Source organism: Tasmannia lanceolata, unplaced genomic scaffold (assembly GCF_043159265.1).
Source record: "Tasmannia lanceolata isolate RefF3 unplaced genomic scaffold, GAP_Taslan_0.1 ptg000015l, whole genome shotgun sequence".
NCBI lineage: Eukaryota > Viridiplantae > Streptophyta > Magnoliopsida > Canellales > Winteraceae > Tasmannia > Tasmannia lanceolata.
The window spans coordinates 18,792,561-18,936,739 of NW_027518692.1; the positions used below are offsets into that span (position 1 = coordinate 18,792,561).

Genomic DNA, 144,179 nt, shown 5'->3' on the forward strand with positions numbered 1-144,179 from the left:
CTCCAACTACTTAAGCTTTTAGAGTAATTGATAGTTTCACACGGTATCAAAGGAAAGGCCCCAGGTTCAACACTCCTTAATATCCACATGTAATATCAAACCCAGAAGCGGGGCCACATGTGCCACGTATAGGCCAACCCAAAAAAGAGGGGTTACACATGATGGGGAGTGTTAAAGTATAGAGAGTTCTAAACTGAAGGGTACCCTTCCAGAAAAGGGCTTCAAGGGAGCCCCCATTAATTGTAAATCACCAATATACATTAAATGCAATGAAAAGTTAAAGAAAATCAAATGTGCATTCGTGATTTACAACCGATAGGGGTGCCTTTTCATTCCCTCTCGCAAGGGCGCCCTTCAGTTTAGAACTCCTCAAGTATGAGATAACGCCATTTCCAACGGCTTATGCTCATGCTCCTGGAGTAAAATGGTTGTTTCATAGTTACACAGTTATAACTTAGAAGGGCCTACATAGAGGGCCTAGCTAATGGGAAAAAAAATGTTAGCCCACTCGAAAATTAGACAGTGCTCTACCATTGGGGCTAAGATTGAGAGCCCAATGTGACCCTATGAAAAGTTACAGGGACCTCACATGTTAATTTAGATATTGCCCGTAATTCTTTCAAAGGGAAAAGTGATAATTTTAAGATGAAAAAATATGGGCAGTTATAAATCGACCCCATACTTCTTAAATCGAACCCCATCTCTCTCTCTCTCTGCACTGCCCTACATGGGGGTCGATTTATCACTGCCCAAAAATATGTATGTTTCTTTCCAAATGAAAATGTCTTTCTACCTTGGAATTCCTTTCCGTAAGCAGCCAAATATAAAGGAAAGTGATGAAAAGTTAGAAAAGGTTTTCCTTTCCTCAATTTTTTCCAACCAAAACCCCCAAGAAGCAGGGAAACAACAGAAAATATAATAAACTCATGCGTGGAGGAAGATTTTCTATTGATTATAAAATAAAACTGTGACTTGATTAGGATGGTGATAATCTATGGGTAGCCTCTATTTAATTATTATATGAAAAGGGAAAAGGTAGTTGGAAAGTGAACATGACTAGATGATAAGAACGGGAAGGGGAGAAAGTTTGAAAACAATTGCTATTGACTGCAACATCTCACCCTAAACAACCACATAAAACCCTCTTTTTCTTAATAGAAATCATGAAAATTGAAACCTTTCTTATATAAATTTTTTATGATTTTTGCCTAATAAAATGTGTAGGCCATGTGTTATATCGCAGCTCATTTTGATGACATGATGGGGCTATTTTCCATAGAGATAATTACAAAGCCTTGGATAAGTTGTTCCTAAGATTGGCGACCGCTAATTTTATCTTGAATAAGCCTCAAGGATTGGATTGGCTATCCTTCTTGTACAGTATAGCTACTCATTGGCTCATTGGAGTTCTTCTTGATCTAAATACAGGATAGCAAGCCTATCCAAGGGTAAAATAAACCCGACATTACTATTGCTATGGAGAACACTAGAACAGCCCCTCTGTGTTGATGAATGCAACAAAGTTTGCAATTAATGGATGGGTATTTAACTATTTATCACTCATTGTGTAAGTAACCGTAGGAAAACATTTTCAAACCTGGATTTCGTTTGGAAGATAAAGATGAAAGTGAGTTTGGCCAACGATTTAATAATTTCTACCGTGTTTTTCTGTATTTCATGGGGATTGGAGCTCACTCCCTTTGTTTACATACTATCAGTCTAGTTTATCAGTCTAGTTTCATGGGTAATTATTTCATGTCCCCTTCCTATACCTTCCAAGCCAAATTTCTCAAAAAAAGTAGAATTTGGCTCGGAGAGTGATGCTATACTCTTTTTCACTTTCTCTCTCTCTTCTCTTTCTATATTAGTAATGACACCCCCTCGCACTACCCTACGAGGTTGGCAATCAAACATTACTTTTTCACTATTCTACGAGGTAAATTCTAGGTAAATCAAATGTTTGACTCCTTCCAATTGACTACTTATTCCACTAATCTACAAGGTAACTAGTAATATTGGTTGTGGTGGAGGGATATATGGAAAGGGGAAGACACTAACAAAACCCCAAGATCATGTCATGTCCATTTGGATTTGCATTGAGAAGCATGGGAGGGAATTTGTACATTATTGGTATAAACCCATCCTCTTTTCCATTGCCCCATGTGTGTGTACGTATGTGGTAAAATATTTTCTATAGGGCGAAAGAATTACCACCATTTGATGGACAAGTAAGTAAAATTTTGTTTGAAGTTGTCTTTTTAAAACAGCAAAAATCAGGAGTCTGAGTTTAGTCTGATTTTGAGATAAAATGTATTGAACCACGCTAGCTGGTAATCCCAGTAATAGCGAAATTGAGGACTGAAGGTTTGTATATGAGAAATGACAAGGTTAACCTAAGTTAAGAGGTTCACCATATTTTATACTGAAAAAATAGATTAAAATTTATTTGCATTATGTTCCAAGCCATTTTCCCAAAAAAAGGATTGCTGTAATTCTTCAAAAAGGACCCACATGAAAAGGCCAACGCTATAAAAGAGGAAGTGATATAGTAGTAGCCCCCAGTTCTTCCCCAGGCCACCTCCTCTAGTGCATTCATGACTCCTCTTGTTACAGTACAAGGGGTGGCTCGGGGAACCAAAAGGGCGAATATATTATTTCCCTATCAAAGTGATATGCACACTGCCTTAGTACGTAAAAAAGGCCAGACCATATTCTTGTGATTGAAACATATGAACATGATATGTTTCTCACCATAGTTTCTAATTTGTAACAATCCATGTGCTCTGGTAATTGACCCTGATACAAAAGAGATAAATGAATGAATAAATCAAAGAAAAGAAGCAACATGTAGGGCACAAAGGCGCCCGCATGTTTTAGAGTAATTGGACAGAAGCTGTACACTTGTATTGAGGTTGAGAACTTGAGATTGCCAACCTTAGTGGCTTCAGCCAAGAGGGTGTGGTTAAGACCCCAAAACTACGTACTAGCACTAATTAAGGGGTTGGCTCCAACTTATATCTCTTTTTTGTATGAACTTTGGGGTGTCTTTATCAATAATTTAATTCGCATAAATGGATTTTTATGTTGTCATCTATGTGGGGCTCATGCTTTCAAATTACATGTTTAGCAATCCATTTAACACCACTCATCAAGCCAGTTATATTTATTCTGCGTGAGGAAATCCAGCCCCCTTGTTTTAATAATGGCACTCTGATTGTACTTAAAGTTGCTTATGCTCTGTTTGGTTGGCTATTTTTAAGGAGATTGAGGGGAGAACATCTTCTTGAGATCTTCTTGAGATTGTTTGGTTGCCTTTGAAGGTCTTTGACCACTACCACTGTCGGACGACGGTCGGGTGATGTGGCGCGCTTGAGATCTTTTCTCCAAATTTCTTCAAATCAAAGAAATTTGTGGAGAAGATCTTGGGGAGATCTTTTTGCCCTTATCCCAAACCCCCCCAATATTTGCAAGACAAACAAAACAATGTTTCTTTCTTCCACCCTTAATCTCCCCGTTGACTAGTCTGTTTTAGATCTCCCCTTTAATCTCCCCTTTGACCGCTGGGATATAGATCTCCCAACGAATTACCGGCATCCAAACATTTGCATATAATCTTATATGGAAATGTTTTTGAATTTATATAGAGTACTGCTATGGAGACTGAGAATGGAACCGAACAAATCCCCACATGCAATATGACATGGGATGCGTAGTTTTGCCATTTCAAGGGATAAGAAGCCAAAAATCAAGGAACAAGATTGCTAACGGGAAATGATATTTCCCCCCTTAAACAGATAAAATCCTCCCCTGTGAGAATGTTTCACTGCTTGAGGATAAATTCACCCCCTTTAACGTTTTTCTTTGTCTCTAAAATTTAACGAGTAACGTTAAAGAGGGGGGGCGGCCGTTTCACTCTCGGTCCGCTACTCGGTTACCATATCAATATTCATTTAAATATGACTATTTATAAAGGCTACTGATATTCACACTAAAATAGTTTAATACTCACTTTGTCTATTAGTATTTAACCATCTGTGATTCTATCAATGGTCATCACAATTTCCAAAAATGCTCCCAGAAGCAAATTAAGAAAGATAAGACAAGATGAGTTAGTGCAAATTATCTAGTTCCAAATATCAGTAGCCTTTATAAATAATGGGTATAATAGTTTTAGGGGAGAAATGTTATGGTTACTAGCTTCAAAGAGAAAGAGGTCTTAATGCCCCCACTTGCAAATAAAATTAACTTAAAACAATGTTGTTTGCAAATAAGGACCCATTTAATAAAATAATGAGTGCCATTATTGAAATATGGGAGTGCGGCCAATATCAATGGGCAAAATTTTTATTAATGGCTTGTAAAGATTGACATGATGGAGAAGAACATGGAACACACGTGGGGTGTAGGAGATCCGACAATCATAAGCAATGTGTTTGGATTTAGGGGAAAGTTTTCCGGCAAACCTATAGATATTGGAATTTATTTTCTACAAATTTCTTTTCCCTGGATCCAAACGCTACCAACAATGCTTGTAAGTGTTTATGCATTTCTCTAGGAAAATGGAGCGCTTTTGTTTGATGATCTAGACCGTTGATCTATTAGGCCCTACCTTGGATGAATTGTGGCCTGAAAATCCTGAACATCAAAGAGTCCTAACTTCCAATTTGGATGTCTAGAAAATAAGAATGCAATGATCCTTGTGAAAATCTCCCTGAATTCGATGGTTAATATAGATCCTAACTTCCATCTTGGGCATGACCCGTCCATAGCAAGTCCTAGCAGATGGATGGTTTCGATCGTCGAAAAATATGTGGGCCCACATATACTTTTGCAGATGTATGGTGATTGGAATTGGTCATCTAGCGGGGCCTACAATTAGACCTGGCAAAACTGACCCGCGGAACCCAACCCACCAGCAAATTTGTGGGTACGGGTTGACATTTGAGTGACCCGCGGAACCCAACCCGCCCGTTTGCCACGTCTACCTACAATATGTGGATCACTGCCCAATTATTTTGACCATTGGATGATCTTTATTGGTTGATCAATGGATTTCGGAGCATTGATATGAGACTTTAAAAAGTGGGCCATGCTTATTATTGGACTACAATTTACAAAATTACATTCAATTTTGAGTCAAATAATCAGTTTATCGATTCTCATTTCTCAAAATCCAAAAATGTTCAGCTCATGTTATTATCATTTTAAATATTGGTTATGTAATAATCAGTTATCTTAACAATTGATTTTGGCAAAAGTGGCTTTGTTTTGACACAATTTCACAATCGATTTTCTATTCTGACTAGTCAAATGGCCAAAATAACCTTTATACAGCAGATGAATTGTATTACAATGAGCTCGTGCCCTACTTAAACGTCTCTCGTGAAGAAGGTTGGTGTTTCAATTGAAATAATAAAAATAAATAGACCTTGATCTTGATATGAGCAAGCTCCAATTCTCGCACAAGCTATGTACACATTCTAATTCTAAGGTAGAGATTATCTTAAAACTCCTGAATCACTCGCATCCAAAACAAATTCCCGTCTTGAAGAGGAACTTACAAGCTGATCCTCATCAACATGCAGGAGAGCTTGTCAAATTGACATGATTTGGAACTCACCTGAATGGAATTTGAGATTAAAATTTGAGCGATGACAAATTTGCACCCACTGTAGGATAATTCGCACCCCTTTAAAGGTGGGTATGTGACAGACTTTAATGCCTTTTAATATCAATTCACGATAAAGGGGTGCGAATTATCCTAAGGGGCGTAAAATTAAGGCAAAGTGTTGTATCCTTCTTTTTTGTTCCTCTTCTCCTCTTGTACTTTTGACCTTCTCCATATTGGGGGTTGCCCTGCCTTTTAATATAGATTTCGCTGTTTCGAACAAAAATTTGTTATAAGTAAATCATCATTCATGTACTTAAGGTCTATAAATTGTTTTTATATCGGCATGCCCTTGAAAAAAGAGCCACCCTTGATTTTTGATCCAACAGCAGCCCCCTTTTTCATCTTTTTAAGGGGCAGCTGTTGGATCAAACATCAAGGGTGGCGCTTTTTTCAAAGTATGCCCCGATGGGCATCATATAATTTCTCCACTTATATACAGACATCATTCCAAACAATAAGTTCAACCAAGCGAAGGGTCCCACTTGCCATGTGGATTAGAGAGGCAGAAGCAGGTAAAGAGTTCAAAGGACAATTAGCCTCGAGGGGCGAGTCAAAATTCAAATTTTCCCACTTGTTCTTCAATGTAAAATCAAGACAAATCGGGCACTTCGGTGAGTCGTGAAAACAACCCATCACCATACCAACAACCTCAACATGTGGAATCGTCCTGCGCCATATGTGAAACCTGAAACCATGTTGTCTGCATTTTACACTCTCTCATTAGAAAAATACAAATGAGGCCCATAGATCTGATGATAGGCACCATTCATCTGCTAGGCTTTGCTACAAATGTGTTACAAGAAATCTCCCCAACCGAGCAATCCTAACCCTTCAATTTGTACATACAAAATAGATGGCTAAAAACAAACTTGAAAAACAAATATCTGAGGCGATAAATCTCTTGTATTTGGAGGATAAATTGAATGGTGGAGATTAAGTCATGATCTCTCAATATCGAAACATATCATATGAACAGTTTGGATCATCAAACATGCCCCACCAATACCTATGTCTCTACTGTAAATACGGCATGACTAGAAAATTGCATTGATTGAAAGATCCCAATTGTCCGATCAACGACTCAAAATTGGACGATCAATATGGAAAATGGGTAATAACCGACATTCAAATAATATGATTGAAAGGTTCAAATGTTCGAACCGTGCAATTTTCACTGAACATCATCTACAACTTGAGGACCCATGGATGAAGGTTCTAGATCGTACTAATATCATGTGGATCAACGGATCTGATCAAGTAAATGAGGTAAAAGTGGGATCCAATAATGCTCTGTTTGGATGCTGGTAGATGTTGGGGGGATTTAGAGAAGAAGAAGTTAAAGGGAAATCAAAAGGAAATCAGTCAACGAGGAGATTGTGAGCAAATCTTCCCGACGTTGTTTGGTGGGGGTAGGAGATGTGCAGGAGTTTTTTTACCGTATTTTTTAAGATTTTTTTGGGGAATGTTATTAGTACTACTGTTTTTTTATGAGGGCACTCCTCACTTTATAAAAAGTACGGTATGGCCCGCACCATAGGATTATCCAAACCGTCCATTAGATGGGCCATAGCCTAAATAGGTTATGCCCCAAAATTATTTCCATTGGTTGATTCTAACCCTCCGATCTATAGAGGGTTAGGATCAACCCTCTAACATTTAGATTGGAGGGTTAGGATCATCCTATGGAAATGATTTTTGGAGCATAACCTATTTAGGCTATGGCCCATCTAATGGACGGTTTGGATCATCCTATGGTGTGGGCCATACCGTACTTTTAATAAAGTGAGAGCGCCCTCGTAAGAAAACAGTAATGTTGATAACATTTCCTTTTTTTTATAGGAATTTGCTAGCAAACTTCTCCTATGCCGCCACTTCTCGGCATGTGGCCATCGTTGTGCAAAGATAGCAAAAGCAAAAAAAGTAATCATTACCAAAAAAAAAAGAAGTAAAATAGCAAAGTTATAAAGTTTTAAATGAAAAATTACCTAGAAATGGTTATAAAGTTTAAAAATTACGAAAAAAAATACCAACAAAACGTAATAAGATATGACAATTACTGGAAAAACTATAAGCAAAAGTAGAAAGTTATGACAATTACGGTGAAAAAGAATTTCCCTGAGAATGCCATTTCAAAAAAAAAAAAAAGAATTTCCCTGAGAAATTCTCCCATTTTTCCTTCGATTTGGAGAAATTCGTCCGGCGAATTTCGAGGGTTTCACGTCACCCGACAAGCCCCCGACATAACCGGCTGTCAAAATTCCAATTTATGCTAAATCCCTACCAAACACCCCTCGGGTAATCAGAAGAATTACATTCCCTGCTATTTTACTCAAAAAAACGTAACCAAACAGAGCATAAAGAGTCTTTTAGGAAGGAGCTAGCCTAAAAGTGTCTTTCTTTGAAATTCGATTGGATGGTTAGGATTGCCTAACCGATGCGATTTTGAGCCCGTTAATCATCTATGTGGGGCCATCAATTTGTCATGAGAGAGAGAGAGAGGCACAAATTAAAGAGGTAATGCGGAGTTGCGAACCACCTGCCTCAATGCAATATATAAAAGGCTACTGATATTTGCACTACAGTATTTTTATAATGAAGCGAACTAAGCTTGTCTTTTATTATTTAAGGTTTTAACCACTTGTCAAGACTGTGTACTAAAATGCTATTACAATTACAAGCCCGCAAAACTCTCAGGTGCCCATTAAAAGGCAAACGACAAGCTCAGTTACTGTCATTATAAAAACATGGTCGTGCAAATATAGGTAGCCTATATAAAACGCGTATAGGAGTTCGATCTCTCATGTCAAAGACATAGTCGAAAGGGGAAGAAGAAAGGCAAAAACACCGGAGATCCAACGTCGGAGATACGGCGAGAGAGAGAACGAAAATGCTATCGGACGGAGGAGATGACGAGGACAAATGGCTTGCTGAAGGGATCGCAGGCCTTCAACACAACGCCTTCTACATGCATCGTGCTCTGGTACTCCTCTTTCCCTTCATAATCCCCAAATTCAAACCCTAATTTTTTAGAAACCCTAATCTTTTTTAGAAACCCTAATTTTTTTTCTCAATTCGCTCCTTATTCTTCTTAGGACTCTAATAATCTCAGAGATGCTCTCAAATATTCGGCTCAAATGCTCTCCGAGCTCCGTACATCCAGGCTCTCCCCTCACAAATACTATGAGCTCTGTAATTCTCTTCAAACCCTTGTTTCTTTCTTTATGCCCTGTTTGGATTGCAAGAAAATCATTTCTGATGGAAATTTTTTTCTTTACACGATTTAGAGGGAAATGATATGATTTATAGTTAATTTAGAGGGATATCATCATAAATTGAAGGTCTCTTTTAGTAAAAAAATTAGGAAATTTTACAAGTATTTTTCCTTTCCAAGCTTTTCCAATAAATTCCTGCAATTGGCCCTGTTTGGATTGCAAGAAAAAGCATTTCTGATGGAATTTTTTTTCTTCATATGATTTATGAGGAAATGATATGGGTATGCTTAATTTAGAGGGATATCATCATAAATTGAAGGTCCCTCTAAACAAATATGAATAGGTTTGGTTCAAGTTATGTTTTTCATGTGTAGAAAAAGTAGGGAATTTTAGAATTTTTTTTTTCATTTCCAAAATTTTCCAGAAAATTCCTGCAATCCAAACAGGGCCTTATCTCTTTACAGATTCCTCAAATTTTTTTCCCATTTTGGGTCTTTATAATTGCACGAAGATATGCGGTCGTTTGACGAGTTGAGGAAGCTGGAGATGTTCTTCAAGGAGGAGACCAAGCGTGGATGCTCCATTATTGATCTCTATGAGCTTGTACAGCATGCTGGGAATATCCTGCCTAGGCTGTAAGTGGAACACCTCTTTTATACACTCTTTACTGGTGAATTTAGACGGTTTTGCAGTTCTGTTGCTTGCTGGTTTTCTGTAACATTATTTTCATCATTTGCTTAAATTGACCGCGCCCATGCTGTGCCGCAATTCAAATTGATGAACTAGACAGAATTTGGATTTCCCTGAAGTTAGTTAATTGCTACCCCTTGAATGACTTCATGGAAGTCTTTATATTTGTCACTCCCCTGACCTGAAGGTGCGACAGGCGCCACATGCTTACACGGTAGAACCCCGCAATCCCGTACAACACACTAGAGCAGTAGTCAGAGCAACTAAAACATCTCCATAATAAGTAATTAAATTGTCAGAGCTAATACTCGCATTCCAAAGGCGATTCAAACTATTATAGTTCCTTCAATTTTCCAATAAAAGATACTCACATCTCAAAATAAATAAAAGACCCACAACTAAGAAACTCCTCAAAGTGATAGACTGGTTGGGCACTCCCCTGGTCCCATACAAAATCAAAGTTCAGGATCTGAAAAATATAAAACAATACGAGAGCTCGAAAGCCCGCAAGTAATATACCATTGCCCTAGTTGGGTCTTAGCATAACAAGTGACAACTACAACAAGGCTAAAATAGATTAGTTGAACAAAGCATGATCGGGAATAACTAAGCATATGTTCAAATTTCTCATTTTCGTTAGAATTGATCAACCAAAATGGAATGAAACATAAACAGATACAAAACTAATAATCATGACCGGGCACAAAACAAAATACCAGATCCTCATTTGCATCAAAACCGATAAAACCAAAGCAGATTATTCGAGAGCATATGCGAAAATTGATAAGCACATGTGCATGGTTTAGATCACATCATTAAACCAGTTGTTATTAAGATTTCACCACAAAACAACAACTCCTATTAAGTCGGCAGCTCGGGGGCATCGATGTACCGCAAATAACAACTGATATTAAGCTGGCAGGTCGGGGGTACCAAAGTGCCACAAGACAAAAACTGCTATTAAGACGGCAACTTGGAGGCACAGATGCACCACATAAAATCCAAATGAAACAGTTTCCCAGTCATGGTCACAAAATATATTCAAACTCATCATGGTTACAAAGTGTCACAAAACATGTACTAAACTTACATAGTTGTCAAACTCTTACTACTCGTACGGGTCAACTCCTGAGTCGAGTCGCTGGGCTTTCGGGGCGAGTCGCATGGGTGACTCGCCCCTGTTGAAGACTCGTTCGAGTTGCCTCGTCACTCAAACGAGTCGCTAGGAGTCGACTCGAAAAATAACTCTTACGAGTCGATTCGCTGGACCTGGGCCTTCTTGTTTTGATAGTTGAAAACTTGGAAGTTGAAACTTAAAACATAATTATTTTTATGCATGCAAGTTACAAGCACATAATTATTTATATTTTTGGCTTAATGCTTTACCTATGTGCTATTGGGTTATATTTTTTACATGCTTCATCTTTTGATATATAATTATATTTTTTGAGCTAAATTTCTATTCTTGTCAAAAACTCTTACGAGTCATTAGTCGAGTCGAGTCACGGGTTGACAACTATGTAAACTTATCATAATGGCATATCAGTTCGCAGAACAAGTTATTTTAACTACATAAAATTCTTTCAGAGCCGGTAATAATAACATACCCAAGTTTTCGAAAACGTATAATGATTTCCAATAAGTTAAAAATCCTTTACCCAAAGTATGGTGGCACAAGCATTCCAAAATCTCTCAAACGTGGCGTGCTCGACCCGATTTTTACAATGGACGGGTAGCGTTACAAATAGCTCGAAATGAATCTCAGAGAGTTTATCAAATTCATGAGGGAAATAACTCAAAACAGATATCACAATTTTTAAAGATTAACAAACGGGAAGTTTCGGCAGAAAACACTAAAGAAGTGTCATATTACTTTCCTCGAATGCTAACCAAAGTTTCCGCACGGATCTCAAAATCAATCACCGCTGCTGATCGACGATCCTCCTCAGCAGCCCCTCCTCCTTTCCTCTTTCTATCCCCCTCCTCTGTGTGTGTGTGTGTGTGTGTGTGTGTGTGTGTGTGTGTAAGATTGACAAATAGAGTTCTCTGGTGGTTATATAGTGCATAAGGGAGAGAAGGGCATTTTTGTCCTTACATTTATTATAAAAGTCATTTTGTTAAGTCTTGCAAATTCCCACTGACGGAATAGCACATGTATCACCGACTTAACAAAAATCCCTAACCTTCATCAACTTACTCTAGCTGGTGATGTGTGTGTGCATGTGGCAACTGTGTGTCGCAATATTGGACGTCTATATTGATACGATTTGCTAGAATGCAAAACCCTTACGTTTCTTTCTAAAGTTTCTCAGATATTTGAGATGCATATTCAAGGAAGTGAATGCCTGCTGTTGGATCTTGGTCTTGGTTAGTGTTAGGTGATGGTCCGTGGTAGGAATAAACTTTGATCTGTTTGAGGGCTGAAAGCTCTAAAAACCATGAAAACTTTGACCTTGTTATTGTACACCAAAACTCAATTAAAACACAACTTATGACTCATAACCCCTTCCCCCCTCCCTCCACCAAACCCACCCCCAACGACCATCCCCACCCAAAAGTTCCTAACATGAAAATTTTCCCTTTATTGTTCCACTTTGATAATGATTGTTGTCATATCTAGGACTGGGTTCATTATCAAGAACGAAGGAAAATTTCCTGTTTTATATATCAGACGAAACCACGGGAAACCATAAAAATAAAGGGCAAAGTTTATTTTATGGTATAAATATCAACGACATTGTGATTCTTGAATTTTTTTTTATTGGAAGAAGGGAAGCAAATTTCTGGCTTTCTATATTGGAGGAAACGAGAGGAAGCCACGTAATAAAATGAAAGCTCTACCCTGCAATATACATTTTGAAAGACATCCTCGCCATTGATATACCTTCAATGATGGGTTATGAGAAGGGGTTCCTTTTGGTTAAATTATACGGCCTGCCACTTTAGATAGGCTCCGAGAGATATGGATCAGGGTCTAGTTATAGAGAAATTCAAGTTCAGTTTGAAGTTTTGAAAGGGAACACTGTCTTCCACCATTCAAAAAAAAGTATGACCGTCTCCTGGCCACAATGCCCTAATCAAGTCTACATTGGCCAATATGACATCTTTATTTTCAGTGTTCAGATTCTTCCTGTTTCGGCTGCTTTGAAATTAGAATATCATTGGGTTTTTTGTATTATCTTTTCTCTAATTTGTATTTCTGACTGTTTAAACTGATTCGGTGTTCTGCTGCATTACTATTCGAGTGAATTGGATATTTTGAGCTGGAGAATGAATGCCTACTTAATTTGTTTCATGTATGTCTCATTTTCTGTTTATATGCTCTGTTAATGTATGTATGCTAGTCATTAAGTTATTCAACCATTGTTTGGAAAACATATGTTTTTCATCTCAAGTTTATTTAGTTTGTCGACATGAACATGCATAAATTATCATTGTTGTGTTATATTACGTTGCCTTGATCCTAGTTTGTGAAGTCCACATTGTTGATTTATCAGGTATCTCCTTTGCACGGTAGGATCTGTGTACATCAAATCAAAGGAGGCTCCTGCTAAGGATGTTCTTAAAGACCTTGTGGAAATGTGTCGTGGCATTCAAAATCCTGTACGTGGGCTCTTTCTAAGGAGTTATCTTTCTCAAGTTAGTAGAGACAAGTTACCTGATATTGGTTCTGAGTATGAAGGGTGAGGAGATCACATTGCCTTCATTATCTGTTTTTCTATTGGGTGGAATATGATTTATACATGAGTTGATGGCATATGCTTTTATACTTTCTTTTTGGATCCTCTAGCGGGCATTAGAATCTAGTATTGTTAGTACAATTGAACATCGTTTTTCATTCCTTTTCATGTATTGATCTCTGTTCACAAGTTTCAAACCTAAAATCAAGACTCCTTGTGCCTATCAATTCATCACCTGACTTTAGTAGTCACAAGCTTTAATTTTTGTTATTTAGCTAAATAGCTTCTGATATGTAATATAGTAGACCCTTTGATACTTTATAAATGTTATTGTTGAGCCTGTCCGCCAACTTCATCCCTTTGCTGATACTTTATAATCTCTATGCCTTTATACTTAATATTGAAAAAGTCACAAAATTATGGAGAGATTTTGTACTTAATATTTATATATTGTATTTAATCTTGAAAACAATCCATAATTTTAGAGAGGTTCCACAAGTATTGTACCTTTTCAACGTGGTTGAGAGGATGAGGCACTCAAATCTATGTGAAAGATGATCTGATGTTTGTTTCCACCTTTTTAAGATCTTTTTCAGTCGTCGAGTCCCAGTGAATGGATCATAGCTTGTAGAGTTGATGGTTATTTGCAGCAGTCCTCTACCAGTTCCATGATCATAAGACATAGTGCAGGCATTAACCTTTCTCGGCGGGGATATTGTGACTTGCTCCTTGGCGGCATTGAGCTCCTTACCCTGTGCACAATAGCCTTTCCCCCCTATTAGTTCATTCAAAAACTTATGTTTTTCCAGATATTAAATGCCGTAGAGATTCTATAAGTTTGTACTCTATTATTTTTAATTGTTTCTTGTCCACCACCAGTATAAAAAATCAAAGGTTCTACTGTATAACAATAAACAAGGAGAATCTCTTACACATTCCATAGAAAATTATATGTTAATGTTTAATTGGATGAGTTGTGATAATTGTGATAGCTAGTGTTTTATCAAGATGGAGATGTTAGTTAGACTCCATCTTCTCGAGCACCCAAAGAAGGATACAACTGCTCCACGTTATCACAGATCCTACTTAAGAGTTGTTGCTTGAAGGCTCGGTTGATAAGTTGAGTCGATCAATTCATTTGTCACTACTAAGCCATCCGAATCTCGTTGGCCTCTAATAGAACTGTATGCCTCAAGTCTTGCTTCATGAGCAATGTCGAAAGGCTCAAGGTGAGGAGTGACGGACTGTTCAAAAACTGCCTCAGGCATCAAGGTGTAACCATTATGCCTTCTCATTTAATATATAATGGATAACATTTGAGTGAAGAAATGGAAAAGACAAAAGGTTCCTAAGTTCCTAACTCCTAAGAGCCAGGCATCTCATGTAGGTCGTTCTTTTTTTTCTTTTCTTTTTTTCTATTTGTAGCTGACCCAAGGGGATAGGAAGTGAATATGTTGGAAGAAAAGAACAAACAAGCAAAATAGTGAATGGGGCATCCTTTTCAACCTCTTGGTGATGTGTTGAGCTATCTGAAGCACATTGCTGATTCGATTGAGTCATGGGCATTCTCCTCTTGGCCGATAAGAGGTTAGGTTTTTGTGAGTTTAACGTTGACTATGGCCCTATGGATGGCGTGGAAAGAATGAAATTGAGGAGTTTTCAAGGGTTGTGTGATGCAATCCCGGAAGAGATTGCACTATTGCTGCGATTCCACAAGATCAGAAGCGAATCAAACTCAGATGAGGTTGGAAATACTGCGGCAAATCTAGTAAGACGTTAGATTTCCCCAAATATATTCCAAAACACAAACAAACAATGGAACAATGAAGCAAACAACAATCAATACGTGCTTAGATCCTTAGTAGAACATTAAGAGATCAAGCCAAAGAAAATTCACAGAAAAGTTCTCAAATAACCCAAAAGCCTAGAGGCAAATTTCCGTTCAATAATTCAAAAAATCTCCCCTTTACAATGCTTCCATAACATCTATTTATAAGAACAGAAACCCTGCAAGCTAACTTATGCCCTAAGCAACTAATCTCAACCATTCATCTAATCTAAGGTAAACTAAATAAAAGTTAAAACTTACCTAAAATGTAATCCCGTAATAAGCATATACTACTATCTCCACAAAATGCCCATAATTTGCTCAAATCATATCCAAATCGTCTAATTTTGAGCTCGTTAGATAGGTAATTGAAAAACCTTTCTAATAATACCAGAATCATGCCAAAATGATGAGATTCGATGCCTAAAAAATTAGCTACAAATAAAGTGACGAAAATAGAAAATAAGAATAGGGAACTTCTTCCACGCCGCACGTTCTTGGCAGTTTCCATCTGCTTTAGAGTGGCTAAGCTTGTGCAGGCTTTCCAACATGTGGTCTTCAATTCTGCTATTCAACGGACAATAATTGCAAAATAATACAAAGGTGTTTCTGAATTTGATTTACGATTTTCATGGGAGGTGATTCATTGAGCGTTCTTTCTAGTGAGTCTCTTGACTTGAGATGCCTTCTTTTCTTGACATTCTTAACTAAACATTAATGGCTCTAGTTTGGAGAATTCGGGCCCAATACTATTGGAGGGATCTTATGGGAGGGGCATTGATAGGGAGGTCAGATGGGTATTCTTGGGGCCAATTGAGTTTAAGGATTCAAATGAAATGGACGGGCTGGCTCTAAAAGTGGCACTCTTCTTGTCTATATCCTTGATTGTCTCGTGGTGGAGCGGGGATTCACTTAATGTTATTTGTTGGATGAAAGAGATAAAGGGCTTCCCATGGAGAGGTTTTGATGCCTTGCAGGAAGTGTTGGATTACATTGAGGAGCTTGAGGTTTCCTTTCATCACTCTTTTCGATTGTGCAATTAAGATGCAGATTCCTTGGGTCCCAATGGTGTTTCAAGAGGGTCCTTGGTTGCGAGAGATCATTTTCCTTTTGAAAATCATGATTGAGTTGGTTGTTTTATTGCTGTATTATGCTTTTTTGGCCCATGACCATGTCGGTTGGGGCTTTACTTGTTCTTTTTTTTTTCCAGTAAAGTCTCTGCATCATTTAAAAAAACGTCTAAGAAGCAAACTGGTCCTTAGAGCCACACCCCTTGACTTTTGGGGAATGTTTTGTGCTTATTATGCACATTCAGTGCATCTTGGACTCTGGAATCATATGCATTCTGCAGATTGCACCTTGAGGGTGTTCCTACCCCTTGATGCATCCTTGAGGTATGTGCCTTAAACAATTTTAAATAGTTGACCATGCAATCCCAAAAAGTCTTGCGGAAAAAAGTGAAGCAGTGACTTTCTATTCGGACGCCTCATATCTCAAAGAGAACAAATGTTTTGAATCTTATTAATGAATGAGTCCATTCCTCCCTTCACGAGGCAATCTTACTATGTCCTACCCAAAGTGGGTCCATTTTCACAATCTGAACAGAAATGCCTTCATAGCGAGTTGGTAAATCCGTTTCATCTCATCAGAATCGGACGAAAGTCACAAAACCATTCATTTCAATAAGAAAAACGTAGCAAAACTAGAAGTGCACCAGACTGAATTTCGTTGTATATTTCGCCCTATTTCGGGTGAAACAGGGTCCAAAAATGACTTTTTAAAAAAAAAATTACCTCTTTTCACCCTAACAGCTAGTTTTTTTTTTTGTTTTGTTTTTTACCATTTTACCCTTATTTTATGTATGTTTTTTATCGTTTTATAGCCGTTTGAAGAGCATTTTTCTTCTTTTTGCCTCCCCAAACAAATAACCCTATATAAAGTTATAAACTCATCTAAACCCCGTATTTTCTTAACTTCTTCTACGCACTATAAAACGATTCTTGATGAGGACAGCGAAGATAAGAACGTCGATCTTGATGATGTTCCTAGAGATGTTGGTGGTGATGACGAGGGGTGCCACTCCATTGAGCATGATGATCCAACTTATGACAACTCCTAGAAGGAGATGACATATGTTTGGGCAATGAGATGCAATCACTAATTTGTATGCTTAATTTTCTTACTTTCATTGATGTATTGCAATAAATTTAGGGATTTGCTAGCGTCCGTCGCATGAGGCATTTCGTGGATGGTCTGTTGCATGTGAGAGCAGCCACCTCATGAATGAGGACAAAATCTTTGAAAAGTGAGCCTGTGTGGCTGCTCTCACATGCAACGGACCATCCGCGAAGTGCCTCCTGCAATGGACGCTAGCAAATCCCATAAATTTAATATTTGAAGTAATAAATGTGTCTTTTTGTTAAATTTGATTGGTATTGTTGTTTCTTATATTTTCTATTAATTTCTCATTTTTTTATTTCTAATTTTTTTAAATATTAAAAGAAATTCTCAAGTCATAACGCCTTTTCTAAAACGAAAACACCGAAATGGCCGAAACAGTGAAACATAGCGTTCCACTGACCAAACCGGAATACTGAATGAAACAATATTGACAACTAAGCTTCATAACCAACTTATCTTTATTTCTTCCTTCACCTCCTGGCCACAAACACCTCATTGAGTTCATAGTTTGGAAGACTCCCCCAACCATCAGACCTAGTTCAAATTGTTTTAGGGACAATTGCCTAATTTCAGAAATGTGTTTCGAGTTGTTGGCCTCCATTCCAGGCCGTTTAGTGCTTGGGATTCTGTACTTCGAGGAATAGACTAATGATTTTCAGTATTGAAGTGATAGCCCATTACCTCTGAGTATGCTGGAACTATTATGGGGGAATTTAGGGTATTACCTTATATTGAGCAATCTGGTTTGAGTAGAATTATTGAAATTTCTCAATGAGTCCGGAAGAGTTATCTGGCAACACAATCATTAGGTTTCTTTAACTGTAGCTTTTAGACTTCAAACTATTCTTCATCTATCAGTTTCAAACTATTCTTCATCTATCAGTTCATTTGATCAGGATCTTGCTTTTTTATATAATTAATATTTAGGTACTTTTTCATGGTTGTATATCTGCCTTACAAACTCATAATAAGGTTAATGAATTGCAGGGATGCTGACACTGTTATGGATGCTGTGGAGTTTGTACTCCAAAACTTCACGGAGATGAATAAACTGTGGGTCCGCATGCAGCATCAGGTTGGTTGAAATATCAGTGAATGCCTGCTCTCATGTATGGGCATGCATGACTCTCCATGACATGCATGTCATAAAGGTGAACATGAATCATGCGGGCATGACATAATCATAGTTATGGTCACGCATGTGTTTATAGTGATTGTTGATCATTCATACTGTTAGGTGATCCTGAGTTGAGGCTCGAAATTGGGCTTTCTCATCTGCAGGGACCTGTTCGGGAAAAAGAGAAAAGGGAGAAAGAAAGGAGCGAGCTTCGCGATCTTGTAAATATCAGTAACTTCAAACTTGTGAAATAATTAATACGTCTAGTCTATGCAACTGGGTATGGGTTATGTTCATGAGTACACTGGTACGGAATGGATTAAGGAAAATTCTTTAAACCCTGAAATCTAGGATACTGATACAGGAAAAAATGGGTATGGGCGTATCGAGTGTGAGTAAGTATCTTGAAAAGTTTGGATGTGACCTTTATTGCTAAATTTACAAATTCATTATTGTTTGAACTTCCATAAATCCAAGTTTGGACTATCAAATTATTTGAACTTTCATCTTGAAATGTTTGGATGTGACTTTTGTTGCTAAATTTACAAAATCATTATTATTTGAAGTTCCATCAATCCAATTTGGACTATCAAATTATATGAAAGAGAGCTGCTAGGAAAACATGCCTGTGTTAGGGGGCTTCCTAACAGCTCTTCCCTTTATGCCACTAATATTACGATACAATAATGACAAAAAATGCCACTATTTTTTTAAAAATTGACAAATATACGCCTATTTAGATAATCATGGCAATGTTTGAAGGGCTTTTTGGGATGACTCTGAAACGGGTGTGCCCTCATGATTTTCCTATATAAATGAAGGACATGAACGAGCAAGGCTAGTATCTTCACCCAATCCATCCTTTGCCAACGTTTACCGTCCTTTCGATGCGAACTTTGGGATCTATAATGCCTCATGAAGTTGTCAGTACAGTCACATCACCCAAGCAATTGGCCTAAAAGGGCACATGAATGATGCCTTGGACAAAAGGTATAAGCAGTCTGCCAATGGTAATATTGCATTTCTAATTAAACATGCCTAAACATTACTAGTCTGATACCAAATGATTTAAATAATAGGGAACATAATTCAATAGTTGTTACAATTATCAATAATTATATAATTTGACACATAAAAATATGGTATGTTTAAAATTGCAAGGTTCTAATTTCTAAAATGTTAGATAGACAGAATTATAAATATGAATAAGATAACATAATTATAGGAAACTTATGAATGTCTAGGCATCCAACCATATCTGAATGACGTATATGTAGGTAACCATTTATGAATAATATTAATATGTGAATTTCAATATGTGTATGTGCGCTTGTGTGCAGGGTTTGGGGGCGAGGGTAGTTAGATAACAAAAAATTGGGGAAATGGCTGAAAACTGTAGCATATTCCACACCCTTACCCAAATTATATCCTACAGTGTGTCAAATACTCTGGATTATTTGGAGAATCCATGTCATTACTTAAATATTTCCTTATAAAAGTTATTATGCTGATGCTGAATTTTCTTGTTAGGTTGGAAAAAATCTGCACGTGCTTAGTCAGATAGAGGGTGTTGACCTTGAATTGTACAAAGAGACTGTTCTACCCAGAGTCTTAGAGCAGGTCATATTTTTTCTGTTTCTTTTTCATATCTTTGGTTTTTAAGTATAAAAATCTATGGCAGCTCATTATGCTAATTCTCTTGTGATGAAATACTCACAGGTTGTCAACTGTAAAGATGAGCTTGCCCAATATTACCTGATGGATTGCATAATCCAAGTCTTTCCAGATGAGTACCACTTGCAAACTCTAGAAACATTATTGAGTGCATGCCCCCAGCTTCAGGTGCTTGACATGACTAGTGTTCCTTTTATTTGAAATCTATCTTTGTAGTCATTTTGTAAACTCTTTTGGACGAGGCTCTTATTTGATATAAGCTTTTATCTACTCTTTTATTGAATATCTACAAGGTGTCAAGGGTTATGCTCATGTTTTTTACGGAATTTTCATGCAACAGGCAGAATAAAGATAAATGTGTTCTCTTAGCTGAAATAGTTATGTCTTTGGATGGAAATTTCAGTGGAAATCCTATAAAATCATGGAAACATATGAAAACATATGCAAATGATGGAAATTTAAGAGAACTTTAGGAAGTGCTAAAATAAGCCCAAATGCACACTCAAAAAGCATAAGAAAATCCCCCACCCATAATGGTATAACAACATTGAATACCTAGTGACATGCACTGACGTGCATGTTTGATAATTCATCACACACCACATTTTATATGTAATTCATATAAATATTTATACATAATATATACACCACGTTTCACATGCATTTATTAAATATATATATAGGAGATTTTATATGATGAGTGCGCGTACAAACACGTAATAGCAGTACCACACCTTGATATTTGATCCAACAGCTTCTCACTTTTTCAGATGCTGCTGTTGAATCAAATATCAAGGGTGGTACTTCCATCGTACTACCTTTACGTGTTTGCACGCCCACTCATCATATAATCTCTCTCTCTCTCTCTCTCTCTCTCTCTCTCTCTATATATATATATATATATATATATATATATATATATATATATACTAGTAAAAAACCTCGTGCGATGCACGGGCTGACAAAGAACTGTACGGACCACATCATCGGTTGATCCAAACCGTCCATGTGATGGAACACAACATCAATAAGTTGTGCCCGTAAGATCATTTCCATAGGCTGATCCTAGCCCTCCAATCTATAGAGGTTTCCATAATTAAAAAAGCATAAAGGAGGGCGGGGGGTAGGATTAAAATTATGTGGCTTTAATGGGTGCCTTTGTTAAAAAGCATAAAGGAGGGGGTAGGATTGAAAATATGTGGGTTGAATGGTGCCTTTTGTTAAACAAAGTAAAAAAAAGTGATGTGTAATTCTCATAGAATTTTGGGAGAAATTCAAATAATTCTCTCCTTTTCTCTTCTGCTATATATATATATATATATATATATATATATGAGGAAAGTTAAGCTCACCAAACTTATGGTGAGCTTAAGCGCCCCAATCACATGGGTCCTACATTTTCTGTGGTGATCCAAACCATTCATTTGCAAGGCCCTATCATAGATAGGGTGTGTACCAAAAATCAGCTCCATAGGATCATCCTAACCCCTCCATTTGTGGAGGACAAAAATGGGCAGATTTGTGGACAAATAATGTCTGTCCATTTTGACCTCCATAGATGGATGGGTTAGGATGATCCTATGGAGCTGATTTTTGGTACACACCCCATCTATGTAAGGGCCTTTCAAATGAATGCTTTGGATCATCCTAACAAAGTAGGCCCCAATGTGATTGGGCGCTTAAGCTCACCAAAAATTTGGTGAGCTTAAGCTCACCAACACTCTCCTCTCTCTCTCTCTCTCTCTTTCTCTCTTTATATATATATATATATAAAGAGAGAGAGAGAGAGAGAGAGAGAGAGAGAGAGAGAGAGAGGAAAGTGTTACAGCGCAGGGAGTTCCCTGCGCTGTAGTTGTTTATAACGCCTCCCATTCGTCACTTTTTGTGGGCCCGCAAAGGTGGACCCGCTAAACGAACCAATGGGAGGCGTTATAACACAACTACAGTGCAGGAACACTTTTCTCATATATATATATATATATATTTATACTTATGTAACACATACTGGTATTGTATACCACCAATACACTTACAATTTTAGTTTTGTTATGCATTTCAGTGGGGATGGAAACGTAAATATCTTGGTTTCGTGTCGGTTTCGATGAAAATTTAATACCATGGTTAGAAGGACTGGTTCACCATTTTTAATTCATATTGGCCCATGATACAAATTATATTGAGTTTGTAACTTGTAAATCTTTAATAAGCTTTTGGCTTGGTCACCATCTTTCTTGTGTTAGATTGTTGGGGGGATATTGCAATCATTATTCATTGGCGAATACAACTTTGATATTAGTTTTTATTTCAAATTGCTTCTTTTTTGGGAATAAGAATAAGTCTCACTTGTAATATTTGACATTCCTTGATGCCCCTTGGCTACTGGAACTAGGTTGCATTGCATATCCTTAAGCCACATGTGCCATAATGGGCCAAGGAGAGATCACCCAGGGTTTGGCTCCCATCAACCGTCTAAGTTCCCCAAGCAATGTGTTCCACATTTTTGCAAACTGATGAATCAAAATCTTGCCTTTATCTATTTTGAACATTTATTCAGGGAAATTGAAAAAGTCATGTATAATTAAGTTATTTTACACTTAGCTAAGGGAAAGCGACTGTAGGTGGAGGTTTGTCAACTCCATAAACCCTGGAAAAACCTTATGTTCTCCCTTCTTTGTAAATCAACCTGCATACTGTTGTATATTATACATGCAAATGATTTACTAAAGTTTTGTGCATTAACAGTTTTAGATGCAAAACAACTATTCTCTATAATATATATAATATAAAGAGAGAATGGTTCCTGCACACGTGTCAAGTACATAAAACATGGTGGGCCCACATGTTTTGGGTGATCCTAAGCATTCATCTGAAAGGCCCCATCATGGATGGGGGTTGTACCAAAAATCAGCTCCATTGGATCATCTAAAGAGAGATTGGTAAATATTAACATTTTTAATATTATTCACAATGAAAATAAACTATAACTCATCTTAAATATGGTTAATAATTGTTGCATGATTACCTAGGCCCATGGAGAGAGAGAGAGAGAGAGAGAGAGAGAGAGAGAGAGAGAGAGAGAGAGAGAGAGGGTTATTTATCACTTAAGGATTGATTGAGAGGGGGGGGTGTCAAGGTTATTTAGCACTTAAGGATTGATTTATTGGATGCTACTTTAGATCTGTATATGAATTGAATTTTTTTTTTTTTTGAAAGGGCAAATAGATAAAATTAATAAACGAGACCGAGGCAGTCCCGAGGGAAGTACAAGATAAAATAAAATGAAAACAAAAACATAAAGAGTACAATAATCAAGAAGCCGAGAACTCAAGGAGGAAGATGGTCAAACTGTTCCAAGCCCTCCCTAAAAACTCCATCTCTGGCTAATTTATCTGCAATCCCATTTGCCGATCTTTTCACATGATATGCGTGAAGGTGAAAGACTCCAATTATGTCTTGAATCTCATCAAAGAAAGCCGCAAATCTCCATGGTGGAGAGTGTGATCCATTAATCCAACTTATGACATTTTTTGAATCACCTTCAATTTCCACCCTATTTAAGACATTGCTAAGAAGCTTTATACCATGATGTGCGGCTCAAACCTCCGCCTCGTTTGCATCCGAAATCCCGATTGGACCCGAGAAGGCCCATATAACCTTCCCTTGATCATCTCTTAGCACCCCACCAATATCAGATGGACTAGGATTCCCCATGCTAGATCCATCAAAGTTAAATTTCAAAAAGCCTTATAAAGGTGGTTCCCATACTTGATCCACCTTCGGTTTTTCCTAACTCCATTACATATCACGCGCCAACCATGCCACAAATCGAAGGCCGATTCAAAAGAGTCTCACCCAGGAAATAATAAGCGCTACAACTTTGTATATGAATTGATATGTCATACTTTTTCAGGAAATTCTCCACTTTTTTGAATTGATTTATTAATGAAATGTTTTCTTTCTTTTGAAATATTTTTCTTTCACCAATCAGCAAGTTTGCTATTTTGTTGAGTCATTCATCAGCATGGTCGAATAGATAAATAATTGCCAGTTCAGCTCTTGAATATGTATTGTTTGTATCTTTCATCAACTCTTCATATAAGAAACGTAGGTCTTCAACAAAACAGTTTCTTGGCCGACTTCTGCTTCTTTTTTTTGGAAGAAGCAAAACAAAAGGGACGAGGAGTCCGCGAAACAACAGAGAAGCCCAAAGCGCTAACAACAAAAACAAAACTTAAGGAATAGAAAACTCATTAGAAATCATCAATCTATCCCTGTTAGTCCCACTTCTTGCAAGCCCGTCATCCATGTTATTTGCTAGACGAGGGATGAGGAAGATATTGAATTCCATCTTCGCCAAAATTTCTCTGATATGCCGGATAAAATTGTTGAATCTCTGTGGACCATTGCTTTTCCTAGATGCCCAAGAAATAACATTGGTTTCCTAGTTGCCTCAACCCATAAGTGGCCTCTGTATAATCCAAGGAGATTTTCAGACCTTTAAGGAGCCTTAACCTCATCCTTCTTGGAATCAGCAATTCCATTAGGACCGGAATAAGCCATGAACACATCCCCCATCTCTTTGTTTGGTAGGTAAGCTGGGATTGAACCTATGACTTCATAGACCCTCAACCAATTGAGCTACAGGCCCAACCTCTTCACCCCTTGTCTCATTCCTTATCACAGCTCCACTACCCGCCACCGCGGGTTACCTTTTCGAACATCCATTGAAGTTTAATTTCACATTGGGAGGTGGAGGATTCACTTCGCAATTATCTTAGGTTTAACTGATCTTTCTCAAGTCACCTCTTTTCAACTTCTAAGGGTTTCCGAAACGGAGAAGATCCAATTAGGATCCTATGCCTTATCCCAAAGAACAATGGAGATTTTTATGCTGATAATGAGAGAACCAATATCTAAATTCCTCTCGTCAAAAACCCTTAAATTAGCTACAACGAAGGTCTGTGGAGATTAACTAAATTCTTAAATGATATTAGAGATATGCAGAGGGATAGGAACTTATCTTATAATAATATCGAGGTTAACTTCCTCAAAAAAAAAAAAATCCTTTACCACTAGCGGGTGTGATAGTACTTCAAACGTTATTATGAGCCCCATATTTAGAGAAGATAATTTCTCCCCAAAGATCATTTCTTTCTTCCCCATATATCCAATGCCATTTCCATAGGAGGGTCCTACTCCCGCATGTAATATTTCACATCTGAGACTCCCTTACGTTTATGAGTTCCGAGTCCCTTTTTTTTTTTTTTTTTGAAATTGTAGCCCCAGTTTGTTGAGGAAACACGGATGGACCGCAATGGATATAGTTTTCCCTTCTATCTGTGAATCAAGAAACTAGCCAAGAATAAGAAACCACAAAACACAAAAAAAAAAAGCAATCCACCAAGCACAAATCAAGAACACAAGATTTTACATGGAAAACCCTCCGATGTGAAGGGAAAAACCACGTGACAAACTCCGAAAGAAATCCACTAAGGAAAAAGAAATACAAAGTCTTTATTCTCAAGTCTTTCCAAAGACTTGAGGTATACAGCAAGAATAGAGGATTGACAATTAAATCTTGGAGGAAATGCGGGTTAGAAAGACCAAGATGCTCAAGATACATGAGAAGAAAGAAAATACACTACGTAAACATAAAAACAGAAAAATCACGGCCGTAGAGAATAAAAAAGAGCTAGAGATTGCTTCGATACACCCCTTCTCCAGCTAACCCACCCGCTATCTGATTAACAGAGCGCCGGACATGATTGGAAACTGCCTCCGAGACTTCACCCAATCAAACATTTCATGAAACCACCTATCAAATCTCCATGACAGTTTTTTCTGACCTTTGAGCCAACGTATGGCATTCAAAGCATCACCTTTTACCACGACATTCTTATGATGATTTTTCATAACAAGCTCCAACTCTTGATGTCGTGTACTGCATGAACCTCTGCTTCCGTAGCATCCGCCACCCCAATAGGCCCCGCAAAAGCCCAAAGAACCTCACCACCCGCATTTTTATGAACACCCCCAACTCCTGCAGGACAAGGATTCTCCAAACTTGAGCCATCAAAGTTGAGCTTTACAAACTCCTGGGGAGGTGGCTCCCATTCTTAATTCTGTGTTTTTCGATAGTGCTTATGTATGTTCACCCTGGTATGTATAAAAGCATCAGTTACTACACGGATCGAGTAAGGGTATCCTCTAAAGTTGATCATCCGATTCCGATACATTGTTTTAAAAGATCTGCTATAAGTATCCTAGTTGGCTAAAAGAATGCTTGGATACTCCATTGCTTTGAAGGATCTAAGTGTTTTATGGTTCATAAGATATCTAATCAGTGGATGAGTGTTTCATACTAGGTCTAAACTGTATTAATGAACAAGTATGAGTTTCCAACGCGTGCGTACACTCTTTGAGTCTTTTTACTTTGAAAAGTTTACCATTTTTGTAGACCTATAACTCTATTATCATGCTGTGAAAATTTACTGTCAGCATTCATTGTCTTCAAGGTGCTTAATCTTCACCGCTGATAAAAATGAGGTTCTCAATCTAGTAAATGGAGAACTTGACTATACTTTATCTCATGCGTTAGGCCTTGCAGGGGGTTTCTTTTTTATTTGTAATTATGTAGAAATAAAAGACATGTAGAAATGAAAGACACTGATTTGCTACTGATATATCCGGTGAAAACTACTAGTTACTTACAGGATTATGTATCATTTATGACCTGTTAATTACTCCTACTTACAGAAGTGTATTTTCATAAATTATCTCCTGTTAATAAGATTTTCTAATCCAACTTGTTGATTTCCTTCTCATGCGAAAATCCATTTTCACAGTATTTGGAGAAAAAAAAGTTAAAAACATGGTAGTTGGGGGTTACTTCTCCTTGGATGAGTGAAATTCAAAGCTATAAGATGAAACGCTCCAGGATGCATATTTGATTTTCTAGCTTTTGTGATTATGAGAATGAAGTTTAATTTATGAAATACCACTAAAAAAAAAGTTTAGCTTCTGAAATATCAGTACTGTGAAAACTTGAGCAAATGTTTCGGCAACAAGTTTAACATATTTTTCCCTTAATTTTTTTCTCAGTCGACTGTTGACATCAAAACTGTGTTATCTCAACTAATGGAGAGATTATCGAATTATGCTACTTCAAGTACAGAAGTGAGTTACATGCATCCTGCTTCCCGTGAAACGACCAATTACTCCAAAAGCTTAAGCTGTTGGAGATGGCGTTACTTAATCTTTTATACTTTAACACTCCCCCCTCACGTGTGGCCGCTCTTTTTTAGGGTTGGCCTACACGTGCAAATGTGGCCCGTTTTTCAGGCTGCCCATTACATGCAGATTTTAATATCAGGAGTTTTGAACCCAGGACCTTCGCTATGATACCATGTGAAAACAACCAATTATTCCAAAAGCTTTAGTCATTGGAGATGGCGTTATTTAATCTTTTATGCTTTAACACTAATGATTTGTTGCTTCAGGTGTTACCAGAATTCTTGCAAGTTGAGGCTTTTGCCAAATTGAGCAACGCCATTGGGAAGGTAAACTTCATAATTGTGTTTTCAAATGTTTTTAATATTTGAGATTGATATTTTCTGGTGCTTTGCTATTATGTGCCTTTTTCTAATTGTCTTGATAAGGGTTTGTGGCTATGTTAATTGGACAGTGTTGATGTCAGACATAAATATAGGTAGTTAGAAGTAGTGATCTTTAGATAACTATGGAGCGGTTGGTCCATTAGTTAATACAATAGGAACAAAAAAAGGTTGTCTTCTAACTGAGAATACTCTTAAGAATGCAATATGAAATACTCCTTTGGCCTCTTGCCTCAAGGATTCTCCCTCACGACTGTTATTGCTTAAGGCATCATTTGATATGCATGCCCAGACTGTATTCAACTTTCTTTAAATATTAGGGATGCTTTTAAACTTTAATTTTACATTCTCAGATTCTCACAACTGACCGACAATGGTTATGATTTCACTTCCAGTATCTAATATCTTGATTTCCTTTTGGTTAGTTTCTTGTTGTTCAATTTATTTGTGTTGCTTGGTAATCTGGTTTGTTCTTCTAATATTTTTTGAAATTTAATCATCTTTATTTTTGTGACAGGTGATAGAAGCACAGGTTGACATGCCGGTTGTTGGAGCTATTTCGTTATATGTATCTCTCCTTACATTTACTCTACGCGTCCATTCTGATCGGCTTGATTATGTGGATCAAGTACTGGTATGTATTATATTCAAGTTGCATCATATGTGTGCCTTGTTTTGTATAGGTTTCTATGTTGTTGAATGGCAAGTATATGCAAGCAGAATTCAAAATACTGGACAAGTGGTATAGTTATATATAAACACTAGAAATAGAAATACTGTATCAACTTTATTTCTACTTTAATTCCGTAAAGCCATGTCCATTCATAGTTTCTGAAAAACTCTTCTAAAAAATCAATATGAGATGATAAGAGTCCCTTCCTCTGTCAAGAATATAGACCAATGTGAATATTATATGGTCATGGTAGGATATATTCCTATGAGACTAGCATCCAAAAGTGTCTACCCATATACTATTACATTTTGGTATGCATGCAGCTATGCTAAGTAGTCGTAATACTTCGTGTGGCACCATATCCGGATGTCTACGTCTTTCGTACATGTCTTTTTTCCAACCTAGTTATTCTTCTTCCCTTTTTGCCCACAGGGTGCATGTGTTAAGAAACTTTCAGGCAAGGCAAAGATTGAGGACAGCAGAGCTACAAAACAAATTGTTGCACTTTTGAGTGCTCCTCTGGAGAAATACAATGATATTGGCATTGCACTGAAACTTTCTAACTATCCGCGTGTCATGGATCACCTTGATAATGGAACAAATAAAGTCATGGCTGTGGTTATTATTCAAAGCATCATGAAAAACACCACTTGCATATCAAGTGCTGATAAAGTATGTTTTTTGTTCACCAATCTGCTTTTTCAAATTGTTATTGTTCCTTGTCCACGTAATTTAACTGACTACACATTTTAGGTAGAAGCACTATTTGAATTAATAAAGGGGCTCATAAAGGATATGGACGGGAGTCCTGTTGATGAGGTAAAGATCTGAAATTCCTTCTATTACCTTTTTGTATGGATAGTTTAGTCGTCTTTTTGCTTTTAATGCTTAGAATGCTGTTGCCAAACTCTTCTATTGGTTTTCTGGAAATAATACTGCTTATTGTTGTCGAATCTTTGTTGCACATGATGATGCTTCTAAATAGGCTGTTTGTCTTTTCTTCCATTAGCTTGATGAGGAGGACTTCAATGAGGAACAAAATTCTGTTGCTCGTCTCATTCATATGCTTTTTAATGAGGATCCTGAGGAGATGTGGAAGGTAATTGACATGTTGAAGTTTTTTGTGCTTACATGACTTTCTTGTATTTATCTACTTAGTTGTTGATAATGATACTTATTCGATGTCTAAGTGTATCATATGCGACTCTTTGAATAAGCATGTTTAAATGGGGATCTCCATTCACGACTTAAGTAAAACTGTTGCAGAAGTTCTTTATCCTTGTGCGTTGTGTTTGTGTGCTAAGGTTGAGTTCTGCAACCCTTCATGGAAGAGGTTCTTCGCATTTTCCGCTGCGACGAATGAACAAATCGAAAGAATCCGATTCACCGTGTTTGGCATACCTGACCCATGATGCCCGTTTCTTAAAAAACCCACGAAAAAGGTGGTGGAGAATCAGATTTTCTGAAGCTACATGGGGTCGCTTCAGAGATTCTGATTCTCCTGTTCCTGCCCGTTTATTCTGCCGAGAATGAGATTGGTTGCCGTGCACGCCCTAAGGTTCTTTGGAGTTCCTTTCTATGACTGAATGTGTCTGTAGGTGGTGTTTATTTATGCATTTTTTCCTCAAATAAAAGTCTTCTCTATTGCTTCTCTACTGTCCACTGCCACTCTTTGGTCGTGAGGATCTCTTGGAATAGAAATTGTTGTGACAAAGGTTAACCTTTCCATCTCTAGGTGGCGTCTTTATTCATTGATCCAATGATCCAGAATGGTAAACTCCTATCTATTATCACTGATTAAGACCCCAGCAGTAGAACCCACTACTCGATACCTTATTTTAGCCGCAACATTGATAACCAGAGTGTAGATTTGTTGTCTTCACCATTTAACCATTGAGAAAGAAAAATTTCTCTTTGCAGTAGAACCCACTTCCTGTTGTCTCATTATAGCTGTGACAGTGATAACCAAACTGTAGATTTGTTTTCTTCATCATTTAACCATTACAAAAGCAAAATTTCTCTTTCTGTCAAGACCCTAAAAGCAAAGCCAGTTTTACTTATCGCTGTTTAAGGCCATAACACTAAATCCACTTCTTGGTACCATTACAGTGAGATACACCTCTAGATTCCTTCACTTTTACCCTGAGGTGGAAAATAGAAAGCCACAATTTCTCTTATTGTTAGATCCTTGCTGTAAAGCTTAACATTAAAACAAAAAATACAAACAATACTGAAAAGAAAGGGAGATGATTATTTTGCACCTCCTATAAGATAATATGCATCCCTTTTAACGTGAATTGTGGGCAGACTTTAACGTTTTTTGACGTCAAATCACGTTAAAAGGGGTGTGATTTATACTACAGGGGGTGTGAAAAAATCATCGCCCAAAGAAAACCTTCAACAAGATTTGGAGCTTTTTGATTTCCTGCCACCTTGATTTTCTTCATCTTTCGCTTTCATTGCTGTTATATTGCCTTTTGTGTTGTATTTGACCATCTCGGTCCTTTTTAATGAAATTCCATGCCATTCAGAAAAGAAAAAAGAAAAAAAGAAAGATCTTCATTCTCTCCTTTCTTTTGTTTCTTGTTCATGGAATAGTTTTTAAAGGGAACAAAGCTTTTGTCAGTAAACCTTAAAAAGACAATGCTTTTATCATCATATCTCAAGTGAAGTGATAAATTTACATTACATAAAATGGTATTCATCCAAAAAATTTCCCATGGTCGACTTATTTGGCTTGTCATATGTATCTCCAATTCTACATGCATTATTATTGCACGCTGTCCCAAAAGTACTTTGTAATTGTTGTGTTTCTTCTTACTTTTTATATCCTTGAATTACTTATTTGTTTTGTTAGATGAAAGCCAAATCGTATTTTGATTACTTTAATTCTGTTTCCATGTATCCTTTTAATGTTTTAAAGAATACTTGTGGATCTTACGGATGACATTCTGTTTTCTTAAGGATCACATTCTAATCTCCCTCCAGTAAATGACACATGTTTTCTACAGGGAAGTACTTAGAAGAGGGTCCCATCACCATTTTAAACAAAGTAACTGATGGACAAAAAACCCATTACAACTGAAAGCATTCTAGTAAATCTGGACATGCATGTCACTGTCACATGTCTGATATCTTCACAACTGTCTACTATACTGAAGGCTAATTTAGAATCACTTTCTAGAAAGTGAATGTTCCAGCTCAAAGAAGCTTATGTACCTCGTGATCTTAATTTACTAGTACCAACCATAGTATAGCCGGCAGGTGGGAAACTTGTTTTCCCGAAAACGTGTTTCGGAAACGTTTCCGAAACACGATAAGAAAAAAATGTGGAAACGTTTCCGAAATGCATGGGAAACACATGTGAAACATATGGGAAACTTATGTGAAACATGTGTGAAACCTTGAGAAACGTATGGAAAACTCGTAGAAAACATATGTGAAACGTGTGGGAAACATGTGTTAAACTTACGGAAATTGTTTTGTAAAAAACACGCCAAAAAAATTGTGGAATAGATATTAAAAAGGAAAACAATAGCATATATTATAATCATGGATTTAAATCTCGGTTTCGGTTTCAGCTTTGACCGAAACTAAAATTTCGGCCGAAATCCGATAATATAAAAAAGTATTATTTTATTCTTTCCGGCCGAAATTTCGGAATAATACTACATTTTTAAAAAAAAATCAAATGTTTCGAAAATTTCAGCCAAAATTTGGGAAATCCAAAATTTCGGATTTCGCGAAATTTCGGATTTCAGAGGAAATTTAAAACCATGATTGTAATAAAGAACTATTCAAAAAAAAAAAATGATTGTAATAAAGAATAAAAATAAGAAATATTCAAATAGAAATTTGAAATTAAGAATTTTTTCAATTTACAAAACCATATATTTCGTGTTTTCCTTGTGTTTCATGTGTTTTCAATTACGTTTATCTATTATTTTTGAAATGTTTCTAATGCGTTTCCTAAGATGTTTCCCAATGTTGTTTCTCATGCGATTTTCTACCGTTTTCCCATTTCTTGTTTCCCCGCTATTTTTTCTTTATGTTTCCCGTTTTCATTTCACATTTAGCTTCCCGAATTCATTTCCGACCCTGGTAACTGTGGTACCAACTGCAACAGTCAAATAGTAAGAAATTGCAACAGTCTGTTAACTTACCAACTTCTCCAAAAGCTTAAGCTTTTGGAGAAGTTGGTAAGTTAACATGGTATCAGAGCCAAAGGTCTGAGTTCAAACCTCCCGAATAGCAAAAACCCACATGCGATGGTCGGCCCAAAGTGGGACCAGATGTGCCACGTGTTTGCCAAGTGGGCCACACGTGCGGGGGAGTGTTAAAAGTATAAAAGATAAATAATGCCTTTCTCCAACAGCTCAAGCTTTGATACCATGTTAACTTACCAACTTCTCCAAAAGCTTAAGCTTTTGGAGAAGTTGGTAAGTTAACACAGTCAAACGGTAAAAAATGCAGTTGCAAAGTTCGTTCAATAAAGTCTGCTAAATCAGTACCCTTTAAAGTGTAGACTGAAGAACTAAATCAGTGTTCTCGAAGTCTAAGTTTTTACCCCTTGATGTCTTATTGTTAGTTGTTCTGTCAGTTGTAGAAGCTTCATTGCTGCTAATCCATGTCACAAAGGATTCTCTTATAGGAGGTCATGTGGTTCAGCCTTACCATCCTTTCCTCTACGGTCTATCATCAGATATTGAGAAGTGGTCTATTGATAGCTTTCCTAAATGTACGTGCTAAGGTGATTGAGTGTGCTCAGTGGTATATCTCCTCAGGTTCCTACTTTATCAGATATTGGGAAGCAGTCTATTGATAGCTTTCCTAAACTGACCTGCTAAGGTGACTGATCACTGATGTAAATGTAATCCTATGCATTAAAGAAATCAAAGAGGAAGAATAACGATCAATGCAAGTAAAAAAGTGGCTGACTTGTGTCTGCAGTGTCCCAAAATCTGGCGTAACTTTAGATTACTAATCTGGAACCCATGCTGGAGTGTAGGATCTCCAAGTCAACTCTCTATGGTTTACATTTGGTGCAAAATGAATCACATTTGCTATAGTTTTGGTGACTTGAGGAGGTGGTTGTTCGTTAATTACTGCAAATAGGGCATATTTGTCATTTTACTTTAAATAACTTCTGGGGCACTTAGTAATTTTAGTTTAATTTTTTGCATTGGAGAGGGAGAGCAGAATATATGGAATGCAACTTTAGTAATGCAAAGAGGCGGGACGAGGATGTAGTAAATATGACTGGCATGAGGTACCTAAGAGGGATATCTTTCGCTATCTTGGTTCAATTCTACATAAGGAGAGATTGAAGAGGATGCTGACCATAGAATAAGAGCGGGTTGGTTGAAGTGGAAGCTTGCCTCAGGAGTTCTGTGCGACTGTAAAATCCCTACCAAGTTGAAGGGAAAGTTTTATAAGACAGCTGTGAGGCCAGCCATGCTGTACGGCTAAGAATCTTGGGTCACCAAGAAGCAGCATGTGCATAAGATAAGTGTAGCGGAGATGCGAATGCTTAGATGGATGTGAGGCCACACAAGGTTAGATAGAATTAACAATGAAGACATTCGTAAAAAGGTGGGGGTGGCACCAATTGAGGAGAAGATGAGAGAGCACCGCTTAAGATGGTTTGGACATATCCAACGTAGGCCTGTGGATGCTCCGGTGAGAAGAGGCAACTTGTGCCAAATTGATGGAGTAAAAAGAGGTAGGGGCAGACCATAAACAACTTGGGTAGAAACAGTGAGGAAAGACTTGATAGCTAGGAACATAACAAGAACATGACCTTGGATAGGATAGAATGGAAGAAAATGATCCACGTAGAAGAACCCAACTAGAGCCATGATTAGAGCCAGGTAGATTCCTTTCACCTTCTTCATGTAATTTTTCTAAAGGATTCATTTAGCCGACCCCAACTAGTTTGGGACAAAGGCTTTGTTGAGTTGAATTGGATTGGAGAGGGAGAGCGGGAGGGGATGGGCATACCTAGGGTTGGGTTATATATATATATATATATATATATATATATAAGAGAGAATGTTACTTTGGTATCGTTTTCTTTTCTATTGAGATTGTTAGGGTTTACGGTATTTCTCTTCCTCTTCTCCTCGATCTTCTTGGATCTATTGTTGTATTCTTTTTCATTTTCATTGACACTACTTTGCATTACTTGGTCTTGGTATTAGAATCTATTTGGTCAGTGATTTTCGTAGGCCATGGTGGAAGGAGGTAATAATCCACCAAACTAGCAAGACTCTAGGTTGAGAGGAGTTTCAATCTTTTAAATAGTTGATCGGGAAACTTTGCCAACGATTGGAGACAGCTGGAATCTATAGAACGAGTGATGCCAATTCAAACACTAGAGTCCGTAGGCCACCTGTCAATCTGGGCGCACCACGTGATGAGCAACTTGATGATGGAAATTATCGGGGTTTTGTGCTTAGAGCAATCTTGGTGCTTAGGGCCAAGCCAAAGATAGGAGATCTTAAATTAGATATTGTTGGGGCACGCAAGGGAGGAGCACAATTCCAGCAACATGGGTGTGATAGTAGTGATCATGATCCGTCATTTCTCTTACACTATTGGAGTACTTTGTGGAAGCAATTTGGAACCGGACTTCAATATAAGAGTGCCTACTGTCCACAAACAGACTACCAAACTGAGGTGGTGAACTGGAGTTTGGGGAATCTTGTAAGAAGCCATGTTGGTGCGTTACATAGGAATGGGATATTATTCTACTACAAACTGAATTTGCATATAACTGTTCAAGAATCCGCCCTACTAGAAAGAACCCATTTGAGATTGTGTATGGAAGGAAACCAAGTCGTTATTACAACTTATTTCATTTGTCTAATTAAGAGAATGCAAGCAAGGAAGTAGAATAAATGGATGCATGCATGAAAGAGTTGCATGAGGAAGTTCATAGAAGGTTGGGTACATAATTTCAACATATGAATCCAAAGCAGATGTTCGTCGTCCACAAATACTTGAAGGTGAAATGGTTATGGTGAAGGTTAGAAAACCTTCGACCACACATCCTAAGTTGGAAAATTGTCGCATGGGGCAAGATGATGAAGCGAATCAATGACACTTCTAATGAGATTGAGCTGCCTGGGCACTTGGGTATTGACGACACCTTTAATCTACAAGACATCTTTCCTTGTCGAGGCACCATGAGGGAACCAAGGTTTTAAATTTCGGTTTTCGTTTTCGTTTTAGATGGAATGGAAACGGAAACATTTCGGTTTTGATAGAATTTTCAGTGGAAATCTTGTAAAATCACGGAAGAATATGGAAATAAATGCAAATGATGAAATTTTAAGATTAAACTTTGGGAAATGCTTGGATAAGTACAAATACATACTTAGAAACCATCTCATAAGCAAGAATGTCATCCATAATGGCTTAATCACGTCGAACATCTAGTAACATGCGTTGGTTCCATCCCGGTTTGACATCCCATGCATAAGGTACGATTACTTTGCTGTGCATTTCAATGATGTTGCCTACCAAAGATCATTCTCTACATTAATGAGCAATGAAATGAAATGCAAATCATAACATCTTTCCATTTTTTGTCGTTCCGACCTTTTCCGTCGAATTTCAATGGAAATAATGACATGCAAGGAATTCATTGAGATTTTGTTTCGGTGGGGATGGAAACGGAAACATTTCGATCGATTCGGGGAAATTTAAAACCATGATCTCGATCAAGTTTCCTTTCATCACCTTCTCGGTTTCCTTCTTACATCACCTTCTCCTTCGTCACTTTCTTATAAAGCAGAATTGAATGAGATTTCACATAGAGGGGGCACTAAACCTAGGGCTTTATATATATAAGAGAAAGAAGAGGGAAAAAGTGGACTTTGTTGCCTATTGCTTTCTTTTCTCTTGAGATCATTAGGGTTTACCATCAACTTGATGTTCTTCCTCGATCTGTTGTTTCTTCTTTGATACTAATCTGCATTAAGCACTTATCACTAACATGTCCCATTTATTGAAGCTGAAATCTTTTTTTACATCATTGTGAAGGTTCTGCTATTACGTTATCTCCCTACTATCCAAATCATTACAAGAAGTATAGTCATAATGATACAACCTAGCTAATGATTGCACTCCTACCGCCCTACCATCTTTCGCACATGGTTTTATTTTATTGCTTAGCTGTAGGAATATCACATATCTAAAGCATGTGGTGTTGTTTCATGGACAATTATCATCATCTTGAATGTGATTCTGTTTTCTTTGATTCTATAAATGAACATAATGTGGAATATTTTTCAAGCTTTACTGACCTGTTGAAATGTGGTGTTGCAGATCAATCTTCACTTATATGTTGCATGAATAGAAATTTCTTTCTTGACCGCCATTGATTTTGTAACTTGTATTTTTATATTAGTTCAAACTTGCTGCAATTTGGTCATAATATCTTGTTTATCGAATTTCAGATCATATGTACGGTGAAGAAGCATATTTTAAGTGGAGGTCCAAAGCGCCTTCCTTTCACTGTTCCTCCCCTAGTATTTTCAGCCCTTAAGGTTTGTATTTGATGTTTTCAGTTCATATGATGAAATGTCGCACCATCTTTTCTATGTTAACAAGATTTGGAAGTGAATGAATTCATGTGGAAAAGTCTTATTGCACTGCATTTAACTAATATTTCAGTATTGATTGTTGATTGCCTGATTATGCATCAACCGCGACAAGGCACTTCGTGAGGTTATTTTGAAAGGTGCACAATCGGAAAGCAATATAATTCTATTGTAACATGAATTAGTCTGTGTTAAAGTATCAAAGATTAAATAATGCCTTCTCCAATAGCTTAAGCTTTTGGAGTAACTGGTTGACGAACCAGTTCCATGAAAAGAAACGCCCACCATGGGGCTCAAATCCACCACCACAAGGTTAAGAACCTTGCGCTGTACCATATAATGAGAATATGTTAGAACACTGGAGATCTCTCAACCTTAAACTCCTCTCAAATCAGTGCAGGATACCTGCAGAATCAACCAACAATAGTATGCCAGCTAGTACTATGCCTGTCCAGAATGCCATATGGACTACTCAACTAGGGCCGCTGATATTCTCAGATGAATGATTGGATAAGCTTGGATGGGAGCTTATGCTTGATGATATGCGTAATGAGTGGCCTTCTCCCTTAGTCGGTTGGTTCTACATGGTTCATAGGGGATGAATAGTGAGAACATACTTCATCAAAACCATGGGTCATGCCTGGCTGCCTGCACAGGAAGGGAGGCCCACTTTCCTTGAGCTTAGCCATAGAAACGGGACTCCCGATTTCCCTGAGCCCCAGTACTAGGAGTGTTTGAGACCGGGCCTTCTGAATATAGGCATTGTCTTCACTATGGTAGGTTTTGTGTAGATGTCTTGTATTCTGGCATTATACAGGACCCTGACAGACGAATGTGCGCAGCGCACATGTGGGTTGAGCGGTGCCGTCAGCTTGCTGGGGTTGCAGGGGGCAGAACGCCTGTGATGGGGTTTCAGGGGCAGCTCATCTAAGTGTCGAATGGGTCGGGCTGTGTACTTTCATCCTAATAAGGTTGATATATGATGTAAAAACTGTATGCTTTGCTAATCTTTCTTCATTTGTTGTTGGAATTGTTGCATTTTGCCAAATGGTGTCACATGGTTTTGTTAGTCTGCATGGCTTTGAAACAGCCCCCTCTTGGTATCCTAAATAGGCTGATTCCGCGGTCACTCTACATATGTATCTAAGCCATCAATCAGTACTAGTTGTTATTAGTCGAGTACGCTGGAGCAGCAAGCTACGTCTTTCAAGGAGCCGATAGAGTAGAATTATTGAAATAGTAGCATCTTAGGATTTGTCTAGTTTATACCACAAGGCTATGCAACAAAGAGCTGTTTTTTTTCGAATCTAGGCTGTCATTAGAGGTTAAATTTTTTCATGTATAGCGGCATATTCGTTGTCTTTATTCTTTTCCCCTTTTAAAATTAACTTGGTTTTCTTCCATATGTTTGAATTTATTTAATATTATTAAGAATGTAGTTTCAGTATCTGAAACCCCAAACTTATGAAAGTTCACCTGAATTGCATCAATCTCTCACTTTCAGTAGTTGTACTAGTTTTCTCTCAGAAGATTTTGGAGAACTAACGATATATTATGCTGGCATGCAGTTGGTCAGACGATTACAAGGTCAGGACGGTGATGTCATTGGAGAAGAAGTGCCTGTCACACCTAAGAAAAATTTTCAGCTTTTGCACCAGGTAATCTGTGCACAAGAAAGTCAAGCTTCTTTAAATAAAAGTTCAGCAAGAGTTTGACTTAGATTTTGTCCAGCGTAAGTGATGTTACAGAATCTGCTGAGTCAGATCATTTCCCTTTCTACATAGCTTTGTTTAGATGAACAGAAAATAATATACCATTCCTTCAAGTTAGATTCATATGACTTCCTTAAAGGTTAAATTTTGGTATCTTTACCACTATGTGATACATTTATCAGTGGTTTATTTAGTGTATCTTGCTTCAGGATTTTGATTACCACCATGGATTTAAATTTCGGTTTCGCTTTCGGACATAGCCGAAACTGCCGAAATTTTGGTAAAAAAAAATCCCAGTTTCCCGAAATTTCAGCCGAAATTTGTTACTGGCCAAAATTTTGGGTTTTGTGGATTTCGGTTTCGGTCCCAACCGAAATCCAAAATTTCTGTATTCGGCTGAAATTTAAAACCGTGATTACCACTATATGATATGGCTGAGCTACATTAGAGGTGAAGGACTATGTAATGGATCAATATATTAATATATTCCCTTGCTAAATATAGCTCCATTACAAAGTTCCCATGGTTTTACTTTGGTTGCTGCTTTGTTGTTACCATGACAGTCACATGCTTTGAAGTTCCTCTTTTTTACAATGTTCATACACCTGGTTGTCGTTCTGATATTTTTATTTGTAGTCCAGGGGTTGTTTTGAGTCTTTTGACCCCCTCATTTTTGGTATTTGATGGCTCCTGTTATTAATCTCAGACTATTGAGGCTTTATCATCTGTTCCATCATCAGAACTAGCATTAAGGTTGTACTTGCAATGTGCTGAGGTAATCCCTAAGTTTATGCCTAACACATTATTTCCCATTTTCAGCCATTTGTCTTGCTAATATGTTGCTCTTGACTTTGCTGTTCAGGCCGCCAATGATTGTGAACTTGAACCTGTCGCATATGAATTTTTCACTCAAGCATTTATACTGTATGAGGAAGAAATTTCGGTAATTGGAATCCAAAAATCCCCTCCTGAATCAATAATTGTTCCCTTTGTTACATGTGTTCCTTCTCGTTTTTTTTTTCTTTTATGGGTTACATAAAGTTCTTCTTGTAGTCTTTATTTTCGAAGATTTAAGATTCCATCAGATTTTGCTTAATTGGAGCTGTCTTGTGAGCAGGATTCAAAAGCCCAGGTCACTGCAATACACCTTATAATAGGGACTCTCCAGAGGATGAATATTTTTGGTGTTGAGAACAGGGATACACTAACACACAAGGCAACAGGGGTAATGGTCGAATGTTTTCCCTGCATATTGAACCTTTTAATTTTTTCCTGTGAAACTCTGACATTGTTTTTTTTTTCCTTTGGAAGTATTCTGCAAAGCTTTTAAAGAAGCCTGATCAATCCAGAGCCGTTTATGCATGTTCACATCTCTTTTGGGTTGATGATCAGGATGGTATCAAAGATGGAGAAAGGTACACTGATGTATTTGACACATTTGTCCACTGTGCATCCACGTTCAGTGGCTTTCAAAGTGACCTTAATTTCCCATTTTCAAATAATTAACGTAAAATAACCTTACTTGCAAATAGGAATGAATTTTGGTGGTATCCAAAGAGGCCCCAAGTCTTCTGATTCAGGACTGGGCCTATTAGATTGCCTATCATTTTAGTTGCAATGGTGGTTGTGTGAAACCACAGTTGAATTATGAAGTCCTATAGTGGGCATTGCTTAATGCACTAATAGTTTATTATGCCTTATTTCCAGGGTCCTGCTTTGCCTAAAGCGTGCATTAAGGATTGCTAATGCTGCTCAACAGATGGCTAGTGCAACACGTGGTAGTGGTGGACCTGTCACACTATTTGTTGAAATACTGAACAAGTAATTAGCACCCTACCGAATCACATCACCTTTATTATTTGATTAGTTAATAGTTCACTAATGTGTTGTGTCATTATCACAGGTACCTATACTTTTTTGAAAAAGGGAACCCTCAGATTACAAGCACAGTAATCCAGGGCCTGATAGAATTGATCACAACAGAAATGCAAAGTGATAGCACGACACCGGACCCATCTGCCGATGCTTTCTTTGCCAGTACATTGCGTTATATCCAGTTTCAGAAACAGAAAGGGGGTACTATGGGTGAAAAATACGAGTCCATCAAATCATAATATATTGGTTGGGGGATGATAAGACCATCAGTAGTCTCTTGGGTTTTGATATCCTTTTGAAGGACTACTTACAAGGAATGGAAGAAGAAGCACTGTAATTGATCGCGTGCTGCTCATCTCATGCATTCATTTTCGAAGATTAGGGTTCCTTTGGCATGCTTCCATTCATAAAGTCAGTGTATTATCCATTTGGGCTGTGAAAGAGGCTCCATTCCATCTCGATTAGTTATGTTGCCATGGCCTAGAGTCTAAAATGAGCACTGGTGTATTTGGGTTTTCCTTTTATGGATCCCTGTAATTACATTGTACTGTACTGTGCCCAATTGCATCTAGTTTCAGTTTTACATTTTTATGGGTTTCCTTGATGATGTTTCTACTGCTGATGGTGAGCTTATTGTCTTCTGTATTGAAAGTTGTCTTGGCAATAGCCCTGTAGAATACTCTTTTTTTTTTTTTTTGAGAATTATATGGTGTTGTTATGCCCTATTTTTCTGGAGGAAATTAAGAACAGGGCAGAATAGGTGGGGACCACTTGTCCGGTGATCTAAATCATGAGAAATGCTACATTCGCTCTCTTTTCTTACTTGAGACAACCCCTTGTAGTGTAAAACACTGGTCATATATAGACTAGAGGGGGCTGTCCCAAAGAAGAAAAGGGGGCGAATATATCACTTCCCTCATTTATTGTCCTATTGTGGGTGGGCCACGTTCCATTGGACAAGCCCAACACTTTAAATCTGTGGCCTGTAAAATGGATAGGAAATGAGAAGGCAACAGCATGAAGGTTTACAAGTCCGAGATACTGAATTATTATCTTCTAAACCTATCGGTAATCTTTCTAAAATAGTGTATCTTTGTCCAAAATTTACCTATGGATCATGGATATTTTCTTGTTATGGGTGTGGATTGTAGCTCCTCATCTGAATCGTCCATTTGCAGATCTAGGATCATCGGATGGAAGATTGGTTAAGACATAGCCCTCCATAGTGTGACCCAGTAGACTGAAAGCATAACCCTTACCATATTTGAAATAAGACAGCCAGTCAACATATAATGTTTCCTCTTGAAATAAAGCTAATTTCTTGATCAATTGAATTTATCTCTTCAAAAATGTTAAGCTACCAACTCATTTGCTCCAATTTTTGTTCAATTCCAATAAATTGGCCACATGGACGGTCTGCTCGCATTCTAGATAGTCCATCTACTGGGTCTGATCGGACGATAAAAATCGCACAATTGGGGTCTCCAAACAGAAGAACACATGCACTGCAATGAACCCTCCTTCCTCTTTCTACCTGTCAAAATCCGTTCTATAATAACCATACAACATGCTTGAAATTAAAGACTTTTACAAGAACCAAGCTTAAAGACTTCCTTTTGGCAGTGTCAAACATTTCAAGTGCTTTGCTTGCAAGTAACATAAGAGAAAAAACCTATACAAGTATCCCTCATCACCTCACTTTCTATACATCTCCTTCTACTTCTGTAAAATCCCAATTCAAACATACATTAAACATGGCACTCCTCTTTTCTAAGCTCTCTCTACTCTCCATTTCCATGTTCCTCATAGTTCGTTCGGCGTTCGCTGGAGATTTTTCAATCCTGGGTTATTCGGAAGATGATCTCACGTCAAATGACCGACTGATCGATCTCTTTGAGTCATGGTTGGCGAAACACGTAAAGTCTTATGCGACTATCGAAGAGAAGTTGCACCGATTTGAAGTGTTCAAGGATAATTTGATGCACATCGATGAGACAAATAAGAAGTTGGATAGTTATTGGCTTGGGTTGAATGAGTTTGCAGACTTGAGCCATGAAGAGTTCAAGGCTAAGTATCTAGGATTGGAAGTTGACATGTTGAGGAGGAGTGATTCTTCTGAAGGTTTTAGGTATAGAAATGCTGGAAATCTACCTAAGTCTGTTGATTGGAGAAAGAAAGGAGCTGTTACTCCTGTGAAGAACCAAGGCCAATGTGGTGAGGAATAAGGATCTCTCTTTCTCTCTCTATATCTATCCATATATATGTATATGATTATATTCAAGTGGGTTTTAATATTTAAATATAGAATATGAAAAATTAATACATAGATCATTATTAAAACTCAATACTGATGTTTCAAAAAAAAAAAAGATCGAACTCAATATTGTTTTTCTTTTGTTTTGCTAACACAACATATATGGGGAGTCGATTTAAGATATATGGGAGTCAATTTATCACTCCCCTTGAGCTACAATAGGCACAAATCCATTTTCCATATACTCAAATAGAAATGAAAATACTAAGGCCATGTTTGGATTGCAAGGAAGGCATTTCTCATGGAAAAATTATTACTAGGAGAGTTTTTTCATCTCCACAAGTTAAAGGGAAGTGATATATTTAGGGCTTATTTATAGGGATACCATTATAAATTGATGGTCCCCAAAAATAAAACTTGAATTATTTTGTTTGAAGTTACTTTTTCCATTGGTAATCAAACAATGAAAAAGTAAGAAATTTTGGAAAAGTTTTTCTTTTCCAAACAGGGCTAAAGGAAATAAATCATTACTAGATATTTGGGAAAGACGAAGCTATAATGATGCATAAGTTTTATTAGTAATTAGAAGAAGAAAAATAAGTAGGAGGTTTTATCTTTTGTAACTCAAATGCATAAGGTGTTTGAGAGAAGCTTAAAATCTAAAGAGGGGTGCCGATATCAACAGAAGCGGCTTAATAATTACAGTATTAAGGTGTACTACTGGTAAACATGTAGGTAGTTGCTGGGCTTTTTCAACAGTAGCGGCCGTAGAAGGCATTAATCAGATAGTGACCGGAAACCTGACCTCCCTCTCAGAGCAAGAATTAATCGATTGTGATAAAGAATTCAATAGTGGGTGCAATGGAGGACTCATGGATTACGCCTTCTCCTTCATCGTCTCTAATGGCGGTCTCCATAGCGAAGAAGACTACCCCTATCTCATGGAGGAAGGCACCTGTGAGGAGAAGAAGAAGGTATTGTGAAACAACCCAATTTCTCGAAAAGCTTTAGCTGTTAGAGTTTGTGTTATTTAATCATTTATACTTCAACACTCCCCCTCAAGTGTGGCCCCTCTCTTTTGGGTCGGCAGTACATGTGGATTTTTAATATCAAGGAGTTGTTGGGTTTTGAACCAGGACCTGCCGGGAGGCTATAGTTTTGATACGACATGAAACAACCAATTACTCCAAAAGCTTAAGCTGTTAGAGTTGGTGTTAGTTAATCATTTGTAGAGTTGGTGTTATTTAATCATTTATACTTCAAGACTCCCTCTCATGTGTGGCCCTCTGTTTTTTAGGTTGGCCATACATGTGTGACACATGTAGCCCCCTTTTTTGGTTTGGCTGCAAATGTGTTTTTTTTTTTTTTAATGTCAAGGAGTTGTTGGGTTTACAACTGTTGGAGTTCCACGCAAAAGCAAATAGTCCCACATTGGTAAAGTGAAGTGGATGGGGATGGGTTATAAGGGAATGGGCACCCTCCCTCTAACAGCTAGCTTTTAGGGGTGAGTTTTACTCGGTTAAATTCCCTACAGGTGGTATCAGAGCTGGGGCGTGGTAACTCCCGAGAAGATCTCAGTAACCCCGGCGTGCCTCCGAAGACTGTGGAATTCCCTCGGAGAAGATCTCGTGGTTCCCACGTAGCCGCCATGTGGAGGGGCGAGATGGTCCATGTTGCTTCCGCGTGGAGAGGGAGATTGTTAGAGTTCCACGCAAAAGCAAATAGTCCCACGTTGGTAAAGTGAAGTGGATGGGGATGAATTATAAGGTAATGGGCACCCTCCCTCTAACAGCTAGCTTTTAGGAGTGAGTTCTACCCGGTTAAATTCCCTACAAGAACCCAAGACCTGCCGTGAAGCAATAGCTCTGATACCATGTGAAACAACCAATTACTCCAGAAACTTGCTATTAGAGTTGGTGTTATTTAATCATTTATACTTGAAGACTGGTATGACAAAGTAAAAGACCATGTGAAAATAATATTTCCACTCCCTTTTGTTTGTTTTCTTCTTCTTTTTTCCTTTTTTGATATGTCATTTTGTTTGTTTTCTCTTATAAGATGACTGAATTTCTAATAGTTTTAACTATTTCTTTAGGGTTTGGGAGTTGTAACCATTACTGGTTATGAAGATGTGCCACAGAATGATGAAGAGAGCCTGTTGAAAGCTCTGGCTCACCAACCTTTGAGTGTTGCTATTGAGGCCTCTGGTAGAGATTTCCAATTCTACAGTGGGGTATGATTTTCCCTTATTTTTCTCATTTTCTTCATTAGCATCATCACATGCACGCATATGACTCAATATTCGACTCCAAACTATATATACCCTATATAGTTTCCTTGTTCAATGACTCAATATAATTTTTTATCAAATTAAGTTCTCACTGTGTTTCAAATCAGCTCGTTGAGTTATAGTATACTGTATATATTGTACATAAGGGAAATATTTGCACTCCCTTTCCCAGCATTTCCACCTCCTATGGTTTTCTTCTCAAAAAATAACTTTATTTTCTGAAAAATACAAACAAAAGGAGGTGGAAATGCAGCTATTTTTAGGAAAGAACCAACAAGAGAGGTGAAAATGGTGGAAAAGGGTGTGGAAATATCATTTCCCTAGCATATAACATGACTAAAATTCCCCCACATAATATCCATATTTACATGCACGAATAATAGGTGATTTCACCTATGTATGCATATCTTGAGAAGAGGTACACACGTACAAAGCTGTGTTAATGTAAAGGTTGAACTGATGAAAGGCGTGGATTAATTTTAACAAGGGGTGTTGGTTTACAGGGGGTTTTTGATGGGCATTGTGGAAGCGAACTAGATCACGGAGTAGCAGCCGTTGGATATGGATCAACCAAGGGTGTGGATTACATCATCGTGAAGAACTCGTGGGGGGCAAAATGGGGAGAAAAGGGGTATATAAGGATGAAGAGAAACACAGGAAAAGCTGGAGGGTTATGTGGAATTAACAAAATGGTTTCTTATCCCACCAAAAAGAAATGATGACTGATGTTAATATCTACTTCTTATCCAGTTTTGGGGAGGTTTAAATGATATAATCTCCTCTTTAAATAAAAATTATCAGAAGCATATATGAATGAATGCAACATCAGCAAAATTTCTTATGATCAATCTTATATAATCATTTCTTGGATTGGCTAAGTTTCATTAATGTAGAGAAGGTTGCATAGGCAAATGTTATCAGCAAAACCATGTTTTGATATTTGCACAAACCCAGCTGTCTTTTCTTCTTTAATTGGCTCTCGAGAGCTTGTTGGGAAATGTAATAAACTTTTGACAGCTCTTTAAATACTAAAAGACAAGATGGTTTGTGAAAATATAAATATAATAGTTGTGCTGATATTATTTCTCAATTGCATTTTGTCTAGACGTATTGGAAATAGCACTATGTCAATATGCATTGAAAATAGTAGAGAATGCATTCGTCTACGTTAAGGGTGTCAATTTTGGCTCGGGCTCGGAAGCTCGCTCGAGCTCGGCTCGAAAAAAGCTCGGCTCAAATCCTTAATGAGCCGAGCCAAGCCGGCTCGTTAAGCTTAACGAGCCGAGCCGAGCCGAGCCTGGCCTAACTCGGGCTCGGCTCGTTAAAGCTCGTTAAGAATTTAATATATGTAAATATATATATATATATATATATATATATATATATATATATATATATATATTATATATTAATATATACATTAAAAGGGTTGTCATTGGAGTGAAAGGGGGGGGCAAAATATGTCACTTCATTTTTGGAACCCCATTTGTTACTAGGACCACCCCCCATAGTGTAAAAAAAGTAGTCAAATTACACTAGTAGGGCTATCCAGGGAAGATGAGGGGTGTGAACATAATATAACCCGAGCTCGGTAAGGCTCGCGAGCCGCTCGCGAGCTTGGCCGAGCCTGACCGAGCCAAGCCGACCTGGTTCGAGCCCGAGCTCGAGCCGAGCCGAGCCTGGCCAAGCTCGGCTAGGCTCGTTTACACCCCTAGTCTACATCTAAACAAACAAGGGAAGTGAAAATGATAACAAGACAATGAAGATTATACTATCCAGATGCAAGCACAATTAGACTCGCATTCTACCTATGCCAAATAACAGAAGTTAATGAATAAATCCAAATACCTGCAAAAAAAAGAAGAAGAAAAAAGTCCTTCAAATATTGAGCACTTAAGGGCCCACATATCCAGTAGCATATATTTCTGAATCGGCTAATGGGGAACTAAATGTTAGCATTTGCTAGCGCCCATCGCGAAAGGCATTTGACGGCTCTGTCGCATGTCGCCCACCTCGTGAATGGAGACAATGCATTCTCTAAATGTGCGACATAGCTGCAAAATGCCTTTTGCAATGGTCACTAGCAATTTCCTAGCAAAAATAGCCAACCATCAACAAGCAGGTAAAATTACTGCGTATTTGTACTCAGCTATTGATATTGGCACTACCATGTTTTAGTAATTGCACAAACTCAGCTTGTATTTTCTTTTTTAATTGGCTGCCGAGCACTTTTTTGGGAATAATAATAAACATCTTTAGACGGCTATTTAAATAATAAAAGACAACACCAGTAGTGCAATTATCAAAACACAGTAGAGCCTCAGCCCTCAGCCGACACATGTAACCTTATACTCATATGCATATTCATTTGAGTGTATATACCGTGTCCAAATATAAAATGGTTGGCTTCACATAAACCCTAAAACCTCTCTCAACTTGGGCCAACTTCCAAAGGTAAAATTTTCGCGAGAATTCCTTCTTTTCTCTCTCTCTCTCTCTCTCTCTCTCTCTCTCTCTCTCTCTCTACTTAAACTTGTAAGACGATTATCTGCTTTGTTGCTTTTCTATCACCATTTGTTCCTTAAATTGATTATAATATATATGCCTTATTTTCTTTTTTCCTGTCATTCACAATGTTGTAAATTTTTTTTTTTTTTTTCTCATTTGGATTTTGTCATCAGATGGTTCTGATTTTTTCTTATTTTTTGTCATTATTGTAACTATTATTCTTACAATTTTTCTTTAATGGAGAAAAAATTTCTTGTTTCTTTTTAGTTTCCTAGTTTTAGTTTCCTAGTTCTTGTCTTCTAATAATTTGTCTTAAGGTGTATGGAGTCACTTTTGATGAACTTGGTAATTCTTTTGTAAATTTTCCATTTTTTTTGCATCAATTTCTGGGTTTATCTATTCCAAGATACCAATTGACCATTGATGATTTGGGAATTTTGCAATAATGCAGATTCTGAGTTCTTGCATTGTCCAAATTAAAAAAATCATTAGGCACTGGTTGTGCTAATTATCAAGATAATGTTGCAATAAATGAGCAATTACTTGCAATAACTAAAGCCGAAATTTATATATATATATATATATATATATATATATATATATATATATATATATATATATATATATATATATGAGGAAACTGCTCACCAAACTTATGGTGAGCTTAAGCGCCCCAACCACATGGGTCCCACATTTTCTGTGGTGATCCAAACCATTCATTTGCAAGGCCCTATCATAGATAGGGTGTGTACCAAAAATCAGCTCCATAGGATCATCCTAACCCCTCCATTTGTGGAGGACAAAATGGGCAGATTTGTGGACAAATAATGTCTGTCCATTTTGACCTCCACAAATGGATGGGTTACGATGATCCTATGGAGCTGATTTTTGGTACACACCCCATCTATGTAAGGGCCTTTCAAATGAATGCTTTGGATCATCCTAACAAAGTAGGCCCCAATGTGATTGGGCGCTTAAGCTCACCAACACTTTCCTCATATATATATATATAAAAATTTAGGAAATGGTTTCTGAGCTCGAAGCCTGAGCTCGACTCAGAATACACCATCTCCCATAGTTGTTTGACTCATCCAACCCATTCATTCTACAGGTTATGATTAGGATTATGATTCCTTGTTGTGGTTAGGATTAGAGGTTATGGTTAGGGTTATGATTTGTGGAGGTTTAAAATGGATGGCTAGCAAATGAGCTTCTATAGATCGAATGGTTAGGATTATGGTATGGAGATGGTTTGTTAGGAACACTGAAATTCCAAGGGTGGTCCCGAGTACGGCAACTTATGAGGAGTGACAATTAATTAGGTTTCTAACAAGTTTTAATCCTTTTGAAAACTCAAACCTAAAATGAAGATTAAGAGATCAACAAAAAAGTTCAAGCGCACAAGTTAAATCTAAAGTGCAAATGCAAAATAAAGAGCAAGAGTAAGAGAGATTGCACCCGAGATTTAAAGTGGTTCGGTCCTCCAAACGTGAGGCCTACTCCACTCCACCAACCAAACCCGTTGATGGCTTCACTATGTGATCTTCTTAACTTCGGCGAAGATCGGTGCCGATTACAAATTCTGATCGCCTTTAACCTTGGTGGCAATCTTCACCACGGAGAGTGTACGCTTCTCCGAACACTCGCCCAATACAAAGTTCTTGATAAGAAAGAAAGAACAAAAAATCCCTCACAAGGGTTTACAAGAATTGCAGAAGATGTACAAATTGAGCCTATGATCCAAATCCTAAGCTTTAGAGGATGAGAGGCATAATCAAGTTTGATTCACTCTTTGGATGTTCAAATGAAGTTTTAGAGTGTTAGGATTGATTATTTGAATGTTTGGAATACCCATATATATAGGAAAAACCAAATATGACCGTTCAATGGCATTGTGGTAATTCCAGCAAAATTCCCAACGGCTATTTTTCCGACCGTTGTAGTGTTCTCGGAGTTCCGAGAATATTTCTCGGAGTTCCGAGAAAAAATCTTGGAGTTCCGAGAATTCAAACAGAAGATGAAAAAAGTCTACTGGACCGAATCTCGGAGTTTCGAGAATTCTCGGAGTTCCGAGAAGCCTATGTTGAGCAGATTTTCATTTCTGTTTTTGGGCTTCCAATTCTCAACCAATATGGGATTGCTATGAGGGTTCCAAGGTGTTGGAACTCCACAAATACAATCACTTATTTATTTAGGGTGTGTGAGATTTGCTTAATTATGCCTTTCAAAATCCTAAACTAGGATTGGATCTTAATACAATCTAATATAACTTGATCTTCAATGGATTCTTCAAGTCTTCATTTGTCTTGGACTTCGATGTCTTTGGCCTTCATGATGTGGTTCAATGAGAGCTTCTTGGCCTCAATCCAAGCAATGTTGTCTTAGCACCAATGTGATCTACAACTTAGACAATCAAACACATTAGTGATCATAAATCACTTGTGTATTGGAATCATCAAAATAAGATGGGAATGCCAAGGTGAAAACCATTGGGCTTACAATCTCCCCCTTTTTGATGATGACAAGCACAAGAGATTTTTCAATAAAAAGCACATATATTTTTCCTAATACTAAATTCTCTCCCCCTTTGGCATCAATAAAAAAGATTGGGGTAAAAGAGAAACAAAGGGATGAAATATTCAATTTAATGCTCCCCCTTTTTCAAGGAAAAAGACAAACCTAGAACTCCCCCTATTTAGAATTTTTATTCAACATAAGAGGGGATATTTAATTAACTTTGAAAAAGATATTCAATTTTAAGCATTAGCCCCTAATCTAAGCATATATGATGAAAATCATATGGGGGCTTTGGGAACCCAAGATTTCTTGGTTCCACCATAATCCCTAATCTTAGATGCACATTGGAATTGGTAATGACCATTTATTCCACAATAATGGCATCTAACATGAGGGTTAGATACGCTAGTCCTATCATATGCATGTTTAGGTCTTTGACTAGTCTTCTTTAAGATTATGTCAATAATTTTGTCACCATTTAAGAATCCATGGAGACATAATCTTAACCTTTCATTTTCATTATGAAGATGAGTTATTTGATTTAGAAAATCATTAAATTCATCTTCATAAGATTTGGAAGAGCTTGCCACATCTTGGACTTTTGCAATTTGGCAAGATTTCTCATCCAAACAACCCTTAAGGGTTTCAATCTCAAGTTTAAAATTTTCAAGTTGTATTTGAGATTTGGAAGAAAATTCATTTTTCAAAAAATTAAGTTCATTTTCTAATTTTGAAATGGATTTCTTTTGAACTTTATTTTTAGAAATTTGAGAGTGCAAGGTTGAGCACAATTCATCATATGATATTTTTTCACTATCACTACTAGATGAATAACATGAAGGGTTAGAGTTTACCTCGTCTTCATGGGCGAGTGCCATAAAGTAAAGATCGTCTTTCTTTTCTTCCCCTTCACTTGAACTCTTTCCCGAGGTGCTAGTAGCATCCCATCCGGCGGCAAGAGCTTTATGTTTCTTCCATTCCTTCTTTCCCTTGTATTTTGAGGAAGATGACTTGAGAAGTGGACAATCCGATCTTTTGTGTCCGGCCTTCTTGCAATTATAGCACCTTATTCCTCCTTCTACTTCACTTTCTTCTTTCTTCTTCGTTTTATCCTTTTTATGTTTATTTCTCCATAAGCTTTTAAATTTCCTTAAAGCTTCATCTTCATCGCTATCCGCCTCGCTAGAGGATGATGAGTTTGCTTTGAAGGCTTTTAGAGCTAGAGATCGACTCTCTTTCTCTTTCTCTTTCGGCTTCTTCTCCTCTTGTCGGCTAGTGAGGAGCATCTCATGGGTGATGAGAGATCCTACAAGCTCCTCCATGGTTAGCGTCTTGAGATTCTTTGATTCTTGTATGACGGTTACCTTTGGATCCCAATATGGAGGAAGAGACCTAAGCAACTTACTCACAAGCTCATCAGTAGGATAAGATTTACCAAGATTTGCTAATTCATTAGAAATTTTAGAAAAACGGGTATACATTTCGGAAATGCTTTCGTTTTGATCCATTCTAAACATTTCATATTTGCTCTTTAACAAGTTTATTTTGGAATCCTTAACTTGAGATGTTCCCTCATGGGTAACGGCAAGTGTATCCCAAATAACCTTGGCGGAATAAAAAAGAGCAACTCGATTAAACTCCTCCGTAGATAAGGCGCAAAACAAAGAATTTATAGCTTTGTAATTTAAATTTGCATGCCTTTTTTCTACGACATTCAATTCTTCAAATGGTTTGGAAGGCAACATGTATCCATTTTCAACAATGTGCCAAAGTTCCACATCTATCGAAAGGAGATAGATGCGCATCCTTGTCTTCCAATGTCCATAGTTGGACCCATTAAAGAAGGGAGGTCTAGTTGTGGAATGGCCCTCCGGAAGTCCGGTTCCATTTCTATCCGCCATTTCACAATTAGAAAGTTGCCAAAGATCTTATGATCTTTCCCTTGTTTGAAATTTTTAAAGAAAAATTTACCAAAGATTTATAAAAAAAAAGAAAATCTTTTAAGAGTCTTTGCTTTGATACCAAGTGAAATTCCAAGGGTGGTCCCGAGTACGGCAACTTATGAGGAGTGACAATTAATTAGGTTTCTAACAAGTTTTAATCCTTTTGAAAACTCAAACCTAAAATGAAGATTAAGAGATCAACAAAAAAGTTCAAGCGCACAAGTTAAATCTAAAGTGCAAATGCAAAATAAAGAGCAAGAGTAAGAGAGATTGCACCCGAGATTTAAAGTGGTTCGGTCCTCCAAACGTGAGGCATACTCCACTCCACCAACCAAACCCGTTGATGGCTTCACTATGTGATCTTCTTAACTTCGGCGAAGATCGGTGCCGATTACAAATTCCGATCACCTTTAACCTTGGTGGCAATCTTCACCACGGAGAGTGGGCTACGCTTCTCCGAACACTCGCCCGATACAAAGTTCTTGATAAGAAAGAAAGAACAAAAAATCCCTCACAAGGGTTTACAAGAATTGCAGAAGATGTACAAATTGAGCCTATGATCCAAATCCTAAGCTTTAGAGGATGAGAGGCATAATCAAGTTTGATTCACTCTTTGGATGTTCAAATGAAGTTTTAGAGTGTTAGGATTGATTATTTGAATGTTTGGAATACCCATATATATAGGAAAAACCAAATATGACCGTGCAATGGCATTGTGGTAATTCCAGCAAAATTCCCAACGGCTATTTTTCCGACCGTTGTAGTGTTCTCGGAGTTCCGAGAAAAAATCTCGGAGTTCCGGGAATTCAAACAGAAGATGAAAAATGTCTACTGGACCGAATCTTGGAGTTCCGAGAAAAACTCTCGGAGTTCCGAGAAGCCTATGTTGAGCAGATTTTCATTTCTGTTTTTGGGCTTCCAATTCTCAACCAATATGGGATTGCTATGAGGGTTCCAAGGTGTTGGAACTCTACAAATACAATCACTTATTTATTTAGGGTGTGTGAGATTTGCTTAATTATGCCTTTCAAAATCCTAAACTAGGATGGGATCTTAATACAATCTAATATAACTTGATCTTCAATGGATTCTTCAAGTCTTCATTTGTCTTGGACTTCGATGTCTTTGGCCTTCATGATGTGGTTCAATGTGAGCTTCTTGGCCTCAATCCAAGCAATGTTATCTTAGCACCAATGTGATCTACAACTTAGACAATCAAACATATTAGTGATCATAAATCACTTGTGTATTGGAATCATCAAAATAAGATGGGAATGCCAAGGTGAAAACCATTGGGCTTACAAACACCCTATTTATGTGAGGTCCTATAGAATGAATGGGTTGGATGAGTCAAACAACATGGAGATGGTATATTTATAGTGGCTAGCTCAGCCTGAGCTCTAGCTCACAAACCTCGTCCCCTAATTTAATATTAATTTTGCTGGCGAGAAATGTAAACTTAGAAGCTTGCTGTATTGGGAAATCCCCAAATTATCAACACTCAAGAAGTATCTTGCAAAATTGCAATATATAAAGCCAACATAAAAAGTGTAATTTTATTTAGGGAAATGTTATCAGCACAACCATATTTTGATATTTGCACAAACCCAGCTGTCTTTTCTTCTGTAATTGGCTCGTGAGAGTTTTTTGGGAAATGTAATAACCTTTCGAAAGCTCTTTAAATAGTAAAAGACATGAGGAGTTAGCGAAAATATCAAAATATGGTTGTGCTGATATCATTTCCCTTTATTTATTATTTGATTTTCGTCATCTCTCCTAATTAAGCAATATTTGTTGATATTTCCTAGGATTTTGTTTCCTGTTCCCCCCCCTTGCACTTTGGGTAGATTCACAACCTTAGCATATTCAACATCTTGCCGGAGATCATGGGGATGGAATTAGCTATTGATGAGACAGGATTTCATGAAATGACGGATGGGTATGTTAGTGATTCAGAGGTGGTCTCCCATGTTAGGGATGCTCTCAAGTCAGTTGCCAAGGTAAATGCACCATTCTCAAGACATGTAATCTCCACCCAACCCAAGAGCCTTGTTTTCAATTCAATTGCGGAAATTTGGTTCCTTTCAAAATTTGCATAATTTTGTTGCTCATGACATTTAAAACTAATTGCCAAGTTAGAACGGCTGTCAGGGAATATTTCAAACTCACCATTGTCCTTGATTTTCAATATTTCTATACATTTTCCTTTTTCATTGTCATTATTTTGACAATGTTAACATCAGAAACCTTATTTTGACAATGTTAACATCAGAAACCAAACAAAGTGAGGGTAGTTTATATTGAGCAGAAATTTGATTCTTAACCCACTTAAAACGATTAGAGTGGCCAGGAGAAACCTGTCACGTTTTTCTCTTATTATTTGGCATTGCTATTAATAAGTCAATGCAGACTGTGCGATTGTAGTTATGAAAAATTGCTAACCTATGCTCTAATACCAATTTGTTGCAAACCTAGGGTTCACAGTTCAGTTTCTAAGAATTTAGGACCATAAAATAGGGTATAGGTCAATAACAACATCTACACACATTCCCAAAACAACATACATTCCAAAAATAAGTTAAACAAATCCTAATAATCAATTTCAGTTAGTTTTTTTTTTTTTTTTTTTTTTGGGAATGGTAAAAGGATCGAATTTCATTAAAAGAGGCCGAGTTGGTCGAGTACGAGAGAGAGAGAGAGAGAGAGAGAGAGAGAGAGAGAGAGAGAGAATACAACGAAGAAGACTAAAAGAAACAACATGACAACGATTAAGGGCAAAGAAAGTCAAAAATCTCAAAATCTTCATTTTGAGCCTCGGCCCTAGTCGAAAATCTCAATTTCAGTTAGGTTATTTATAAAAATTCTGAACTTTAGAGTCCGTTCATCAAATAGAAATTAATTTAGCCCAATGTAGGTTTCATACGTCAAGTCCATAAACAGAACAACCATCTAATGGAAAAGGAAACAATCTTTAAATAAGGTATCACAAAATTAGATTTGTGATAGCCAAACTGTTACCCAATCAACATCTAATTGAGGTACGGGAATGACGGTGGATGATGTGGTCAAGGTAGGGTGATAAAAGTAAGCCTAATTAGGGAAAATAAAGGCACTAACATGATGGAAAAGGTTAAGGGGATAGGGAATCTGAGGGTAAGTCAATGATTAGAAAACGATTTGTACCTAGGAGTGCAGTGACAGGCTTCATGTCTTGATCGTCCACTGCAGGTAATATCCGAGAAGAGGAGATAAAGCTAGAGTGATGGAAAGAAGAGCTCATATCAGCCAAGGAGAGAAGAAAGAAAGAAGGATTGAGGTCCAGAACAATCAAGATCAAGATTCAGAAAGGATCAAGATGAAGAAAAGAAAAGAAAAGAAAATCAAGATCCAGAAAATATCAAGATCACAAAAATGAGGAAAGAAGATGAAAACAAAGAAAAATAAGGGAACAACTTATAAACCCAACTGGGAAGGGTGAAGAAGAAAGAGGGAAAAATGAATGTAGGACGTAAGAATGAATGAAGGGAGAAAAATAGGGAAACTATTTATAAGCCCAACTGGGAAGGGTGAAGTTGAAATGGGAGAGAAATGAATGTAGGATGTAAGAGAGGTGGGATTGGGAGGGTTGGTGTAATCGAGGAGGGGAGGTGAAAGGGAGAGAAGAGAAGGAGAATACCTTGCGGCTAGGAGCTCTTTGGCTTTTCTTCGAAATGTCAAAATTCCTCTAGGGCTTCCTTATTTAGGTCTTTTATATAGGGGCTGAGAGATCTTTTGCCAATGTTCGTATTCACTAAAATAGTAGTTCCGTACTTACAAAAATAGTAATTCCGTATTTAATAATAATAGTAAGTTTGTATTTTGAATTAGTGATGTGTTTGGGCTCAGGTAATGGGTTCTGAGTTATGGGTAGTGGTGGCCTGGTGGGTCATAAACTAATGTGGACATCCTCAACATCTAGGCTAAATAATGTAACTAAATCCAAAGAGAATCCTACCCAAAAGAAAAAGTAACGCATGTCCAATATAAAACAACTGAATCTAATGACTAAGATTGTTGAATCACATCAATTGACAGCTATGAATGATAAACCATTTGCTTGGCCATTAAAGATGGTAGTTATTGCATAAAAAAATTCCTTAAGCCAGGTTAGTTCTGAATTTTTTTAATGCCGGAACTAAATATTGGCATGTGGATGGAAAATCTTTTACTAGTTGATTTTAAGAGTCCGTTTACATATGTGGGCTGCAGCTATTTTATCTATCGTCATGCATAGGATGCATGACTCTTATTCACTTGATAAAAGATGTATAATGTTATCTAGTCACATAAATTTTATTGTGGGAAGTTTTTTTTTAGAATGGGTCATTGGTTTCCCCTAAAGCAATAAAAGTGTAAACCAATTGCATTGCTTGCTTGTGTTAAACTGCTAATTACTGTCTAATCCATAGAAGCAACTTGTTAGGAATAGGAGTTATGATTCAGCTTATGAAAGTTAATATAGTTATTTGCTTTAACAAATGCAGTTTAATTGTCTGATAATCCCTTGATTGCAATAGGGTGATGACGAGCATTATAACCAGCTGATTGAGGTTGTGAGTACTGAACATGAGACACCTGATCAGGAGGCCATGCTTGTGGTAGTTTATCTTCTCACAAGTGAAATTACAGTTCAGATCTCAATTATATTTCATATCTTTTTAGTTACTATCTCAATTTATTTCTGGACAATTTGTTCTTTTTTGCATGCATGAACCAGTCGAGTTTGAGGGCACTGTCAGGGGCAGTCTCAGATATTGATATTGTTTACCATGAGTCGCTTCTCTCTTCTGTAAGTTTACGAGTATGTAGATGTATGTATATATACATATATATCAACGTATATATAAGCTATTATGAAAACTCCCCGCTGCCAAATTTTTTTCCAGATATTTGGGATGAGCATTTGGAGCCATGGACCAGATGTGATGGATGCATTGGTGGAATTAATCACTTGGTTGGTATCTACTTGTTCTAATATTTGCGCTTATGGTTAATGGTCACTAATACATTTGAATGGAGCATTTTGATTAGGTTTTTTGGCATTATTTTTCAGGCTACTTCAAGTGGTAAGTTTCTTGATGCATGTTTGGATATGCTTGTGAGAAATTTTCTTCCACCTCCAAACATGCTAACTTTCTTGAGACTACCTCGCGGGGTATTGTGAGAAAGGAAGAAGTTCTTGGTCGGGTTCATTCGGCATTGCAAGGCATTGCTGATTTGGTGCCTCTTACCCCCTTGAGGATGTTGCCTATAATTGTTCAGAGAATGCCAAAATTACCTTCAAAAGAGGCTGTAAGTATAAAAACTATACTTCTTGGTTTATACTTCAAACTTGGCCAGTGGACATGTTTATGAGATCTGTGCCATATTTGTCCATGTGTGGTTGTCAAGTCAAATAATTTCTAATTATTCTTTCTATTTTTAGATTTATCTCCAATATAATATTTTGTTCATTGTTTGTTTAATATCTGCTTACTGATGGCTCCCTCTTGGGTTTGAGCTCCATTCTTCTTTCACATATGACATCATAGTTGTCAAACTCTTACGAGTTGTACGAGTCAACTCTCAAGTCGAGTCGAGTCGCCGGGCTTTCGAGTCAAGTCGCCCATGTGAGTCGCCTCTGTCAAAAACTCTTACGAGCCATCTGGTGACTCTTACGAGTCGCTCCAAGCCAAGTAAAAATACTATGACTCTTCCGAGTCGAATCGAGTCGTTGGGCCTAGGCTTTCTTGCTTTGATGGTTGAAAACTTGGAAGTAGGAACTTAAAACTTAATTATTTTTGTAAGTTACAAGCATATAGTTATTTACTAGTAAAATGGTGGGCCCCACGCCATCAAAACATGAGATGTGAAATGGCGGGCTCCAATCAAATGCATAGGTTTGCGTAGGGACGGTGGACACCACCTTGTCAATAACATTTGGGGTAAAATGGTGGGCCCACTTTCTGCATTGGTTTGGATAGAGACAGTGGCCCCACCAATCCTAGGCATGGTCATTAAATATTGAACCCCACCCATCATAGCATGAGGTGTAAAATAATTAGTCCAAACTATTCAAAAAAAAAAGGTTGGTCCTACGGTGTATGCATGGGTTTGGATAGAGTTGATGAGCTCATCGGATCAAGGGTAAAATAGTGGACCCTACCCATGCTATTCTTGGGTATAGAATATGAGCTCCACCCCACCCTATCAGAAGATCAAAATATGATGTACTTTCCAGGAAAAACTTTTTCTGGAAAAGGTGAATGACATTTGGAAAGTTGCATGCTTAGAATATATTATGGATGGATAGATGGATATTCTTGGCTTAGTGCTTTATCTATGTGCAATTGGGTTATAGTTTTTTTACATGTCATCTTTTGAGATATAATGATATTTTTTCAACTACATTTCTAGTCTTTTCAAAAACTCTTACGAGTCACGAGTCGAGTCGATTCACGAGTCATAAAATTAAGATATCGAGTCATGAGTCGAGTCACGGGTTGACAACTATGTATGACATTTATCTCCAATATAATATTTTGTTCATTGTCTGTTTAATATCTGCTTACTGATGGCTCCCTCCTGGGTTTGAGCTACATTCTTCTTTCACATAAAATGTCATATTCGTCCATGTGTGGGTGTCAAGTCAAATAATTTCTAACTATTCTTTCTGTTTTTAGATTTATCTCCAATATAATATTTTGTTCATTGTCTGTTTAATATCTGCTTACTGATGGCTCCCTCTTGGGTTTGAGCTACATTCTTCTTTCACATAAAATTATGGCTATTTTTCCTTTGATCAATAAATTTGTCTTTATGAACTGACTGAGATCTGAACGTTTTTACACTTGTTTTTGTAGCTGATTGTATTATATGTGGAGAGCATGTTAAGGCTGGAGAGAGGTGCAATTGGAGATCTTGTTGGAAGCACAATGCTAATGGCAGTCGTCGATAGGCTCATAGATTTAGGTGTGAGTATTTAATTTTGCCTTGAAGAAATTGAAAAATCTTCTCTTGGTAGTTTATTTTACCTATTTATTTGAATTTTTTAGGTGGAGATAGGCTGGGAAGACATTTTGCAGGAAGATTCTAGCAAAGGCATATTTGACATGGAACTGGAAGATGTGGACGAAAATGAAGATGGTGCCGGGAGAATTGATAGTGAGGTATGCTTTAGATATATCAAAAAATTTACTGGCTCTATTTTTTGTAAAGGGAAATGATATCAGCGCCGCCATGTTTTGATAATTGCACTGAACCCATCTTGTCATTCAGTATTAATTAGTTTGTTAATTAGTTTGTTACAAACTAATTAATACTGAATGACAAGATGGGTTCAGTGCAATTATCAAAACATGGCTGTGCAGATATCATTTCCCTTTGTTAATTATGGTTTGGCAATAAAAATGAGCTGGATTATTCTTTGGGTCTCACATAGAAACATAACTACTGAGGCTGATCTTTAGCTTCAGAGGGGGACTTTGAGTCGACAGAGTTTGGGGGGCAACATAGTTGCTGACAAGTTGGATAGCCTGTTGGTCCTCACTTGTGAGCATCTCAAGTTATGTGCCGATAGTGGTCGTCTAGCTAAGGTGATTTCCTATTGCCAATATTTTTCATGCCTCAGATATTTCTTTGGTAGTTATTTGGGACGGTGAACGTTCAATATGATGTTATGTTGTTTGTGAAAATTATGGCTACCATTAGATGTGAAAAGAAAAGTGTGCACATGAAAGTACCTGCTTATCCCGCTTGAATTTTTGCTAAGGAAGTGTTCTATTTCAAGGACTTGCTACTTACCTGTCTCATTTTTTCTTTTAATGGTAGGTATTTGAAACTCTTCTGCAGTCTTTTCAGATCACTGTGCTGCCTGCCTAGAAGTCAAAGTTTGCCCAGGTAATCCGTCGTTACTCCTATTTCCCATTATTGTGAGCTCGGGTTTTAGCTCTAGGCTTGATGGTCAATTCTGTTCCTTTCCTCCTTACTAAGGAAAGCGGAGCAAAAATTGTACTGAAATTTACCAACCTGTGCTCTGGTTTATTCTAGATGTTCTAGACTGTTCTGGTCTGTTCTAGTCACATTTTTTTTTATATTTTACCAGTTTTAGATAAAAAGTTATATATATTGTTGTCAATTATCACATATAATTTAGGTGCCCTTAAGGTCCTATTCATTTGAAAAACCATCTCCAATCAAATGGAGGAGTTCAATAATAACAAAAACCTCTCTTTGTATGGATTATGTAGATGGTAATTAAATTTTGTTGATTTTAGATACATGTTACATTATGTTTGTAAATGGTAGTTTTTAATAAAATGTGTAGTTATGTTTGTTAATCTTTGCTCTTGTTCTCGTCTTTTTATTTTTTGTTCCAATTTAAAAAATTTAGTTTCTTGAAATTTTTATTGTGCCTTTCCTAAAATAGATCACTAAAATGGGCAGAATATCGAAACTTTTCATTTCGGAAGAAAACCATCGGAATGGAATTCATGACCAAGGTTCTACCTATTCTTTTCATGATTATCCGCTGTTGGCAAATCTATCTTGTCAACTATTTATTCGAAGTTGATATCTACTTGTTAATTTTTTATCTGAGCCAAATATGTATATTCCTGTGCTCGATTTTTCCACCCTTTTATAATGGTCAGTTGCTTCTTGGTTGCAGTTTGTGGTGTTCTACGCTTGTTCACTGGATCCAGAAAATTGTGGTGTAAAGTATGTGGTTCTTCTTGAAGATATTTTTTTATGCAGAACTCATCCTCTGCTTACCAGGTAACTTGAAAGAGTTCATGAAATCAGAGAATTTGAGTTGTCTAAAACCATCGTTATTTCTTGATAATATTTTACATGGACTGAAAATGAATGAGTTCCTGCCTCCTCGGACATAAAGATTTCCCTTCATTTAGACCCTAATGCAAATGGTTGCTTTCGGCTGGAAATTTGGATCGTTAGCTTGTGGACACATTAGACTGTGTTTGTGATCATCTCTCTCTCTCTCTCTCTCTCTCTCTCTCTCTCTCTCTCTCTCTCCTCCGCGAACACACGTAGTATTTTTTTTAATGATGGTTCCAAGCATGGTGGTCTTCGTCATGGGTCTTGGGAAATTACAACAAAAAGCACAGCATTACATGGAGAGTCTACAAGGTTACTGATTGGAGTCGGAGTTGTTTGCATTGAGCAATTCGAGAGTTTGTGGGTTGGGTAGTGTGAGATTTTTAAGAATTCCATGATCCTAGCAGTTTACTTCCAAAAAGTGACAGCATCATCCTCTTAAAGTCTCTTGTTTACATGTTTCTCTTAAAATTAAAAGTTTGAGTCTCCTTTTTCTATCTCTATCTCTATCTCCTTTTTCTTTTCTTTTTTTGAATGGTCTCCTTTTTTTATCTCTTACCTAAGAAAATCAAAATTTGTCTTGATCGTGACTTTTACCACTGCAATATTATTGGAAATCACAGTTTCTTCTGACACTTTTTTCCTGACAGTGTTTCCTACGTTTTCACCTATCTCTGATACTCAGACCTAAATCACAGGCCCCTAATCATCACTTTATTCGATAAAAATTCAAACTAATGTAGGGGTGTGACGTGACTAGCATATCTATTGTGGTGTACATTTCACTAAGTGACATACTGTAATCGTGGTTTGTCTTATCAAGTTGATGGATATATCATGATGTTAATGGCCATTGGTACTTGAGTGAGAATATATTTACTTTGATACTTGTACCTACATGCTTATGCATGGGATGACCTGCAGAAACTATAGATTAATTCGTGCATGTATATGAAGAGGGTGATACTTCCACTACCTTTTGTGGCCATTCCATGCCGTAGTCCTTTTTTTCGCTATTTTTAATAAATGGAAAGAATGCCCTTGCAAGAGTTTCTTTTTCCTCTATTTTTTTCATCTTTTTTAAGTTGGGACGAGATGAGTGTGCTTGGGTTGAAAATTTGTGGAGGGAGGGAAGAAGTACGTTCCTTTTTCTTTTATTTTTTTGAAAAATGACAAAATATATTCATAAGGAGAAGGTGTACAAAGATTGGGGACAAGTAGTCCCGCTCCATTACATACATCATGACAAACAGAGGAGTATACTCCAACAGCCTTGAACTTCATTTAGAAACCCATGCTACTTCTCCAGAGTTAAACCTCAAACCTTCAATTCAACCATAGACTATCTAGTCCAGGGTAATACAGATCACGAGCAGCAAAGAACCGAGGTTCCTCAAGCACCTCTCAGATGATAGAATAAATTCTCCCCCTTTGGCCTGATCCTTTAGACCAAAGATCCAAACAACTCCTTTTCGATCCTTACCAGGGATCTTGAAAGCTCTCTATCTTAATATTTTCCATCACGGACCCATCCCAGATGACCCAACTTTCAATCTCTTCCATTTCAAATGAAATTACCAATAGGCACCCTTCAGCCTAGGCAAGAAAATAATAGGCTCAACAAAAGTCGAGCAACTACTTCATTTCATACATTCGTCTTGCTCTAAGAGCAACAAAGAAAATACATCCCAAGCGGTGAGGAACCTGATTCCTCAAGCCCACTTTGATGTTCTTTTGCTATCTTCCAATTAGCATTTTTGTTGAAGAAAAAGCTGCCAGGGCCCTGCCTCTACAACATCTCCAACTTTTTTAAAAAAAATCCTTAATACGTTCCTTTGGAGTCGCCATTCAAAAAGCAAGTGGTTTCACATTTTTTTAGGTTGATGTGTAAGACATGTCTTGTTCAAAATGAATTGTTGTTTCTATTCATTATCTATATCTATTCCATATCGGATACATGCTTATCACATATAGTATAACTAAACTAGGGATAAAAAAAATGATGTGATTTTCAAAGGATTTTTTTTCACATCTCTATTTCATATACTGTTCAAAGAGAAGATGAGTTTTTATATTTGTTTTTGGGGTGTGTGTGTGTGTGTGTGTCTGTGAGAGAGAGAGAGAGAGAGAGAGAGAGAGAGAGAGAGAGAGAGAGAGAGAGAGGGAGGTAGGGAGGGTTTGTTCTCTATTTTTCTTTTGCGTTTTTGTAAGATGAGGTGTGGTTGTTTTGCTTCATTTTTTCTTTGTTTTGGGAAGAACTTGGGTTGAAAATTGGATGAAGGGATGTGGTTTGGTGTTAGGATCCATATATGAACTTTCTCGTTGACGTGGAAGAACCGAAGAAGGGTGGAGAATACGAGTCAATTTTTGTGGGTGCTTCAATCTAATCAAGGGCGGCTTGCAACAGACGATTCCCTAAGCGACAGATACAACCTCAGAGGTCAAGAGGCATCGTGACTTCTTGAGATCCCTGTGGTGCACACACTCGAGTATGGAGGCATCAATAAGCCTTTTTTCCATAGACTGCGGCCTTGAAGAAATCGATCATAGTGTTGTGTATGTCCGCCAATGCTTCATATGCAAGACAATCCCAATGACGTGCATGTGACCTTGCCCTTCTTGCACAAGGGAGGCCGGAGGAGATTCATATGAGGCTGGGATGCATCTTGTAGACACCTGTAATTTCAGATTTAGAGTTAGAGCGGAAATGAAAGACAGATCTCAAACTCTTCATATCATTTTCAATTTGGTAAAGTAGGTTTCATTGTTTTCACCAGATCCCATTGCAAACAACACTGCTTATCAGCTCCCAATGCAACCATGTTAGGGTTAATTTGTCCATTTGAGAAAAACTGCTTTAAAAGAGAAGAAGATAAAACAATGGGGGTTGAAATATCATTTCTCACATATGAAATATACAAGTGCCCCTCAAAGCTCGAACTGTTAATATTTTATTTGTTTGCAAGCACTAATTCTGGTAGGAGAGTTTGAAGTATAACATCTATTTTGACTTTTTCTTCTGTATTCCTAATCTTATTTTTGTTCCATGCAGGATGAGTGCGATTGCTTATCTTGCTAGTTACTTGTCTCGAGGGAGGTTTATTTCATCCTCTTTTGTTGCAAGCATATTGAAAAGGTCATTGAGCACTTCGATTTTAATTTACATTTACATCCCAAGGGGGGCGTTTGGATCTAGGGAAAAGAAAATTATGAAAAATAAATTTCTAGGATCTAGTATGCTTGTGATTTTCCTTGCAAACAAAGAAATTTTCAATTTTTGAAAAAAAATATGGAAATGAGTTAACCAAATGCTGAAAAATTCATTTTCTATGGAAAAAAATTCCAATTAAAAATTTCCCTTCATCCAAATAGCCTCTAAAGCGCACACATTCTCATGTTTTGATATTATTCTTGTTTGGATGTTGACTCAGATTGGTAGATTGGTGTTTTGAGTATTGCCAAATTCAGGATGGAGAAGAGAAGATAATAAACCCAACTGCCCCTCGTGTCTTTTATTCTGGATGCCAGGTACATTATGATTTCTCCTTTGAATTAGTATGTAATCCTTTATGGGTCTCTATTTACTAGAAATATGTCACCTTTGGTTCGCTGGAAGCAATAAAACGGGTAGGAACTGTGAGAATTCAACTAGAAATAATAAACAAAAAAAAAAGATAAAAGGATAAAAATGCCACGCAAATAAAAAATATCTTGGCTGCAATTTCTTATCTCGACAATAAACTACAAAAATTGTTCATAATCCCATGAAAGCAAGCTTATATACTAATGAAAACCCTATAATCAACCTAAATTAATTTCATCTCTTCATCTAAAATCAATTGAAGTCCCAAATGTACTAAAAAAAAGGAAGTCCCGAGCCCTTGTAAGCCTAACTACTCATTTTTTTCCTTGAATGATGTCGTCCAAAACAAACCTAAAACACATTCTAAAAATCAGTTCTGACCTGCCCTGGAGGACAAGGACATACATGGTTGGCTGATCCCCTAGGTGATTTCTCGGTACGGTCCTTAACATTTCTCGTTGGGGTTGGTGATAAACAAAAGATCTCGAAGTCGGGGTTGGTGAGAAAGAGGATCTTGAAGTTAGCCGCGCTCATAAAGTTCATGTGTTTCTATTGTACAACTATTCTTAACAAAATCATTACTTTGGACGCTTTGGAAAATGAATGGTTTAGTTCATAGTTTTAAAACTCCCCCACGTCATCGTGGACTCCCCTCAGATCAACACCCTTTTTCCCTTGGCTGCGTTCCGCGTTTTGCCCTACGGAGTCAAGAAAAACTCCTTTGACTCTCCCGAGTTATGACCGCGTCAACCGAGTACTCGACTGCGTCAATCGCGTTCTTGGTCGCGTCCGCACCAAGTTGGCTAAGTTTTTCTTGGCCAGATTTTGTCCCACATCCGTGTTTTTACACACCGGCTTCACTTGGCAAATAGGTGGGATTTTCTTAGGAATTTAAAAATGTAAGAGTCTTTACAGTTTTCTTAGGCTTTACATATTTTAGAGGACTTATATCCTTCCTTGAATGACGAGGACAGGCATGGTTGGTCGAGGCCCAAGATGATTTCTCGGTACGGTCCTTCACATCCCTTGTGGGGGTTGGTGAGAAAGAGAAGATCTCAAAGTCATCCGCCCTCATAAGGATCAAGAGTTTCTATTGGAGAGGTATTCTTAACAAAATTGATACTTTGGACATACTGGAAAAGGAATGGTTTCACTTGGCGAATAGGTGAGTGCTACGCAAAAGCAAAGAGGAGCTGGTCAATCACGTCTTCATCCTTTGCCCATTGGCTACCCGGTTTGGTAGTAGATTCTTAGATGGTTCAGGCTTCAATGGGTCTTTTCTTCTCTATGAGAACTTTTTTTCTATTACTAGTGGTCTATGATTTAGCCGACACTTCGAATTTATTGATGACACATGTGTCCTGTCGTGTCCAACACGACATGCGTGTCCACCCGTGTCGACACTCCTTTGGACACTTTTCAATGTACTGCCATAAGTGTTAGACTTAATGTGGGTGTGTGGACACGTTTTTGTGCCGTATCAAGTGTGAAATTCCATTTTATTATTGCATATTGTGGTTACCTCTTTTATTATTAACTCTTCTTTTATTATAAGCTCTTTTTTAGCTCTTCTTTAACTAATATTTGTTGTTGTATCACATCTATACTTTCTATTTTAGCCGTGTCCCCGTTTCTAAATTTTGTGGGTTTGCCGTGTCCGACACTCCGTGTCTATGTCGACACGCGACACCCGTGTCATTCATATCTCATTGAAGGGGTACTTTTCTTTGGGCTGGAACTGCATTTACAGTGGCTGGAACTGCATTTACAGTCCTTTGGTTTTCGTGTAAAGAGGAAACCGGTGCATCTTCTACAATTCTCGCTATTCTTTCAGCCTGATATTTTGGTAAATCAAGTACTTGATGGCGAGTTGGGCTTAATGACGAAATACTTTTTAGTGGGTTGACTCGAGGCTTTTTCCGTATGTGGAAGGAAATCATTGCAGCTGAACTGGTGAAGAGATGTAGAGTCGTTAGCAAGTCACCCCCTCTCCAAGACATCATCAAAGTAAACCTTGTTACATGTTCTTTGGGGAATCCTGGTCAACCCAGCATATGAAGGGTGCTTAGGGACTAACGACGAGGTGCTGGGACTTTTTGTGTCCAATTGGAGTTCCAGGTTCCAATTAGGCTGAGGCATGGCCCCCGCATGGGCACTCCTTAACGGCCTTCCCAATTCGTTGGACAAGTTCGGGGGCCTTCTTGTTATGGAAGGGAACTCCTAAAACTCTTGTAGGTGTAGGGGCAATGCCAGTTGAGTTACATCATCAATGAGAGAGCAACCTTAATGGAGTGAGGAATGTTTCTTACTGTTGTGTATTAAGAGAGGCCAGTAGGTAATGCCATTTTCAAAGCAGTATACTCTTCACTTTTGCACATTTTCTTCTGCGCAGAGCATGAAAAAACAAAAACAAAATCCCAACTTTCGAACGGCAAATATTGATGATTTCTGAAATAGTTCTTCTCCGGAGAGATAGTTGACCCCCTGATCTCGAGGGCCCAAGCCCTTCTTGCACCTCTTTAGGCTATCAAAATATACACTATCTTGGGACAATCCTAGTTAACAGAGAAGAAGAAGTTACTAGTTAACGGAGAATGGGAGTAAGGGAATACTTCGGAAAACGACCGGTAAGTCCTCCAGATATTTTTTATCTGGGAAGGAATATAGCTAACGGAACCTAGCTGTGGCTATAGAATAGAAAGTCTTAAAGACCTATATCAAGACATAATAGAGGCTGGTTATACGGTTTTTGAAGCTTTGCAATGGTTGGAGATTGACAGGGATTGTTGTAGGAGAAACCTAGTTCTCCTGGGCAATGGCCGTAGGTCACCATCTCCCCTAACAATGTCGAGAACTCCTCGTGAATATGAATCAATTACAGGAAGCAGAGGAGAAAGATCACTAGAACTTCCTTCGAACCGCAGACGACAAGCAGGAAATTGGATTGAAAATCATCCGGTCAATTGGACCTACGTATCCTGTGAGTATTACAACTTTGGTTCGCGTACTAGATGCTGCAAGTGCTCTAAATACAGAGAAAGGGAGAAAGAAAAGGGAGAAAGAGACGGATCAAGATTGGATAAGAGAGAGAGAGCTTTTTTCCGCTCGGCATTGAAATCCTGGGGAAATATCCAGAAATTGAAGTGGCTGGCAAAGAAGTGGAAGACCGTAAAAAGGAGCTCAAAAAATGCCTGATTGGGTGTATGAAAACTGGTTCATGGGACCTAGAAGAGATTTGGCAGTGGGCTATTAAAGAATGGCACCTACCATTACTCCCAAAACCACTTGTCATTCATTAATAACCAGGAAGTGTTCTTTAGATTTTACTCGGAGCAACAAGCACTGCGGATTCTACGTAAAGGGGGTGAAGCCCTTGTGCCTGATATATCCTCCATGTTCTCTTGGAATCCAGCAACACATACTAGAGCCAAAACTGTATGCCTCAGATTCTATGATATCCCTCTCCTTGCTTGGTCATTATCAACTGTTGAAGCTCTGGGGAAGCTTTTTGGGCATGTGACCAAAGTGCAATTATCAGGCAACCATGACTACTGTGTGGCCTTTGCCTCAGTAAAAGTCCTAATAGAGCATTGGAAATCGATACTACCTTTTGCAAGATTAAAAGTGGATAACAAATCCTTCCTGGTTCAAGTGAAATGCATGCCAGAGGCAGAAAATGAGGAAACATCCACTCAATCATCTGGCCAACTGGGAAACAATATCACTGGCCTTCTTTCCACGGCACCAGAGGAAGGCGTAGTTCTTTGGGCGCGGGGGGGGGGGATGATCCGTCAGGTTGAGGCAAGAACCGTTGGGTCAAAATTCAAGTTTCAAATTTCTGCCTAACCACTGGGTAGCTAAGACCTCACTAGCTGGATCCCTTAGACCAATGATAGAGACTACCAAGCAGGCAACATTAAATGCCTTATCCCCTGTAGATCCTAATCGGGAGTACCCAAACCGTGGTGGTCTCAATCGGTCCCTGGCAAAACGCCAATCTCCTAAAAATACTGCCTCCAATCATAAGGGAGGTAAGGATCTTAGGCTAGGGATAGCCTCAAAAAAGGGGAAGTTTGGTTTCAAAAAGATCTCGCGCAGTCGAGACCCCGGAACTTCTTTGAAGAGTCTCATCTGGAAAGGTGAAAATGAACGTAAATTGCATAGCTTCCGTGAAAATAAAGCTTCCTCTTTAAGACGTCTCCATAAAACCAAAATCACGTACCCTCCCAGAGAAGGTTGGAAAGTTGGGTACAAGTCTCACAAAAATCGGTGGGGGATAGAAAAAATAAAAAAAGGAAACACTTTGTTTCAAATATAATTAAAATGATAGATGACTATGAGACGTAAGGGGTTGCATGGCACTTAGGTGAGGAGGAAGGAAGGAGTGAGTATTATAGAGGAAGGGAGCATCAAAAAATAAGTTGGGGACAAAAGTATGGGAGACCTCATGATGGGTACCCCATCGAGAAGTGAAATCGCAAAAGAATTCAAGAAATTCCAGCTCTCAAAAATTAGGCAGGAAGCAGTGACCTTTGAAGACGGGCCTTCGGAACTGCCAGGTTTGGCGAATGAAGGCAGTGTCCTCCCGCCCAATCAGCAATATAAAAAGCACAGGCAGGAAAGTAAGGATTGGCCGGAGGCTAATCAGGCAGGAGAAAGGGGAAAGGAGAAGGAGATAATTCCCCCGGATGAAGGATCCAAGACGGCAAGAGACTCAATGGAAGTGGAGCTCAGAGGGAAAGTTAAATCTTGTATTGAGAGGGGGGAGCACATATCAGTAGGAGGGTCGCAATCTCCTGGGGATGAGACTTCAAAAGAGGGAAGAGGAATCTCATCTTATTCGGAGGAAAGGGTATCCTCTGAGGATTTCGAAAAAATGACAAAAGTGGGAGATCATTTGAGAATAGGGTATCGGGAAAATATAGAAGAAACAAAGAAAATGTTCCTAAATATAGAAAAAGGGACTATGGGCTAAAAAAGGAAAAACCCCAGGTAGAGGTAGAAGGGAACTTAATGCTCAAAAGTTAGAGATCCTCTTCTTTTTGACGGATTCTTAGACTGTCGACAATGGTTCAGGACTCAGATGTAGGATAAACAGTAGAGCACATTGGCCCTTCTTCTTGTCGATTTTTTGGAGCGCTTAGAAGAAGATAATCTATGGCGATTGGGATTGCAGACTCTGCGACCATCCAATATGAAGGACCGGGCTTCCATGGGAAGCTCCTGTGCTAGTTATTTTTGTTCAGTGTTTTGGAAATCTGTAAAGGAAATGTAAAGATGTTTGTTTAATTCCAGGAGGATTGGATTTTCTTTTCACCTAGGAGAATGCTCCTGGCTAGTTCATACTATGTACATCCAGTGGGACTACTGGTCCCCATTGTATTTTTGCTAGTATGAATATATTTGTCAATATTAAAAAAAAAGTAGTACCATTCAAGAGAGAGGGAGGGGCCGCTAGTATTGCTGATTTGTTGGCCAATGAGAGGGGATGATGGTGATGTTTCAGTGGAGGTGCACCCTTGCCCCATTTTAATTTAGCATCTCTGTCTCTTCTTTTTTAGTAAATTCTTATACCTTCAAAATAAAAATAAAAGTAACTAATAAATTCCTACCCCTTCGAAATATAAATAAATATAACATGGTAACTGTGATCTCACTGGTATTCTATATACCAAAGAATAAAGAGTGAACAAATCACTCAGCGGCCAGATGACCAAACTGTTCTCATTACTGTGATTATACTGGTATTTTCTAACATAATTGCTGTGGTTAAGTTTGTGTTTCCCTTGTAAGACTTTAGGCTACATATTATATAAGATGCGAGTGGGGATCGATAGGCTTGTAGTACCTTAAACGGCCATTATGTAGCAAGCAATTAAAACAACATTTTCTGATAAAAAAAGTTTGTAAATCAGTTCATTCATCATTAGAGATTGTTGGAGGTAGAAATAGAGGTGTTACTGGTATTGGAATTTGTCATTTGGGTGTTAAAGTTTGCCATTAGAGGTATTATCGGAGGTGGAAGAAAATTAGTGCACTATGTACCGGAAATTGAGATTTCTGACTTGCCATAAGAGAGATTTCTCATGGCATACTATGCAGATTGTAATTGAGTCAGGCGACATGTTGTCTCCTGCTCCACTTTGTAATCATGTACCTTATTGTTGGGAATTAATGACGTCACTGTTTCTCCCCAAAAAAATGGCATAGATTGAGTTATTTCCTGTGGGAGATCAGTGTTTTCATCTCGCGAGTCTTGAGAAGTCAGAATACCATCTAAGGTGTTTTCCCATCCTTATGGTTCGTTTCTTTTTCTTTTTCTTTTTTTTTTGAGAATTTGAAATACCATCTATGAACTTACTGAGCATCTCGTCATAGCTATCAGAAATATTGCCAGCCGTATTTTATTGCTGGTGTTGGCTGTTTTATACGAAAAACACACTGGTCTGTGAATTTGAAATGTGTCTTCTATATGGAAATTATTCACTTTATAGGAATACAAGTATAATGTCATAAGAACGCAATATTATCATACTGTTGCAATTATGCTGACTATGGTATATTTTATGCAACTATTATTTTTCTAACATATGATATATTTTATACAACTACAATTTTCTAACATACTAGTAAAAAAATCATATCCAATATATGTGTTCCTGAATGTGCATGCACTAGTAGTTCGTTTATCTGGTCTGCCCTTTTCTTTGTTTTTTACTGATAATTTGTTAATTTCTCCAAAATGCTGAAAGTTTCAATATCATGTCTGCATTGCAGGCTGCCATGTATGTGCTTTGCTTTCGTATGAGGTCGATGGTGGGTGTTCCTCATCTCAAATTACAGCTTTTTCACATGCCCTTAGAACCCATCTTGCGTCACTCATTGGATCCTTTGAAGGTATGGTATGTTTGAAAATGTGTATCCATCCATTCCAGACATTCGCCTCTTGTATAGTTTTTTGTATGATGAATCATATTCTCCATGAAATTTGTGCTTGATTATTTAAGTCCTTTTGTACCCAATCATGTGGGGTTTTTAAGGCACCTTACCCCTTTTTTTGGTCAAAAAGTATGATTTCGTCTATATTAAATAATCGTAGTTTCCTTTCTATTTGTAAGCTTTAATCTATTATTTTGCTGGTGCTTCGCAACAGGTTTGTTTGCCTTCCATAGTAGATGAATTTCTGAGACAGGCCAAAGCAGTTGGCTTATTTACTGTCTCGGAGACATTTCTTTTTAACAACTTGCTCGACTCCGAATTCTCCAAGGCTTTTGGTGGAATGGAAAGGCTCGACATGTTTTTTTCCATTCGATCCATGTTTGCTGAAGGAATCCGACAGGTCTGTTTTCATCCTTTGGCTTGAATTTGTTAGATGCATAGTCACAAATATCTCCTTTCTTTTTATAAAATGAGAAAATCTTGAAATTTTGCCAAGATTTTGAAAAATCACCGAGATATCTCCATATTCATTTTTATTTCGAAAATTTCACGAAAATATCCCGATAAATTTACGATATTTATTTGTTGTTCTAATTTTATTCTTAAATTTTATATTTTTATTAATTTTCCCAGTGTTTTCTGATATCATCACAAAAAAAATTAAAATTAAAATTAAAATATTCCGAAATACATCCGTCCCCAGAAATTCCCGAGACAAATATTTGTGACGTCAGGATGTTTGAAATCTAGGGGTGCAACTTGGATCGGGTCGGGGTTGAGCTTTTGCTATAAAGATGAATTGGAATCAACCCGAATCTGACCTGATTTTATGGTATAAAATCAACCCGAATTCCTAAAATTGACCCGAGTTGCACCCCTGTTGAAATCTCTTGATTCTTTCATAGGTACCAATGTGAGTTTCAATGTTGTGAAGGGAACCTCTTATTAACAAAACTCTGTCTTCCTCTCTTGTTTATGAAGATTTATTCGACCGAACTTTGTGTTCCAGTCGATGGTTACAACTACATATGATGATGACGAAGACAAGGACCATGAAGATGCATATACCGATGAAGAATTTGTGGATGAGAATGTGGGGAGTTTCCAAGAGAACACCATGGCCGAGAGCTTTGAGGAACACGACCTTGACATGGACGAGTTTGAATCTAACATGAACAAGATGTCCATCACTCCTAAGAGTTCTTTAAAGTACAAGTTGGCCGGTGATATGGGGATTCCTAGGCAAATGGCCGCCAGAATCCGACCCTCTACCAGTCCGGAATCTCTTTGACTGGTAAAACTTTTCACCCACAATGAGAATCAGATGAATTTTTTTCAAGTTGCTCGTGAATAACCCCAAAAAAAAAGGAGAGAAGAGAAGAGAAAAGGATTGGAGAGGAGAAGAGAAGAGAAGAGAAGAGCAAACAATTTTGCGGAGTGATGACACCGAGGTCTGGCCGAAGGATTGAGATGTGATTGAAAGCATGAGGGGATTGACGTCGAGATTGTGTGATTCATAGTGCGTTTTCTTTTGTTTTTTCCCTTAGTTATTTCTAATGTCTATTTGTGATTTTTGTTTGATGCTTTGTAAAATAACCAGTTTGAGGCAGGGGGGCATGGTCTGTTTGAGCATACCATGCTATTTCCCCTGAACAAGATGCATATATGAGTAAACTAAAGTTATTTTTGACAACCATAGAAAAAAAAATCATGGAATGTGAGTGTCTGAGAGAAGGATAGAGAGGGCTGCTGAGTGAGATTTGAGAGCATGTGATGGGGTTGGTAAACAAAGAATAAAAAATCCCTGTGTAAAATAGGATTTTATATTTTTCATGCTTTCCAACCTCATTCCATGCTCTCCTCACTCACCACTCCCATGAACCTCTGTCCCTCCCACCACTTTATCCCCCCTATTACATTAGGTAAAAAAAATTCATGAAATGTTTTGTCAGGATTGCCAAATATGCCCTAAAAGTAGGAAAATGGAAGGCTGTTTTTTTTTGTTTTGGAAAGTTTGTAATATTACATAAATACCCCCTATGAATGGGCATAGATGAAAGAAAATGTCAAGAATATTTTCGTCAATTGACACCTATTCCGATTCAGGATGCTCAACAGAATTTTGCCACTATGTCTAGGCCAGGATCCTAAATAATTTTTACCTCAGGATATGGATCCATTGGACCATCCCTTAGCTAAAGGCCCTGTTCGGGTTTAAGGAAGGGAAATGTTATCAGCACTACTGTCTTTTGATGAGGGCACTCCTCACTTTATTAAAAGTACGGTATGGTCCGCACCATATGATGATCCAAACCGTCCATTAGATGGGCCACAGTCTAAATAGGTTGTGCCTCAAAGCAAGGAAAACAATTCCGATGGACAATAATATCTCATGAAAATTTGTTCTCCATGATTTGATTATAGTTAATTATCAGAAATAGAAGGTCCTTCTTAGTAAAACTTGAATATGGTTATCTCAATTTATAAGTTTTCATGTCTAAATACATTAGGAAATTTTAGAAATATTTTTCCTTTCCAAACTTTTCTAGAAAATTCCCTCAATCTAAACAGGGCAAGCATTGAAATGCACCCTGCTTCCCACTAGAATTACTTAAAGTACCCAGGTCACATCTTGCAACAAAGATCATACAGCACACGTGAGAGGCATCTAGTCACAGCACAATGTCAGGGGTGAGAGAGAGAGAGAGAGAGAGAGAGAGAGAGAGAGAGAGAGAGATCTCACCATCACGTGGATTGGGCATCAACCAGCAAAGGATATTGTTTTCTATGAGCAATATACCAAAAGCCTGAGCAATCTACTGGAAATATCAGATTTTAAAACAATATAAGGACCTACTTAGAAGATTCAGACATAGAACAAAGGTTTTCAGTATTCGTTGAAATCCAAAACACCTACTACCTAGTTTTTTTTCTTAGGTAAAGCTTAGGCAGTATCTGAACAATGTGTTAAGATGAAAAGGTATTAGAATCGAAAGTAAATAGCACCAACCCTATCCTTAGATATAATATCTTAAAGATAGGTGGAATACAATATATTCAAGATGTAGAAACAATAACGAGTAGATAGGGATTGAAAACAAGGTTCCAAAATTATCAAAATTCTTCAATTCTTCTTGATATGGAAGAATTTAGCATTGTTGCGGGTGTAACTCAGCACTCACTGGATAGGTGCTGCATATATATATAGCTTGGGATAACTAGTACCGAGTTGATTCCTAGAGAGATTAGTAGCTTATTCAGATCGTTCTAAAAGGTCATTTTAAAGAAACATTTAGGTGTTCCCAAACCGGGTGCGACTGAGGCCGAGTTGAATCGGGTTGAGTCCTACCCTAGCCCAATCAGAGATAGCATTTACCAAATGGAGCTGGGTCTACCTTGCTCAAAGATGTAAACCATTCAATTGCTGCGCCCCAATGTAAATAGGTTTAGTACATGGGGAAGTTTGTTTATAGATTAGAGGGTTAGAAACTTAGAATCATCTTGTTGAGATGATTTTTGGGGCATATATACATTGGGGCCCAACCAACTGAATATCGGATCTTCGAACAAGGTGGGACAAACCGGTTCAAAGATCCAAACCATTGTATATTTGAATATTAAAACCCACTAGTATAAAAAGTGTGGGAGAGAAAGAGGACATCAACATTCCCTTGTTTTGATAATGACACTTGTTATTTTATTAAACACTTCTCTAATAGGCTTCACCAAACAATTAGACGAGTGTAAGTAAAAGAGTCCCATTATAGAAATCATATCCAGTGTTTTGCTAATGGCACTTGTTGATTGGTTATAGAGTATATTGGGAATTGTATGAGCCTTTTAGAGAAAATTAGATAAGTAAATATTGAATTGAAATTCCAGTATGTGCGGATATCAATTCCCTATATATTTACAAATTTCTTGTGAAACCAATTATATGTAAGATATCCCATTTTTAACTCAGAAAGGAATGCGGCCTGAGAGGGACCTCCAAAATTCCAAAATTTTATAGATGATGCGGGACATACAAGCAGAGGGCCAGGCCTTCTAGCCTGTCCCATACCAGGCTGGGTCACACCTAGTTCCATACCTAGGAAGGCCCCAACTTAGGACCGTAACAATTACTAAAACAAAATTGGTAAAGACGAGATAATTTCAAGATCATGCTGATATCATCTTGTGACTAAGAGTCAAGATTCTCATTAGTAAAAACCACTTACAAAAACTGAATGAGGCCTTCTCTAGGGAAACCTACTTGGGTCAGATTTCGAATTCCTCGGGACAGCCCCTTGTAGTGTAAAAGATCAGTCAAAAATACACAAGAGGAGGCTGGCCCAGGGAAGAAAAGTGGGGGAGATACATCACTTCCTGCAAAATAAATGTAGAGATAGTGGGACCTACATTGATCCGATTTCATACACGCCATCTGCCCTACGAATGAATGGTAGAGATCCTCCCGATCATATGGTGGGCCACCACCGGAATATTGTAAGCTCCATATATTCTCCCATGGAGAGTTTTATATGGTGTGTAGCCATATATTCCAGTATTTTTCTAAAAATAATGTACGGCCTACTTCATAGCATGATCCAAACCATTCATATGTTGGACCACAACGTATGGGATGATCCTAACCTCCAATCTATTGTGGTTGTGTAGCCATATAGTCCAGTCCCTCTATAGATCGGAGGGTTAGGATCATCCTATGGAAATGATTTTTGAGGCAAAACTTGTGGCCCAACAAATGAACGGTTCGGATCATCCTATGAAGTGGGTCATACTTTACATTTTGAAAATTAAAGGAATTTACGGCCACACATCATATAAATATTTTCCAAAAACTACTGTACCGCAAGATGATCCGAGTTGATAGGGCACAATGTAAATAGGTTGTGCCAAGAAAATCATTTCCATAGAATGATCCCAACCCTCCGATCTATATAGTTTTTTCACAATATGCCATGCTCTATAGATCGAAGGGCTAAGGTAGACGCACAACCTATTTTCATCATGGCCCATCAAATGTACGGTTAGGATCATCCTATAGTGTAAGCCTGACCCCACTCATAAGAAATACAGCTTACACGACATAAAATCTCGTCTCCCATGATTCGCTCATGACCTCCCTACCGCCCACTTCGAAAATATATATATATATATAAAAAAAACACAATTATACAGTGGAAGGGCAATATTGTAATTTTGTAGAATGAGAGAGTCCCTTCAAAAAAAAAATCCCCACCTATTTTTAAGCCTAACGATCCCTTTCTCTCTTTCCCACACCCCCCTCTCTTAAGTCTCTTCTCCCATAACACAAAAAGAAAAGAACCAAGAACTCTCTCTCTCTCTCTCTCTCTCTCTCTCTCTATGGAGGAGTACGTAAGGAAGCTAGCTGTATGGGACACCAAGACCTTCAAACCTATTATGACCCATGAGGAGCTGGACCCCATCTTGGCCACGCTTGGTTTCGTGGCCCTAGGGAGCACCTTTTCTGGTGGGGTACCCTGGAAGGAGTACGTTTTCTCTGCCGGAGGGTGTCGGAATTTGGGAGACTCCGAGCCGCTCCCTCGCCCCCGACTTCCTTACCCTAGGATCGACGGCCTACACATCTTCACGTATCGTGCCTTCTTTGACGCTGTTGGATTTTATCTCGGCAAACGAGATATCGCCGACATATTCCATGTCAGGTTATTTTCCTTCACCTTCCTTCCATTTTTTCTGTTCAGACTTGAGAGACAGAGAGAGAGAGGGAGGGAGAGTTTCCTTTTTCTTCTCTGTTTTTTTGACTTTCTAATTTAATTAGGTTACTGATATTGGCACTACCATTTTTTTAATAATTGCACGAACCCAATTTGTCTTTTCTGTTTTAATTGGATTTTGAGAGTTCTTTTTTTTTTTTTTGGGCAATGTCAAGAAACAACAACCGAGTTGGTGTGAGTATTAAAAATATGGTAGTGCCAACATCACTAGCATATAACTATGTTTCCTTTTTTATTCCGGACTCTTGTAACGTCTTGCGTTTTCTCGGGATTTCGGTTGGACTTATGAATATCCCCTGGTTTTATTAAAATTACGGAAATGCCACTGCTTGTCTTCTCAATTTTCTGGTTTTTCTTTTCCTTCCGGTGGTAATGTTTTGTTTTTTTCCTGGAAATTCAGGTTTTTCTTTCTCCTTCTAGAGCTCTTGCTTTCCCCACTGTCTGTTTAGGTTTTGACGATTCTTGTGAATTGCTTCAGAAATGCCCATGATCTTTAAGTAAATTACGAAAGTGCCATAGGAATTGTTCTGTACTTTGACCTTGAGGACGAGGTCTTGATTCTCTCTTCCCTCGCTTCATTTGATTTTTTGTGTTCAGAGATTTTTTTAATTTTTAAGATAGTGCTCAAGAAATGCCCCTCTTTTCTTGAAAATTTACTTAATTGCCACGGTTGGTAGTAACGCCGCCTTGGGTCAATGATTCCGGTGCAGAGTTAAAATAGCCCTCTTCTACTAACAAATTACGGAAATGCCACTCCCTTTTGTTTTTTTGAGATGACGTTCTGTTTTCCCGCGAGCGGCAGAAAAACAAAAAACTGTCGAATTTAGAGAAAATTACTAAAATAGCCAACTGAAAATAAAGCTTTGTTGGGGATGAGTTTGTTTCTGGTTGATTACCAAAATACCCTTCACTTTTAGAGATATTACAATAATGTCACTATTTATATTTTCGGCAACCGGATCTGTCGAAAGTAAAATATCGGAAGTAAATCGTTTTCCATGTGAAATTACTAAAATATCTTAGGCTTCTGCACAATTTAAGTAGGGGTGCCTGACAGAGGGCCCGCCCACATTTTGCTAGCACAATCCGGATCGTTCATATCAGGGCCCATAGACATGTGGTGTAAATCAGTCTATTCGGACATATCTAGCCTTTCAATCAATTTGTTCCTGACCATCCATTAGAAATGAAGGGTCTAGATCTTCCCAATGGGATTTTCTCATATTAGGCTTCTTATACTATTCCCAAAACAATTCTTAAATTATTTAAACTCTTTTGGTTGGTGGGTCGTTGTTTATAGTTTATACTCAATGGAAGAAGAGTCTAGTCTAGGGGGTGTATGCTACCAAACCAAGGGGGTGCAAATATCAATTCCCTTTATTGTTTATTTTGTAATTTCTTCTTCTTTTTTTGTCTTTGAGGTGCATTACTTCTTAAGTTGTTCATATTAAAAGTTTTAATGATGTCTTTATACTCAATAGATTGAGAAATTTATCTTAGAAATGTTAAACCATCATAAGACTACACTTGAAATAAGATAAAAGAAATAAATTTTACTAGATAAAATCTTAGAGAACTGGGATATCAGTATCAGTATTCTGTGCCATCACCGCCTCATGATTACAGTTGAAGATAGTGTGATAAACAGTACAAAATCATAAGATACTTATTAAGGATTGTAAACTTGACGAAGAAAGCTTCACTAAGAACACTTCGCGAAGAAATGGGCACGTGCTTTGCCTTAACATGATACACACACATATACATATCTCAAGTCAACTCAATAAAGCCTTTGTCCCAAACTAGTTGGGGTCGGCTAAATGAATCCAGTAGAAAAAATTCATGAAGAAGGTAATCCCCACACCATTTCTATTCCTCTCCTTTCCTGTATACCATAACTTGAAACCCGTATTCTCTATTTCCCTAGCCTTTTCTCCTACACATTTAGTCTCTTGAAGATATATATATATATATATATATATATATATAGGACAAAAATGGGGCAGATTGGTCTCTGTCCATTTTTGTCCTCCACAAATGGAGGGGTTAGGCTGATCCTATGGAGCTGATTTTTGGTACACCCCCCCATCTATGTAAGGGACTTTCAAATGAATGGTTTGGATCATCCTAACAAAGTGGGCCCCATGTGATTGGGCAAGCTAGCTCACCATAAGTTTGGTATATATATATATATATATATATATATATATATATATATATATATATATATGCAAGATAACATGATTTAGTTATGTCTATATTGGAACTGTTTTCTTTTTAGAGGTTATGCATACAACTTCCTTTGTCCTATTTTACTTGGGATTTGCTATGGTCCATCGCAGAAGGCATTTCGCGGCTGGTCTGTCGCACATCAGACTCCATTCACCTGCGACAGACCAGCCGCGAAATGCCTTTTGCGATGGACGCTAGCAATTCCCTTTATACTTTTTGAATTCTTTGAGAGAAATTTGAATTCAATGTGAAGAAGGAAAGTGCGCGTGATCTGCACTAACATGACTCATGTAAAAAATATGTACTTTTATAACTAGGCTTTTTTAAGTGAGAAACGAGAGTTCAAATTTATGAGCTCACTACCCAAACAATCATTGATAAGGATTGTCTAAATCATTTATGTTTGGCTCCTACCTTAGATAATACGCATGCCAAAAATCATCTCCATAAAATGATCCTAACCCTCCGATATATTTGGTGTAAAATGGACATCTCTTAAGAGTCCAAAATACAATTGTATAGAAACATCGACGAATCGACGGGTTATATCATTCTACGGATATGATATTTGACGCACAACCTATCTACGGTGAGGATTAACAACTAAATAGTTTAGACCATCCAAATATGTGGGCTCCACTTGATACAGATATCATATAAGAGTTGTTCCATTTTACATATAGTCTACTTGATACAGACGTCATATAAGAGTTGTTCCATTTTACATAGGGAAATGATTTCAGCACAACTATGTTTTCATACATGCGCTCATGCTTATTGTCTTTTCGCATTTAATTGTCACGTAAGTGCTGTTTTACAAGAAATATGAGCATCACGCATCAAAACGTGTTTGTGTTGGAATTATTTCCCTTTACATATTGGGAATTCAGGTTGAGCTTTTACAATAAAATCGGGTTGGATTCAAGTTGATTCCATTTTATTTTTTAGCAAAAGCTCGACCCAACCCGGCCCAAATTACCCCCCCCCCCCCCCCCCCCCTCTCTCTCTCTCTCACTTATATAAAATCTTCAAGCGATCTCTTTCTATCTCTTTATTTATTTGAATGTTGATTATTCAATGAAAGCAGTGAAATTCTTGAGTTTTTCAGGGGCATGCCGCTTCATCGGACTTATGATCGACCTTTCGATAAAAAATTCCGCCGTATGAACGACGAAGAAGGGCTCTATGTTTACAGAGAAGGGACTATTGATCAAGCCACACTCATGGTTTACAATAGCAACAACACCAACAATAGCAGCAATGGCAACAACAAGAACAGCAGCAATAGTACCACGACAACCTTAAGCTCTCTTGTTCTATTAAAGGATATCATAGTCTAAACCCCCCCCCCCCACCCCTCCTTTAAAAAAAATATCATAGTCTAATTCCCCTTAGTCACATTCTTTTGTTTTTTGTCTTTGCTTTTATATGAAGATATTTCTTTCCCTCTTTCTCTTCAATACAATTGGTTTTTCTTCCACATCCGTACTTGTTATTGATATATGTTTCCACACAAATCTAGACTGAGGCTCTCGAACGACGAGCAATGCTGAGATGGCTCCTGGGACGAAGATCTATAACTTGTAGAAGCTGTCGGAGTCTCTGATAGTCTGATTCCTAAGTACAAACTGAGCTCTATGCGGGCTCAGCGAAAGCAAGAGAATGAATTGCATATCGGTGCCTTTGAGCCTTGGTCCCCTTTATTTACAGTGAGACTCCTCAAATCAATTATGAAAGTTGTCTCTCTATGACTCTTATTTTCGGTTTCTAAGATTATCCTTTGGCAGCTGTGAATTTAGGCTGTTGTCTTAGAGTTTCTAGGGCCTCCAGAAGAGTTGTGAAGTTACCCTTTTGTCCATGGCATGTTTAAGTCCGCATGTGCCACGTGCTCACCTCCGATTTGGTGCTCACTTTCCCCCAACACATTTCAATTATGTACTGAACTTCTTCTTTTTTTTTTGTCATTATATGCATCTCAAATACATCGGCATAATCAAAAGATATATAAAACTGAAGGATAGCGGGAATTAAGTTAATCTCGATGAGCTTGAAATCTGTTTGTTCGCCATTGCTTTGATCATAGGTCCCTAGTATTTTAGATCATTTGAATCCTTTGTTTTCCCTTTCTAGTGTATCTCAAGGATAGGGATGGTGGTCGTCATTCTTAAATGTATCACCTCTCTTTTCATTTAATAAACCGGTAGGGGTCCCCACCAAACCCGGCTTACCTATAAAAAAAAGAGAAAGAAGAACAAGGTTCCTTCGTATTATTGTTCTAGAAATATCATTGGCCTTTCTTTTAAATTTTTCTTTTGTTATTTTTTTCTTATGGAAATCCACATGATTTTTATCTAATCATTCAAACATTTGAAACAAAAATAGAGAAAATAAAAAGCTCTAGTCTTTGAACATACACAATTATTTAGTACATCAGATATACATTTGAATTATCCTTCTTTAATTAATTCGACATGTTCACACTCTCACTGCTCTCTTTGTATTAATCTTTTTAATTTGGCTGTTGACAACTGGTTGGGAGTTCTTTGAGAAAAAGCTTAAAATAAAGTGTGGGGTGCCAATATCCAACAAGGAGGTGAAAATATCAGTTCTTAATTAAATTATCTAATTATTTCTAGTTCATCAAATTGTTGTGAATTGTTTGAGAAAAGCTTAAAATAAATTGTGGGGTACCAATAACAAAGTAGGGGAAATCAGTTTTTAATTAAATTATCTAATTAGTTCCAGTTCATTGGCAAAAACAATATGTTGAATTGGTTCATTTCAAGCCAGCCTGATGAGACCTATGACATACCAACTCAGTATATTGGCTATTGTTGTTAAAAAAAAAACACTATCACAAGTTATAACATGAGTAATTTACAGGGATTGAGAAGGGAGTGGTTACAGGGTGTGTTCACAAGAAGAAGAGTCTGAAAGCATTGAGGAGGGTTGGACTGAAAGCTGAGTTTCAATATGCACAAAATGAGATATTCCTTAATGCATATGCTAGTGGGACCTATGGAGGCCTCAGGATCAACAACTCCAGCTTCTTGCAGAGCTTTGAGAACCCCTTCAAAACCCTACACTACTGTTCTACCTCTCTTCAAAACCTTACATGTTCATTGATATGGGTCTTGTGACTGAGAGGTAAAATGTAAAGAAAGAGAATGACTGAGGTTCCTTAGAATGAAGGTAATCTCTTACTATGTAGATGTAAGGAATTATTACTCTGTTTAGAGAGGATTAGGAAGTAGCAAAAGTGAATGGGAAGATAATTAGGTTCTTTCACAATGTTTTGTGCGTTCCGATAAGGAATTTTATGACAAGAAAATTCATATTTCAAAGAAAGATAACAAAGTTATTTTACAATGTTTTGTTCCTTTGAGGATTTTTCTGATAAGATTCATATTTCAAGCAAAGATAGCAGCTCTCACAATGTTTTTGTATCACTTTGGAGATACAGTTTCATCTGAATCCATTTGTTTCTTTTAGGCGTGTTCATTATTCGGTAATAACCGATAGAACCGAATTGGTTCGGTTATTTCGGTTCGGTTTCGGTTGTGTTTATTTATTTTTTTACAAACATTAATTTTCGGTTTTGGTAAAAAGAAATCGGTATAAGAGAAAAAAATGAATAAATTGCCGCTTATTGGGCCCCATGCATGTGGCGTGCATGTGATTGGATGCGTGATCGACCAAAGTTTGGTCAATTGTCATTGACTCACGTTCCCCACCTTTATAGGATGTGATTGTGAAGAAATATAGGTTGTCGTCATTTGACTGGCAGTGTATTATGGGGTGCTTAGTTGATGTGAGATGGTTACTGCTCAGCTACTGATGCTTTAACCGTTGCTTAAAATAGGATAACCAAAATGAATTGGTGAGTTTAGTTCGGTTATAACCTAATGAACACCCTTAGTTTCTTTCACTCCGATGAATCATAATCAGTTCTTAGGGAAAACAGAAAAAACTTTTCATCTGAATCCATTTGTTTCTTCAACCATTGCTGGAAACAATGTCTTGGTATCCTCCAGCTATTATAATTATACATCAAAATCCAGCCATAAGTGCAGCAATTCTGAAGTACTCTTAGGCCGAGAACTGATTGTGGATCCAAAACTGATTATTTTGAGTCCAACAATCAGTTTAGCACACAATCAGTTCTCTAAATCTAAAAAAACAGGGACTAATAAACTCATCAAAAGTTTTGCATTTTACATACCTTGCAGGCAGTTTCAGAAAATTTGAGTCACATATACCACAAATGCATTAGCTTTTAAACAGATTTCAAGATTTCAACTTCATATTTCAAATTTCTTCAGCATCCCTTACAAATCCTGAACTGTTTGATCAATTTTCAGAGAGAGAGAGAGAGAGAGTTTCAATGGCAATAAGAAGAATAGAACTAGTACATCAAGATACATATAATTAAACACCCTTCTGATCCTACAGAATAAAACCTACAGCATTTCCTAAATCACATGGCATTGGATTAAGTCAGCATTCACCACAGAGTAATACCTCCCAGTCTCTGGATAGTCACTAGAGCTCTGCTTTTCCGAAAGCATCTACATATACACAACCTTAAAACCTTAAAGTTACAGCTTGATCTCTATGCAATGGCTCCTGTGGCTACAAGAGTGCACGAGAATTGAAGCAGCGGCTAAATTACTCTTCAGCTTATTTCCATGGCATACTAGCCATGCCTTGTGGGGCACTGTTATTGCAAGCACCTGTGCTCTGGTTGAGTGGACTCCCGGGCCCACCGGAGGACTCGCTCAGTGTTCCCCGAGATGGTGGGCTTCCAGTCCCTCCTGGTCCACCAGAGCCGATTTTCAGCTGGGCAGACAGGTCTGAAGGGTTTGTTGATTTCTTTTCTTTCTGCCCATCTGCTATGAAACTTCCCACAACCACCTGCAAAAGATCATATAATCAAGGTTCTGAAAATCGGAATCGAATCGTAAATCGTAACAGGGTTTGTATCGTATCGAATCGTAAATTGTAAGATTTTTTCAGAATTATATATAAAAATGAGAAAAAATATTAAAAACTATACAAAGGTAAAAAATAAGAATAAAATGAGTAATTGTCTATTTTCCATTTGAAGCTATTAAATTAAATATAAAATTTCATGATTAGTAATCCGAAGCACAAACCATATTCATCACACAATAAATTACTAAACAAAGAACAAACTATATTCATCATATAATAAATCATTATATAATTTATCACAACAGTAAACAAAGTAGATACTCAAATCTATAATAATCATCATGTAAAGAAATGTCAACAATAAACAAAGTATTTTGAAATGATTTTCATTTTGAAATCACAATAAGTTCTCAAAATCCAAAACAGACAGAATCATAAAAATCGCACGATTCAAAGTAGAATCGTACTTGAATCGTAAGATTTTTACGAAAAAAGATTCTATATCCGATTTGAATCGTTGAACCCGCAAATCGATTTGAATCGTAAGATTTTAACAACAGAGCATATAATTGTTTCACGTGAAAAATAGAATTCGAGTTTCAATGATTAGTAGCTCTAAGAAAAAAATCAGAGCTACACTATAAATGTATAGCTATACATCCGCCGAAACCTTTATAATGTAATTGAACAAAGAGATCCAGAAGTTCAAGAACACATATACAATGAAGGGACAATATGTACTCCCATGTCAAGCATTAACAGTAATTCAAAGTGTGAACAATGTGGTTACAGGCGTACTAAGACTACTTACAAGGGAAACTTTGTCAAAACCATCCTCTTAAGAAACATTTTATTCTTAAGCTAACATTATAACTCATGTCTCTCGAGAAATTAAAATGGATTGGATAACTCGTGTCTTAAGCTAACACTATCCAAACAACTTTTGTCATTGAGACAGTACCCAATGTAACTTTGTCAAAACCATTCTCTTAAGAAACACTTTATTTTTATTTTCATAAAAAAGAAACACTTTATTTTTAATCTTGCACTATAACCCATATCTCCTGAGGAACTCAAATGGATTGGATAATGATGTGAATAAATACTAATTATCCAAACAATTTTGTTTTTGAGACATAGTCCAACCAAAATAATTTCCATGTTCAGATCAAATAGTCTGACAATTCGGGCAATATTAATAACCTTTTTTTACTGCCTAATCCAATTAGATCTTCAAATAAAACAGCTGCTGTATTTTAGTCATAAGCATCACAGGTGTTTTGGGAAGAGAGAAGGGTATTCAGAAATGCTTTTGTTCAAGCATTTCTTTTGTTACAGCTATGCAACAATCTAACTCAAGTACAAATTGTTCCATTCAAAAAACAAAAGTACAAACTGACTGGTATACGCTACAAGGCTTTCCATTTTACCATTTATATATGAATGGGTTGTTTTGCTCTATGTTAAAAATCAGGAGTTCGGACTTCTGTTGAGTTGATGAGCATGGTCGTACCAGCAGCAAAGAGTTTGGCAATTTAATTAAATTTAATCATTTTTCCAACAAAAAAGATAAAGAAAAAACATATAATTGGGTGTGCTTGAATATAAATAATCTGAAACTGTGAATGGTCCAAATCAGGTACAGAACAATGGTTCAAAGGTTTTAAATGAAAGTCTAATACAATTTAAGTGATAAGACGATCATTAAATAGTAAGAGAAACCTTGTCAGTGCATCACTGGCATCCGTATAAAAGAATTCTTGCACACAGTACTCCAAAAAAAAAAACGTTTCTTTTAAATGTAACTAAGGGCCAACAGATTCTGGTTCTATTGCTTTTAGTTTATCCTTTCTGCAAAGAAAATGTCTAAAAAGAAGAAACTATAAAAGGTTAGGTGCCATTAAATATAAATAATCTGAAACTGTGAATGGTTCTGATCAGGTACTAAATTATGCTTCATATGTTTTGCAGGAAAGTATTGGTATAATTTAAAACTGGTAAGACAATCATCAAATGGTAGGAGAAACATCGTAAATTATGTGCGTCACTGGCATTATACTGGTATCCATGCATGCAGTACTTTTGTCTTAAACGAAACTAAGGGTTTGAATGATTTTAGTTTATCTTTTCTGTACAGAAAATGTCTATTTATGTTATTATTGGCCAATTTCACAGGAAAGGAATATTTATGTTATTATTGACAAATATTCTATTCAGCAATGGTTAGGATATCAAGAAACCATCACATAAAGTATCATCGAAAACCATGTCCTGACAAATCATTATTTGGAATAAAGAAACGCCTACAAAAACATACTGAAATTAGGACAGACCTGGACTGGGGAAGCAGCTGTTAGAAGGCCAGCCACCCCACCACCTAAAACACGGCCATCAGGGCCCGCAAGTGACACACTCAATCCGCCTGTTCGGCTGCGCTGACCACCACTCTCTGAGAGCAGAAATGACCCAGAAAGTGACAGGATCTCAAATCGTCCCTGCTTCAACAATATAGAGCTTCATATCGGTAAAATGCATTTTATCTATAGGCAACAAAGACAAATTACATTAAGGAAGTAACTACCAAAACAGTAACTACCACCTGCTTCAAACTGAAACTTCATGTATTGATGGCATATAAAAGACCTTGGATTTTCTAGCTACAAGTATGAAAGAAAATACTCATATAAACCGAGCAGAAGTATCAAAAAGGCACTCGCTCACGAAGGTTGACATCCAACCAAGATTTCTGTTTTACCTGGTTATTTCCTAGTGGTTGTTAAATACAGCAGTAGCTATCTCTAAATTATAACCGGTGGTAGTTTGAATTTAGTAAGACAAAGTGCATACACAGGGCAGATCAAACTTTGCACTTTTATGGCCGATGCCAATCATCCTTGCGCAGGGTCCATGCTAATCTTCTTTGTATGATTCCAATTTCCCATGAAACTCGATCCACTATTTTGTTTTTTGTTTTTTGAATGATGAAGAATTATACTAAAAAAAGGTTGTCTTTAGTCATGAAAGTCAAGTATCAACATAGATACTGATGGTTATGCAGGGAGAGTAAAGGGGAAAATACAGAGAAGAAACAACCAAGTAGTCTAAATTTCCACTAATTTATAAAAGGCCTGTTTCATATTGCAGTAATAATCCTCACACAAATTAGAAAAATGAAAATAGGAAACTACGCATAAGGCCATAACAAGGAAACTATCATTAAATAAAAAAATTGCCCTAAACTACCAACTATTTGCCAATGACAAACCTATAATCAGAAATACACCGGTTTTTTGCGAAAAATAAATAGAACATTGATTATTACTCCAGTAGAAAGTTAGGGTACACATAAATGGTGTCAGATGCATGTCAAGATGGCTGGGAAAAGCTAGGTTCCATTTTAAAATGTTCTAATCCATTTGTATCAAGTATGAATGCCTCAGCATCAAGTAACCTGAGATCACCCGGTCCAACTCCAGCTTCACCAGTGCCTAATACAGACCCACACGCCAATGTCCAAGTAACATAGTACCATACCCCTTCCCAAGAAAGAATTTTTTTCACAATCTATCATTTGTTTCCAATGACATAGTATAAGCTGCATTAACTTCGCCAATCCAAGCACATATGCCTGCTATCCATTTGGTTTTTAACAGAAGAATGAAGCTGTCCTACTCCTACCTCACTTGCTCAAGAATGCAATTACATAGTGATTATTATATTAACATATTTGCTACTAGCTAGCTGATAATTTTCATAATTCATTTTTTGCAACAAATCTCACTAAAAGCCCTTGACCTATAGAAAATTAACCAATATATATTAAAAAAAAAAGATGCATCGGGATGTTCAACAATTGTTGAGCAAATGAGGGAAGACGGGAAATTTTAAAAGAATATAAATGATTTGCAGAGCAGACGACAGATTTTAACAGAATGGAAATAAATACAGTAGTAAAATTTTCCCAGAACTTTTCCCTAGAACCAATGTGATGGCTTATGTTGCCTTCAACTTGAATCAACATTTTTCCTTCTTCACCAGCAGACAATGGTTAGTATCTTTTTCTTTAAAAAACGCTAAGAATTATATTGAAGAAGTGGGGAAACAAAGAAAGAACTTTACAAAAAACTAATCCCTCTTCACTTCCCAAAGTAGATGTGGCACAAAGGAGAAAGCTAACCCCTTATTTTCCAAAAAACTAATCCCTCTTCACTTCCCTACCACATACCTAACCTTCAGAGAGGAACTTGTCCCTAATACAACATATCAACAACGATGCACTCAAGCTCTTATCTTGACCTTTCTTCCCAATTTCCACCTACAAACCCCATCCTCTGCATATTTCCCCACATCATCTCCTCTCCCAATCTCCACAGCCACTTCACAATCCTATGATAAAAATCACTTATACAAAGAACACCATGCTTCGTAATTTTTATACAGATCCTCGCTATTCAGAACAGTCCAAGCTTGAGATGTAACTAAAGAATATCAGACCCACCTCTGATTCCAGAAAAATCAAGAACAGTATGTACACCGTAGTATGGGCAAGTTGAGATGTAACTTTATAATATCACAAACCTCATAAGTAACTGTTCCACCAGATGTTGCTGCCTGACGCAGTGTCACGTTAGATATAGCACCATTAGCTGACAGAATGCATACTGCCCGTGGTCCATTCTGAGAAAATGACATTATCTTCGAGGATACATCCTGGAAAAAAATACAAGGAATAAATAGTGATAAGAATGTTTTCATGTCTCCCTAAACATTTCCTAACTCAAACAGATCTACAGTAGCTTTTCATTAGCAAAATTTAAATAGACCAGAAGCTGTAAGACAAAAAAACCTATTTGCAATTTAAAATTTAAAAAAAAAATCAATAGTAAGAAATTCTAACATTCGACATCAGGAGCATATTTTCCCAGTAATAAGATAAATACATTGCCAGCATCTTCTTTTGCCTTAAAAGAGAGCACACAAAACCAAGATCATCCCTTAGTTCATATCAGAAGTTTAAAGATTTTCTCAAAATTGTTCATAAATGACAAACAGATGTAACTTTCTCCAAAATTCTCTGTTTCAGTTTTTTTTCTTTAACTTAATTTCATACCTTTTTTTTAATTCAAGAAATTGATAATCCTATCAAGGTTAGGAAAAACTGCGCAAAAAAATGAAATACATTTCATAGATTATTTATTACAGCACTTCATAGATTTTGTGACTCCCGAACCTGAATCTGTAAGCACTTTTAATAAATAAACCATTCATATATTTAAGTGTCTAATTATGACTGCCACATGCACGTCTGCAGACATTGACACGGAATAAACACGATGGATATATGACGCAAATGATGTATTGAAACTCTAAAGTTAAATAACTTAAACAAACCCAAAAAGAAATGCAAAGATACACACATACGAGTGTGTGAACATGCACGCACGCACGCGCACACACAGGTATTTAGGTATTTATGTCTGTGTAATGAGCAATGTTTTGAAAATCGGAATCGAATAGTGAATCGTGAGATTTATATATATACATATATAAACAAATTAAAGAAAAAAATAGCCCATTATTCATTTTTCATCCAAATTCATTAATTCAAATAGAAACGGCCAACATTAGCCATTCAATATCATAATACGAATTGTTTGCTAAAAACCTTGACACGTACTAATCATCTATTTCTCATCCAAACCCATGCATATAGGATAATAATCTTAAAAAAAAAAAAAAAAAAAGACACAAGATCATATCAATTCTCAAGTCACCAACGTCAAATGAAAAATATCAATCACAAAATATTGGAGTCATCAATGCTGTCCTCATTAGAGTCGTCTCCCACCTCGATGTAAGTAATCCCCTCAAGCATATGCATTGTGCTTGACTGGTTCGATTCATTCGAACTCCTACTCCTCCTCTGTCTTCTTCCTTCTATTGAGAGGGATTTTGAAGGCTTCTTGTAATGTAGAAGGGAAATGAGTTTTTGGAACGGAAGTCATATTTTCTTTTATAAAAAACTTAATTTGGATAAATCGCATGAATCGTACGATTTAAAATCAAATTGTAAGATCCAATATAAATTGTGACATTCATACAAATTAAATTCAATCATGGGATTCAAATTGTTACAGCTAAGATTTGATTTGAATAGCAAAATCGAATCGTAAATCGTAAGATTTTCAAAACAATGGTAATGAAGGTATCTATAAACTACTGATATGGGCACTGCCATGTTTTGATAATTGCACTAACTCAGGTTGTCCCATAGTTTTAAAACTCCTCTGTGTCTGCATCGACTTCCCCAAGTAGACTCCCTTTTACCTTGGCTGCATTCCGCATAGCGCCGCATCCGCTTTCCACATTTTACCCTACATAGTCAATAAAAACTCCTTTGCGTCTCCTGAATTATGACCGCGTCAACCGAGTACTCAACCACATCAACGACGTTCTTGGCCGCGTCCGCGCCAGGTCAACATTGGCTTGTCCTTTCTTCAGCAATGTTCCACGACGCATCCGCGTTTTAAAACACTAGCTTGTCCTTTCTTTTTTAATTGGTGTTTGAGAGCTTTTAGGGACAAGCTAAGTTTGTGAAATTATTAAAACATGGCAAAGCCTATATATATATATATATGAGAAAAGCGTTCCTGCGCTATAGCGCAGTTACGCTCGCTGCGCTTTAGTGGTTTATAAGATTTCCTATTGGTTCATATAGCGGGTCCCCCTTTGAAACGTATAGCGGGTCCACAAGATGTGACGAATGGGAGGCTTTATAAACCACTAAAGCGCAGGGAGCGTAACTTCGCTACAGCGTAGGAATGCTTTTCTATATATATGGGGAAATGTTTTCTGCACGATACCTCAGATAAGTTATCTGAGCAAGAGCTCAAAAAAACATATGGGCCTACATTGTTTGGATGATCCAAAGCATTCATTTGGATAGTCCAAAGATAGATAGAGTGTGCACAAAAAATCTGGTCCACAGGATTATCCTAACCCTTCGATTTGTGGAAGTTAAAGTGGATGGGTATAAACCTCCACAAATCTGTCCATTTTTAACCTCAAAAAATCGTGCAGAAAACATTTCCCCATATATATATATATATATATGGGGAAAGTGTTCCTACGCAGCTGCTCAGATAGCTTATCTGAGCAGCTGCTTCAAAAACTCATGTGGCCCCACATTTTTGGGGTGATCTCCAAAGCATTCATTTGGAAGGCCCTTCCATGAATAGGGTGTGTACCAAAAATGAGCCCTTTAGGATCATCCTAACCCTGCCATTTGTGAAGGGAAAAAATGGTCAGAAACAATGTCTGTCCATTTTCCCCTCCACCTTTGATTGGGTTAGGATGATCCTATAGGGCTGATTTTTGGTACACACCCTATCCATGGAAGGGCCTTTCAAATGAATGATTTGGATCACCCCAAAAATGTGGGTCACATGAGTTTTTGTATCTGAGCAGCTGTGCAGGAACACCTCTCTCTCTCTCTCTCTCTCTCTCTCTCTATATATATATATATATATATATATATATATATACACACACACACACACACACATATATGTTAGCTTCGAGTCACGGAAACAGCCTCTCTGCAAAGCAGGGGTAAGGCAGCGTACATCTAGCCCTCCCCAAATCCCGCACTGGTGATAGCCTCATGCAATGGACCGCCCTTTTGTATAAATAGAATTAGTAAATTCTAAAAGGAAATAAAATAATTTTATTATTTATGATAAAGTTACACTTTTCTGTCAAGAATAAAAAATTATTTTAGAATGCATTTTATTTTCCTTTTAATAAAATTTATAAATAGAATTAGTAAATTCTAAAAGTAAATAAAATAATTTTATTATTTATGATAAAGTTTTACTTTTCTGTCAAGAATAAAAAATTACTTTAGAATGCATTTTCTTTTTCTTTTTAATAACAATTATAAATAGAATTAGTAAATAGAATTATTAAATTCTAAAAGTAAATAATTTGTTTTTATTATTTATAATAAAGTTTTACTTCTCTGTCATGAATAAAAAAAGGAAGATGATAAAATCACACCCCCTGTAGGATGATCAGCACCCCTCAAAAAGCGTTAGAAATCTGCACATAACCTCCTTTTTTTTACGCCTTTTGACCTCAATTCATGGTAAAGGTGTGCGAATTATCCTACCGCAGGTGCGGATTTATCATCTCCCATAAAAAATTACTTTATAATGCGTTTTCTTTTTCTTTTCCTTTTTTGAATGATAGTCAAGAAAATAATTAAGAGAAAAAGCTCCAGAAAACAAACTCCGCCAAACTGCAAAGTAAAGAAAATACAGCAAACACTAACGCAATCCAGATCCTCTATATGAAAGTAATTATGAAAGGCTCTCTGGCCATGCCCTTTAGAGTTTTTCATCTGATTATTCAACTTTTGAAAACACGCCCCCTAGAATTTTTCATTTTATTATTATTTTTTTAACGGTGTTTTTCATTTTATTATTAAAAAAAATGATCTCTGTTTGCATTTCATGATATGGAAAACAACACTTGCCATTCCAAAATAAAAGAAGGAAAACAACACTTGCAATTCATGTACACAGTAAGATATATATGATCAATATACTAAAAAGAAGATGAGATTTTCATAGCTGACGAATATACTAAAAAGAAAACGAGAAGTTCCATAAGAAAATTACTTGCAGATGGAGAACATAAAGATCGGAAGAGAATAGAAAGAGCGGGCAAATCAGAATAACAGAGCAAAAGAGAGAAAGAGAGGCGGAGAAGAAATTCTAATAGAGTTGGGGAATTTCCAATCTGAAAGAATAGGAAGTGAGAGATTTTCGCATAGTGAATCCGGTAGAGAGAGAGACACGAAAATATAGAAAGTTGAGAGATTTTCGCATAGTGAATCCTGTAGAGAGAGAGACACGAAAATATAGAAAGTTGAGAGATTTTCGCATAGTGAATCCTGTAGAGAGAGAGTGCCAATTTGGTTACGATTCTCAAATCCCACATGAGTCTCCATTTGGTTACGATTCGCAAATCCCACGTGAGTCTCCATTTGGTTACGATTCGCAAATCCCAAGTGGCATCTCTCATTAATGCCCTTAATATGGCAATGGTTTCCCAAACGACTCTAAAACCTCTTGATTTTATATTTTGGAAACAAAACAGGAGTAAAACGGGATATAGAGGGCTGCGACGTGGCGCACCCACGTCGTGCGACATTCAGCTTTACTTATATATTATTAGATATACTATGCTACACCGCTCTCATTAACTCCCTTAAAATGGCAATGTTTTCCCAAACGACTCTAAAACCTCTTGATTTTAAATTTTGGAAACAAAACGGGAGTAAAACGGGATATAGAGGCTGCCACGTGGCGCACCAACGCCGTGCAACATTCAGCTTTACTTATATATTATTAGATATACTATGCTATATCGCAGTTTAAATATATGGAAATATACACAACATGGAAATAAAATCTCCAAAAGAAAAAAAAATTAGCTATGTAGAAAGAAAAGAAAAAAAAAACCTAACTCTCAGCATCTAAATACATGCAGGGATTTTTGGTCAAACACACAAGCACAAACAAAAGGAAACAAAGAAGGTGATTCTAGACCCCATACATGTCATGTGTATGTATAATCGAATTGCTTGACTAGTAGGCAACCAGAAATCTAGCCCATTTTAGGAGCACACCAAAATAAGTTAAACAGCTAGTTTCTGTCAGCATTGATCCTACAGATTGAGTATGCATGTGGTGAGGACCACAATCACGTAGGTCAACTCATGGGATTCACCAAATCAATGGTCTTGATCACGCATGTATGCTATGTGGGATCATTAAGATCCCATCTTAACAAACATCATTTTGACTCGTGAACTCGTAAATTAAACCTCAATTATTATCATCTCTTTTTTCACCCGACTAAAACTTTGTCATAAAAGCACATATATCTTACATGAAGCATGCCCGCCCAAAGCATGAGCTATTTTTTTGTTATATATAATGAGCAAACATGAGTGGTGATGGACAAGCCCTGAGGTCAATTAAAACCTTATAAATGTAAATTTTCTTTTCACTAATTAAATATCTCTCATAAACGTGAATTTTGTAACAACTACTAAAGATCTTCCTTGATTTTACAACTACTAAAGATCTTATAAATGTAAATTTCCCTATAGCTATTAAACACATTATAAATGTAAATTTCTTTAGGCTACTGCGCGCTACAATGTTTTGATGATAGGGTGCTCTTCTTTTAGAGCTTTTTGAGAATTTTAATAGCCTTTGACAGGTGGTTAAAATAATAAAAGACAAGATGAGTTTGCCCCACTATTAAAACATTGTAGTGTGAATAATAGTAGCCGTGTCTTTATAGCCATAAAATACTTAAATAACAAAAAACTACATTGAATGAACAACAAAACCTCCTAAAAAGGTGAAACTTGTTAAACAGAAGGAAAATTGAAAAAGCCAACTATCACACGTCAAATAAAATGGGAAAACTTGGGCTCCCCTTAGGTTGTTTAAAACCTTATAATATAGAGTTCCCTTTAAATATTAAATACTTTATAAAGGAAATTTCTTTATGACTATTCAATTTCATAGACGTGTAAATTCCTCTATGTTATACTACATATAACGGGAAAACGTGCGTGACCTCTGAAGTTATTTAAAATCTAATAAAAGTAAAGAGTCCTTCAACTATTAAAGCTTATAAATGTAAATTTCTTTATAGCAACAAGATAAAAGGGCAAGTGCTATGGGCGAATATTATTCATGCAAAAAATATATGCACTTATGATATTTGGTTTAATGAGGTGGAAATAAAGCCAGAACTTAGCCATAAAGAAATTTACATCGGTAAGGTATTTAGTAGCTAGATAAATCTACATGTATATAATATTTATTAACAGTAGAAAAATTCACATTTTACAAAGTATTTAACATTTAAAGGAAATACCTTTAGGAAACACTCAAGTTATCCCATTACATACAGTATAGACTATAAAATTATACCTATTACTTTCTCTATAGCTGTTAAGACCTTGCACGTGTAAATATTTTATAGGTATTAAATACCTTACATTGGTAAGGTATGCCCCTAAAACTTCATTAAATTTAGGCATAAATGCAAGTATTTTTCGCATGAATAATGTTCGCCCAAAGCATGCGAGGTTTCATTGTACAATCTAACTGCATTTATTGGAGATCAGCAAATAAAAACATAAGATCAAAGCCTGAATGGATTGCATTAAAAAAGTACAGCCCAAGAAAATGCTTGTAAATTGCAACACATGGAAATCATATTATGGCAGTGATCATGCAACAAATACCAGAATAAATATGCACTTATAGAAAAAGAAAATACGTACCTCTCCAGCTTTAACCGTGATAACATGTGGTGTAAATCCAACCCCTGAAGATCCTGCATGTCATTCCCTTAATAAGGACAAATTGTGCTAAGGAATCCAAAAAAAGAAAAAAATAACTAAATAAAATAAAAGTCAGAAGCAGGCTTCCATCTAAAGGGGAATGGTAGTAGCTTATTTAAGAAATTCACACAAAAGGTAACTAATAAGCAATTCTTTTTTTGAATTGTGAATAAGCAATTCTTTTTAGTGAATTGAAAGGCGTAATATGGGATTATGCTTGCGTCAAAAATTCAAAGTACAACCTTTTTTTAAATACAATGTTACTCAACATTTACGACTGGATTTCAGAAAATTATAATAAAGCCCCAAATTATGTATCAGAAAATTACATAGCATCATTCCCTAAATAGAAATATGCAACAATTAAACCATTAAACGAGCTCATTTCTCCACTATTAAAATGGCCATTACTGAAGTTACCTAAAAAAATAATACGATTACTTAAACATGTTAAAAACCAAAAAACAAATTTTTTTTTTGAAAGATAACCAAAAAAGAAATAATAAGGGTATACGAGTAATTCTCCAATTTCATTTCTACAGGTTGATTTAACAAACCCAAATCCCTGCTAAACAAAATAACTTTCTTTTTTCCTTTTACCAGAGTCATCTCAGCCCCTTATAAACTATCAACCAATTTCTTTCTTCTTTTTAGAAACAAACCCAAAAAAAACACCAACAGAACACAACCAAAACCACTTCTTTATCAAAGCATTCAAGTCTCGAGCCTGTCACAATAAGATCACAGTGCAATAAAAAAATTCCCAGCTTCAAAACCAAACCCCATCACGTGACTGGGATATATAATGCAAAATAACATCAAAACAAATCCATAGAAACTGAATAGAACAGAACCATATAACCAAAACACAAATAATAAGGGCATACGAGTAATTCTCCAGTTTCATTTCCACAGATCGATTTAACAAACCCAAATCCCAGATAAACCAGTCATCTCCCCTGTTGCAAACAAAACCCAAAAAACCCCAACAGAACACAACCAAAAACACCCCTTCATCAAAGCATTAAAGTCTTGCCCCTGTCACAATAAGATCAAGGTGTAATAAAAGATTCCCAGCTTCTATACTAAACCCATCACGTGACTAGCACATATAATGCAAAAGAAGTAGTAAAGAACATCAAAACAAAACCTTAGAAACAGAATTGAACAGAAAACCATAGAAAACATAAAGAAAGACAGTCAAGAAAATTACCCAAAGCAGACATCTGCTGCTTCTTGCCGGAGCCCGGAGGCCGCCCTCGTGCCTTCTTCATCGAAGAAGAAGACGGTGTCGCCGGAGACGAGAATCCTCCGGCGATTCCGCCAGCACCGGCCGTCCCCGGAGAAGGAACAGCGGCCGAGACGGGGTTCAGGGCGAGCGCCATGGTACCGTCGGGACCGTACTTTCTAGGCCTCCCTCTCTTCCTTTTCATGGGCTCCCCCATGTTAAGCCCGTGTTGGACAATGGCGGTGGGGCCGCCCGGAACATCGCCGGAGCCGGTATAAGGAGGAGAGGCTCCGGTAACTGGTTTGTAAACGGGCGTTCCATCAGAGCTATAAGCTATTCTCATATTTTGCATTGCTGATTGTTGAGAAGGGGTGGGATTATTTTTCTGCAAACCTACACTGAAAGAGTCTCTATTGGACATAGCTGAGGAAAGATGAGAAGGTTCTCTCACTTCCATGACACCATTAAAACCCTAACCCTCACAGAAAAAGCATAAAAGAGTACAGAAACCTTGGATTTCACCAGAGCTCAAGAAACAGAACAATTCACTTAAAAAATCAGAGAGAAACGAGAGGTAGAAACTAATACTTTCTAAAGCCACTACAAATAAAACCCTAATTACAAAAAATCTAATTAGAACGACAGATTCAGATTCTAGTATTCTACTTACTGGATCACTACTTTAAAAAACAAACGACCAGAAAAAAAAAAAAAAAAAAAAAGTCAAAATTCAAAACAGAGAGCTGAGATTTAAAACCCTAAACTCGAGATTTAGAAAAACCCTAAGCCCTAAAGCTCGAGAATCCGTTCTCTTTCTTAACTGACTACAAGAAGAAAAATCACCTATACAGAAATCGCCAAAATTCTACCAGAGAAAAAAAAAATAGAAAATTTAACCACGGATTAGGGTAAAAAGGGGAAGAAAAACATGGAAATCACCAGAAATTGCGAGATCCTGCAAAAAAAACAAAGAAATTTCAAATCAAGTCAGTAAACTCATCATCTTCATGAAAAATTAGTCACTAAAATTCTCTCTTTTTTTCGATATTTACCGAATTAAAAAAAATAAGATAACATCAGGTAATTTAGGCCAGTGGAAAAAGGAAAATTTGAAAAAAAAAAAAGAGGAGAAAATTGAGATTTTCATACCTGCAAAAAAAAGGAAAAAAAGAAGAAAATTCTGAAAAGATTAGAGAGATTGTAGGGTTTTGAGAGAAAGAAGAGAGGTTCAAAAGGAGTGGTAATGGAGAGAGAAATAGCGTATTGTATTTCTCTTTTTTTTATTTTTTTTCTGCTTTTATTTTCAAGGAGTCTTAAGGCTTTATTAAAAAAGCAGGTAAAGCAGGCCGAAATTGCTTTCGTACAAAATAATAAATTAAATAAATGCATTAACTCCAACGCCCCCCCTGTGACCTTTTTTATTTATTTGTTTTCTCTTTTACTTTTCCTGTCTCCATTTTTTTATTTTTTTTTCCATTTTAAGCTGTTGTATTTTGATAATGGCACTTACTCACTTTGTGTTGGATCGAAGTAAAGAGAGTAAGAAGTGCGACTATCAAAATATGGTAGTGCTGATATCTGCAATATTTTATTTCCATTTTCTTCGTCTACGTTTGGTTGCTTGGACTTACTCGAAGGGTAGGGGAATAGGAAGTCAAAGGGAGAGACAAGAATTTTGATTTGTCTAGAATTATCTCGGAAAATTGTTTATAAGTGTTTGGTTGTGCGGCAAATAATAGGAGAGTATGAGAAAAAGTAGGTGGTGTCATTACCAATATATGGAGAGGGAAGAGAGAGATAGAGAGAGCATCACTCTGTAGAAAAGCTCAACCATAATTCTTTGCTTCCAGAATAAGGGGACAAGAAAGAGACAAGCAGAGGGAATCAGTGGGAGTCCAATGCATTTTGGCAAAAAAAACATGTATTGGCATGTCAAATCCAAACCAAATTCCGACAGCTGCCGAGCTTTTGTGCAACCAGACGAATAATAAAGAAAATCGGCAATCTTTTGCTAGAATTGGATCGGTTTCAGTACTCGACAGACTAATCCTTAGAATCGGCTATCAGTAGCCACTATGGACCCACTTCTTAGGATGATCTTAACCGTTCATTTGATGGGCCACAATGGTCATCTTATAAAGATGATTTACGAGGTATTACCCATAAAATCTCAAAAAATGAAATTGGAAGTTTGCAACTAACCCTGTTTACGGGATATGACCTATTTATGCTGTGGCCCATCAAACGAACGGCCAGGATCTTCGCCCCACTGTAATTTAGGGAGAACTAGGACTTCAAAGACACACATGGCATAAAATCTCAAAAATGAAATTGAAAGTTTTGTAACTAACAACATAAATATTTGGTAATTCTCTGTTTAGAGAAAGGAATTTTAAAAAAATCTATTTCTTTTTATGAACGAATTTTCTGGATTTTCTTTTATTTTGGAAAAAATAAAAAAATTAGTGCTATTAAAAAATTGAACCCATCAAGTGATTCTACAAAATAATAATAATAATGAGGCCATTTTCTTGACTTTTTAGGCGTGAGAATATATTAAAGGAGAAATGGTTTCATCTTTCAATTAAAAAATTCCATAGTTTTTAGTTTTTTAAATGAAATAAGAGGTTTTGCCTGATTTGGACCACACTTTTCACTCAGGCCAAAGAGGAGGAGAAAGCATTTTCCAAAGGCTTGATTTTCAGGGAATCTTTTCTGGATCGAGGAAAAAGACGAGAGTAATGGACGACCTTTTTCTCTTACAGCTGGATTTTTACTTTTTTACTAGTAATCAACCTTATCTTGACCTTCTAACAAATCTATAATTTTAATAAGAAAATCTGCTCCCAAAAAGCCTAACCTGAATAACAAAGAAAATCGGGATAATCACTGTCCTTATCAATATACTAACGGTCAACAGTGTATATGCAATCAAAACCGTTGATCTGGTCCCATGAGGAACTGACACAAAATCATAAGATCAAGAAGGCTTTATGCGTTAAGAAACTAGGATCGTTCGATCAAGGTGAGATCAACGGACCCGATCGTGATCACAATGCATAAGTAGGGCCCAAATCGTAATTGTTATGAATGCGCGTAATAACCATTAACCAATCATTTTAACACCGCAATTTGTAATCATTTTATCTCGACCGTCCATTAGGCGGGTCAAAAGGGTTGTCTCTCCCCATCATTTACCTCCAAACTCATGGTAAGTACAGATGAATAAGCGGCTACTACTATAACACATACAATCATTCTCGATGGAATTGTTTGATCTCAAAGGAGATCTTTTATAATTTCACACGTGAGGGGTTATTTCTCTCCTCCGAAAGGAAGGATGGTAAATGGATCATTCAACGATCTAGGTCTCAACGGGGTAGAATACTCGGCATTTAAGCTCGATCTAGGTCTCAACGGGGTAGAGTAATCGGCATTTAAGCTCGGCTATGATCTTTTACACATTTTCATGAAGCAAGGAAATTGTCCATACCGTCCGTATAGTCTTTAAGACCATGTCCTAATACCCGGATAAAAACTTTTGAAATTAAAAAAACTCTATTTTTCTGTTTGAGGGAAATGTTTTAAACACGTTTAAAATACGTATTAAACATTCTTTTTTTTGGCCAACTTTCCTACTTTACCCCCACTATATTTTGTAAATGACAAAATTTTAAATGCATTTTTCCATGTTTCGTTTTAAAAAGACTTCCTTTTGAACCTTGCCCATATTAAACTCCAATTTTTCCTTCCTAAGTGACCTTTCCTTAATTAATCAAGACAGGACTCAGATACACTTAGGGAGATGATATTTTCACCCCACCTGCATTACGTGCATACCCCCATTATAACCTGTTTTGACGTGAAAAGTGGGCAACTTTATGTCAAATCACGTTATAAGTAGGGTGTACAAGTACTGAAGGGGGTGAAAATAATGTAAAAGAAAAGATACAATGCGGACCGCCTCATGATTAGCCACTAGATTGATTGATGGTCCCGATTACACGTTTTGCCACGTGGGACCCAAATCCCAACTCTTAAAAATGGCGGACTTTTATTCGGGAAATCATATTTCCACCCTAGCTTTTTATCATAAAATGAGGAAATATACTAACAAAAAGAAGGTGGAAATGTAGCTTGTTTAGGCCTTGCTCATTTTGGATTTTGAAAATTGATTTTGAGTAAAAATTGATTATTGGACAAAAAATGCAATTCTTAGCCTAAAAATAAGTTTTGGACTTGATCAACTATCAAAATCCAAAATGTCCATGCCTAAAAGAAACTAGCAGGTGGAAATACTCGTAAAGAATAAAACATTAGGCCGTGTTCAATGTTTCGCATTCTGGTTTTTTAGAGTGGGTGAAATGGGGGGGTGGGGGAAGAGAATTTGGTGGAGCGATTCCGCTTTGCTCCTGGAATTCATCGCAAATCAGTATGAATTTCCACGAGAAATAAAAGAAAGGAAGTGATAAATCAGCCCCTTTTGATTACTTGAGATACCCAGCACCATTGTATCAATGACTGCAAAGAGGTTGATGTACCTCAAGGATTCAATGGGGCTGATTGCCATGTACACTGGCCTGGATGTCACAATCCCAAGTAATCAAAAGGGGTGGATAAAAAGAAACGGGCGAAACATTTCAGTGATGGGAACAACATTCGTTTCTTTTTTCCGTTCTCTATCATAGTTAGCAAAATGTGATTTGGCAAAAAAATGGGACGTCAAAAATTCGAGTTTAATACGGCACTGGTTCAAAAAAATGTAGTAAAAAAACAGAAGCACAAGAAAATGAGTTTAGAATTTAGTCATTTGTAAAATATGATGGGGGTAAAATTGGAAAGTTGGCCAAGTGTTTAAAACTTTTTCATAAAAAAAACGGAGTTTTATCCGTTGTAAAAGCTTTAAACGGCACACCAATAAGACGCGCTTTGCTAACTATGTTCTCTACAACAACAAAAAATAGAGTAGAATTGCAGCCGACAAAGGTTAAAAACAATTTCTTCTTTTATTAAAAAAAAGGGGCGATGATATTGTCACCCCCCCTAAATTACGCATTCGCTCCCCTTTTGGCTTGATTTGACGTCAAAAAGCATTAATAAGGGGGGCGAATGCGTACGCAGGGGGGGTGACAATATCATCGCCCAAAAAAAGTACTATTTTCATTGATTTAATAAAAGAATCGAGAAAACAATTCAAAACAGGATTTCGTGGATAATAAAACGAAAGTGAAATTGACCAACGATTTGGTCATTTCTACATTGATTTTTTGCATTTCATGAGGATTCGAGCTCGCTTCGGGCATGTGTCACATAATAGGAGGAATAATAGATGCAAGGGCGACCTTGCATAAAGAGCATGAAAAGGGCCCTTGATTGGATCCGCATCATTTTCGTTAACCTTTTAAAATTGGGGTTGAGAAAGTAAATTCGGCTGCACTTAGTGACGCGGATCCAATCAAGGGCCCTTGTCCGGCTCTTTATGGTGGTCTTTCTTTCTCTCTCTACCCTCTCTCTCCACTCATCGTAATATATTTATCTAATTAATGCTTGTCCCCTCCTTTGTCTCCTACCTTTACCCACATAAATCCCAGGAAAAGAAAAAAACCCGGCAACCAAACGGAGCAGGTCCCAGTTTGTTGATGGGTAAAATGGAAGAAATCCAGCAAAATAAGTCAATAGGTTGTTAATGGGTGAAAATGACATGTAATATTTAAATATTTCGAAGAACATTGAAATTCACTACATAGACATCGCTTTAAGCAATGGCAAGTTTGATATGAATTAAAAAAATAATAGTTGTTTAAAAATCATCACAGCACCAAATAAATCTATTTACAGCTAAGGTAAAGAACAAAAAAGTAAAATAATTCTTTAAAATCTCCACACCACGAAATAAAGCTATTTACAGCTTAGGAAAAGACCAAAGTGACAGTGTCATCACGTGTAGCACTTACGATCTTGTCGAAGAATTGCTTCGGATATGATATGTGAGTCAGTGTATTTTCAAAGATAAGGGCAGAAAAAAATTTGGTGGGGCCTACTACCTATTCGGATGATCTGAACCATTCAAGTGAAAAAAGCAGGTGTGAAAGCTTAGTAGGTTACATACTTACATTAATTTTTGTTTGCAAGGAGTAAATTAGGGTGTAAAATATAACAAGATTACAATGAGGCCATGTTTGGCGTCCATGAAAGTTTTTTCCATGGAATATTGGTTTGTAAAGTGGTGGGAGAGGGGCAAGGAGTGTGGGCATGAGTTTAGTGTGAGAAGCGGCTTAAAAGTAGGGAAAAGTAAAATACAATTTTAGGTGTGAGAATCCAACATTCAATACAATTTTAGGTTCTATACTCTGCTCTAGAATATGGAACACCAAGAAAATCCTATTCCATTGTTGATATTTATAGGGTTTTTTTTTATCTCACTCATGAAAAAAAGAAGAAGAAGCTGATCCTCCTCCTACTGAGAATACCATTCGTCTCTATAAGAAGCAAAAACAGAAAATGGAAATTGATCCCCCCATCATCGAGACGGCAGGGGCAGGGGCAGGGGCAGGGGCACATATAGCATGAAGGAGGCCATGGCCCCCGTGACTTGCAAAATTCCTTCTATAATGCATGGATGTACTCATGTACATGCATGCTTTACTTAGTTTAGTGGCCATGGCCCCCCCATTGACCAATGCAGCCAAGTGTAAATTAGTCCGGCCCCCCAAGTGTAAATTCTTGGCTCCGTCCCTAGATGACGGCTCTTGGCCCTTGGTCCAAAAGAAGAAGACCAAACCTCCTCCCCTTACCTTTCTTTCTCCCCCAACCTCTGGTCTCCCCTCTCTTTTATGAGAGTAAGTAGGACCCCCATTATGGTCGGGCAGTTTGTTTTGAGGAGATTGATGCCCTTCGAATGAGGATGTGTTGTGCTGCCTCTTTCTAGGCTTTTTTTGTTTGGCTTGTTCTTTTGCTCTGTTTTGGCCATGCCTTTTTTTTTTTTTTTTTTTTTCATGTATATCTTGTTGGTGCCTTTGTGGCCCCCATTATGTGTCGGTTTAGCTTCCTAAGCTTCATTTTGTTTCATTTTTTTAGGAAATTTGACGTACGGGGGACAAATAATACACAAAATATCAGAGGGGTCTGGGTTCGTCGAAAATGACAGATGGGGGTCAAAACCCGGTTTATGAAAACTTGCATGACGAAAATGCCCCTCTGGCAGAAACAGAGTGATTTGACTTTGACAATTAAAAATACATTTCAGTTTTCCCTCCTCTCTTCCCTCTTCTCTTCTTTCGTCTCTGTTTTTTTTTCCTCCTCTCCTCCGGCGACAGCGATCTCGACGGCGATCTCGACGGTGAGGACGAAGGTGAAGCACGTATCAAACCTCCAAAATAGCAAACCCTACCTGGTACGTCGTTTCCTTCCCTTCCTTTATTCAATCTGTTTTTTAATTATTTTTTAAAAGGAAAATCAAGTTGAGAGAGATGCAAAAGGGGGGGGGGGATCCTTTTTTATTTTTTTCATTTCATATACATGTCAGTTACTGCATTTCCTCCTACAGAGTAAAATAGTTGTAAATGCTTGTAAATGCTGTTTGTTGCTGTTAGGGTTTTATGTTTTACATTAATTTGTGAAATGGAGAAATGTTATGCTGCTTTTTTATTCTAGGGTTTTATTTTGTACATTAATTTGTGAAATGGAGAGATGGGATTTCATTTCATATATGCGTATGTTACTGCAAATCCACCTACAGAGTAAAATAGAGGTGCATGCTATTTGTTGATGGTAGAGTTTTATTTTTTACGTTAATTTGTGGAATGGAGAAATGCGATTTCATTTCATGTACATATCACTTACCGCATTTCCACCTACAGAGTAAAATAAATGCAAATGCTCGTCTGCTATTTGTTTATGCTAGGGTTTTATTTTTATAATTTGTGGAATGGAGAAATGGGATTTCATTTCATATAAGATGTGGACAGAAGAAATCTTGCTATTATTTTTTTTTGTATGCTTTTCTGTGCCCGGAAGGAATGGTAATTTATATAAATGGCGTGAAGTAGATGTAAATGTTCATGTTAGAAGTCTCATGTAGCGACTTAAAAAGAGGAAAAGAGCAGATTCAATGTGTAGGAGAAAATCACGATTTGAAGTCTGACGGTAATTCAAGTCATTTGAGATTCAGGAAGCCAAGTCTATGGTTCGCTTTAGTCAAAATAGCCAACGAAAATATCCAGGTGGCTCGTGGCAATGATCCAATGAAAAATATCCAGGTCCCCCTTTACTACTAGTAACCCAATGTAGGTAGTTGGAAACCCCTGAGTCTGAACTTCATGACCATGGTTTGTAGTTGATGGGCCCTCTATGGGGACTTCTTCTACCCCATTTAAGGGCCAATAATACAATTTTCAATACCATGTAGAGCTCCCCTATATTGCCCCTTCAAAACTCTCTTTAGGTACTAGTAACCCCACCTAGGTAGCTGAAAACCCTTTTTTGTGAACTTGAGGACCATGGTGGGCAGTTGATGTGCCCTCTATGGGGACTTCTTCCACCCCATTTAAGGACCCATAACACCTTCTTCAATACCATGTAGAGCTCCCCTATATTGCTCATGAGAAGCCCCCCTTAGGTACTAGTAACCCCATTTTTGTAGCTGAAAACCCATGACTTTGAACTTCAGGACCATCTTCTTGATTTATGGACCCTCTAAGGGTACTTCTTCTACCCCATTTGAGGACCCATAATCCCTTCTGTAATACCATGCACAACTCCGCTCTATTGCCCATGAGAAGCCCCCCTTAGGTACTAGTAACCCCATTTATGTAGCTGAAAACTCCTGGGTTTGAATTTGAGGACTATTTTCTGGATTTGATGGACCCTCCAAGAGAACTTCTTCTACCCCATTTGAGGGCCCATAATCCCTTCTGTAATACCATGCACAGCTCCCCTCCATTGCCCATGAGAAGCCCCCCTTAGGTACTAGTAACCCCATTTATGTAGCTAAAAACCCCTGAGTTTGAATTTGAGGACCATGGTGGGCAGTTGATGTGCCCTCTATGGGGACTTCTTTCACCCCATTTAAGGACCCATAACACCTTCTTCCCTATATTGCCCTTCAAAATCCTCTTTAGGTACTAGTAACCCCACCTAGGTAGCTGAAAACCCTTTTCTGTGAACTTGGGGACCATGGTGGGCAGTTGATGGGCCCTCTATGGGGACTTCTTCTACCCCATTTAAGGACCCATAACACCTTCTTCAATACCATGTAAAGTTCCCCTATATTGCCCTTCAAAACCCTCTTTAGGTACTAGTAACCCCACCTAGGTAGTTGAAAACCCTTTTCTGTGAACTTGGGGACCATGGTGGGCAGTTGATGGGCCCTCTATGGGGACTTCTTCTACCCCATTTAAGGACCCATAACACCTTCTTCAATACCATGTAGAGTTCCCCTATATTGCCCTTCAGAGTCCCCCTTTACCTCCCAGTAACCCAATATAGGTAGCTGGGAACCCTTGAGTGTGAATTTCAAGACCACAGTTTGTAGTTGATGGGCCTTCTTTAATACCATGTGGAGACCCATGTTCATTGTTGAAGCAGTCATGGTTCACTTGTTTTATCTTGGATTTCATTTAGTAAATTATTGATCAAATGGTGGTCATTGAATTCCAATAGCTAGTGCTTATCTGCTTTCTTTCTCAAAAGGTCTGACGCTATGAGTTTTTTTTTAAAAGTCATGTGAGCTAATACTCGCCTGATGCCCAAGTGGATCAGAATTTTAACAGACCTCCTAATCTGTTTTGGGGGTTTCTCCTTATTGTTGTGCTTTGAGAAAATTCATATAGAACATTGATCTTTGCACTTATTGGTCAGCTCTTTTGTTTCTTGTTTGCTTTGCTTGATATCTAAGAAGCCAGACCTTAGAGGTTACAGACACGATACATATTTTCAGCTTAGTATGAGAATTATAATAATTGTTGGTTTGCTTGCTAGCTTTTCTTCATAATAGTAGTGATTGGGAATATGAGTTTATGCTATGGGTTGGATTTTATTGATTTTCTTGGTAATTTCTTTTAGAGATGATGATGATCAGAATTTTAATGATGGTCAATATAACTGAGTTTTTGGGTTATGAATTGATCTCGGTGATTTTGATTTGGTTGTTCATTACCATACAGTTTTTATCCGGTCAGGAGCCATTGTAAAGCCTTGAAAGATGTTAATGCGAAAGAATGATAGATTGAAAGTAAGAAAGCCTCCAAGAAGGTCAGAAAGGAGTTTAAAAGGGGAGGAGAGGAAAACAGGAGCTATGAAGAAGAGAGGAACACATGTAAGTGTGTATGTTGTTAATTGTATCAATCATAGTAAGTTAATTCATTTACCACATATATTTTGGCGATGTAATTTGTTTTGCAGGCTCCATACGTCCCAGCACGATGTTCTCCAGCTTCTTTCAAATCGGCAATGGACAGGATAAAGTTCAAGCCAGTCCATTTTGATGCCATAGAAAAGACTCCTTTTCGACATCTGTTTGGCATGGAGGACATTATCATGCACAAGCCTCTGATAAGAGCTATCCACGATAAGTGGACTCCTGCCACTAAGACGTTCAGTTTAGGGAGTATAAATGTCCCCTTCCTTCCAAGAGATGTTGCATTGGCATTAGGACTGCCACTTAGTGGAGAGAGAATGGAGGTGGTGAGGGTTCTGTCATTCAACAGGACAAAACCCCAACCTAAAGTGCATGGCTGGCCATTTCCAGAGGCCAACGTGAAGGCATCGGTTATCGAGAATGAAATTACAGCAATAGTTAGAGAACGAAATCAAGCTTCGATAGAGAAGACCCTCAAATATGTTCTCCTGTATCTTTTTGCGTCTGTCCATTTTACAAAAAGCGCACATCGAGCTGACGAGCTGTTTTGGCCCTACATCGACGACATAGGAAAGATTGGCAAGTATAATTGGGCGATGGCAGTGTATGACTGGCTCGTAGATTACCTAGACAGAGTCAGCAAGGGTGGCAGGTACCTTAGTGGCTGCTCGTTGGTAATTCAGGTAATTTGGACTCATGACGTTTAATATTCTAACTGCGCTGTTTATAATATGATTAACATGGTGTTTCATATGTATGCAGGTATGGTTATACGAGCATACGACATTTTGGATTCCCACCAAACCAAGTGCTCGTCCACGTGTGCTTAAATGGGACTGGAAAGCAAACGAATCAAAGACATATCGATTAGTGGAACAGAAGAAGATAAAGAAATCGGAGGTGAGATATTAAAACTTTGTTAACGTATATATCAATACTACTATCTTGTTAACTGACTATCTTTTTTAAAAATTCAGGTGCTGGTGACATTGAAAGTATCTCTGTTAGAGAAGTCACAGTACCTAGAGGATGAGGTAATGCAGTCGAGCAGGACTATGTTGCCTACGTTATTTTATTTTACTTGTTGATATTTTAAATTTGATCATTGACTGTCATGTTTAAACATTAGGATGTTGAGGAGACAATGGAAGCCGATAAGGAACAGTTGGAATCCGAGGGGATAGTTTTGGGAGTAGAAAGTGAATTGAAGAAAGGAAGTAGTGAAGATGACTGGAAGCATATAAAAATTTTGGCGAGAGAGAGATGTAGTGGATATACAGTGGCAGATGATTAGAGCAGCATGGGAAGAAATAAGAAAAAGAGAGGAAGATGTCAGAAAGATAGAGGAGGAATTGAAAAAAGGATGGGAGCGTATGCGGAGAACAAATGAAGGGACAGGGGGAAGAATGGAGGGGGTTGAGGAGGAGAGGAAGGGCGAAAATGCATCTCAAGGTGCACGATTATCTTTGCAGCTGTGCGAGGATTGGACGGATTTAGTTGACCTTGGATGTGACATGGATGCAGCCGCCACCCTAATAGATGTATCGTCTCAGTACCCCAAGTCACATGAAGAAAGATTCGGCAACACACACGGGGTGATCGTTAAACCTTTGCAACGATTGTTCGAAATGGAGGTGAGCAAGGAAGTGGCACCATCTACTAAAGTTGAGCTGAAAGTGAGGGGTCCAAGGGATGAGATGGTGGATTCCGAATTAGGGAGCATTGTAAGGGGTGTGAAGATGAATGGAAGGAGTAGGAAACCTGGGAGAGCCAGAAAAAGCCCCTACTTATCAGGGAAGACCCGAAAGAGGAGGTAGAAGGAAGGAAAGAAAGAGGGGGAGGACCCCAACATACCTAAACCACCCCCCAAGAAGAAAGCGGATGACGGGAAGTTGTCTAAGGGAAGGAGAACAGCTCTGATAGAGAGACTTCTAAAGCATGAAAAAAGGCAAGTAGATGTGAATTATATTAGACCATGATTTAAGGTGATCATAAATGAAAATTATTAAGTAACAATTTAATACAATTTTACAGTGATATTCTCATGGAAAAGGATGATGTACACCTAATAGCCGAAGACCTACAACACCTTTGGAATGTCAGACAATACCTCACTGGCACTGTAAGTGTCATTTTTTATCAATAAATTCTACATTACCATAGGTAATAATCTACATCTCACATTTACTTCTCTTCGTTGAAGATCTTAGATATATATGGGAAGCACGTACAGTTCTCCAACGAGGTGACGTTAGCAGATCCTAAGGGCGGAATTGTCTTCGTTCCTTCGGTGGTGCATGTAAGTGTAATTTCTATCATCCCACATTTCAGTTTACATAAGATTATATCTGTAGTATCCCATTGAATTCCTTTTTTTTATAGGGAACTCTAACTGCAGTGGGGAGCGAAATGACTGAGGAACAGAGGGTAGAAAAGTGGAAGACGTCGAAGGACGCTCTGCACGGTAGACTTATAGACCACCAGCTAGAAGCAGTAAAAATGGTACTATTACCATTATGTGAAGACAACCACTGGGTTCTTCTCATTGTCGATATGGTGACCAAAATCTTCCACGAATGCAATTCGTGTAAAGGAATGGAGTTCCAGGATTGAACGAGCAGGATTGACCAAAATCTCATTGTCGATATCGTGACCAAATTCTTCAATGTTTTCCTACTTATAAATCTATACGTATAACACTGATGTTTCCTAAACCTGCCAATGTTAACCACTTGCAGGTAGCGTTGTTGAAGGAGTACTTCAAGGAAAGGGGCTGTGATATAGACCATTTTCAATATGCTCAGTGGACAATTTCCCACAACAGACCAATGGGTCAGTATATTTAAATGTTTATTTTTCTAGGATATGAATTTGATTCGCTCAATACAACCGTTGTTATGCAGGTTCGACTGTGGTTTGTTCTTGCTTAAAGAGATCGAGCATCTGTATGCAAAGGATCCATTCACTTTCAGCAAGTGTGACATTCCCGTTTATCGGCTGCAGCTGTGCAAAAGATTCTTGCACGGAGAGTTCGGGGACTGTGGCGATTTTCTTAAGGGGGATATATGAGTGAAAAATGAAGAAGACCTCCAGAGCTTGAGAGACTTATGTCTTTCGCATATCGGGTTTACATTTATTCATCCACCTCGGGTAAATTATGTCAAGTTCTCATGGATGGTGTAAACAGGATGGACATTGATGGTCTTCCTGTGAAATTTTGTGTGTATTTGTAAGCAAAATGGGGTAAAATGAGGTAAATTTATTTGTAATTGTTGGGCGCATATGTATAGGACAGAAACCAAGCTGTAGAGACACAGAGGGAGGGTTTGTTTGTATCTCAGCATACTGAGAATTATGTATTTGTAATTAAAAATCAAGTTTTGTCAAGTGATGGTGGTTGTGGCATTGGGTTCATTGCGAAATAAGGTAAAGGACTTTTAAAATCATCAAATATTTGTTCAGAAAGTTTTGGGGGAATTTATATTTCTATTGGATGGAAATATGATTTATTTGTATTTAATTGTGGTTATTCTCTCTAGTTTTTTATTTTCATCCTCAGAGTTGGCAATGGGATCCCTATTTTTTGTGCTTTTCCGGGTATTTATATTTTTATTCTAGGTGAAAATGTTAGGACTTTGTCTGAAAGAGCCCTAAACCGTTTGGTTGGTGGAATTTTTTTGGTTCTTGGGACTTTTGTGGAACAAAAATCTTCCTGGGAGATTGGTGGCAAAAAAAACTCCCCGGAAGTAACCTGGTAAAATAAAAATCCCTGTTTGGTTGAGCGGACTATGGTGGGAAAAAAGAAATCCCGGTAAAAAATAAATCCGGTGCTTTGTTTGGTTGCTTGAACTGTTGCGAAGAAAAAAATTCTTCTTCAAACTTGTTGATAAATTGAACACCATTTATGACAACAGTCACCCCCTTCTTTCCAAATGGACTGTCCACCCCACACCATAGGATGATCCAAAACGTCCATTTGATGGCCCACAATTTAAATAGGTTGTGTGGCAAAAGACAATTCCATAGATTGATCGTAGCCCTCCACCGTAGATGAACTCCATAACAAAAAAATAAAAAATTGAGTGCCCAGGTTAGGATCAACCCATGTAAATGATAGTTTGGGCACAACCTCTTTACATTGTGGTCCATCAATGGACGGTTGTGGATCATCCTATGGTGCGGTATTTTTAGTCCATTTTGGAAGCATGAGATCAATTGCAAGAACGGAAAATTAAATTGGTAGGCCATGCATTATTTGTGGTGACTTCAATCTAAACCTCATACCAAATATGGTTCACATTCTGCCACTGATTGCTTCGAACAAAACATTCGCATATCGTAATTAAAAGCGTTGCCTACGCATTATTTGCAACATGTAAAGGGTAAACATTTTATCACGCCATAAGAACGTTGTTTATATATAAATAGAGTGAAGCGGAAAAAAGAATTGGTTTTGATCCATATTTACAATCCCAAGCATATTTACAGCCACTACAGATGTCCAGTAAAATGAAAAGAACAGCACCAAACATAACAACCATATCTAAGTAGAAGAGGAAGTTGACGAGGCAGAACTTGTTGACGCTAGTGAATACCCTTGAACGCTGCTCTCCTGTTTCTCATTTTGTATGCACCCACTACTGCCATGTAAATAGGCATGAAGGGCAACATCTGCCTCCTGCCTGGTCCCATATGATTGGTAACAAGCTCCACTAAACTTGTTCACCTAAAGATGGCAGTCCTGCCAATTGTCAAATACGCCAACCTGCCTTCCCTTAAAAACCACGTAGAACTTTTGTTTTGCCATTCACCTGCACAAACGCAAATCCAAACGATAGCTATATGAATAAAAAGGAAGCAAATGCAATATAGAGAAGACCCAGAAAAGAGAAACATAAAACCGAATTGGAATAAGGCATTTTTTAGCCAAGAGCTATTGAAAGTGAAGTTCAGCCAACATAAAACCCAATTGTCACAATATATTCTCTTCTCCAATTCAAGACTAATCAAGCTAATAAATAGTGGACCTATAGCAATTATTGAAAGAAGATCATTCAGGCATTATACCATTGAAAAAAAAAGCATCGAAGCATTACATTAATTTCAGTAATAGGGGGGAGATAGGTGTTCTCATACCATAAAGAAGCGTACAACAACAAGATAGAAGTCAAACACAGAGAAGCGTACAACAACAAGATAGAAGCATACAACAACAAGATAGAAGCAACCACAACAACAAATCAACCAAAACACCACTGACGTTAGAAGTAGGCAACTCCATCTATCACTCCCTCCCAACTGACCGGCTCTGAATGAATCGAGCGACATACATTTCTCGGAGGTCCTTCGCACGACGAATAAACGATCGCCCTTCTGTCAGGTGTGTGCTTAGATACTCATATATGTCAGCGAGCGCTGCACAATCAAGACCATCAATTTCTTCTAGTGCGGCCATGATCTGGTCACACAGAATAATCTCCTTCTGATTATTCTCTTTAACAACAGCCATATTCTCTTGAATAGCAACCGCAATCTGTGAGACACTGGCAGCGAAAGTGTTTAAAGTTGACTTCAAATCACCAGAACCTCGCCTCTTGCGTCCACCTGACCTACTTCCCTCACCGCCCAAACTCGTTTCCATTGGACTTGGTGACTAAAGCGGGATTGACCTACCAATATTTGGCATAGTCGATGAAGTGTGTGTCATCGGGGTCGGCATCTGGGGAGCACTGAAATTGGGAGAATCCTGACCCATATAGTCATCATGGGAGAGGAACTCTGTGAAGCAATCATCTTCGGTAGATGGCATTTGGGGACTGTAGAATTCCTCTACAACTGGCCATGGCGGATCCCTGTTACTTCTCCGAAATCCTCCATCTGCGATGTCCTTCCCAAATATTTCAACCCAGTCATCATAGAAATCATAACGTTTCTTAAAGAATTTACCTGTATTGAGGTTATCCTACACAATAAAGAAGAGTAAATCAGTGAAAAAATATATTGACTGGTGGGACAATAATTCTTTAAGTAGTGTCGGTAGCCACTTCTTACCCGAACAAAATTTTCACCAACGTCATTTGTAACCGTGAGTCTCTTCAACTCGCAGTCCCAGCCGAATCCACTTTTGTTAACTAACCCATGCAGGATCTTATATACCTTCTTCATCCCCTTCACACGATTCTCAATTTGTGTGCGATTCAGTTGGAGGTTGAAAGTCTCATTCACGATCGTCGTACAGTACACATAAGCAGTCTCTTTGAATCCGTTGAGGCATGTCTGCCCCTCCGCACATTGATGGCGCAATTATGCAACTAATACCCTATCCATGTCCATAGACCATTTTGCATTCTTAGCTTTCCTGGTGTCGGGGTCGTCATCCATCACCTGAAAATATTTCAGTTGGGAAAAATGCAATAACAAAAATCCGTGGGTTTATAAACAGTTACCACTACCACAATCTCATATTAGCTTTGAAACCTTGCTTAATATCATAACATTTTGAATTTGAATGGTGAAATTGAACTGTATTCATATAGCAGAAGAGATGTTGGGAGATGACAGTGATGCAAAAATATTGTTTAGCTGCCCTGTTGGGTGACACAACAGTAGAGATGTTGGGAGATGACAGTGATGCAGATGTTCTGTGTTTTCTGAAAGGTTGAAACCTTGCAAACAGAAGCTGCGTAGAGTCACACACATAAGAGGTTTAGGACTAAGTTCACTCAAGAGGAATGATACTAGATAATGAAAGCAATGATTTCTCCCATAACCCAATAGTATAGAAATTTCAACGAGAAAATTACATGACAATCATCAAGGAGCCCTCTAATTCTACAATAAAAGAATGACATAGAAGTGATATATAATTCAAAGAAGTGAAAGAAGTTACCTAGAAGGGTCTTAATATAAAGCACCAGTGACATACACTCCAAAATTAGTATACCTTATAAGTGGGATACGAAAAGATGTGCCATACAATCCAAACTAATGCACCATACATGAAGCTTACAAATTATTAACAACAAGCATATCAAGCAGAGGGTCTATAATCTCTCCACATAGCCGAACATATTTCAGTCCTAATTCTATTCCCTTCTATCCCATCCTGAGCTCTACTTAGCCATGGCTCCCTCTGCATTTCTTCCTCATCAACTTCCTCCTCCTGATCATCGTCTCCACCTCCAGTACTTGTCGAGGGTAATTCACGATCGACAGCAGCAACAACCCGGTCCCAAGGCATTACGCCTCTAATAAAGTTGTGAATACAACAACAGGCTATGACTAGATCAACCTGTTTGGGGAAGGGGTACATTGGTTCGCCATTGAGGATGGGGAAACGTTTCTTAAGCACACCAAATGCACGTTCAATTACATTTCGAGCTGAAGAATGCCTATGATTGAATAGTTCCTCATGGGTTCGTGGCCTGTTAGTTTGAAATTCATTCAGATGATACTTCGTCTTACGGAACGGGGTGATGAAATGACTCAGCAAGGGAAATCCACCATCCACAAGATAATACTTCCCAGGGTGGCAGATAATTCCCCTCTCATCAGCAAGCAGTTCCCCCAATAGTCTAGAGTCAGACGCAGATCCTTCCCAACCAGCTTGGACGAATGTGAATTTTAAGTCAAAATCACATGCAGCTAGTACATTCTGGCTAGTCCACCCCTTACGACACTGAAATCGACATTTCATAGGAAATGGCACCTTAGCCTGAATATGTGTCCCATCGACCGCCCCAATGCAATCCTGTCATAGGAAAGGAAAATGTTGCTGACGTTGTTTATAAGAAAGGAATAATTACAAGGCTAGAAAGTCAATACCTTGAAGTAAGGGTACCATCTTTCATTCGCTCTAATCTGTGGCGGTGTATTCGATGATGGAGGTTTTATGAGTAAGTCTGTCATACTCATAATTGCGTTAAGAACCTTACTGAAATATCGACTAACCGTTTCCCCTGATCTCCTAAAATATGCCTTCATACAGCGGTTCCTCTGGTCATGTGAGATGATGTGTAAGAAAATCACCAACTGCTCTTCCATTGAGCAGTGGATCATATCATTTAGCCGCCCGGTACCCTTTAATATATGGACAAATCTTGTGAAACAGTCCACATTCATTCGAAGGAGATCATGACAGCGCTCGTCACTTTGCAGAACATAGGGGAGAAATGTACGTGGGGTGAGATAGGTGTTCTCATAAGGAGAACATTCGAAGAATGCTTGCTCTTCTTCCATCACTGCCGCCAAGGCTAAAGCGGAACCGGCTGCAACCAAAGCGCACCCTTGTCTAACCATATTCATTCCATCATCTTCTCCATTACCATCATCTTCAGTTGGTGGTAAGCTCATTGCAAATGAATAACTATAATGAAGAAATGGGAAATGAATGTATCTATTCAAGAAACAGGGATGGAAGTATGGGTAAGTATTAGGACTCGAAGATTCAAATGTCAAGGATTAGTACATTGACTTCACATTCTAGGCAAGCAATATTACAGAGGTACGTGTGAAGACAACTGCATAAGAATGGAAATTGAAGGAACAATTCAATCACAATTGGATATTAGTCCCTTATCTGACTCATAAAAATTAACAAGTTCTATCAGCCATCCATCAAAAAAGATGATTTGATAAAGATGATTTGTAGTTTATTAAAACTATGTATCTCAGATTTGAGATGGTTAATTGCTGGAGGGTTGAGCCTGGCTTCTATTTGATAATGTACATTACATATTACTGTCAAGAGTAATGCTAGGGAAACCGAGAGTAGGACCTAAAAGGGGAAATATGTTAAATATGAGAAAAATAAAAAAAGTTGTGCTAGTTTTGAAAATCAGTGCTTATGTTTCACTTAATCAGTCTTAACGACTGTTGATTACGTGACTTACGCACAAATGTGTGTCCAGGGCAGGATTAAGGTTTTGGAACAAGAAGTATTATGTGGAGCAAGAAAGGAGGGTTATTGCTTGAATTGGAATGCCACTACAGAGCAGGGGAGTAAAGACATGTGTCGATTGTGGGAAATAAATATATCATTCTTTGACAAAAGACTGAAGTTCTGCCATGTTCATCTTTTGTGGGATCTGCCTTGGAAGCACTTTTTCTATTATATTTTCTCTTTATTAATGGATTCATTTCTCAATTTTTTTTTTATAAAAAACAGAAAGAAGAGAAGACTTGTGATTTCTGAAGGATTTGAAACATCATGGAACAGTATGCAGTATATAGCAACAGACATTTGTAGAACAGAAGAAACCCACTTCAAAATTCAGTTTATTTTCAAAAAAGAAACCCCTAATTTCATAAAACGAAAGCACAAATCTATTTTGCAAGGGTTCTACCTGTTGAAGATTTAGTCGAGCTCGCTTTACCCTTCGGTGGGTCGATTGCGTCGATACGAATGGGCTAAAAGCTGTGCTCTCCTCCTCAGATTCACGCATAGATTTCTTCCCTTTCTCTTTCATACACCACCCTTCTTTGCACTCTTCTTCCTTCTTATAGAACCCTCCCTACCTACACCTACCACCATCACAGGATTTTCAAGACGATTTTATTCTCTGCAAACTTCCATTCTTTCTTTGCAGTATAGGTTTTTTGCAGGCTACCCTTTTGTCTTGGGTTTTTTGCAGGGTATTCTCTGCAAACTTCCAAAATATAGGAAGGGACATGTTATTCTTTGATTTGAGGAGAGACGAGTTGATTTGAGAAGATAGGAAGAGTTGTTTTCCCACCGTAGGGTTTTCTCCTGGGTTGCGGTATTCTGGCATCCAAACGGAGCAGGGTAAAAGTGCTTTTGGATGGTCAGACAAAAGCTGAAAGTCTCATCTAAGAGGAGGCAGTTGAGTTCAAACTCTATTCTTTTTTACACTTGTATATGGAGCTTTCTTATTAATTCCATTTTCGTGGGGATTTCGTTTGCTTAGTTGAATGAAACATTCTAATGCTCTAGCCGTTTCCAAAAAATATACACTATGATTATTGATTTTTTGTATTTCAGTTCGTATTTTAGGAAAGAAATAGGTTTTGTACAGTTGTAAAAATGAAGGATTTTGATTTGATACTTTCTAATGCTCAATTTATTTGGGACATCAATGCCCTTCAAACGAACAAAAAAAGGTCAGTAAATATGGTAGATGGAAAAGAAAAACCCAAAAAAAAGTGTTGCAAAATGATGAATTTTTTTTTGCCCATTCTCTCTGTATTCGTCCAGATTTTTGGCAGAAAGTTCTGTTTCGTGATTTATTCCATTCTCCAAAATGAAAAACGAAATCGAATTCATAACTACAATTTAGAGCATTTGAAACTCATCACAAAAATTTCAAGTAAACGGTATTGTTTCAATTATTTACACTAAAAAGTGAATTGATTCAGTTGAAATAGATTATATATATATATACAACCAAATTTCTTTTCCAGTTGTTGATCTATTTTCTTAGCAGCAGGAAAAACTTATTTTAACAATGCTTGCAAGGTAGAACTCATTCCAGCTTCAGAAAACTGGGCAGCCTTCAACTATGAGAACTAATTGACGTTCAGAAAACTGGGTAACCTTCAACTTTGAGAACTCATTCCACCTTCATAAAACTGGGCAGCCTTCAACTACGATGCCTTTCGCAGTAGGACAAGAAGCGAAGGGGCACCCATCCAAGTCATTTCCCCACCGGTTGAGGCTAAATTCTCCAAGAGCCACCATGCAGTTCCCAAGTACACCAATTCTGCTATCAGGGTACCCACCACCTGAAATTTTCATTCCATTCATCTTCATTGACATTATTTAGAACGAAAAAGATATTGTTAGGATGACATATTTCGTTATTAATTTGTTCAATTGGGTAAAGAGGAAAGGTGGAAGAGGAGAGGCACAAACCTGACCCATGAACATTGTTATTCGAGGAATCTTCATGTAATGACCAACCTTGAAGTCTTGCAGAAATGTGACAGCCTTTGACATACTGATATACCCATAAACCTTGAAGCATATGTTAGCGACGGGGTATTCTGGGTATTTACTCTGTTTGAAGACATCGAATATTTTCTTTTAGGATTCTTCCCTACCAAATAGACTCAAACCCAATATAAACTAGGATGGAAGTACATTTTTTGAATTACAGTACACAAAAAAGATAAATATATTCACACCACTAATTACAGTATACAAAAAAAGGGTTTCCCGTAACAAAAAATTAAATACAGGAACTAATTACTGTGCACACTTTCAATTAATCCACTTCTCCTCCTTTATCCGAGTGGAGCCTCCAATGCATTATCCGCGGAGTAATTACGTGAAAAAGGAGCTGCACAAGGTACACCCGACCTACAAACACCACCACCACACTGAATAAGTATGGAATCGGGGTTGTTTTATACTACTTATTGACCTCCATAAATTACGTATCACATACCTATTGAAAACGGGGGCTGAGGGTCCAATGGCAGATTCATCAGGCAGTTGTCTCTCCATGGGAGGTTCTCTGCAAGTCCTTTTGTTGTGGCCAAGTTTTCCACAGATCGTACATTTGCGATGCACTCCACTCTGCAATTCGCGGTCAGATCTTCTCGTACGCGGCCGTCCGGTGGTCTTTTCGCTATTGGAGGTAATACAGTGTTGAGAGGTTCTGGAGGCACTTCCCATTGAGTGCGATCTACTGTAGGGTGAAGCACCTCAGAGTACGTTTCCCGATACATCTCTATACGAACCATTTATGGCAATAATCGTACTCATCAAAATCCGTGATGGCAATGGCTGCTATGGCATGTCCGCACGGCAGCCCAAGCGTTTGGAACTCACGACATGTACAGGTTTGTTGCAGCAAGTCTACGACATCATGATGATCACGGGACCTTACTTCAAATTCGTGCACACCTACTCGATAAGCATCATATCCGCGACCCGATTTCCTGGCCAGACCCAAATATTTTTCTGCATAATGCGTGCACTTTGTTTCCCATTCATGGCCCATCGCTTGACGTTTCTGTATGTATTCGGAGCTCTTAAAACGAGTCAGCTCCACCGCAGCTGCAATCGGCAATTTTCTGGCATCCTTTAGCACTGCATTGTAACGCTCCGATCTATTGGTGGTCAACACATCATATCTATCTCCCTTGAAGTAGAAATTAGCCCAGTTTTCCTTCGGAATAGAGACTATCCAGTTGTGTGCATTTTCACTCCTCGCCTTAATTTTTTCCATTGTGTCTATGAAAACACTCTCTCTCAAAGCCCTAGCAGCTCTCCACAACAATTTCTTAAGTAAAGAGTCTTTGAAGTCGGTGTACAAATTGGCGGCGAGGTGACTCATGCAGTAGCTATGGTTTGCAATAGGCATTACTTTAGGCACTGCTTGCCTCAACCCCTTTTGTCGATCGGAGCATAGGGTCAATGCACCTATCCCCTCCGGCAATACGTGCCGCTTCACCAAATAGAGGAACTAGCACCAGCTATCTTCGTTCTCAGTCTCGACAACTCCAAAAGCTAATGGAACTAATCCGTTGTTCCCGTCTACCCCAACTACGATCAGTAAGATTCCAAGATACTTTCCACGTAGATGCGTCCCATCGACCAAAACTATCGATCTGAGTGTTCGCTGGAAAGAACGTATGCTGGGACCAAATGCCCAGAATAAGCGAGCAAATTTATCATCTCCCCCTGGACGTAGATCTCTCGCTCGAAAAACACGCATGTAGGTGCCAGGGTTTCTTCTCATCATCTCAACTATCAGTGCAGGCAGCAAGCGGTCGAGTCCTCCACATTTCCACACTTTATTTCAAGGATGATGTTCATCGCAAGGTGTGCTTGATGGTAGGTCATGGTTATACCCCAGTGAGACTTGATGTACTGTCTTATGATCCTTGTCCCGACATCCTCTGGACGATCAAATAGGGGTAAGCATGTCTCGGCAACCCATGTTGATGTAGCTAGATGATTATCATTGCCCTTTAAGTGAGATGTACACGTATGGTCGCTGACAAACTTCTTCACTAACACATAAGTCATACGGTTAATGCATGATATACGCCACTTGCAACCTGGTTCCTTGCATACAACGACATACTTCTTGGGAGTTGACCATGACTTCTTGAACATGAATCGCTGCCGAATCGCATACTCCTTAACGACCTTCTTGAACTGCTTCATATTTGGATACATAGCCCCAACAGTTAACTCATCGAACTCAAGATTATCTGCATCTACCTCATCAGCCCCAACATACATGTCGTCTACTTCGACTGGCCGACTTGTGCCAACAGGTAGAAATGGCCGACCATTGCCGGTAGGGGGAGCCACTTCTGTTGGCCTAAGGTTTTCACCAGAATCTTCGTTGTGATTTTGATTTCCATTATAATTTTCAGGATCATGGGCGGCCTCGTCACCCTGCTTATCCTGAACCTCAGCCTCAGCCTCAGCCTCGTCATCATCCTCTGCAGGATCATCATCATTGTCATCTTCAGTTCTAAATTCTTCCAAATCACAACCGAAGACATGAAAATCATCCTCGAAAACATTAATATGCTCCAACGGCACATCTGCATCCTTCCCGGGGACAATGATATCTTCAGAGATATGGTTCCCATACATATCGTCCGAGAAGTTTTCATTTAGGTCAACTCGAACCCTACACAGTTCAACAATATAAAATCAGGATAGTAGATTGAGTACTTGAATATAAATCAAATTCTACAAGACATACCTTGAACTAAATTGTGCCGAGTCACCTCCTATGCTTGTATTACCCAATTCTGTTTCATATTCTCTTTGTAAGTCAACTTCAAAACGAGAGTCGGGAGTGACAGTTACTCGTTCCGGTGGATATCTTAGGTGTGGAATCGGTGGAACGGAAGTAGGAGGTATGCATGCATTATGAGAGGGATTTTGAGAGGGAATCGGTGGTACAGAAGTCAAAGGTATGGCCAGATTATGAGAGGGATTTTGCGGTGAAAAGGAAGTAGAAGGTATGATATTGTTTAGGCCATTGTCAATTTTTGTTATGTATAGCATCACAGAGTTGAAAGTATCTTTCTCAAGCACCTTAACCAAGGTTTGGAAGATATCATCGCTATCGACGTCGATTAGAGTGCTTATATATGGATCAATAACATATCGACATTTGATGGATAGTGACACCCGTCCTCCAATACTCCCAATTCGATTGTGGATTAGAGCCTCTAATTCTTTAAGATTCATTCGGGGACTTACCAATAAGAATTTCTTACTCCCACCAACATATTCCCAATTAACTTCATCCTTCAGTATGCCATCATAGTGTAACAATAGAGAAAGCATTATGCGTGCCAGTTTACGCAGACCTGCAAAGGGCGGACAAGATATCATAAGAACCACTACGTAAAGGGGGCTTCTCAAGGCGAATAAGTAGAGGCCGGCTTAACCAAGAGGCATACGTTGAGGAGGTCAACCAGACAATTGTGGTTCTGAAAGAAGAAAATATGACCTTCCTGATTGAGAACTTGTCTGCAAAAGGAGTATATGATATGGTTAAGACTTAAACATGAGAAGAAGATGATAACATTTTTATTTAGAGTACATTTAATACCAGACTAAAGCATGCAAATAATTACACATAAGTGAACATTGCATTTCAAGTATACAGGTCACAGTACCAAATCTAGTTTAAAGATGAAATCTACCAGAAATTAGTTTAACATGTTAGATCTGCCAAGGATATAATATTTTCTTAATTAAATGACACCAGAAGGGATTATGGGCCCTTAAATGGGGTAAAAGAAGTACCCTTGGAGGGCCCATCAAATCCATAACATGGTCCTCAAATTCAAACTCAGGGGTTTTCAGCTTCATAAATGGGGTTACTAGTACCTAAGGGGCGCTTCTCATGGGCAATGGAGGGGAACTGTGCATGGCATTACAGAAGGGATTATGGGTAGACCTGGCAAAACCGACCCATGCACGTGGGTTGACCCGGCCCACCCGCAAATTTGCGGGCACGGGTCTGGGTTTTAGTGACCCGCCAAAATTTGACCCGCGGGCAACCCAACCCGCAAAAACATGGGTTGGGCCGGGTCAACCCGCGGGTACCCGCGGGCACCCGCATTTTAAAGTAATTTTTAAGAATTTATTGGAGAATGTTATCAGCTCTTGGAAAATCATCAGATGTAAATGATTTTTGGAGTATAACCTATTTTGCCTATGGCCCATCTAATGGACGGTTTGGATCATCCGATGGTGTGGGCCATACCATACCTTTAAAAAAGTGAGAGTGCCCTCCGTAGTTTTGGTAACATTTCGTTTTTTTTTTTTTAACGCTGTGCAAAGATGCGCACAGAGGCGAAGGTTTCTAGCAAAAGAAAAAGTAAAAAAAACGTAATCATTACACAAAAGAAAAGTAAATAACTGAGTTATAAAGTTTTAGATGAAAAATTACGGATAAATGGTTATGTAATTATAAAATAACGAGAAAAATACGACAAACATGTGTAGAGTTATTACAATTACGGGAAAAACTTGGGTGCGGTCAAATCACGTCAAATCAGGAGAATTTAAATCCCATATTATATTTGCTTATATTTGCGGGTGACCCGCGGGTTAACCCGGCCCACCCGCGGGCCGCGCGGGTCATCAAATTTCTGACCCGCAAAAATGCGGGTCACCAAAATTCTGACCCGTGTGACCCGCACCCGCACCACCCGCGGGTTGACCCGGCCCGACCCACCCGTTTGCCAGGTCTAATTATGGGCCCTGAAATGGGGTAGAAGAAGTACCCTATGAGGGCCCATCAAATCCATAACATGGTCCTCAAATTCAAACTCAGGGGTTTTCAGCTTCATAAATGGGGTTACTAGTACCTAAGGGGGGTTTCTCATGGGCAATGAAGGGGAGTTGTGCATGGTATTACAGAAGGGATTATGGGCCCTCAAATGGGGTGCAAGAAGTCCCCATAGAGGACCCATCAACTGCCCACCATGGTCCGCAAGTTCACAGAAAAGGGTTTTCAGCTACCTAGGTGGGGTTACTAGTACCTAAAGAGGGTTTTGAAGGGGCAATATAGGGGAGCTCCACATGGTATTGAAGAAGGTGTTATGGGTCCTTAAATGGGGTGGAAGAAGTCCCCATAGAGGGCCCATCAACTTCCCACCATGGTCCCCAAGTTCACAGAAAAGGGTTTTCAGCTACCTAGGTGGGGTTACTAGTACCTAAAGAGGGTTTTGAAGGGCAATATAGGGGAGCTCTACATGGTATTGAAGAAGGTGTTATGGGTTCTTAAATGGGGTAGAAGAAGTCCCCATAGAGGGCCCATCAACTGCCCACCATGGTCCCCAAGTTCACAGAAAAGGGTTTTCAGCTACCTAGGTGGGGTTACTAGTACCTAAATAGGGTTTTGAAGGGGCAATATAGGGGAACTCCACATGGTATTGAAGAAGGTGTTATGGGTCCTTAAATGGGGTGGAAGAAATCCCCATAGAGGGCCCATCAACTTCCCACCATGGTCCCCAAATTCACAGAAAAGGGTTTTCAGCTACCTAGGTGGGGTTACTAGTACCTAAAGAGGGTTTTGAAGGGGCAATATAGGGGAGCTCCACATGGTATTGAAGAAGGTGTTATGGGTCCTTAAATGGGGTGGAAGAAGTCCCCATAGAGGGCCCATCAACTTCCCACCATGGTCCCCAAGTTCACAGAAAAGGATTTTCAGCTACCTAGGTGGGGTTACTAGTACCTAAAGAGGGTTTTGAAGGGCAATATAGGGGAGCTCTACATGGTATTGCAGAAGGTGTTATGGGTCCTTAAATGGGGTGGAAGAAGTCCCCATAGAGGGCACATCAACTGCCCACCATGGTCCTCAAGTTCACAGAAAAGGGTTTTCAGCAACCTAGGTGGAGTTACTAGTACCTAAAGAGGGTTTTGAAGGGAAATATAGAGGAGCTCTACAAGGTATTGAAGAAGGTATTATTGGCCCTTAAATTGGGTAGAAGAGGTCCCCATAGAGGGCCCATCAACTACAAACCATGGTCATGAAGTTCGGGTTTCCAACTACCTACATTGGGTTACTAGTAGTAAAGGGGGACCTGGATATGTTTCATTCGAGCATTGCCACGAGCCACCTGGATATTTTCTTTGGCTATTTTGACTAAAGCGAACCATAGACTTGGCTTCCTGAATCTCAAATGACTTGAATTACCGTTAGACTTCAAATCGTGATTTTCTCCTACACATTGAATCTGCTCTTTTCCTCTTTTTAAATCGCCACATGAGACTTCTAACATAAACATTTACATATACTTCACGCCATTTATATAAATTACCATTCCTTCCGGGCACAGAAAAGCATACAAAAATAATAATAGTAAGATTTCTTCTGTCCCCATCTTATATGAAATGAGATCCCATTTATCCATTCCACAATTTGTAAAAATAAAACCCTAGCATAAACAAATAGCAGACGAGCATTTGTATTTATTTTACTCTGTAGGTGGAATGCGGTAAGTGATATGTACATGAAATGAAATCGCATTTCTCTATTCCACAAATTAACGTAAAAAATAAAACCCTACCATCAACAAATAGCATGCACCTCTATTTTACTCTATAGGTGGATTTGCAGTAACATACGCATATATGAAATGAAATCCCATCTCTCCATTTCACAAATTAATGTACAAAATAAAACCCTAGAATAAAAAAACAGCGTAACATTTCTTCATTTCACAAATTAATGTACAACATAAACCCTAGCTGCAAGAAACAACATTTACATGCATTTACAACTATTTTACTTTGTAGGAAGAAATACAGTAACTGACATGTATATGAAATGAAAAAAATAAAAAACAGATTGAATAAAATAGGATTCCCCCCCCCCTTTTGCATCTCTCTCAACCTCATTTTCCTTTTTAAAAAAAAATAAAAAACAAATTGAATAAATGAAGGGAAGGAAACGGCGTACCATGTAGTGTTTGCTGTTTTGGAGGTTTGATACGTGCTTCCCCTTCGTCCTCACCGTCGAGATCGCCGTCGAGATCGCTGTTGCCGGAGGAGAGGAGGCAAAAAAAACAAAGACGAAAGGAGAGAAGAGAGAAAAGGGAAAACTGAAATGTATTTTTTTTTCAAAGTCAAATCACTCTGTTTCTGCCAGAGGGGCATTTTCGTCATGCAAATTTTCGTAAACCGGGTTTTGACCCCATCTGTCATTTTCGACAAACATAGACCCCTATGATATTTTGTGTATTATTTGTCCCCCGTACGTCAAATTTCCTTTTTATTATTATTAATATACCTGGTAGGGTCCTTCTTAACCCAGCCTACCCATCAAAAATAAATAAAAAATAGTCTCGATTGCACATACACCTTCTATGTGGTACCTAGAATTCAAGGGTGGAGCCAGGAATTTACACTTGGTGGGGCGGACTCCTTTACACTTGGCTGCATTGGTCATTGGGGGCCCGTGGTCAAGAAACTTGCTAAGCATGCATGTACATCCATGCAATATAAAGAGGATTTTGCAAGTCATTGGAGGGCCATGGCCCCCTCATGCTATATGTGCCTCCGCCCCTGCTTGAATTGATACTTAAGGGCCCTTTTTTTTCTTTTTCTTTTTTGAATTTTGATAATCGATTTTGAGTCCGAAAAATATTCTCGGCAAAATTGACGTTATTTTTGCCGTGTAGACTAGATTTTGGATTCAAATTGATTCCACATCCCAGTTATATGTGTATTTTTGCTGGGATGTAGAATCGATTCAAGTCCAAAATCAATTCTACAATAGCAAACCAAATGCCCAATTTTGTCGAGAATCAATTTTGAACTCAAATTTTATTCAAAAGAAGCAAAACAAGCATGACTAAGTCCAATGTTTTTTAAATGGTATATCAACACCCACTTTATAGATAATCCAAACTGTTCTTTTGTTGGGCCACAGCGTAACTAGGTTATAGGAATCATCTTCATAGGATGATCTAACCCTCTAATCTATAGAAACCTCTATAGATTGGCGGGTTAGGACAATCCTATGAAGATAATTTGAGGGAACCTATGTGGTTGTGGCCTAACAAATGAACGGTTTGGATCAACCTAAGAAGTTGGCCGTACTATATTTAAAAAAAAAAAACATTTGACTTCACGCGCAGACTAGGGGTGAGCATTATTCGGTTAAAACCGAACCGAATTGGTCGGTTCGGTTCAGTTTTTTTCTTTTCGGTCCGGTTTCATTTTTTATTTTTTTTTGGAAATTCGGTTATTCGGTTTCGGTTTTCTAAAAAAAAAAACCGGTTAACCGAATAACCGAAATTATGGATGAAAACTATTTTTTTCCAAAAAAAAAAGTGCTATATGTGCACTCCGTAGGATGATCAAAACCGTCCATTTGATTGATCACAACTTAATTAGGTTGTGCTAAAGAAATCATCTCGATCGGATGATCCTAGCCCTCTGATCGAAACCGAGATTTTGATATTTTTCCCCTCTTTTTCTCCTACAATTGGAGGGTTAGGACAATCTTATGAAGATAATTTTCAAGGAACCTATGTGGTTGTGGCCTAACAAATGAACGGTTTGGATCAACCTACGAAGTTGGTCGTACTATATTTTAAAAAAAAAAACATTTGACTTCACGCGCAGACTAGGGGTGAGCATTATTCGGTTCAAACCGAATAACTGAACCAAACCAAACCGAATTGGTCGGTTCGGTTTTTTTCTTTTCGGTTCGGTTTCATTTTTTTTTTTTTGGAAATTCGGTTATTCGGTTTCGGTTTTCTCAACAACAAAAAAAATCGGTTAACCGAAATAACCAAAATTGTGGATGAAAACTATTTTTTTCCAAAAAAAAAGTGCTATAGGTGCACTCCGTAGGATGATCAAAACTGTCTATTTGATTGATCCCAACTTAATTAGGTTGTGCTCAAAAAATCATTTCGATCGGATGATCCTAGCCCTCTGATCAAAACTGAGATTTTGATTTTTTCCCTTTTTTTCTCCTACAATTCGGTTCGGTTTCAGATAATTCCGGTTCGGTTTCGATTACCGAAATTTGGTAACCGAAATTATTTCGGTTACCAAATTTCGGTCTATTCGGCTCGGTTTAAACCGAATAACCACCCCTAGCGCGGACACCATATATAATCTCGAAAGTGTCTATCAAGTCATTTTGGATTAACAGAGAATTTACATGACATGTGGCTGTATAGTCTAGTATTCTTCAAAAACTACTGTATGACCGACTTCATATGATGATCTGTACCATCCATTTGTTACGCCACAATGTCAATAGGTTGTGCCTAAAAAATCAATTCCACCTCAACCTCTACTCTATAGAAGGATTACACATTATATTTTCCTATCTGCCTATTGACATTGTGGCCCAACAAATGAATAGTTTTGACTATCCAATAATGTTGGCATTATATAGGATCTGACGGACTAATGTGCGCGACGACGCACAAGTGGGACATATTAGGATTGCGGGATGAGTTTTTTATTCTTTTTGTGTTTTCTTTGCCAAGAAGAAGAGACTTTGTAACCCTAGATCGAAATAGTGAAAATCTTCTCCCGTGGATGTAGGCAGTGATGAACTACGTAAAATCTTGTGTTTCCTGTGTGATTGTGTTTCTCTGCAACATTCTTTCGGTATTTTGTTGCACATCGTGTTCTATCCGTGTTGAGAAGTATTTCTCCATATTTAAAATATTGGACCATACGGCCACACATCATATAATATCTTTTTTTTCTATTTTTTCTATGGGTATAATACAAAATCTCTATATTAACCTACAAGATATTTGGTAGGCAATTTCGCAGAAAGCCATTCCTCAGCTGACTTTTGCACGAGAGAATAGCCACCTCAGATGAATTAAATCAATAAGACAAAATCTGCTGAAAAGTGAGCCTGGTGGCTTTTCTCTAGTGCAAAAATCAGCCGCGAAATGGCTTTCCTCGAAATTGCCCAGCAAATCCGAACCTACAAAGAAGCTCCACCGAAAGGAGATTTTGACTCGGGTGGCTCACCGGGTCAACACAACGCTTCTGAGTACCTAACCAGTCAAACCCAGTTTTAACTTTTAAGTCACCTAAAACCCTAGCTTTCGTCCCCCTCTTTCAAGAAAAACCCTTCTCTTCCTCATTTCACTACGAAGATTAAAGAAAACGAATCTGTTTAATCGTTAATGGAGATTCATTTAGGAAAGCTACCATTCGATCTGGATTTTCACCCTTCAAATCCTCTTGTTGCCACAGGACTCATCAATGGCGAGCTTCATTTGTAAGTTCTCCCCAAAAAAAAAATAAAAATAAAAAAATCCATTTTTTACTTTTCTTGAACTGATTTTTTAATCATTTCAAATTCGCATTGAATCAGGTACCGTTATTCCAACGATTCGCAACCACAACGGTACGGGAAATAATCATTCCAATTCATTTCTATGATTTCTTTTGTATTTTTCTTTCCTAATCACTGTGATAAAATCAGTAGATAGTGGAATTGTAATTTTTACATGGATCAATAAACTTTGATTTTTATGACGTTATGATTTTATTTTACTTTGATTTAGGTTGTTGAATATTCGTGCTCACAACGAATCCTGTAGAGCTGTTAGGTTCATTGATTCGGGCCGTGGTAATGTTATTTAAAAATCTGCTTGGATAAGTCGATTTTATAATCCATGATTGTAAAATCCTGGATTTTACAATATAAAATCTGAATTCTATAAGCTAAAACCTGTATTTTACAATCCTGAAAATGTACAATCTAGATTTTAGCTTATAAATACCAGATTTTAGCATATGAAATTCATCTTTTAGTTTGTTAAATCCAGTATTTTACAATCCTGGATTATAAAATCATGTACTCTATTTGTAGGGTTTTGTTCTCTGCTAATTCGCATTTCTTGTGTATATACATGTTTTCAGCAATTGTGACGGGTTCTCCTGATTGTTCAATTCTTGCAACTGACATTGAAACTGGAACCACCATCGCCCGTCTAGAGGATGCACACGCGTAGATTTTTATGTCATTAATTGTTATACTTTACCACATAAATTACATTTTTTCTTACTCATCACATGTTGGTTGAGAATGTGTAAAATGCTTTGTTTTGTGAAGCGCTGCGGTGAATCGATTAATCAACTTGACTGAGACGACTATCTCCTCAGGAGACGATGATGGCTGCATAAAGGTGCTGTAGCACAACCACTGATATATCTTCCAACCATGTTCTTCATTATTTCAAAATTTATTTCCTTCCTTTATTTGTACTTTCCCGTGTATCCTGTGATTGGAGGTTATTCCAATTTACATGGTGTTTGGCGACATGGGATTGGAGGATTTTGTTTGAATCAATCCTAGAATTTCAATTCATTCGTATATTATATTTACTTTACAAAAGTGAAAACTGATGATTACGTATAGGTTTATAATACTTTCTACCCTAACCGAGTCTAGTGCGTCGAGTTCTTGTTTGCTTACTAGTGACATATAATCATAGTTTTAAAACTCCCCCGTGTCATTGTGTACTTCCATCGAATTGACTTCCTTTTCCTTTGGCCGTGTTTTGTGTTTTGCCCTATAAATTCATTAAAAACTCCTTTGACTCTCCCAGAGTTATGACCGCGTCGTGCTGAGTTGACTAGGATTTTCTTCGACCGCGTTTTAACCTTCGTCCGAGTTTTGAAACACTGGAAATACTTATAGTGCAAATTCTTATTGATCTTCCAGTCCATGTATGTTGCTTTGACTTGGATCATCTTTCATTCATACCACATTTGATAATCATTTGCTTATTCTTCACCAATGACAGGTATGGGATACCCGACAACGTTCATGCTGCAATTCCTTTAATGCTCACGAAGAGTACATCTCAGATATGACATTCGTCTCTAATTCTATGCAACTATTGGGAACAAGGTAGATTGTGCCCAGTGCCCTGTTTTCCCTTTCCTACTACGGTAGTTCAATTGCTCTGTGCATTGTTTGCGCAATATAATTTTTTGGTGGACTAATCACCATCATTGTAGCTTTCTATTGTTACGAGAGTATAATTTCTCCATTTCAAAATAAAAATAAAAATGAGAGTATAATTTCTTGGTGGGACCAAAGTGACCAAACACTTCCACGGTCGACTGAGTTGTGGTTTCCCCCTTTTCTCTCTTAGATGAACTTGTAGGGACTCACCTTTCATATTCCTGCAGTGTATCAGAATTAGGTTCAACACTTCCTGCTTTTTCATTTACGTGGTCTTACTACATCCTCCAGAAAAGATGATACCCATGATTTTAAAAATGCCGAAGGAAGATCTAGCTGAATGAGAGCACAAAAATAATGCTTGCCTGAAGTAGGAATTACAAATAAGGAAACATGCATAGCATATGCATAACCTTGTGTGTGGAAACTAGCATATACATCATATTTTCTGTGGAAGGGGTGTTTTAAATTAATAATAGAAGTAAGTGTACAGAAATAGAAATAAGCTAGGCTTTGATTACGACCAAACTCAAAATTATCATTTTTTCACATTTTTAGCCTCTATATCATACACCAAATGGCTTAGCTAACTGCAAAATTGACAGAATTTTTATTCATGAGGAAAACAAGCATGTAGGTTTGATTATGACTAGTCAGTAATCTATGAGAAACATCACCTTAAAAAAAAAGGAATCTATGAGAAACATCAGTGGTTTGGTGTATGCATTTAATTTATTTCAGTACATATACACGGAATGCTTGATTTCGAGGTTGCTACAGAATTGCCGAATACCCTTCTGAAAATCAGCCAGAACACTAGGTTTGAAAGTACACAGAGGTTGTAGATCACTGAATGAGATGGTTGTCGGAGTTCTAAGAGAATATTTAATTTATTGGAGAACTATAGAAAACAATTATTTCATATGCACATCCCTTTTTCGCATCCCAATCATTGTTAAGCATACAGATTAATAAAAACAAGTGGTTCCCCCACGGAGGAAAATGTATGGCTGCTCTAGTGCTTAGTTACCTTATTTTGTGTTGCTTGCAAAATGCAATACTATGTTCTGGTTTTTGTTAATGGCAGTGGAGATGGGACACTGTCTGTTTGTAGTCTTCGGAGAAACAAGGTAAGTCTTTTATTTCCCTCTTCAGTAGGCACATCTGACACATAGTGCAACATATGATGTGTAAATCTATTTGTCCTTTCCAATTGGATTCAGTATTGAATGGCAGGTCCAAACTCGGTCTGAGTTTTCTGAAGACGAACTTTTGTCTATAGTCACAATGAAGGTATGATTTTCTCATACTCTATATTTCAAAATTCAACTTGCAAATTCTTTCCAATTCTATAACACAGCAAAATTGTGTTAACAGCATGAAACAAACATGTGCAAAATCAGTGACCAAACCTGTTTATGGATGAGTATTTTACCTTCTATCACCTATTGAGAAGTGAGCCACCTTTGTTGGGTTAACTTTATTAAGATTAATGGGGCTGATAAAAAAGGGGGTGAGTTATTTCTTATTTGGGGGTTGAACAAGTTTTGCCTTTCCCTACATTTTTTAACAGCCATTGATGGGAGAGGAGGTAGTAAAGTACAAATGTCCTATGTCATTAAAAAAAATACAAATGTGCTACATATGGGGTAGCTGTTCTTTTAGAATTCAATAAAATTGCATAGGATTCAAATCTGTATAGACTGTGGCCCATCTAGAAAGTTATGACTTTTTAATTTTTTTTAATCAGCCTTAACAACTTCTTCCCTGGTAACTTTTGTCTCTCGTTAAGATCTTGATTGAATTGTGTAACGACCCAATTTCCATAACCAGGTCGCTACGAGCAAGAACCTGCGAAAAACCACACAATTTTTTTTTTTTACAATAGATGAACATTAAATAACCGTAACTCTTATTCCAATAGCAAGAATGTTTAATTACAAAAATTTCAACTAAAACAAATTACCCATCTAATCAAAGTCTCAATAATTAGTCAAGCTAACTTAAGGAAAATAAAATAATCAAAGTATCGACGAAGGGTATCGTCTCCCTCGTTTATTTTCTCCCATTGTTTTTCTACGCTCCTAGACGTCCTCGTGCGCAAACGCTCCTACGTTTAAGTTCAATCATGGGAGAAAAACTGGGTTAATGCAAATTGATAGAAACTAAGCAAGTATAAAAATTCAATTCAAACAACATATCAAGATCCATACTTAATAAAAAAAAATCAAATAACCTGAACAATTGCATTTCCAAAATGATGATTTATAGAAATATTCTACAACATAATAAGAGAAATCATTATAAAGAGGCAAAATGTACTTGCAATTGAAATGAAAAGAACCAACAAAATATGAGTGCATATAGTCCAATTACATTTTTAATCAATAATATTTTCTTTTAACCCAGGGCACTCCAGCTCCCAACCAGCCTGTTACCCTTGCTGACACGGCCGATTCCGCGTGGACTTATTACAGTAGATCATACCGCCTAGGGACTCTTGGTCCCCGTAGGATTCCGACATCAACTAGGGGTTGCGCGGTTCTCCCAAGTTGTATACCTTTAATTACGGGGATAACTCAATGGTTTCCCATCACCCTTCCCTATTTCCTTTTTGGGTAGTTTCTATATTTCCATACAGTTTCCAATATATTCCATGTGATTGAAAAATGCAAATAACTTGATAATTCTTCAATGGAAATCAGATTTCGTTCCAAGCATATGATATAGGAACTAAAATTCATTTAACATGAAATGATTTAGAAAACAATAAAATTTAAAATACTTCACCATCCTCATTGCAGGAATTGAAAATCATACAAGCACAGTTAGCTATCACCTGCCTTACCAAACCTGGTTGGTGCGGAGCTTGAGACGATCTCACACGTGATGTGAGGGAAATAACTTGAAGATCAGAGTCAGACCCACACCTTCTAAGTTTATACATAATTAAGAAATTGTCGAAAAGGCAAATTCATTTAACATGAAATGATTTAGAAAACAATAAAATTTAGAATACTTCACCATCCTCATTGCAGGAATTGAAAATCATACAAGCACAGTTAGCTATCACCTGCCTTATCAAACCTGGTTGGTGCGAAGCTTGAGACGATCTCACACGTGATGTGAGGGAAATAACCTGAAGATCAGAGTCACCCACACCTTCTAAGTTTATACATAATTAAGAAATTGTCAAAAAGGCAAATTCATTTAACATGAAATGATTTAGAAAACAATAAAATTTAGAATACTTCACCATCCTCATTGCAGGAATTGAAAATCATACAAGCACAATTAGCTATCACCTGCCTTATCAAACCTGGTTGGTGCGGAGCTTGAGACGATCTCACACGTGATGTGAGGGAAATAACCTGAAGATCAGAGTCACACCCACACCTTCTAAGTTTATACATAATTAAGAAATTGTCGAAAAGGCAAATTCATTTAACATGAAATGATTTAGAAAACAATAAAATTTAGAATACTTCACCATCCTCATTGCAGGAATTGAAAATCATACACGCACAATTAGCTATCACCTGCCTTATCAAACCTGGTTGGTGCGGAGCTTGAGACGATCTCATACGTGATGTGAGGGAAATAACCTGAAGATCAGAGTCACACCCACACCTTCTAAGTTTATACATAATTAAGAAATTGTCGAAAAGGCAAATTCATTTAACATGAAATGATTTAGAAAACAATAAAATTTAGAACACTTCACCATCCTCATTGTAGGAATTGAAAATCATACAAGCACAGTTAGCTATCACCTGCCTTATCAAACCTGGTTGGTGCGGAGCTTGAGACGATCTCACACGTGATGTGAGGGAAATAACCTGAAGATCAGAGTCACACCCACACCTTCTAAGTTTATACATAATTAAGAAATTGTCGAAAAGGCTGTAATTATTTGACTCTCATAAGTACATGGGAGTGGTGGAACTACCAAATATAAACAAAATTCATTTGGAATCTTGAGCGCGTTACGCTGGTAAGATAATATATATGTACCCAAAGTTTATCCCGGTTTAAAGAACTGGTAAGAGGTAGGAATACGCAAATTTGTTTAGTACCACTTATATTCCTATATATATATATATATATATATATATATATATAACTGATCAAGGAGAAATCATTGAATTTATGCCGATATGAGTGCTAGCAAATCATACGTAGATGTTTTCGAAAGTTGTTTTATGTTTGCGAGCATTTAGGATTGTCAAAGTTATGAGTAGGTACATTAAATTCATTTGATCCGATATGAACATGTAATTGGTGGTTACCGAAATTGTAACAAAAGATTTTTTTTATAAATCATGAACATTATTAATTTATCTTAGATTTGTGTTTTCAAATCACGCATGCAGAGTGTCCAAATCTGTCCTGATGTGGGGACCAAAAACCCAAGTACTAATTAGTGTCTTTACTTGCCTGATATGGGTTAGAGTACCCTTACTTCTATCATGACTCATTGAAGGACCAGAGTATTGCAGAAAAAGGCATAAATCTGGTCCAAGTTGGACCCCCGATTATCAACCTGAAAAAGAAACAAATTTTCAATTTTTTTGAACCAGATTTGTATCCGAGATTTGGGCATTCAAATAGTCCTAAATCTGAACTGTTTTTGTGCAGAGGATACATCTATATTTTTACTTAAGGCTGCCATATTTTGGGGTAACTAATATGTACACTTACACATCTACGCTGCGGCCCAGTTGTTGGGCAATAAGATACATAAAATTATAACACTGCCCTGTTTTGGGGCCTGAAAATAAACACTGAAAAATAACTATTTACAACCCAAAGTAGGTGATAAGATCACCTAATCAACCAACCAAAGTGCTGTCCCGGTTTGGGACAACCCAAAAATACCTCTGTACTTATATTGTTTTGGTCAAACCCTATTCAGGGTCTTATGTTTATAACTAGTAGCATGTATGTGTACATTTGGATCTAGTTTATATAAAAAAAATCCTTTGCATATACCTTATTTCACCAACAGACTCATTCACAATAAATGGGTGCATATACTGTTGAGTTAAAAAAAAGAAAGGAATTTCGTTCAAATCCTAGATGCATGTTCTGTGGAAAATTTGAAGGCATACTAAATAACCTTATATTCGCATTACTGCTAGAATTTAAACTATAGAAAAATCTTCATCCCCCCCCTTTTTTTTTTTACAAACCCAACATCATCACAGATTAATCTCGTTTTCGTGGATTATTCCCTAACACGTGTATTTTAGACCAAGAAGGAGGAAAATATAACACTTGTGATTCCAAAGGTTTGACAATGTCTAGGGATCTTTTCTTCCCTCCTCTTCACTTCCTCTCCCTTCTTTTGCTTCTTATTTTTCTTTTATTTTCAACAGGGGTGTGTAATTGTATGTGAGAGGAGCAAGGGGGAATTGGGCATGAGTTAAAAGGGAGAAAGAGTTGGGCATCCCCTATGGGTTGGGCAATAGATATTTTTAAAAAATGGGTTGGCTCCTCTATTTTAGTTAGTATAAGGATATTCAAAATTGAATTGTTATCTTTATCCTTTAGTTGGAATATTATTACTGGCTAACCAAGAGAAAGGGAATAAAAAATGATATTAACACCCCTAACTAACCTAAAAACATGGCCACCTCTTTTCTTTTCAAACGCATATTATTTTTTATTTTTTTTAAATCCAAAAGTAGGCGCCACTATTTTAGGAAATAAAATCTCCAAATATTTGAAAATTTTATTTTACCCCTATCCCTATTATACCTCGTTACTCCTTTATTTAAAATTTAGAATTTATCAAGTGGGGCCCAAAAAGTAATGGTTGTTACAAATTGTCCCTGATTAAGAGTTTCTTCTGATCAGAATGGTCGAAAGGTTATTTGTGGAACTCAGACTGGTGCCCTGTTACTGTATTCATGGGGCCATTTCAAGGATTGCAGGTAAGCCGTCTCTTGCCTTCATCTTATATAGTCTTCAACTGATTTTTTTAAATAAAATCAAGAAACAAGACTTGTTTATTCAGAAAAAAGGGAAAAATATTATCTATGAAATTTACACTTTTCTTCCTTCTTTTTATATTCCTGTAAGAAAGAATAATCTCAGAAATTTTGATTGTTTATTTTCCATACCTGTGGCTTCTCAGTGATCGTTTCCTTGGGCACCCATTGTCAGTTGAGGCATTGTTGAAGGTGAGTGAAATTGTGTCTCTGCTCTTCCCAGGTCCCAAGTGAAAATCTCGGCTTGTCTAATCAAATATTTCGACTATGTATATTAATGTGTCAGCTTGACGAAGACACTCTTATTTCTGGATCAGAGGATGGAGTCATCAGGTGGACTTGATTTTTCTCTTTACAACTATTTTTTTTATTACATAGGTGTTTCCCTTTCCGTTAAATATAGTGTCAAAAAATTTCCTCATTTCTGACATTCCTAATTGGTGAGTAGGTTGGTAGGCATTTTACCAAACAGAATAATTCAGCCAATTGCTGAGCATTCCGAATACCCGATCGAGCGCCTTGGTATGAGTCATCTCTCATTGGTTTACCCCTCACCACCTGCCCCTGGCTTCACACTCATGCATCGATTACTCGTCATTATGTTCGGTAGCTTTTAGACGTACGCACTCTAAATTTATATTATGTTTGTTTTCTGCAGCTTTTTCACATGATCGAAAGTTTCTTGGCAGTATTTCACATGATCAAATGTTGAAGGTGGGTGGTTTTGATCTTCTCCTGCTAATTAGAATGTAACATGCATTCTTTTAGTATTTTCTTTGTAGGGAAGAAGGCAGGTAGTACACCCAAACTGTAGAGGTGAGGGCAAATGAACTCACTGTAAACCCTTGTATCGGCACTTCTGCCTGAGGCGTGAATAGGAACAACAAACTAAGCAGAGGCCTGAGTTTTGGATATACTGCATAACTTGGTCACTGCATGTGGAATGGTATTGGGCATGAATACAGCGTCTTGGTTAAAGATACTTCAATATGCGGATATGCCTGTACTTTGTAGCTTGTACAGACTTGTTAAAGTACAAAATAATACATTATTTTATTTATCTAAAAAGTGCTTAACATTAGCAAAATAGAAATATGACCTAAACAATGGATGGAACATATGAAGAAAAGCATAAAACCATGCGCAGCTGTGACTGTGCTTGTCTGTCTGGATACATTTTGAAACATGCATATACTATATTATAAATAGGGAAATGATATCCGCACTGGCTCATCCCTTGTTTTAATTACAACACTCATCTTTTTATTACACACTTGTCTGAGTGACTGTTGATAGCTATCTGAGAATTTTAACAGACTTATTATTATTTTTACAATGGGTTGTAAGTTGTAACAGCTTTAGTATATAATAATTTTAAAAGAGTAAAATAAAGAGAGGAGTGCCTTCATTAAAATAAGGGCATGCCCCCCTCTCCCTACGCTATATGTGTGCCTCCGCCCCTGTCCTACTTACTCATGCACGCATGTACGAAGCGTACATGCGTAAATATGTGTGTATGTAACGGACTAGGCGCCCACGAGCTGGGCCGTAGTTGCTAGTTAAATTTGAGCTTGGAGAGGTTGGAGATTGGGTTTGATTTGGAGGGGATCTTTTTCTTGGTGGAGTCCAAGGTGTGGCGGAACTGTTGGAGGCATCAAAGGGGTGGAGGGGTGAGGGGAATTTTGTACGGACTGGTGCGACTGTTGGAGGTGTGAGTTCTGGAGTTCTTTTTTTTTTTTTTAATTTATTCAACTTTTTAATTTTTAAAAAGAATGTTGTAGCCTTGAATGACACAACATGTAAGATGGATGGAATGTGTAGTTGGCTTTGCTGTCATTACAAACACCCTTTTTTCATATCAAATTTGATGTCATTTTTGTGGTGCATGTATTGTAAGCTGTTTAATCACATCTCAGACAAGTTATCATGTATGCATGCATCTTCTCAAGTATTGGAGTCCTTGTTCTGTTTGTGTAGTTGTGGGATTTGCACGAGCTCTTGAATGGTCAGCAAAATGCCACAGGGAATCATCTGGTCACGACTGATAGCGATGATAGTGAGATGGATGTGGATGTTAAAGCTCCGAAACCTTCCAAAGGTGCGCTGCTATTCCTTTTTATTTGCATGATTGTTATGGGCTCGAAATCTCCAGTTCCCAATGGGGATGTTTTGGTTTGCAGATAATAAGCCGGGTCAAGTATGATTCCAATTTTAAGTGACTTGGCGAGCCCGAATAAGTGAGAATCCAGCAATAATAGCTGTATGTCTGCTCTGCTATCCGCAAATCAAACAGTTACAAAATGTCCCCAGTGTGACTAAGTCAACACATCACTTAAGAGACCTTTCAAAAAAAGAAAAAAGAAAACATCACTTAAGAGTACGAGTCTGTTTTCTTAGAATGCAAAATAGTTGATCTAGTATTTGAGAAACATGATCTTGAAATCTCAATTGAGTGCTGAAAAACTTGGAGAATCAGGTTTTAATCACCACCCCATTATCCTTTTAACTCAGAAGACTAAGGTCCAGTTCGTTTGGGATTGTGGCAGCCGATTGTGATTATTGGATGAGTCCAATAATCAAAATAGGCTGCCACAATCCCAAACGAACAGGGCCTAAATGAAGACAGATTAAAGCATCATCTGTTGCTAGCCCGTATTTTTTGAGTTTTAAAACCTGGATAAACACTTTCTTTGGAACTGTGAACCCCCTGCATAGTTGAGAATGTCAATCATCTTGTTGCAGTGGATATTTTGGAAACCATTGGATTGGGCCTTGTCTTAGGTTCGAGACTTCTAATCAAACTTCATAGGCATTTGTGTTAATCTGTACACATCTTCAATTAAACAGCCAAATTTTGGAATCCATGTCTTGTCTCATCTTCATTTATTTGCTAAAACAGCAGAATTAGTTTGCTAGACATTGCTTTTTCTTCTTCAAAATGGAATATTATGAAGGTAACATAGGAACTGTTTGTTTTTTGTTTGTTTTTGAAATGGTAATGTTTGTTAACAACCTTATTTATTATCTCTTGTTTGATCTGTAACTGAAATTTTATTAATATAACAAGGAAATGTACAAATGAGGCCTACTTTAGGACAAAATACCCATAACATTTTGAAAAGATTTGCCTATAAATCAGTAATTTTGTAAAATCCTAGCTAAACATATAACGGTAAAAGAGGTCCAGAGAAAAAGTGGGTTTAAAACTTCTACAGCTTAAAAGGCGGGTATAAAACGACATTGTTTCAAGACAACGTTACAGAAGGGCGTGCATATCTGTATCAAAAATCCTAAAATACTTGATCAATAGCTATCATCAAGTCCTAAAATCTAAAATATTAATACACAATCCGTTCATTCCTCATCATATTTAACCAACCTAGATTACTTTTAATGCATTCAAGTGCGGTGGTCGTTTTCATTTCTTTGTAGACTAAAGGGCAGAGCACTAGAGGATAGGGAGATTGGGTCATAATACCAAAGAATCAAGGAGAGTGGGACGAAAGGAGGAAGAAAAAAGGACGGCCCAGTGCACGACGCTTCCTCCATTGCGGGGTCTTGGGAGGGCTAGATGTACACAGCCTTACCCCTGCTGTGCAGAGAGGCTGTTTCCGTGACTCCAACCTGTGACCACCAGGTCACAATGGAGCAACCTTATGAAAGGAGGAAGATAACACGAAGGAAAAAGATTTCTCACATCTCTTCTTGAGAGGGGAAGAAAGAAGCAATTAAAATAAAGATTGACCAAGTGGAAGCAAGAAAAAGGGAAAATGATCAAAGAGTTCAAAACTAAGGAATTTTGTTTCTTCCAAAAGTCATTTTGAAAATAGTAATAAAATGGAGTTTTTACAAAGACCCTCTGTTTTTTTAGTGGTTATAAAGACCCTCTATTAAGCTGTGTTCTAATAAAATGGGGTTTAAGTCTTACTATTTTTTTTTGTTGAATGGTACGGGGTTGAAGTCTTTTGAAAGTGAGTAATGCAAACGACTTACATGCTGTCACTAGATAAGTAAAATGTGGGGTCGGTGGTAATGAGTAATAATCGGATATGTTTTATATTTTAGAGATTGGAGAGTGTATTCTTATCTATTCTATTTTCTTAATCTTTTTTCTGTAGGATCAAAGAGAAAGAAGTCGAATGAAGGTCAACCTTCAAATGCTTCAGCATCTGGGTTCTTTGCAGATTTGTAGTTACATGTTTCCATTCCCTTTTGCCTATCAGGTTACTCTTACCCCTTCTTGCTGGATTTCTTCTATTGCTTTGGATCTTTCACACAGAAAAGATCTGCACTTCGTTTGTCATATGTCATAATTATCTTAAAGTGGTAAGAGATTGGGAGTTAAAACGATGACCACTTTTTCTGGTGGGTGTCTACGCCACATATGACAAAGGAGTTTGAGAGTTAGGATTGGTCTCGACAGTGATTGTCTACTGAGTCGAACTCTTAAGTAATACAAGGATTGTTCCTAGAGAAGTTCAAAGGAGTTTTACATTGTGCTTGTACCTGTTGCCAAAAAGTATAGTAGGGCCCACATAATTTGATGATCTAAACCATTCATTTGTTGGACCCCCCAATGTAGATTAACTTTTTTGAGTATGCTTTTCTAGACCCACAATTAGAAGGGCCCATCTAACATAACTAGAAGGGCCCATCTAACTGAAACTGATGAAGGGCCCATCTACTCAACATCCATTCATTATTTTTTTCCCTGGGACCATGCCTTACATCATCATTTTCCTTCAAGATGCTTCTCCCAAAAGATATTTACTATAAAAACAGGGATTTCCCCCTCTATATCCTAATCTATAATAGGATCATATGATTTAACTAAAAAATATTTAATTTCCAACATTCAAAAAAAAAATAAAATTGGACTAAATCATGATTCACTATTATTACTACTCAATATAAATTTTGAGAAAAGTTACATGGAAAGTATGATTTTTGTGAAATCAAGACCATTAATCTTGTTTGTGAAATCGAGACCATCGATCTCATAGAACATCATGAGGCTTGCCTTAGCCTCATCAACGGCTATGCTCTCATAGGCAATGTAGAAGTGGGAACCATTAAGTAACAAGTGAGAATTAGAGTGAAAGCTAACATCTTTTTAGCATTTTCAAAAGGCCTTGAGCAAAGTATTGCCATTATTATCAAATGGGAAATGATATCAGCACAACAATATTTTGATATTTTCACTAATCCATCATGTCTTTTAGTGTTTAAAGAGCTGTCAAAAGGTTATTACGTAATTTACATTCCCCAAAAAAGCTCTCATGAGCCTATTAAAGAAGAAAAGACAGCTGGGTTTGTGCAAATATCAAAATCAAGGTTGTGCTGATAACATTTGCCTATCAAATATATTGAAAAGGTATTAAGCAAAGTTAGTAGTGCCATTATAAAAATATGTTTAAAAAGTGTTAAGCAAAGTAAGTGGTGCTGTTACCTAGATATATTAAAAAATAGGATTTGGTAGGGGCTTTCACATAAAGGCATTTCGCAACGGGCTATTGCATGAGGGACCAGCCACCTCAGATGAATTAAATGAATAAGACAAAAATCTGCTGAAAAGCGAGCTTGTGACTATCATTCCTCATATTAAAAAGGTATTAAGCAAAGGGATCTGCTGATTTGCTAGCTAAATGCCTTTTGCAATGGACGCTAGCAAATCCCAAGTATTAATTTGGTTAGAAAAGATAAGAAAAAGAGGAAGAAATAGAATCCCAAAAAGGGTAGTAATTTTTTTTTTTTTTTTTTTGATCTCGGCCAAGATAAGTCAATCCATTGGCATCTGTAGTCATTGAACGAGATCAATGGTCTGGATTGCACATTCCTATTACAATAATACAAGGTGGGATAAGGTTGCTTGTCTAGCTTTAAGCCTTCAGGGTAGTTTTGGAATTCATTTTTTATTTTGGCGTCGAAGACAAGCTGTTTTGTCTATTTTGGGTTATCCACATCAAATGTTGAAATTTTATATCAAGGAAGAGAGTTGTCGATTGATGAAATTGCCGGAGGGCGTGAATAGATACCCTATGGGGTGCTTAGGGGTGTCTGGTGAGTGTCTTCATTATGCCGACGTAAACAATGTTGACTTTTTATGTGAAAAAAGGTTTTTTTGTAATTCAAACTTACAATGAGATGTTCTTAGTCATTATATGTATGCTTTTGGGCTTCCCTCGATGAAGACTAAAGTCATGAGAAAACTTTAGTCCTAGATGGGAAGTGTGAGAGGATGAGAATGGCCATATATATACTTTCACTCTCTTAACCTTGCGAATAAGCAAGAGGTCATGGGGATCCTACGCGCACGGATCGCCCACTTGGGTCCAGTGGGCTTTTGATCTTACCACACACGCGTGCCGCCCGGCCCGGCACGGCTCGGCCGCTCGCGTGGTCGTAAGGCTTTTCTTTTTATTTTTTCCTTTCAACGGTCAAGAATTTATTTATTTTTGTTTTAACTCTTTTTTTTACCGTTTGAGATTCCTTAATCGTGGTTTAGTGACCGTTTGGAAAACGTCTCTCACGCACTAAAAGAGTGCGACATTTCATCCTAACGTGTCGTTTACCTTTCTATATAAATCGGTTTTAGAGAAAACAGAAAGATATCCTTGACGGATTCTTCTTCTGCTCTTTCTCTTCTCTGGTTTTCTCTCTGGTTTTCTGCTCAAGGCTTTTGGCAAATATAAGCGAGTTCTTAGGCATCCGGGCAGCGTGAGTGCACACCCCTGGAGCGAGAGTTGTTGTATCCTGGAGGCATACGCCGAGACGCCCATCTGCACCGTTGATTCGTCATAGTGGGGGTGAGATTTGCCTTAAGGACAGCGAAGATTTTTCGTGCCTCAACTCGATAAGTGATCTAACGATTTCTTTTTCCTTTACAGATTATTATTGTAGAAAATAGTATTATTGATCTCTATCTTCAAGTTGTGAGATTAATTTGTTATAAGGTATTCTCGAATCCTAAATTACAGATTTGCACATCAACTTTTCTAACAATCTTAAGGCAAATCTTCGATCTGTGATCTGTAATTTTTGGGATTTCGATTATTGGAAATTAATCATCATGGCTTCCTAAACCGAAAGACCGGAGAAATTTGACGGATCGGATTTCGGTAGATGGCAGGAAAAATTGCGATTCTTTCTGACTTTTCTAAACCTAGACTATATCTTGAATGATCCTGACTCATTACCTGATGAGGAAGAACCTGCTAGAACTCATCTCACTGAGAAAAGAAAAAGAGATAACTATCTCTGTAAAGGTCATATACTGAGTTGTCTCAGGAATCAATTGTTTGATGTATTTTTTAGAATTGAGTCTGCAAAAGTGTTGTGGTTAACTCTAGAAAAGAAATACCTAGTCGAAGTAGCGGGTTCTAAGAAACATTTAATTGGAAAATATTTTTGATATCAGATGGTAGATGGAAAATCCATTATGGATCAAGTGAATGAGATCCAGTTGATTGTTTCTGACATTCTTACTAGAGGAATCAAAATAGAAGATCAGATACAAATTGGTGCAATTATTAAAAAACTACCACCCTCATGGGAGAAATTCTAAGACACATTATTGCATGACATAAATGATTTTTCTTTTCAAGACTTGTTTGTTTATCTTAGAACTGAAGATGAAAATCATTTCAGAAAACATAAACCTAAGGCGTATGAGTTTAACTCTAAGGCAAATCTCACTGAATCTTCATTTGGAAATAAAACTTTTTCTAAACCTGGATCTGGATCAGGAAAAGGTCATTTCAAGAAAAATAATAAGGATTTCAAGAAAAAGAAGGGTAACTGCTTTGTGTGTGGGAAAGCAGGTCACTATGCTAAAAACTGTCGGAAAAATGATAAGAAGAAAAACCCTCAAGGAAACAATGCGCCTCAGGCTAATGTGGCTGAAGAT

General features: G+C 37.7%; 5 protein-coding genes, 1 long non-coding RNA gene, 1 other non-coding gene and 1 pseudogene across 12 annotated transcripts; 5 read left to right on the top strand and 3 right to left on the bottom strand.

Moving 5' to 3' along the window:
- The first annotated feature begins 8,461 nt into the window (after positions 1-8,461).
- On the top strand, positions 8,462-41,117 carry LOC143893087 (vacuolar protein sorting-associated protein 35B-like). 2 transcript variants are annotated; one of them, XM_077398042.1, is made up of 22 exons: positions 8,462-8,651; positions 8,764-8,860; positions 9,395-9,518; positions 13,071-13,256; positions 18,250-18,337; positions 18,544-18,600; positions 19,910-19,999; positions 20,099-20,221; positions 27,155-27,229; positions 27,553-27,612; positions 28,184-28,300; positions 28,772-29,011; positions 29,093-29,158; positions 29,349-29,438; positions 36,802-36,891; positions 38,514-38,603; positions 39,364-39,432; positions 39,520-39,600; positions 39,775-39,882; positions 39,969-40,072; positions 40,365-40,478; positions 40,561-41,117. In XM_077398042.1, the coding sequence occupies exons 1-22, from the start codon at positions 8,559-8,561 to the stop codon at positions 40,769-40,771; spliced, it is 2,373 nt and encodes a 790-aa protein (XP_077254157.1). In that variant the 5' UTR covers positions 8,462-8,558; the 3' UTR covers positions 40,772-41,117. The 2 variants fall into 2 exon arrangements, with proteins under 2 accessions (XP_077254157.1, XP_077254158.1); XM_077398043.1 differs by lacking the exons at positions 8,462-8,651; positions 8,764-8,860 and having other exon boundaries at positions 13,071-13,176.
- A 988-nt stretch (positions 41,118-42,105) lies between these two features.
- On the top strand, positions 42,106-45,916 carry LOC143845540 (cysteine protease XCP1-like). The gene is made up of 4 exons (XM_077353918.1): positions 42,106-42,746; positions 43,522-43,760; positions 44,882-45,019; positions 45,580-45,916. Exons 1-4 carry the CDS (start codon positions 42,287-42,289, stop codon positions 45,793-45,795), a joined length of 1,053 nt encoding a protein of 350 aa, XP_077210033.1. The 5' UTR covers positions 42,106-42,286; the 3' UTR covers positions 45,796-45,916.
- Positions 45,917-47,461: 1,545 nt separating this feature from the next.
- LOC143846651 (uncharacterized) lies at positions 47,462-73,112 on the top strand (annotated as a pseudogene). The gene is made up of 16 exons (XR_013234807.1): positions 47,462-47,530; positions 53,853-54,044; positions 56,601-56,681; positions 56,801-56,872; positions 56,970-57,041; positions 57,137-57,375; positions 58,926-59,036; positions 59,118-59,231; positions 59,532-59,657; positions 59,893-59,961; positions 60,731-60,837; positions 63,950-64,033; positions 64,329-64,425; positions 71,258-71,377; positions 71,634-71,819; positions 72,401-73,112. The product of XR_013234807.1 is annotated as an uncharacterized LOC143846651 (transcript).
- A 3,620-nt stretch (positions 73,113-76,732) lies between these two features.
- Positions 76,733-80,890, top strand: LOC143847089 (uncharacterized). Its single transcript, XR_013234936.1, has 2 exons — positions 76,733-77,106; positions 80,519-80,890. It is a non-coding gene; the product is annotated as an uncharacterized LOC143847089 (long non-coding RNA).
- Positions 80,891-83,764: 2,874 nt separating this feature from the next.
- LOC143845369 (AT-hook motif nuclear-localized protein 10-like) lies at positions 83,765-98,317 on the bottom strand. 2 transcript variants are annotated; one of them, XM_077353682.1, is made up of 6 exons: positions 98,157-98,317; positions 96,993-97,962; positions 95,720-95,772; positions 88,924-89,055; positions 86,679-86,843; positions 83,765-84,324 (listed from the first exon to the last, which is right to left on the bottom strand). In XM_077353682.1, the coding sequence occupies exons 2-6, from the start codon at positions 97,462-97,464 to the stop codon at positions 84,091-84,093; spliced, it is 1,056 nt and encodes a 351-aa protein (XP_077209797.1). In that variant the 5' UTR covers positions 97,465-97,962; positions 98,157-98,317; the 3' UTR covers positions 83,765-84,090. The 2 variants fall into 2 exon arrangements, with proteins under 2 accessions (XP_077209797.1, XP_077209798.1); XM_077353683.1 differs by having other exon boundaries at positions 86,679-86,840; positions 98,157-98,315.
- On the bottom strand, positions 87,203-87,307 carry LOC143847706 (U6 spliceosomal RNA). The gene has a single exon (XR_013235220.1). It is a non-coding gene; the product is annotated as a U6 spliceosomal RNA (small nuclear RNA).
- A 20,737-nt stretch (positions 98,318-119,054) lies between the features above and the next one.
- LOC143891821 (uncharacterized) lies at positions 119,055-119,690 on the bottom strand. Its single transcript, XM_077396334.1, has one exon. It carries the CDS (start codon positions 119,688-119,690, stop codon positions 119,055-119,057), a length of 636 nt encoding a protein of 211 aa, XP_077252449.1.
- Positions 119,691-128,390: 8,700 nt separating this feature from the next.
- On the top strand, positions 128,391-140,850 carry LOC143846260 (WD repeat-containing protein 55-like). Of its 3 annotated transcripts, none has more exons than XM_077354693.1 (15): positions 128,391-128,582; positions 128,679-128,711; positions 128,872-128,936; positions 129,230-129,317; positions 129,423-129,495; positions 130,117-130,223; positions 131,368-131,410; positions 131,517-131,573; positions 136,140-136,216; positions 136,420-136,465; positions 136,560-136,606; positions 136,722-136,795; positions 136,932-136,987; positions 138,251-138,371; positions 140,392-140,850. In XM_077354693.1, exons 1-15 carry the CDS (start codon positions 128,488-128,490, stop codon positions 140,463-140,465), a joined length of 1,056 nt encoding a protein of 351 aa, XP_077210808.1. In that variant the 5' UTR covers positions 128,391-128,487; the 3' UTR covers positions 140,466-140,850. The 3 variants fall into 3 exon arrangements, with proteins under 3 accessions (XP_077210808.1, XP_077210809.1, XP_077210810.1); XM_077354694.1 differs by lacking the exon at positions 140,392-140,850 and adding an exon at positions 138,454-138,776; XM_077354695.1 differs by lacking the exon at positions 128,872-128,936 and having other exon boundaries at positions 128,430-128,582.
- The last annotated feature ends 3,329 nt before the right edge of the window (positions 140,851-144,179 follow it).

Excerpts from the sequence above, each read along its gene's own strand:
- LOC143893087 (XM_077398042.1), top strand. The coding sequence starts at position 8,559 with ATGCTATCGGACGGAGGAGATGACGAGGACAAATGGCTTGCTGAAGGG. Across the intron at positions 13,257-18,249 it reads ATTGGTTCTGAGTATGAAGG|GGATGCTGACACTGTTATGG; the intron begins GTGAGGAGATCA and ends AATGAATTGCAG. Across the intron at positions 29,159-29,348 it reads ACGGGAGTCCTGTTGATGAG|CTTGATGAGGAGGACTTCAA; the intron begins GTAAAGATCTGA and ends TTCTTCCATTAG.
- LOC143845540 (XM_077353918.1), top strand. The coding sequence starts at position 42,287 with ATGGCACTCCTCTTTTCTAAGCTCTCTCTACTCTCCATTTCCATGTTC. Across the intron at positions 42,747-43,521 it reads GAAGAACCAAGGCCAATGTG|GTAGTTGCTGGGCTTTTTCA; the intron begins GTGAGGAATAAG and ends GTAAACATGTAG. Across the intron at positions 43,761-44,881 it reads CCTGTGAGGAGAAGAAGAAG|GGTTTGGGAGTTGTAACCAT; the intron begins GTATTGTGAAAC and ends CTATTTCTTTAG.
- LOC143845369 (XM_077353682.1), bottom strand. The coding sequence starts at position 97,464 with ATGGAAGTGAGAGAACCTTCTCATCTTTCCTCAGCTATGTCCAATAGA. Across the intron at positions 95,773-96,992 it reads GCAGCAGATGTCTGCTTTGG|GATCTTCAGGGGTTGGATTT; the intron begins GTAATTTTCTTG and ends AATGACATGCAG. Across the intron at positions 89,056-95,719 it reads TCACGGTTAAAGCTGGAGAG|GATGTATCCTCGAAGATAAT; the intron begins GTACGTATTTTC and ends ATTTTTTTCCAG.
- LOC143891821 (XM_077396334.1), bottom strand. The coding sequence starts at position 119,690 with ATGCCTATTGCAAACCATAGCTACTGCATGAGTCACCTCGCCGCCAAT.
- LOC143846260 (XM_077354693.1), top strand. The coding sequence starts at position 128,488 with ATGGAGATTCATTTAGGAAAGCTACCATTCGATCTGGATTTTCACCCT. Across the intron at positions 128,583-128,678 it reads ATCAATGGCGAGCTTCATTT|GTACCGTTATTCCAACGATT; the intron begins GTAAGTTCTCCC and ends GCATTGAATCAG. Across the intron at positions 130,224-131,367 it reads ATGCAACTATTGGGAACAAG|TGGAGATGGGACACTGTCTG; the intron begins GTAGATTGTGCC and ends TGTTAATGGCAG.